The 131,707-nt window shown below is 31.6% G+C and overlaps 2 protein-coding genes across 2 annotated transcripts; one reads left to right on the top strand and one right to left on the bottom strand.

Annotated features, from left to right (window-relative positions):
* The first annotated feature begins 13,051 nt into the window (after positions 1-13,051).
* On the top strand, positions 13,052-107,492 carry LOC108911157 (prolactin-releasing peptide receptor-like). The gene is made up of 3 exons (XM_018716007.2): positions 13,052-13,132; positions 70,437-71,795; positions 106,160-107,492. The coding sequence occupies exon 2, from the start codon at positions 70,507-70,509 to the stop codon at positions 71,788-71,790; it is 1,284 nt and encodes a 427-aa protein (XP_018571523.1). The 5' UTR covers positions 13,052-13,132; positions 70,437-70,506; the 3' UTR covers positions 71,791-71,795; positions 106,160-107,492.
* Positions 107,493-109,987: 2,495 nt separating this feature from the next.
* Positions 109,988-125,988, bottom strand: LOC108911146. Its single transcript, XM_018715992.1, has 6 exons — positions 125,718-125,988; positions 125,555-125,662; positions 119,133-119,296; positions 118,251-118,412; positions 116,720-116,829; positions 109,988-110,583 (listed from the first exon to the last, which is right to left on the bottom strand). Exons 1-6 carry the CDS (start codon positions 125,964-125,966, stop codon positions 110,177-110,179), a joined length of 1,200 nt encoding a protein of 399 aa, XP_018571508.1. The 5' UTR covers positions 125,967-125,988; the 3' UTR covers positions 109,988-110,176.
* Between the last annotated feature and the right edge of the window lie 5,719 nt (positions 125,989-131,707).

The raw sequence follows: 131,707 nt of genomic DNA, 5'->3' as shown, positions 1-131,707 counted from the left end.
TAATAATAATAATAATATTTATTTAATCCCCACAGACATAATTTTACAATGTATAGGACAACTCAAAAATACATGTGCACAAACATACACTAAACTTACAAGAACATAATTAAAAATTATACAATAATAGCAACAATAGCATGGAGTGCAACAGTTACACCGTCAAAAGATCCTTATCTAAATAATATTCATCTAAGGTATAATAACATTTACTTAATAACAGATCCTTGACTTTGCGTTTAAAATGCAATACATGTAAATTTTTAAAACAATTAGGAAGATGATTATACATCTTAATACCCGCATATGAAATAGATTGTTCGAATTTATGTGTTCTATGCCTCGGTAATACCAATAAATTGGGATTCCTTGTTGTGTAATGATGCAGAGACGAACTATGAAGATATTTGTTCAAATTTTCTTTGATGTATAATAAAGAACGAAATATATAAATGCAGGGCAAATTCATAATTTTATTATTAATAAAAACCGGCCTGCAACAATCCCTAGGAGAGAGACTAAAAATAATTATCATATTTTTTTTCTGCGATTTAAATAATCTAACAGTGTCGGTGGCACAACCCCACAACACTACATTATAAGTAAGCAGATTATAAACCAGGCTGTAATAAATAATTAACAATGAAGTCACTGGCAGTGATTGTCTTAATTTTAATAACGCACAGTATGACTAATTAAGCTTTTTAATTAATAAGGATATATGATCCGACCATCTTAAATTGTCGTCAATATATATTCCCAAAAATCTGATGCATTTTTTTGAAGTTATCGAATTGTTACAAACAGTAAAATTTAATGGGGCTACCGGCGTTGTGTATGAGGAGTGGAAATAAATACATTCAGTTTTATCTATATTAGCTATCAAGCCATTTTTTTCGCACCAATTGGCGAAGCATTGCACCAAACTTTTAGTTGACAATTGGAGTCCCTCCCGGGTTCCCACCAGCGATGTATCGTCAGCAAAAACAGTTAAAACGCTTGCATTTATACAGGGTGTTAAAAAAAGAGTGTAAAATATTTAAGGAGGTAATAGTATGAACCAAAATAGGCAGAAAAGTCTCAATAAACATGGGTCCGCAAAGTAACGGTTGCGGAGATATGGAATGTTTTATGTTTTTTAGCCCCTTTTTTTATTTTGCAAAAACGTTGTGTATTTTCTTATAATAGTTGGTTGATGTTTAGTGAAATAAACAGTACGTATTTGACAGTTGTTCTCAGTGCACAAGTTTTCTTTCGCTATGGCTGGTTACTCTAACGCAGAATTAACAGACATGCATTTCATGTATGGTCGTGCTAATGGGAACGCCACCGAAGCGCGACGTCTTTATGTTGACGCTTATCCAAATCGCCAGATTCCTTCACAACGCATGTTTGGAAGAATTCACCAAAGATTGCGTGATACCGGTTCCTTGAGCAAACAGTGCCATTTATCCGGAAGACCAAGGTCGGTATCCACTCCTAGAGCAGAAGAAGAAATTCTAGCACTGGTAGAGCAGAATCCAGGTACGAGTGTGCGGAGAATATCAGCCGAGGTAGGAATTAGTGGTCCTCTTGTTTGGAGAATCCTTCACGAGCAACTGCTTTATCCATACCATGTGCAACGAGTACAGGCCTTAAATCCAATAAATGATCATCAAGCACGTTTGGTTTTTTGCCGCTGGTTTCTACGTCATGATGCTGAAGACCCTCGTTTTCTTGCAAACATTCTTTTTACTGATGAGGCCGGGTTCACAAGAAATGGAGTGTTTAATTTTCACAATACGCATATTTGGGCCGACGAAAATCCTCATGCTCTAATAGAATCTGGACATCAGGCACGTTTTTCATTAAACATTTGGATGGGTATTGTAGGTGACAGGTTTCTAGGTCCTGTTGTTTTACCAAACCGATTAACAGGCGCTGCTTACCTCAACTTTCTGCAGAACACACTGTATGAGTTTTTGGAAGACATTCCTTTGAATCAGAGGCAACAAATGTGGTTCCAGCATGATGGTGCTCCAGCTCATTTTTCCATGGCCGTTAGAGAGCATTTACACCAAACTTTTCCACATAGATGGGTAGGAAGGGCCGGACCTGTTTTATGGCCTCCAAGATCGCCTGATCTGAACCCTCTAGATTTCTTTGTTTGGGGATATTTGAAGACATTAGTGTATGGTACTCCTGTAAATAGCCTGGAAGAGCTGCAGCTACGGATTAATCAAAAGTGTCAAGAAATCCAAACCAAGGAGGGTGTTTTCGAAAGAGTTCGAATATCGTTGAGACGAAGATGTCGTGCCTGCTTGGAAATGGACGGGAGGGCACTTTGAACATCTTCTGTAACTTTGTTTTTTGTTTGTTAAAGCTTCCTTTGTCGGTTTATTCCTAATAAAATAAAATGTTTGAAAAACGAATAGTGGTCCATATCTCCGCAACCGTTACTTTGCAGACCCATGTTTATTAAGACTTTTCTGCTTATTTTGGTTCATACTATTACCTCCTGAAATATTTTGCACTCTTTTTTTAACACCCTGTATAAATGGGGTGTAATAGTTGTGATGGACTATCTACGACGTACAATCCAAATCAAATTAAATTTTGACTTAGCTGATCAGAATTGATTTTAACCAAGTGATTAGTTTCAACCGATCTGTCCGAGATGTGCTAATCAATACTGTACTTACTATAATAACTTTGCATAATATTCCATGATATTACTGTAGTGGTTGTAAAACGTACCGCGATATCTCATTGTACTCACAATCAGTCCTCGAAGGGGTGCAGATCAATCAACGCCAAGAGTAAGAGTTTGTTATGGAACTGTTTCTCGTGCAGAGCTCTAGCGCTCTACGATAAGCCATAAATTAGGTATATCACGCCTGTTGTGCCATATTAAACTAATAGCCGGGCTCCGCATATTTATGTGCAATAATTCACAAAACAACCCACTCGATCCAATTTCTAAGAAATCATGACTAATTTGCTAATCGGTAGGATAAGAAAGACAACCGCAACCTTATTTGTAGAGATAGGTTTCAGAGTACAAATCATAAATAAACTAGAAGATAATACAATAATTATAAAAACTCTGGTACAAAAACGGGAATACACGCCACGCCGCCAATATGTTTCTGCCTCGGGTGTCGAATGCGGTTAATTCCAACACCGTGACGCAGGGGTCACTTCTTGGAATTCTATCTTAAAAAATATCGTACGGAATGTACTTCCAAAATAAAAATGTCTCCCGATTTTTTACAAATATGCACAATTTATTCAATTTTGCTGTTCCACACTGTATACATGTGTGTATTTATGAGATTTTCCATCACAGTTTGTATATTAGACCAGAAGAGATGCAAACTCTACAGGGTGTTAATGAACTTATGTCAAAAATTTAAAGGGGTGAAAAAGAAGCAAAAACTGAGTTAACTCATGTCACAAAGTTGAAGATCATAGAGAAAAAAGCTAATTAAAAATGTGTTTAAAACTGTTTTGGAACTGCTGATATACATGTATTTTATCGCGGGGAGTATTTACAAAAAATTGTGTAATACTTTTTACGAGTTTGTAGGTTTCTATGAAGCCGGACTATATTCAAAAGTCAGTTTGTAATACATTGTTGTAGTGATTGCTGTGCTGTTTTTCGAGAGTACATTTAATAGCTCAGCTTACTCCTGAGGATTTTCCACTACGTCGAGGTTTTTGTGAATGGTTGTGTGCATGCAAATGGTGGGTACATCGGACATCTCTGAAAATCAGCAGTTCTTAAAAAGTGGCTCCTTGCAATGTTGAGGTAAGGTAGATTTTAAAATTACATTTTACTCAACACAAATCCGTGTGAGGTAATTTTGACGTAACGGACATGCGACAAAAATATTTGGCATAAGTTCATTGACAGCCTGTGTAGAAGTGAAAACTTAACTAGTTTACATAATAAAGCTATAACCTCTAACTACAGCATACTAAAACTAAGTCCATTAGACAAATAATGAATATTACATTTGTAAAAATTGTCTACATTTTGTACAAATATGTTTCATATAAAATAAAATGATACCCCAAAACGATTTTCAAAGAACTAACTTGTTTGCCGCAAATTCCAAAGTTCGCCTTGAAAATGGCGTAAACAACTGAACGTCGATTTTAGAAATTAGATGTGAATAACAGAAACGTATAGTATTACTGAAAGCCACTGCCGAATAGGAATGGGAAGGGGGGGAGGAGAATGAGGAGGAGAAGGAGAGGAACCAATGTTCTAGAATTTACTTTTACTTTCAGTTTTAATTATTATACTAATTATCGCAACATTATTGTGGGTAGTATTTCCAAGTTTTATCACGAAATTATGTTATTTTTTTTGTACAGAAAAAGGTACTCCTGAATTTCAGGAGGATGCATCATTTTCGAATAAAATCAATCTAGGAAAATGCAAATAAGAATTACTAAATCGGTGTCCCACTGGCCTGTCAATCTTCATTATTAGATTCCACGCTCAAAAATGGGAAAAAAATGAACAAAGGTCTGAAAATATATGCCCTAGGAGAGCTTACAACCTCAGGTTTATAAGAACTACTTTTCTTTTGCTTAAACGTAGTTTATAGTGGCAGTCTAATTATGACAGATGGATTATATAAATCTCAGGAGATGTTGGTAGGTGTAAAATATTTAAAGGATTTATAGAGAATTACAGAATTTATTTCAAAAAAAGGATGTAAGTATGTACTTTTTCGCCAATGTGTTCTTCACTGGCAATGTCTTTGTGTCAAGGGTTATTTTGGGCGCAAAGATTTGTCTCACTAATATTAAAATTTTTCACAGATGGGAAAATAATCAAAATATCTCTCAAGACAATGTGTATTTATTTCTTTATTAAAGGACAGTTCAATTTCGTGTACTGTAAAATTTACTGTTTTGTATAACAGTAAATAAAAACATTAAAAAATGTTTTAAAGTTATAAAAGTCCACCGTTAAATCAGTAAGAGTGTTTTGACGTAGGAGTTTGCTCTTGCGTCTTCTTTTCCTCTTGTCCTACTTGATTTATATAACTTCGCCATTTGTCCGCTGTCACACGTTTTAATGAATTAGTCACAAGGACTTCAATATCCTGTAATTTAAATTTAAATTTCCAGCTACTTCACCTTTCATTTGAGCCTACTCCTATTCGATGAGGTTAAATTCACGATGGAAGTCTTATTTAACGTTTTTCTACCATTTCATCAATAATGTATTTTATCAAATACTCTTTGTGATTGACAGTCATTAATCTCTCTCTACAGAATTTTTATAAAATATCCATTAAAGAAAGTTTGTGTATAATTATAAATTACTCTATATACAGGGTGTTTTCAAATGAAGTAGCAAATATAGTGCCAGTGAAAAATAAGAGGGTTGAAGTAAAAATTCCTTATATGAAAGTTGCACCCCTAAGGCGATATACCCTCTTAAAAGAGGGGATTGAAATTCTCATTTTAATTTTTTTCATTAACATGAGGAATGCCAGAGACACGAAACTTGGTATGAGCATCCTAATAATACAGAAAAAACTTTTGTTCGATCATTGACGTATTTTATAAAGGAGTGAAACTGTCAACCCCATAGCAATTTTATTAGAAATTTTCTATATGAAGCAAATTATTTATTTAAAAATATTTATTGGGAAGACTGATTTATTCCACAACTTTTTTATCTATTGTAATTTTTCGATAAAACCGATAGTTTTCTAGAAAAAAAAATTGCGTCATCGTTCACTAAAGGGGCAATTGCGAAAATTTGTAATAATAAAGTAGGCGAATGTCATAACAAATAAATTGTTATATATCATATTAATAAATTGACACTTTCTGCCAATAAGCTGGTAATTTAATAATAACACTAAGAATAATTTGCTATTAATTAAAGAAAAATGTTTGATAACCTATGACTATGGGATATGTATTAGGTAAAGTTATTTATCTGAAATAAAATTTAAAATAAACTAAAAACAAGAAATGCAAAATTAAATTTAAAGAATATTCTCGAAATAATTTCCATTTTGCTGCAAGCATAACCTAATACGTCTGTTGAAGTCATAACGCACTCGCACAAACAGTTCTTGGTTATTGCGAAAGTCATCTGCTGCCTGAAATATTCTTAAGCGTAGTTCTTCTAAGGAGGCAACAGGAGTGGCATAAATAATGCTTTTTATGTGTCCCCACAAAAAGAAATCCATAGGCGTTAGGTCAGGTGAAAGTGCAGGCCAACAAACAGGGGCATCACGACTACGACCAATCCAGCGATTCGGGTAATTTAAATTTAACACATCACCTGGCGTAGCGAGGGGTACATCGTCAAGTCATGTTGGAAGATTTTCGTTCAAAAATCTAAGATACTCGGCCGCTCCAAGCCTGTGTGGAAGAATAAAAGGACCTACTAGAGTATTTCCTACAATTCCCATCCAAACGTTTAAACTGAAATTATGTTGATATCTTGAAACAAATATTTCATGAGTATTTTCTTCTGACCATCAATGAACGAAGGTTTACTGCACCTACTCTAGGAAAATTTGCTTCATCGGTGAAAAGTATATTCATTAGGAAATTTAAGTCATGTCTAGAAATATTAATGTACGCATTGACAAAAATCCACGCGGTTAGGTAAATCAGGGTCATTCAATTCTTGCATGGGTTGATGGTGAAAAGGGTGTAAAAGATTTTCATGAGCTACATTCCACACAAGATAACGTTAATTGGAACACCTTGTGTATTGTATATGTATTTATTTATTCATATTTGAGATTAAATCCATTTTTATGTTACCATATATGTACCACAAGGGAAAATAGCTGAAATTACCACATATATTCTCTCTAACGAACGTTCACTATAATGAACAATGAATTACGTTCTCTTGGGAATTCGTCATATCAGAACTTGGGTTTTATTTTACTGTTTGAAACCCATGCATTGTTTTATTCCGTGCATACGTGTCTAAAAATATATAGGGTTGATTTCTAGTGAAAATTCTTTTTACCTAATATTAAATTTATACTATGTATTCTTTGAACCTTTTTTTATTTTATAAAGTGTATTTTTCTGATAATTTACATATATTTTTTTATATTTTTCAGCGTGGTCAGTCAATTGTTATAAACAAAAAAGTTGTAAAAAAAATTACTCGCCGAATGGCTTTGAAAACAGTTTTTTATTGTAAAAATGGGTCAAAGTAAACACTTTTTGTTCCTTGACAAAAATTCTAAAAATGCTTTGTTTCCGAGATATTTACAATTTAATGTGAAAGAAGTGACGAAATCGACAAATTTTTAAACGGAATTTTTTTCTCAAAAACTACTGAACAGTTTTTAGTTATGACAACACTTCAAATTTAAATTTTCTTTTTACAATATCTTGGATTAGATTATATTTACAATAAACATTATTATGATTTTTTTTTAATCGATTGGTTTTTGCAAGTAATTAGTAAAACTTAAATATTCGATGTTTGGTTTTATAAATGGCTAAAATTGACTTGAAAGTTATACCAAAACTAAACTAATTAAGCTCTTTAAATCGTAAAATTAACCTAATAATAATAATTGACCTAGGGGTCTCGAAAAATAAAAAAGTTATTGGATAATTTTTTGTATAGGATAATTATTTTATTTTTATTTTATAGAAATATTAAGAGCAATAAAAGTATATTAATTTCTTTTTTATTTAATTTTTAAATGATAAGTTTTTCGTTATTTTCGACAAGTTCTTGAGTTGAAATAAGCGTTTCATCATCAATTTCGGATGGAACATTCTGACATTCATCTGAGCACGCACAGACTGCACAGCATTCCAGGCACGATGACAAACAGTTAAATTTTTCGTAGAACATTTTCCACTACATGAACAAAAATATTTTTGAAGCATATCTAACGCAGTTTCTCCTTCGAAATAATTAAAATCCAAACAACCATTTTCGATTTTCCATCCATGTATCAATGGATCCAGAGTTACAATTTCACTATTTGTAGCCTGTTTCCATTAACTTATTTGCCATTTTGATCTCAAATAATGTTGCAATAATGCTGGGTACGAAGATGGCAATCTATCGCTTGCAGCATTTTTTTTTTAAAGCAGTTGTTTGTCTCAATTTATTTATAGATTTCGAGCAATCTTTCCATTTATTTTGAGAATAAAAATACTATAATCTAGTCCAAGATATTGTAAAAAGAAAATTTGAATTTGAAGTGTTTCGCGCCCGGCATAGCGCCACTGACGCCGCCAGTTTGATGCGTATGTTTATCATGATTTTCTTTAAAATACTCTTTTTTTACTCGCTTTAGACCTTCAATAAAATAATTGACCTATACAAGAAAAAAAATATATCTTAAAGTAGAAGATCTGCCGAATGTTATGCTTTTTTTAGAATTAAACTCTGTTCAGTAGTTTTTGAGAAAAAAATTCCGAAAGTTTGTCGATTTCGCCACATTAAATTGTAAATATCTCGGAAACAAAGCATTTGTCAAATTTTTCTCAAAGAACAAAAAGTGTTTGTTTTGGTCCATTTTACAATAAAAAAATCCATTCGGTGAGTAATATTCTTTACAACTTTTTTGTTTATAACAATTGACTGACCACGCCGAAAATTATAAAAAAAAATATGTAAATTATCAGAAAAATACACTTTATAAAATAAAAAACGTTTCATGCTGTAGGTTTTTGTTTCAAAAATTGAGTCGGTTACCTTCATTTAGAAGCATCATTTTAGGGGTGAACTGCTCGCCTATTTTGGTGGTAATTGCGACACTTATCTATTATCTTTACGTTTTTTCCTTGATAAAAATGTAATTAAAAGTAAAATTCGTGAACTAATTTGTACATGTTAATTAAGGATTTCAAAACTTCGACGTCACTGAATATTATTTGTCACAGCTCATCACGTAGTTGTTTAAAAAGACATATTTAAAATAGGTACCTTTTTACAAACCAAGGACATTTTCCCTGACAGACACGTGAGTAGGGCACAGTAAGTCGCAAGCTTGTTTTTGATGACTGTATGACTGAATTGCTGTATTGGGGGATCCTGTTGTTCATTTGGAATTTTCGTTCACATCCACCCAAATCAATCACATTTCAATTTCGACATGATCAAAACAACCGAATCGATAAAAGAGGGGGACTGGCGCTGGTAATGAGAGGAATATTAATCATAATAAATATCTGTTAGCGGCAGTCTGGGCATTGCGCATCAGTCCAGTCGACAGATCTAAAATTAACCCGGACTGATCATACACTGAAAGAAATCGGTTTATTTAACTGTTCTCTAGAATAATGACATATGAGATTTTGACATATACAGGGTGGCCAAATGAAAACGAAATAGAGCCATTTTCAGGAACTGCGTCAAGATTGTAGAAAAACGCTCAGACCCGTCGATTTTAGATTAAAGGGGGACATTCTTTGCAGGTATTTTTTACTCCGCCACTGGAACAAATTTAAAGGGATTAAAAAGGAGCAAAAACTGAGTTAACCGATGTCACAAATTTGTATCGGTAGTTTAAGGTCATAGAGAAAAAAGCTAATTGAAAATGTGTTTAAAACTGTTTTGGAACTGCCGAAGTATATGTATTTTATCGCGACTAGTAGTTACAAAAAATTCTCTAACACTTTTTACGAGTTTATTTCTTATGAAGACGGACTGTATTCGAAAGTCAGTTTGTAATACATTGTTGTAGTGATTGCTGTGCTGTTTTTCGAAAGTACATTTAATAGCCGTATTTCCAAGTTTTCGTTTGAAATGGCGCATTTTGTAGTAATCGCGAATATTATAATATGGTCATAATTTATGGCGAAGCAAACTAAAATGCAAGAAAATGGTGGATACATCGAACGTCTACGAAAATCAGCAGTTTTCAAAAGGTGGCTCCTTGCAATGTTGAAGTAAGTCAGATTTTAAAATTACATTTTACTCAACACAAATTAGTGTATTTACCTCATTTTGACATAACGCACATGTGGCAATTGACATAAGTTCATTAACACCCTGTATTTTTGGTGTTAATTTTCTAAATCATTAGAAATATCTACCATGTGCCATGTGCTAAATGTAAAATTTATTCTCCTGTTGTTTTTAATATTACATAATTCCTAATTAATGTATGTTGGCACGGTGTCCTAAATCCGTCCCTGGTATTGTACGAGTAATGTACGGACCTTAGTGATTACACTCATCCTAGTTTCTAGTGTAAGTTCAACTTGCGTATTGGGCATTGTAAAGTGATTGTCACAAACTGATAAATATGGACATTGGTCAAAAAGATTGACAATCTGTTATCAATATTTTTTTTATTGATATTGTTCACTCGTAGAGTAACGTGGTTTAATTTCGGTTTCATCTTCAGAACGATTGTCAGGATATAGGTATTAAAAAACACATACAAATCCTTTCAAGTAATACTGAAAATCGTTGGTGCACAGCGGGGAATGTTTCATCATTAGCTTGTACTGTTCCATTTAAATTAGGAACAACTTAACATAAATCAAATGCTAATTGTAATAGGTATTAAGGTTCCTCATTACGTACATTATAACTTTCATGTTGAAAATCCTGTCATAATAGTCAAATCCGCTCAAACTTTTCAAGTAGCAACTTCAATATCAAGAGATTTGTATTAAGTATTAAGCCTTGGGAAAGTTTAGCAAAAGATCTGATAAATTAATTGGAAGAATTCTACTTGTAATAAGAAAATTTCCCCAGCCCGACTAAGTTGACCGAACATCTCAATTACATTATTACACCAAATTCATGGGAAATGTTGCGGAACTGGAGACATTATCGAAAACTAAGTTTAGTTTAAACAGAATTTACTTGTGGCTGATTGCAGCCATATAAATGGATAACCCTAATAAATATATGGGACTACATTATAAAAATTTGTAAGTAGATAATTCCAACCAACGGTTCCTGCCTTGCATCGGGACCGTCCGTGATTAGATCACACTGACTTTAAGTTTCTAAATCCTCTAACGAAATTGATTCAAGTGAACTAATTTGCGGGTAATAAAGGTATATTGCGTTATATAATTTTCTCTTTAGTTGTACCATTTGGAGAAGTTCTCAGTTACTTTATACTACGATTAATTGCATCGATCAGCACATGTTCACTGAAAACTGTTGCTAAAAGACACTCGCCGCGAAAAAATACATGTATTTCAGCAGTTCCAAAATAGTTTTAAACACATTTTTAATTCCCTTTTTTCTCTATGACCTTAAACTTCCGATACAAGTTTGTGACATCAGTAAACTCAGTTTTTGCTTCCGTTTCACCCCTTTAAATTTTTGACATAAGTTCATTAACACCCTGTATTTTCACTTGTCTGTTTCCTCAATTGAATCAATTACTTGTAATGTGCTCCTGAGTTAGAGTTATGGATAGAAAGACTACGACAACTTTTATTTGGCAGGTTGTTGACTAAACGTATCTCATAGTTAATTTATTTTATTAATTTAATAGTTTTGGTTTTTAAGTAGTCTATACAGGGTGGTCTCGAGGTAATGGGTCAAAATTCATGAGTAGATTCCCCAAGTAAAAATATTGCGATTTAGCCGAAATAAGAAATGTTCACCGAATTAATTTTATTTGGAAAATATGTCGCTGCTGAATTTCATTCTATTTCATATATTTCCTTGGCAGGATTATTTTCAAGGTAGATCACATTTTCTGCTGCCAATATAATAGTACGAGATTTATTACAATCTAGGGTTTATGTAGATACGTATTTTATCGGTTTCTATGAGGTACACTACTTTTATCAATATAAAAATAAGATATACCTTTCTAAACTATATTAAATTTATTTCCATACTTAAATTTTACAGTCCGAAGATTATTTTCATCCTTTGACTTAATATATCTGCAATATATACACAAAAACAACATAAATGCCAAAAATGTGTAATCTTAGACACAAAACGACCATGTAGCGTGTAAACTATGATTACTACGTGCTAAAATAATGTCTAACTACTATCGGGTACACCCAAATTGCCGCATTTGGGGTTCATAAGTCCACGAGTGATTGGTGAGAAACAAATGCATCCACAACGTATCAGGATTTTAGGCGGAAGCATCATCAGACTATACTTCTTCTTTTATAGTTACGTTAGATTTTAAACATGACTTACCAATGTATGTTTGTGAACACAACTACTGTAATCAACTATCGAAAAACTTGATAAATTCAAACAATTGTTTTGCCTCTGGCTCGCTCTTTAGAGGTCTAGGACAGATATGTGTTTGTGTGATAGTTTCAAACCTGTATCGAGCAAGAACTATTTAAGACAAAACAAATAGTAGTAAAAAAACAGACAGGAGTGCGGGTTATTTTAAATGCAAATAATACTTACCAAATTATATGACAGGGTGATATTAAAACAACAAAAAATACTAGATACTTCTTTAAATCATTTCATTATTTAACAATTTCGATACACCAGGTAGGTATGTGCTTTTGTATTATATTAGAATTTACAGGGTATCCCGGTACTTGATACAAAAAAGTCGAGTACATATACTTGAGGTCAAAATATATCAGTCCTTTATACAATTTTTTTTCATACGGGCCTTCGTTAACAAGTTACGGGCCCTTTCAAAGGTGAAAATTAAAAAGTAATTTTTATTTAATTTCTAAACTATTAACTTCAGCATGATGCAAATTTGGTGCTCGATAACACATGCGTACAGATTGTTTTTGATGTTGTAAGTGAAACTTACAAATTTTTAAATAATTTTCGAACTGCCCTTTTTGATTTTAACAAAATTGTACTGTACATCAAACATTTTTTTTTTTTTGATAAGTTCTGAATCACCCTATATTTTTCACCATATTTCGTACTTTACTTATGACAATAAAAAGTTAAGTGATAACAAAATACTTTATTATCACAACTATTAATAGATAAGTTAATACGGAGCATTTGTTGTATTGAAATATTCCGTATGTTATGGAATTAAGTGCATACTTATTTTTAAATTCCCGCCTTGAACTAATAACTGTCAGTGACTCTATTTCGGTATTTATGTAGATGCTAGTGTGGATATTCCAAAGTATAATTATGTGGGTGAAGTGTGTCAAAGGATGAAAATAATCTTCGGACTGCGAAATTTAGGTATGGAAATAAATTTAATATAGTTTAGGAAAATACATTTTATTTTTATATTGATAAAAGTAGTGTGTATCACAGAAATATAAAATCCGTATCTACATAAACCCTAGAATGTAATGTAATAAATATCATACCATTATATTGGCAGCAGAAAATGTGATCCACTTTGGGAGCAATCCTACCAAGGAAATATATGAAATGGAAGGAAATTCAGCAGCGACATATTTTGCAAATAAAATTAAATTGCTGATCATTTCTTATTTAATTCAAAGGGAGCTTCGAACATTTATTGTATTTGACATAGATTAAGGTGGCCCTAAAAAAAGGAATATTTTTTTCGTGTCTCTTGTGAAAATATTTTAGTTTATCTTGTTTTAAAAGCCCCCTCCAAAAATCAGCTCAAAAAAATTTTTTTAGAGGTCGCTCATGATTTTTAAAAATTTCCAAAGTCGTCAAAAATTTATTTTTTTTTAATTTTTTTCTCATTATTTTATCATTTTCTAGTTTGAGAAAATCTCGATTCTGAAAATTTCAAATCGATATTTTAATTTCTAAAGGTCACTCATAATTATTTTAACTTTCAAAGTAGTGTACTTAAAATGTTTTTGAGCGACCTCTAAAAATAAATATCAACGAACTGATCATTCTTTTTATTGAATTTGATGAAAAGAGTAGAAATAAATTACGAGACGCTTAAAAAATTTCTCGAGCGATTTACTACCGCACTGTGAGTATCAAATATTTATAATTTTTTAATTTTTTAAAATTTAAGTATCTCGTGATTTATTTTTATTCTTTTGTTCATCAAATTCAATAAAAAAAATTATTAGTTCGTTGATATTTATTATTAGGTCGCTCAAAAACATTTTAGGGACACTACTTTGAAAGTTAAAATAATTATGAGTGACCTTTAGAAATCGATAGAAATTTTTAGAATCGAGATTTTTTTCAACCTAGAGAATGATAAATTAAAGAAAAATTTTTTTTTTAAATCAATTTTTGTCGATTTTGGAAATTTAAAAAAATTTTGAGCTACCTCTAAAAAAAAATTTGTTTGAGCTGATTTTTTTAAGGGGCTCTTAAAACATGATAAACTAACATATTTTCACAAAAGACACGAAAAAAAATCTTCTTTTTTTTTGGACCACCCTACTATATGTGTATAAAAAATTAGTTCTTGTTAAAAAGTATTTTAAGTGGACTAGCATTTACGGAGCATCCCTTTCAAACAACTGATTAGAAATATACTTTATTTTATATTTAGAACTTAATAACATACTGCGTCGGTTAATAAACACATAAATAACCAATACTTTTCCAATATCTAATATATACAGGGCACCATCGGATCGTCTTAACCATACATGACGACGATAATTTTTTTTTAAGTTGGTACCACATTGGGAAAAAATCCTGAACGAAAAAAAGTAATGTATAACATATTTTCATTTCTGAAAGTGTCTTTTTCATATAAGAGATCTAAGGGTTTTATCGAAAAAAGTTAATAAACAATTAAGATGTAACTTCATGAACCAAATTTGAAGATAATCAGCCCATAGTTTAATATTTTTTTATTTCACGATGAAAGGAACAAATTCGTTTAAAATTCAGGTAAAAAACACTCCGATACGTCGATTAGTATTTTCAGTTGGGGATTTTTTGACATAAGAAAATTGTATACAGGGTGTCTCAAGAAAAGCATAAGCTGTCATCATTAATTCTTTTTAATGGAACACCCTTTTTTGAATTGTACGGTAAATTCTGAACACTTTTTGTATAATATACCTACCATATCTCTAAAATCAGCGGTTTTCGTAATATTGACGTTTGAAATGTGATAAATGGATAACAAATTAATGTTTAATCATAAACTATTATTCAAATAACAATTGCTTTATAATAAATGATTAACGTTTTGTGCGCTTACTTCAATACATTTTTGTAGTCGAAGGGTTGTTTCCTATTGAACGTTTTCAATTACCTCTGCTTGTAAGTCTTATTTCCTGGCGTATTATCTGTTTCAGGTCATCAATATTATTTGGTCTATTCACATAAACTTTAGATTTGAAATAATTTTATTATTTTCTTTCGTATTTATTATTCATTTATTTTTTCTGAATTAAAGTCGAAAGAGGCAGAGGTCTTTTAATATCTCTGGAGCCGCGAAATGCGCGAAAGGCATGGCGTATCCCATAGACCATGTGCATCATTACAAGTAGACATGAACTAAGGCGCTCGGGCATCAATAAAGTCAACTGGCGAACGTTCGTTATATATATTTTTATAGTTTAAATTAAAATAATAAAGAATAGGACATTTTATTATGATATTTGTAATCGGATCAAAGGCTTGTTTACGCTAGTGCTCGAGAGACACTGTGAATAATAGGCGTAATGTTTTTAGGACATAGAATAATTTAGGCGACGGTTGGAATTATGTTTCTGCGCATATGAAGGTCAAAGCTCATAAGATTTTAAAACATCTCTACGTACTTCTTCAAGAACTTAGATCTCGAAAAAAAACTGCTGCCACAATTTTTCAATCATTGTTCTTATAAACAGCAGCAAGCTTAGGTTTTGTTAATATTCGTTATTTATTATTAAACGGTAAACGATTTCGAAATAGTTTACGTGATCTTAATTGAAAAGTCTTTTTTTGCTTGGCTTCTATTGCTGTAGCACATTCTAGTACACATCTTAAAATAACGATTACATATTGCACTCAAATTGTTGAGCCGTAAATAAAAGAGTAGTGTTGACATTTTATATCAATCAAAAAAATTAGTTTAAAAATTGCTTTGCATTTGATTAACAAACGCAAAAACATAGTTTTTCCATCTGAAATACCCATTTAATATGACTGGGATAATTAAATTCTAAAAATTAATCATCAGTTCAAAAATTAAATAAGATGTTATCAATAAAAATTAAATATCACACTAATCGTAAAACACTTCAAGTCTCAAATGCTTCAGTGGCGGCTCGTCGTATGAAACAACTGAGGTCGGGCCTCGTTGTAAAATTTGCCTCTCACACCGTATATTTTAATACCTACTATTCTACTATTAACCTAAATAAACAGTCAGGTAAACTAATTTCCAATTACGTATTACATTTATCAGAAATCAAAATAACGGTATAAAATAATTGAATATTGAATATCTCGCCGATCGCCTTTTCCATTGGCGCGGCATTGGATTCTGTTACTCTCCACTAGTCCCTACCACAGTGAGGCCAGAATTTCTTTGCTTGTAGGCGCGTCACACTTGCCTACAATATGCTACAGTTCCCCCTCCATGCGAGGCGATTAAAATAACGTGATTTACGAGGGAACTAAGGCCCGCTCAAAGCTGTTTGTTTGTGGTTAATGTACGCATCGCATAGTACGCTGGTAGTGTCTGATGTCAGTGTGAGAGATAGTACAAAGGCTTTAAGGATAAGGACAATACAGGTATTAATTTAAAGTAAATAAAAAACAACTTCCTTACAACAAAACAAAGTAAAACTAAATTTAACGTAATTTAATAGATACTTATTATATTACCAAATATCTATATAGATAGCTAATAATGAATCTATCTCACAATGTTGTTTTATCTATTAAAACACCCTTTTCAAGACGTAGTGATGTAAACAATTGCTCTAAACGAATTAAAATTACTAGTCAAAGAATTTCTGAATTAAGAAACGAAGAAAAATATGTTTCATTGTGCGAAAAATATTACTGGACTACCAAGTAAACGGGGCAAAAGTTGCGACGAATTGAAATATTTTCGAAATATATTCCCATTTAATTAAGTACCTACCTACTCCTTTTGGGAATTTACATGATTTAATTTTTTTTGTTTTAATAGATGCCTCAAAATTTCCCGAATATGCAAACAAATTTCCCGAAAATCGTTTGAACGTTTATTATAAATGTTTATAAAATAGATAGGATGGAAAACGAACTTAATATTTTGTACAGAGACGAACAATTTCGTAATTTAGAAGTAAAATTGCAAATTTAAAAGAAGGACGAATAAACCTGTTTTATAAAAACATTCACTGTTTTTAAAATATTTTGTTAAAAGTGGAGACAAACGAAAAGCTGGCGCGTTGTTTTATGCGTAAATAGATAAGTTGGCTGTCTATCTTATGATAATTTATTTTTATATTATTTCATATTTTGTAATATTCATAAACCAAGTAGGAACAATTTTGTTAATTATTAGGTAAATATATCACTTTGTTTTTTTTTCTGTTACTTAATTTTATCGTAAATACAATTTTTAGGGTTCTGGTATTATTATTAATAATACAATTTTTTAATTTACGGTTATAGTAGGGCTGTTGATGAAGATCTCCATAATAAAAAATGACTTGGACATTTATTCCTATTTATTATTTGAGAGCGGATTAATAAAATATCCAAATAGATCCGTATTATTTTTTATAAAATCGGAATGGAAATACTGCTCGTGAACATCAGTTTTTCTAATATTGTAAATGCAACTAAAAATTTCCAGAAGTCGTTTGACATTTAAAAATTTTTGCCTGCGGCGCTTTCTTTTGTTCTTTCTTGCCCACCCAGTAAAAAGCCACGGACCTCACTTATTTAAAACGTCACGAGCCAACACTGACCGTGCTTATATAAACTTATGTTGTTAATTTGTAACTTCTTCGTTTGAATGGTGGCAGAAACATCGATTGTGAACAAACAAATTTCTAAGCAAATAACTTTATCCTCTGAGTTTCTCATGTCTTAAAATACAGCATGTATTTTATTTAAATTATCACCATTACATATTTGTTCTGTTGCTTTTGAGGAATCCTTGGAGCGATTTAAAAAAGAACACAATTAGGATTTTTTTCATGTAACGGAGCCTCCATTAAATAATTTTGTTTAAAACTCCACAAGCATGCTTTGCAGGAAATTTTATAAGCCTCTATTCTTCTTAGTCGGGGACAGACTAGTACCTGTACAACGCATCTTGTTTGCGTCGATTTATAAAAATTAACGTGCCTTCTACTTTCATTCCAGAACATTCCTGGATCCACGTTTTTTGGTAATAAAAATCTTACTTTCTCCTTTTTTGATTTTAATTAGCAGAGAAAGTAAAAAAAACACTAATACACTGTCAATATTTCATCGTTTTTATTACATTATCATTTGAATATACAGGGTGTTACACATTAGTAGGTTAACTCATTGATGACATATGGTTTAGACTAAAATAATAGGACTTTTCATTTCGGAGCCCCATTTTCAAAATACATGGTGTCAAAATTTCATTAATATCTCCTGTGATTGTAGATATATTTACTTGAAATTTAACATATTTTGATTTAAAGTCGGCACACTTTTTATGTAATTTTGATTTAAAATATCAAAGCGCGAACGAAGAGGAGGGGGGTTGCAGCAATTTTTTAAGACACTGTAAACAGCACAAATAGTGCCTATTAATCTTAGGACCCTGTAATATAAAACTTTTTTGTTCATTTATAATTACTCCATGTCATGCTGAAGTAATGGCAGCCAAATTTCTTACACCCTGTATTTGTGATCATTTTCTCAGCTGTTACTAACAAAATATAATTTTTATGTTAAACTAAGCTTCGAATTAAAAAAATGGCAACAACAAAATTTTATTTAAAAAAAAAACACTGTCATGATACATTTGCGTGATGAAACGTGATGCATCCTTAAATTTTTCTCGCGTATTTGAAAACATATATTTACCAAATGAAAGCTATCACTAGCACATTTTAAATTTTATTTAAGATCATAATTCAAGGCAGTATATTTTTCTTAAGAGATTTATTTTTTAATAAAACACTGGTGTGCAGTTAAATGTGTAAACAAATTATTTTTTCTCCAAATATAATTTTGCACTTAAAATACCTTTTGGAAAGTTGCAAGCAGCATTTCTCAACATCTATATGTAGGCAGACTGATAGATAAATGGAGAGAAATATAGGAATTAATATTACGGACTCGCCAATATAAACTGTAGATTATGTAAGACTTCACACATTACTTCTATCTTATCAGCAAATAAATACCTATCGTCAAAGAAATAAAAAATGTGAAATCCATATAATTTCGCCGTAATGGCTCTATAACTCGCTCACTTGTCGATTTTGGTACCCAGTTGATTCTTTATCTGTAGAGATTATGCGGGTAGATATCTATCCCACGCTAAATAATTGCCTGCTAATATAATGCACGCGCTGATACGATGGGGTGTCACCTTTTTTGAAAGAGATGAAATAACGTGTAAAATTTGAGCAGCATTTAAAAAAAAACTAACCCAAGTTTTCTCTGCCGCCGGTATATTCCAGATCTTCCTACGGGTCTAACTAAGGCTAAGTGTAGACACCGTTTTTTCTTGAACAAACCAATTCTGGAGGCTCCCTCATAGCACTGCATTATTGAAGCCATACAAATTTACTGTTGGTGATTTTTTATAACGTAAAATACTTTCAGGGATATTTAAAAAAACGTATATTTTAAATAAATAACCTGTATCTTGGCAATCAGTGACTTGACAAATTATCAAAAATACGCGCCTCAAGTTTTGTTTTTCTATTTTGTGTTATGTGTAAAGTGCGTTTGTCAAATTTTGTTAGTGAAGATTACATTAGCGGACAGTAAGATTTTCTAAGCTCTTATTTTAAAAATATGTACGGTTTTAACATAGTAATTATGTCCAATTAAAAAACAAAAAATGGTGGAGGCGCCGCTCGAATAAGTCCTAAACTGTTAATTTTACCGAGTTGAACCGAGAGGGTATTATCGTTGGCAAATTCTTCAGGGAACTTATTTTTGATATAGGCAGATCACGGTAGTCATCTATGCAAAAATTCTGTATTGTTAAGCATTGGGCATAGTCTATCCCTGGCGTTCTGGGCATAATGAAGTTTCACTATCAACATCCAAAACAAGCTGTACGCATGTGTTATCGATCACCAAATTTGCATTATGCTGAAGTTAATAGGTTAGAGACTGTAAATAAAAATAACATTTTAATTTTCACCTTTGAGGGCCCGTAACTTGTTAACGAAGGCCCGCATGAAAAAAAATTATATGAACAACTGATATTGTTTTGACCTCATCTATTTGTAATCAACTTTTTTGTATCAAATACCGGGACACCCTGTATATAAGCGATAACACAGCTTAACACAACTAATATAGAATAATTTGATATGTGAAATTTTGAAATGTTTATTATTGTCTCTGATAGCTCATGTTTGTGGGAAAAGTATCATATTGTACAGAATTGTTTAATACAGGTTCAGTCCTAGAATAGAATTTCCAATAATGGGCCAATTCATTAAGGGACAACCACAGCTTGATTGTATTCAATTACACAACGCATTAATAAAATAGACATTATTGATACAACAGTTAGCTATTCTGGCTATCCCCATAATATCGTTCATTTCTAAATGGCTTTTTCATTATACGAGACGTAACTGAGAAGCTAGGATACAGTTTAAGGAATGAAGATTCCTCTAATTGAAAAAAAAAAACTTCTCTTGATATGAGACCGTATATATACAGGGTGTACCAAAATTAATGGGACACAGAACAAGGGTAGATTCTTTAGTATCGGTACTGAATTCCTTGTGTGTTAGCTATTTGAGGATATTGTTAGAAAACAAAATTAATATACTACGCTGAAAATATAAATTCTTCAAATTGAACTAGTAAAAAACTTATCGGCGTGAATTTCACAGAACTTTACTTCAAACATTTGCTGAACTGAATTCGGTGCCATCGAGCAGACAACGATAGTACTGCAGTTCAATATTAAGAGATTGCCCAGGGTCTCATATTACGCTATTTTACCTTAACACAAATCTAGGAATTCAATAGATATCTAATGTCACTGATACTAACTGCTGATATTGCGGGAAAAATAAATAGAAAAACGTTAAGCGCATGCAAGCAGGCGTGAACAGCTTGTATATTATATTATTGTCTATTATACAAACACTATAATTAGAACAGCCGGTTATTTTGTTAAATAAACTGATATCTTTTATATAGTTTCCAACATAATATATAAAATTTGCACGTCGTTGTAGTTGATTTAAAACTGTTTATTAATCCTAGTTTCTTCTACGACCACATCCACAACAACAACAGACAACAAGGAGAGTTAATCCAACAGTAGCTGAAAAGTAACTACACTCATGAATGTTTTTAATTTATTAAACAAGTTACTCACATGCTAATAAAGTGGTGATAGAAATTTCTGTGTCGACTCTTATTGGTGGCTGATGTTCTAGTTGTTCTCTTATTGATTCCGTCATGTTAGATGTTTTTGCTTTTCTCACAGAAATTTGACGTTTTGCGTGACAAATATTTTGAAGTTTTATATAAATCTAATGGCCTTAATGCAGTATGATCAATATGTAGTGTGGAACAGCCCGATTATTGTGCATATTTATAAAAAAAAATCCCTTCGAGACGCAATTGTAACCCTTAAATTTTGACTTGTGATACCTCATTTGAAAAGTATTTTCATTCTTTATTCAAAAATGCTATGGTTCATATTTATTGCAAAAATGAACTGTCTGCCATGCCATTTTTATAAATATGCACAATAATTCAGATATTGAATTTATTCCATTTGGCGGTTCCACACTATATAAGAATTAGTATTTTGTTCAGCTGCTATTCAAGTTTTAGTATAAATAAACAGTAAATTAACATTTCTGCCTTTATTTTTTATAACTTCCTTTGTCAATCTTTTTTTTTCGGAATTTTAGCATCCGCCCACATTTTAGAGAAATAATGTATTCAAGTTACTATTATCAATTTCCTTCTTTCATTAGTGAGATAAACAAGGCTTGAAATTCGTATCAAATTTCCTTTGTTATCCTCGTTTACTGCGTCTTGAATATTCTACGGTATATATTTATTTCTCAGAGAATTTTGAAGGTATTCTCCTGCTACAATCAGTAACTTCCAACCCTGTGTCTGTTAAAGTACGTAAAAGAAATATTTTCTGTACAACGCTATACACAGTGTATACCAACATGAAGAAATATTTCAAATGACAAGTAGAATTCAATAACAGTAAGATAATAAATAAATAAAGATTAAAAGATCTAGGATTCATTAAGGACCTGTGAATCGTATAACATAAGCCACCTTAACTAATAATTATTATATTATCAATAATAACCATATTTCTGTTTTACATATAAGTTTACATATAAGTTACATAAAACTTAGTTGTTATTGTTTTATTCTTGATTTTGTCAAACCTCAAACATAACACAGCAACATAAAAAGTGTGGTTTTGATCAAACTAGTATATCCTATATTATTTTGACGCGTGGAAGTATGAGAAAAAAATAACAAAAATATATATTTTTTACATTTCTTAGCATAGCTATATGTAATTGGGCTCGCTGAATCCAAATCCACCTTTAGAAATCATACAGCACACCTCATTTCTTTCTAACCTCAAAAAAATCGGCCAGAAATCGAGGTTTGCAAAAAATGAATAGAATCATGAAAAATTTGGTATGTAGGCGTTTCAGATTAATGCTATATTAGATCCGTGGGGGTTTTAGGCTCGCTAATCACGAATTTGAATTCGAAATTGCAAAATTCAAATGGAGGATCCAATATGGCGGATGAGATTTTCGAAAAATCAACGGATTAATCTCGAATTAGATCCTGGGGGTTGCTGATCGCGAATACGAACTCAGAATTGCAAATTCAACATGGTCAATCCAATATGGCGGATCAAGATCCAATATGGTTGATTTTGTAGGTGAATGTATGCATCTTCAGATGGATGGCTTTTTCAAAACTGGACCTCTGAATGTATGGATCTTTGGATGTTAACATAACCTGTCCAACTAAATCATACACTTCTTTCAGTGAAGTATTACTTAGATTTACGATAGGGCATTCTATTTTAAAAATATTGACTTTTTAATCTATTTTTATTTTCAAATATTACTTAACAAAAGTAACACGCGTAAGAGCAGTACCTCATGGCGTGTGTTTAATAATAATATTTCCTTTCAATTATGAGAGTCGACAACAATGCATAGTCCAATTCCCAATCGCGCATGCGCTGAAACAAACGCGTTTAACATCCCACTAGCTTGTAAAGCGACGAGATATGTAAATTACAAATGGAAGGTTAAAAACAGTACAGTTTCACGTCGAAATTTGAAAAAATTAAGTGTTGATACCTGTTTCTAAAGCTGAAAGGTCAAAGGAATTCTATACAAGACGATAAAATATATTGTCATAGAATTCACTTATCGATAAATTGTTAATTTAGGTTTTATATATTTAGGTCTAGTACAATACCTAAATATATTCGTATCGTTTGGCTTAAAATGTCAAATGAAGCGCAAAAAAGCAATCACCTTATTTAATTATCTGTCAAATTTGGCATTTTTTCATGAAAATAGTATTGTTTCTGAAAAACACTCAAGGGAAAAGTTATCAATATTTTTCTACTCATACGAGTACTACTTTTCTACACTATTGTAAAATTTTTAATTTCCACGTTTTTTTTTTAAATTAAAAGTATAAGCAAATCTCTATAAAGCTATTATTTTTAATATTTCAAGACAATTGTTTTCCAGTTTTTAAATAAATAAAATAAAATGTATCGATTTTGTAGTACGAAGAAAGTGTTGTGCTTAAATTTTAGCTCGAATTTTAGTAATTATGAATCTCTTAAAACATGAACTTTACAAAACAAACTACACGGTCAAATCCAGATACTAATTGAATTGCGTATTGGTAGTTGCTGGATACCTTAGTACCTCTTGTTAATAAACCGCCGCACCGTTGCGCATTGCATTGCTCGATATGACGATATGAATTTTAAATTTATTACAACGCTAATTATTATTTTAGTATTAAGCATAAAGAAGTTTAAAAAAGTGATAAACATTGTATTTTATGATATTCTATGCACGCAGTTATGTCAATATTCCTTAATTAATCGAACTTTCGTACATCAATTTGGAGACTTCGATAATTTTTTTCTCGGAAATTGTTGAATTTAGAACCCATGTCATATAAGGTTTTTTTGTTTATTTTAATGTATTCTATCGTCTGTTAAAATTACGGTAATCCAACTTTTAACACCCTGTATATGCACATTGCACACACCGACTACCTTAACAAGACAAAACCTACCTTAGTAGATTTTATCTGATAGAATTAGTCTTTATTTATTAATGTTAAAACAAAGAATGAATTATGTAACCTGCTCCTAAAATTATATTTGCCTCTATAAATCATGTTGGTCTAACACGAGTCACTTTTGCGTAAAATGACAACTAACTCAACTCGTAGGTATAGCGTAAATTTAAAACAATACATATAAATTTTCACCGCGTTGAAGTTAATGTTTATTTTACTGTACTGCATTTTGTATCTGTACTAATTTCACGGATAGGTAACTCTCGCCGAGTTGAACTCATTTTGTTTGTACTATGCTGTATTTTTGTTTTGCAATTTCGTTATTATGGAAACTCTGTAAAATAAACTTTATTATTATTAATATAAGAAACATGTACGAGGTCTGTTAAAAAAATAACCGAACTTTATTATTTTTAAACTTTTTTGTCTCCTTCGAGAAGCCTTTGTTTGTGACAAATTTGCATTGATGTCATCAATAGTCTGAAAACGGCATCTTTTCAGCACTGATTTAATTTCGGAAATAAGAAAATACCTCAAGGAGCCAGTTCTGGTGAGTCGTTGTTCCGGAAAATCGCACATTTCAAAAATCGTCACTTACACTCTCAAATAAAAATATCATGAAAACTAAATGAGATATCAACCGTCCAAGAACGTGCTGCCAACCGCATATCACTAAATGTCTCCATTAGCGAAAAAGTTCGGTTATTTTGTGAACAGATCTCGTATCTTTAGCAAGTGGAGAACAGGATTGTTCTTCCTTTTTCGTTTTGGACCATATTATATTATAGCCACTTGTGTAACAGCACCTCACATTTTCGCGTACAAAAGGGTGTACATGTTTATGTAAATTGGACATAATAAAAGTACTTAGAGCTATGTTAAGCTGACCTAATAATTTTTAACCGGCTTCTCAAAATGTAATACTGAGCACTAACACACTTACGTTTCATTTGTTAGTTAGGAATCTGAAGGTTCTATACCATGGAATTTAATATTGTATATCAACATTCTCAATCAATAGAGAGAGTACGATGGAAATAAGAAATTAAGTACATACCAATGAAAAATCGATCATCAATATCTTGCTATAGAATTCCTTAATTAAAGAGATTTCTTTGTAGCAGCCATTTTTCTACGGATTAGGCTTTGTCAAGGGTAATTATGGGATAGCAGCATTTATTTCAATTAGAAAATATACGTTTTTATATACGTAAGATTTTTATTTGCAATATCTCGCTCTATTGGATAGACACTGTTAAGTGGCAATAAACAAATTGTCGTACAATTCACGCTTTATCCAGACTCCCTAGAAATTGTGAGCAAACTACAACAAAATGCAAAAGAACGAAATTTCAACAATGGTTTATTTTATGCAAATATCTGGTTTTGTTCCTTGGCTTTTATTTTTCACTGTAAGGGGTTGTTAAATGATGTTTGGATATTTTTCTTTTGATTTTAAATGTTAAAAAATAAACTAGAAACAGTCTGGAACGAAAGTAAGTATATTAATTCATAAAAATACACAGTCAATATTTCTTTATTCTTGAACGCAAGAATGTGGAATGAAGCTGAATTCGCTGAAATCATATTTCGAATGAATACCTAATTAGGTCTCCTTTTCAAGGAAATCTAATAGTCAAGAGTAACCTTGAATTTTATTTGTTTCAAAGATCCAATAATAGATTTATTTTTTACATCTACAATAAAGTCATTTTGGTAAATAAACTTCTGGTAGAACCAGAATATGCAAGAAAATGTTGTTAATAATATTTATTAATGTTTAATTCTACAAAATGTTTCAATTATAAACAAAAATACCTTACAAACGGTCGAAAATGGTGGTGGACATTTTGAGCATTTGTTGTAGTTTGTTTTGTACTGTGCCTTTAAAAATGACTGAATTTTGCCTTTTGGTAAGTACCTAAATTATTTTTAATACGTATGATTATTTGGATGACGTGAGTTCTTGGGTACTTTAATTACGTATTTTTCAAATTCATAATTTGATTAAAAGTTAAGTTTCTGTTTTAAGAGATTCATAATCACTAAAATTCGGGCTAAAATTTAAGCACAACGTAAAATGTTCCACTCTTATCATTTCCGGGGCCAAAAGTATACGGTTCCATTAAAAATTTTCAACTTGACCTCTAAATGACCTTCAAGGTCATGGTCAAGGTCACCGTTGGATTACTCACTCAAAACCCTGCAACTTCTGACCTCATAATTTTTTTGTTTGAGCAGTATTTTCTGGGATAGAGGGGGGTTCCAAACTTTTTTAAAACCCTGTATATTTTATTCTCAAAAACACCGTTTTTAATTAAATGTTTCCATAATCTTTCTTGGAAATGTACGAGCATTCTCGTTTTATAGTACAGTTTGTTACCACAATTTTGCACTCGAATAGAATATTTTATTTAGTAACTATTTTCTTTCTGTATCAATATTGTAGTTAATTGCCTTGAATTTTAAATTTATGGGGCAGTAATAAAATACGGGCTTATATTGCAAGCGTTATTGTAGAATTCACAAAAATGTTTTACGAGGAAGACCAAAAGTAATATTGTTAATGTCGCGAAAAGGACGTACATAAAAATAAGTAACTTAACAATACGGATATGTTTCTGAAATCTACAATATTTAATGTCGTAAAAGTACCAATATTTCAACGAATTTCAGCAAAGTAGTAATATTTTCTAAACAGCAGTAACTTTTTGAATTACACGCTAATGGAGATATTTAGTGATCTTTTAGTTTGAATGATCGTGGTCGTAATATAATGAGGCTTCCCTTAATAGAACTGTTATTCTCCTGGCCTGCATTTTATATTAGTAATTGAGAAATTCCACTAGCTTTAAAAACATAGAGAAGACTTGTGACAAAGGGAATTTATATTCAGCGTCAACTACAGGACCATTGTGTATATTTAACTTTGATAGTGTCCGTTCATCCGCAAAATTCCACGCTAATTTGAACTTATTGCTAACATTTTCTCACTATTCTGGCGTCGACAGAGCGCAGGAAGCTGCATAGCCTGAACGGTTATTAAAATCGTAATAATTACCGGTTCATAACTCACTCGTAATATATAGGGTGCAAAAAGTTTGACTGCTATTACTTCAGCATGAGATAATCATAAATGAACAAAAAAGTTGTATATTACAGGGGCGTAAGATTAACAATTTTCAATATACAGCGAGTAGTAATACTGGGGAGTTTCATCACAACCTGACAACAGCGCTTAACCTAATGCTGCACAGCTGATGCATACCACGTGTGCACGCGGCAGACTTGTCCTACGGAAAAAATGTAAACAACTATTATTGTGAAACATTTAGTAAATTTCAAGACAATTGTTTTCCAGTTTTTAAATAAATAATATAAAATGTATCAATTTTGTAGTACGAAGATAGTGTTGTGCTTAAATATTAGCTCGAATTTTAGTAATTATGAATTTCTTAAAACAGAAACTTAACTTTTAATCAAATTATGAATTCGAAAAATATGTAATTAAAGTACCCAAAGATCACGTCATCATACGTATTAAAAATAATTTAGGTACTTACCAAAATGCAAAATTCAGTAATTTTTAAGCTCACAAGTACAAAACAAACTACAACATATTGTAACAGGTAGAAATTGAATTAAGAGTTTTTAATTATAAAATCTAATAGAAGTTAAAATACAACAAGTAAGGACATATTGGATATATGGTGACAAAATAGTAAGGATAATTTGGGTGACAGCGGGATGAAAAATGACAGTGTATAATGATATGAAAATTTTAATGAAATCTCAGTATAAAGGACTAAAAAGTGTCCACAAAATAATGTAATAAAATGATATTAACAATGGTAAATTAAAAATGTATAAATTATAAAATAATCTGGTTGGTTGAGATTGAAAACGATATATTAATAAACATTGTAATTAGATATAAGAGTGTGGTGAGAAAGAAAATGATAAAAAAAAAGTTGCGATCAAGGAGACAGAAATAAATAGTGGGGAATCAAGAAGTAAAAAGAGGAAGATATATAAATCATAACAATTAAAAGAAGTTTAAAACAAGAAGTGAAATAAAATACAGAAAATTAAAAGAAAATCGTATGAACTACCAAGAAAAAAAAAAGTGTTGAGAAGAAGAGTATTAAAGAAAAGTAATCAAACACAAAGTTATTGTGGGATATTTAAAAAACAATAAAGAAAGAAGAAAACAGTGAAAGTCAGGAAATAGGAAATAAGAAGTTATTTGGCAGAAAGGAAATTAGGGTGAAGTCTAAATTGACAGATAACTCAATATAATCATAATACTGTCAGGTTAGTAAAACATCATTTTGAATTGTCGTAGCCATTTAGAAAAGGAAAGGAGCAGTACGAGCCAGGGAGGTGATTCAGACAGTGGCAGTCAACGGAGTGGAGTAGGACACAGAAGAAGAACAAGACAAAATAGAGGAGAGTTCGAGTGAAAGAAAGGAAAGAGAAGAGACAGGAGAGAGATTACAGAAAGGACATTACTAGTGAGAAAAACATAGACAAAAGGATAACAAAAGTGTAGTATAGGTAACAAGAAACTATAAGTTTATAGAATAAGAAATTGGCAATAATTTAGCTCAGGTTAGATAGGGAATTAGGAAGAATTTTATAAACTTATAACCTGTTATTATAATATACGAATTTCAAACTCAATTAAAACAATACAATTTTATTTATTTATTTTTTAACAAAAGCGAAGAAACAAAATTAATTACATATTAAACATTTTCTTCATAATTAATTTCAAAAAGCTTTAGAACCGACTACTGAGATATCAACATGCTCTATAAAAATTTTATTATACAATTTGTAGAAAGTACACTAGTAGTCTAGTTATCATTAAAATTATTAATTTTTTTTAAATATAATTAAATTATAATTTGAGAATAATTAAAATATATATATAATGAATAAATTTACATTGAAAGATTCAAAATCAACGTAAGTGACATAAAAAGAGCTAGCTTGGTAAGTATAGAACATAATTTTTTGTGATATTTTTAAAGAATACTATAGGAAAATTCAAAATTTAAATATTTTAAATACATTTCACTTGTTAAATAAATCTTTATAATACTATAAACTGGCGCCTAACATTATTTATTAAATAAACTACACAGAGCAAACAAAACTAAATTATAATAAATAAAACAAAAAATATAATAATTTATAGTATTATAATATATTCAAAATGTCCACCACCATTTTCGATGCACGCACGACACCTTCGAATCCAATTTTTGCGCACTGGCTGGAAGACACCTCAAGAATAGGAATAGTACGCAAAAAACACGCAGACACGGTCCAATTCCAGATACCAACTGAATTGCGTATTGCCGGACAGCTTAGTCCCTCGTTTGTCCGCCGCGCCGTTGTCACATTGCTCGATATGAACTTTATCGAATTTTAAATTTATTACAACGCTAATTATTTTTTAGAATTAAGCATAAAGAGGTTCAAAAAAGTGATAAACATTGTATTTTATGGTATTCTATGCACGCAGTTATGTCAATATTTCGAAATTTTGTACATCGAGTTGGAGATTTTGATAATTTTTTTCTCGGAAATGGTTGAGTTTTAAGACCCATGTCATATAAGGTTTTTTTGTTTATTTTCATGTATTATATCGTCTGTTAAAATTAAGGCAGTAAAACTTCTAACACCCTGTATAAATAGGGATATAAAACTGTCAAGTAGAAAACTGAAAGGCCTTGATAACTTGAAAATATACATGGTGATTCAGGATTAAGACGACAAACTCTAAGGAGATACAATTGTGAGGGTGCACGACCACCTTTACATGCTAAGGGATAATGAAAATGAGACAACCAATCAAATCCACGAGAATTCCCCCAGGAAAGTTATTTCCGTGTGACGTGCGTTGCATGACTAACGTGAAACCATAATAGAAGTAGGCGGTGCACTTTGTTGACATTCTGAAATTCTTTGTCGCTGATTCTGATATTTTTATCGTGGGAAGCGGCAAAAGATTAAATTAGAATGCCGCTTATACAACGTATCTGGATTAGGTTTATAGCGTGGTTATTATTTTACATGACCCACAAAAGAAACATAGCAACAAAAAAATGTCGCGGAAAACTAGGGATGCTCCTTTGGTCGTCATCGGGATATACGAAATTGTGAAGTAATTTGAGGTGATTTTCAGATTTCTGCTCCACAAAGGTCACGCGTATTTTGTCACCTTTCAAAATATAAAAACTTATTTTTGCAATATTTACTTCTGTTTTCAACATTTTTGTGGAGTCCACTTAAAAATATAGTTTACTTTTTGTGAACAAAGTGTCTCAAACTCGATAGTATGGACCTACTGTGAGGATACAAAAAATTTAAGTAAAATTTGGAACACGTGGTGTGAAATGGGATAAGGTAAGCTCCTTTTTCAATAGAAAGTATTATCTCTGGGATTTGACGGAAAAGATTAATGACGCCATCAATTAAATTTTTTCCAGAAACATACCCAAATTATTTTAAAAAAATTCTCTTTTTTCTAATAAACTTGTGTGGATAAAACGTTGTATTGCATTCGTGTTTTAATATCTCGGGAAGGTGTTTTGTAAACCTTATTTTTTTTAAAACCGCCCATAAAAAATTAGGTTCCTAATTATAAAAATAATCCTTCAATTTCTATGAATTTTCTAACTACTTACATTTTATTTACGTACGTACGTAATAATTACTTCTTTTTAAACTTTAACTTGTACAACTCAAAAATATTTAAATATTTAATCATTCTATTTCTTAAAAATATTACTTTTTTCACAAAACTTGAAAAAAAATTACAAAATTTAATTTACATTTTTCGAAATTTTGGTGAATGCGCCAATGCACAACGTCTAAAAAATTTAACGGAAAACTATTCAAATTTAACAAATATAAGCATTGGTCGCTCTGAAAGTGGCATTCGTACAAATTTATGCCCTTTTGGACTTAAATTATATTAAGTGATACAAAACTATCATCACTATTGCTAAGACATACAAAACATACCGTATACACTGGAAATAGTCAAACCACATTTTATCCAGAAAACAAGTAAATTGATTCTGTATAGCAGAAGTGAATTTACATATCATAAACTTAAAAAAAATGTTATTTTATACAAAAAACAAGTTGGAACAAAACAAAGTGGACGATTTATTTTTCTAATGTGATGTGATGTGGTCTATTTCTTATTATGACAAGTTTTTATATGTCAGTGTCATTAGTAATTTGCTTGGTAATTCAAGATGACGCGTTTAACGGAACCAGAGAAAGTGAGAGCTATAACTTTACTTCAGAATGATTGGTCATTGCGGATGATCTGCATGTATGCAGGAACAGCATATTTAAACTGAAAGAAAAATGGATTGCGGAGGGTCAAGTATGTTCACGGAGGTGGACGTCGAAAAGTAAGCACCACCTAAGGATAAATCCTTTTGACATGGCAGTAGTGGCTTCCTTTGAGACGAATTTTCCTGGATCAGTGCGAACTGCAAGGAAGCCGGTGAAAGATTCGGAGCTGCAGAATTATGTGGCCGCAAATACAGTTGCTTTGACTCCCCAGTATAAGGAACAGAGGTTATAGTTTGCAAGACAATTTGTAGGAAGCCCAGACGACTTCTGGGAGAATATTATATTTTCGGATGAAAAAAGTTTTCAGTCTTGCTCCGATGCTTCTGTCCGTGTCTACCCACCAGAGATTATATTATAAAGTATTCGGAGCCTTATGTGAAACCTACACATCGCAACGATGGATTTCACTTTCAAGCAGGATAATTGCCGTCAAAATGGTTCATTGATAACAACATCGATGTTTTACCTTGGCCCTCAAAGTCCTGGGGATATATGGTGAAAAAAATTTACGACAGAAACTTCCGTCCAGTTAACGTCGAAGAACTCTGGGAGGCAATTGAAAACGTATGGGATAACATTACTGAGGATTATAACAAGAACATTAATTTTATCAATGCCACGTAGATTGCAGTGTTATAGACAAAAATGGTGCTTGGACAACATACTAACTTTACGAATCGGTTTTTTTTTGACGACGAAAAGTGTTTCATTTTTAGATCTCGTTGACGGCGAATGAATGGCCGTTAGAATGTATAATATATTTCAGTATTGGAAAAATAAATAATTTGCTACCTAATTTGGATTTGTTTTGCTCACTAGAACTAGTATGACAGGCACACATTAAATTTGACATAATGACAGCTGATTTGAACCTCACATTTTCAAGTCAGATTCACAAAGGCCAATTATAGACAATTTGCTTATAAGAGTCGTCCACTTTCAAAGGGCCGGCACTGTACCTGTAGTAGGGGAGCCCACGATGCTAAACGGGGATTTACTGGAGCGTCGTAGGGACCGATTGGATTTTGAAGATTAGATGGTAGAAAGAAAAAAAGGTTATATGATGTATACCCTTTCACCGGTGGGGGAGCGCCTACAGGCTTTCAAAAATGTAAAAAAAAAAAACAGTCAGATGGAAATACTCGAGCGCGTCAGATATTGATAGTGTATATGCCCTACGTGTCTCCGATAACGGAGATGTTAATCTGCCGATTTGGATGGTGGGGGCGGTCATATGGAAAGGTTAAAAATGGGGTAAAAAAATTTTTCTCGAGCGCGTCAGATATTCAGAGGGGATGTTAAGTGAACCCGAACGAAGTTCCCATTCAAAAGACTGACGATTCGGATGTGACGCAAACTCGTGGCAGCTTTTTGAAAATACAAAAAAAATCGCCATTTTGAAATACTCGAGCGCGTCAAATTTTCATATAGACGGTTCAGCTTGATGCCCTGGTCGTGCTGATCCATAATCTGACGATTATTTGGAGGGGTTTTCTTAATCTGACAGTTTGAAAAAAATTTTCATAATTTTTTTTTAAATCACTGAATGTGACCAATAAAAAGCACGGAAAATAGCATACAAATAAAAACAAATAATAAATTTTGTTGAAATTTGTAAAAAAAGTGTTTTATTTTATTTTCTGCACACATAAATCTATTTCATTTAATTATAATACATATAAACACATATAAACACATATAATATATAACGTAAAATATTAAACAATTTTGGGTCACAATAAAAGTTAAAATCAAACTTCTTACAAAAAGTAACAAGCATTATTTTTTTATTCTAGTATTATAGTCCAATTAAATGGGCCTTTAAATCGCAATCAGTCAACTTCCTGAATTTTTTATATAAGTTAGTTTGAGGTGAGTGACAAATTTTTTTTTAATCCCCAGCTAGGGGTAAAAAAGATAAAAAAGGGGTTTTTCAAAATAACTCAAAAGGGGTAAGACCTAGAGTACATAAAAATGATCTATTGACTTTATCTTGTACTATTAAAATTAACAGAGTTAGGGAGACTAGAAGCTAAGGGATGATTTCAGAAACTTAAAAAAAAAGATAAACAGAAAAATGAATGAATTATTTTTTTTTCAATCTACTCTAAAAAATGTAAACTTTTTTTCAGAGAAATATGTAGATGTATGTATTTTTTAATTTTTAATAAAAAAGTTATAACAATTTCACAAAGCGAGCGTGATTTTTATCTTTGTCGTAAAACAAAATTCAAAGGGAACTTCTCATTATTTTAAATGATATAAACATTAACGATTAAAACATTGAAATTGTAATAACTTTTTTATTAAAAATGAAAAAATATGTCTATTTGTCTGAAAAGAAGATTTTTTAGAGTAGATTGAAAGAAAAATTATAAAATTCATCCATTTTTCTGCTTGTTATGATTTTTTAAATTTCTGAAGTCATCCCTTAACTTCTAGCCATTAATATTAGTACAAGAAGAAGTCAATAGACCATTTTTATGCTCTACAACTTTTATAAGAAATTTTTTTCTAGCTCTTACCCCTTAGTTATCTTGAAAACCCCCTTTATTTTATCTCTTTTGACCACTGGCCGGGGGTTAAAAAATAATTACTTCACTTATTGTTATTATGTACCTCAAACTAACATATCAAAAATTCAGGCAAGTTGACCAAATTGCAATTTAAAGGCCCATGTAATTGGACTATTATACTCATTGTATATTTCACATGAAGGACTTTTTTTAACAAAGTTAATATTGATGAACTAAATAGGATTCTAATTCTGATTAATCCAAATTCAGTTTCTTTGAATACTAAATTAGAAGACTACAGTCTTCTATTATTTTTGACACAGATTTGAGTGATAAAGAATAGTATTGTCAAAACCGCCACATATTTTACAATAGAATATGTTAGAATTCATTCTACCAAGAATTATATGTCATTAACCATTTTTTTTTCAGACGAATATTTTGCTCTACGTGTAAAATGTACTTATGTAATAGTGTTCTAAGCCCTTTACCTATTAAATAACAATCGGCCAAGTAAAATAAGTAGCTACTGAAATCCCAAAAGCTTTTGCTTAGGTTAATATAAATGACCTAACTAACAAAATCGAAGGGTGTTAGTTCTGGTGACCTTCCGGGCCACTGAATAGGTCCATTAAGCCCAATCCATTTTTCTGGGAAAGTGTTATCTAAATATTGCTGCACAATCCTGGCCTTGTCGGGTGGAGCCCCGCCATGATACCCATTGGCCTTTGAAATTCGTTGAACGGCTGATTTATCCAAACCCAATTCCCGGCTAGCCTGCTGTGGATTTTGTTCGAAATACTATAACAGTCTAGCTGTATTAACATTGTTTCTTACCCTTCGGTCGATTATTTGATTTTTCCGAACAGAAAATGCATCTTCATTTCGTCATAAGGTCATCTTCAATCTTGTAGTTGTTCTATGATCAGGAATGAGGCGCTCTGGATACCATTCTCGATATAACTGTATAGCTCTTTTTGAATTTTTTTGTGACTCGCTGTAAATTAACAACATATCAACATTTCATCAGATTAATAATTTTAGGTTTCATTCATCTACGGTGACTTTCAAAAGTAAGGAAAAAAATGATATTGTTTAAGTACCTGCAAATTTTTAGTAGTTGTATCTAATTGCAAATCGTTGTCAGCTTAAAAATTGGTTTTAGTATATGTGATTTAACAAGAAAATTTAAAAAATATGAGCTGTAAAACGAGTTTTTCCTGACAGATATCAATAAAAGTTAATTAGAAAAATGTTCCGCATATTTAGGATCACATTGAAAAAATTGACATTTGCCTTTTTACAATACTTCTACATGTGCATGTTTTAAAAAATTTATTTGCTTAATTATGTTCTTTAATATAGTTTAGTATAACTAAATACCATAAAAGCAAACAATAAATATAAATTAGAGCACACGCTTAGTATCTCAAGGCACTTAAACTTATTTAATATTTTTTTACTAAGCAATACTATACTATAACGAAAAATACTATAATCTTAAAGTTCACAAATTCATAAATACTAAAAAAATAGTGTTATTTGATAATGTATTCTTAGTCGTAATTAAAAAAGAAAAGTGCATCAATATAAGGAAAATAACAGAAACATTTGAAGGCCCAGAGTTATAGCTCTCGTATAAGATATAATTTTCTCATTTAGTGCTTTCATTTAGGCCAAAATTAAATGAATTTTATGTAATTAAACTGTTCTTAAAAGCATAATTACTTATAAAAAATCGATTCTTCCCTGTATGTGTCACTTGTTAACTACAAATTATCCAACAGAGCGAGAAGTTTTCAAGTTTTGATGCTTTGAGTGCTCGCTTATAATTGATTTATGCCGCCATAGAGTTCAAAGTACATAAACTTGCTCTTAACGAAATTCAGTACTAATCCAGGACTGGACATTGCAGTGGAAATAATTTCTTAGTTAAGCAATTTAGACGACTTTAAAGCGAATTTTACTATTTGCCCCAACGTACTAATAAATTTCCTCTCTAATAATCATACAAATTGCCATTATGTCACAATAAAATAATTTGTAATAATAAATCTTTACCTGCTAATGATCAAAATGGAATAGGGACGAACCTTAACGTCAAGTTCCATAACTAATGTTTGCGGAACTTACCCTAAAACATCTCAGAATTTATGTCTGTTATTCCCAACATCATTATGAAAATATTGTCAGTTGTTTGCGACTCGAGCACTCTATTAAACGCATCACACTCTACGTCATCGTTGTTTCCCCTCTTCACCACTTAATCGATTTTCAATAATAAGTTTCATTGCTAGCCAGGAAATAAATGTTAATTGAAGAGTTTCACTTTCACCTTATTCTATAGGTCTAAAATTTTTAATAAAGTATTAATTGATTTGAATGAATATCGTCCAAAGAAGCAACCAAATACGTACATGTTGAATCTTTAGTATGTACAGTACAATCTACAGGGTGTCCTAAACTCTACACCCCAATGATATTACAGGGTAACGAAAAGTATTACTGAAAATTTGAAGTATGAAGTGCATTTTGCACCAAATATAAAAGTTTTAGATATTTCCAAATTTCCAAAACTGTTGTCATGGAATGTAAATAAAAAGATTGAAAAATTAATTTCTGCCTTTTAAATATTGTATTATTTATAAAAACAAATTTCTTAAATTATTTTAAAAAATCTTATAAATAAAGTAAGTAATAAATAATAAATAAATTATGGCTTAAATTTTAAATATTCTTTCTACTAATGATTCGGTTTTGAATGAGACTGAGACATAATTCTAAAACATCATTACCAAAACGTCGAGTCTCATTTCAAAGTTTTTATTTATTAGAAGGATTAACTATTATTTACATATTAAGTAGTCCATTCGGCAGAGGTCGAAAAGTTACTATTGCTGACATTTCCTTGATAACTCGGAAATAACTACACAGGAATACTTTAAATGATGAGTACGATAACAGGCTAATTTGCTGACAAAGTATTTTATCAGGAAAAAAAGTTATTAACAATTTAATCGTGAAAATTTTTTTTTTTAGTAGTTTGGGCCTGTCATACGGCACATTGTGGCGCCATGATCATCTACTTTTTTTAGCCTGAAATTGAAGATTTTGATCTGGACGATATGTGGTTTCAACAAAATGGGGCCACATGCCACACAACGCGGCCAATTATGGCTCTATTGCGCGAGAAATTCCCAGGACGCGTAATTTCGAGCTTCGGCAATGTAGCTTGGCCACCAAAATCCTACGATTTAACGCCTTTGGATTTCTCTTTGTGGGGCTATGCGAAAGACCGTGGTTATGCGAACAATCCCACAACTTTGGAGTAATTCAAGGACGAGATATATCAAGTTATGGCCGAATTATTGCCCGAATTGAGTGAAAAAGTCTTCGAAAATTACCTCAAAAAGTTTGAGTCCTGCAAACGGTTCCGTGGAAGACATTTGAATGATATTGTTTTTCACGCATAATGGCATAGTCCAAACTTTATTATGAAATAAAAGTTCCATCGAAATTTAAATATTCAGTGTGTTTTTTTAAACTTTACTTTCCCAAGGAGAAAATGGATAACCCGTTAGCTAAAAAATGGCGGTGGTCCGATTACGAAATTTGCAATAACAAAGCCGTGAGATTGAAAAAACGGTATAAAACGTCAATTTTTTAAAGTTGCTGTAAATATGTCAATTATGAACAAAAAGTGATAAAACTTTCGAAAACTATAGTTCAATATATATATACAATAATGACTCTAAAGCCAAAAATCAGGAGAGCAAAACTTTTTGTTCTATAAGGTTTTATGCATTCATCGGCATCTGAAACTCGAAATTTTGCCAAATTTGTTTGAAGTTTTGCTGACACTTGAAATTCGGTATACACATAGTGTAAATATGCAATTTGCAAAATTCAATTATCTTCATTTTTGCAGCTTTGGTAAGGTTTTATAGTCAGTTTCAGATGCCGATGAATCTCCTCTCTCCTGATTGTCGGCTTTAGCGTCATTATTGTATATATATTGAAGTTTTATATCACTTTTTGTTTATAATTCACATTTTTACAGCAACTTTAAAAAATCGGACCACCAAAGAAAATTACTAAAAAAAAAGTTCACGATTAAATTGTTATTAACTTGTTTCCTGATAAAATACTTTGTCAGCAAATTAGCCTGTTATTGTACTCATCATTTAAAGTAGGCCTGTGTAGTCATTTCTGGGTTATCAAGGTTTGACATAGGCCGAACCTCTACCAACTGGGCTATATCGCTTTTAATGTCTTTATTTCTACGCCATGGGTTCGTAACTAATTTTGTTAAAAGCAATTTTTCATTTCTCATTTTATTTACTTCTCTTTGTACACAACTGTCTTCTCATTTGTTGTAGGGATTTATACTTGGTCTGTACGCATAGCGTTACATTAAGTTTCTCTTTGTGCGGCCCTTAGAAATTTAATTTCAGTTTCATGTATCTCACTATTGTGCTTTGGTATTTATCCACTTTTCACTCCTCTATATAAGTAACGGTTTACTGTGGATTTATAAAATTCGATTACAATTCCCGGTTGTGTTTTGACGTTTAAATGTAAGAAAAAATGAAATTTATATTTTTTTGAGCCATTAAGGCCAAGCTACTGTTTTTTAATATCCGATACAAAATTACATTTTTTATGGAGATAACTTGTTTATGTATACAGGGTGTGGCGGGCATAATCTATAAAAATTAAACTACAGCCTCCTAACGATATTTGTAATAGAAAAGTCTTATACGAAAAAGTTCTATTTTTGCGTTGTTTTTTTCGTAAATTAAAGTTCAATTATGGATCAAAATATTTTCCCTCTAGAACGGTCCTGTCCGTGTGCTGTATGATGAGTTATGTGCTGTAGACCAGACACGTAAACAAATCATTGAAAGACAGACAGGAACAAAAACAAACAAAATGAAATAAAACTTACCATTTATAAAGAAAATGTTGAAATTGATCCCCATTAGCGCGGATATTGGCATGGCATCGACGCATCCAATTTTGGCGAATATTTTCCCAAATTCCGGGTATTCCTCTAATTATGTCAGCAGGTTCAAGTGTACGGTTTCGCAATTCTTCCACCGTAGTAATTGGAGTATTGCTAAACCAATGACTTCAAGTGACTCCAAAGATAAAAGTCCATTGGGCGACCGAGGTGGACACGGCACAGGACCAAAGCGTTCAATCCATCACTGAGGAAACATTTCATTCAAAAGTGTCGTTACTTCTCGAGTACTGTGTGGAGGAGCCCCATCTTGAAGATAAAACATGCGTGCTCGAACTTGTAATGCCACATCGTCCAATAATTCAGGCAACCGGTTATCCAAAAAGTCAGCATATGTTGTTTCATTTAGTCGTCCTTCAATGAAATAGGGACCCACAAGTACATCGCCTATTACGCCAACCCAAACATTTACCGAGAACCGATGTTGAAAATTAGTTTCCCTAATCGGGTGAGAATTTTCATCGGCCCATATGTGCATATTATGGAAATTCACTTCATTGCGGGTAAATGTCGCCTCTTCTGTTACACAAACATAAGCAGGAAAGTCTACTTGATTTGGCACATTGCCGTAAAAACCTTCTGCACAAACTCATTCGTTGATCACAATCTGGGGGTAAAATCTGTTGAACTGATTGCAGATGATACGAGCACAATAGCTGGCGCCTTAAGATGCGATGTACGGTACGAGATGAGGTTCCTACTTACTGTGCGAGTCGTCGAGTACTAATTGTGGGGTCTTCGTCAAGATTTTCCAACACTGCATCTTCAACATTAAATTTCACTTGCTGACCACGTCCTTCTCCTCGAGGAACAACACTTCCCGTATCTCGTAGCCGCTGACCGTACTGTAGGATTGTATTTGCAGATGGGGGGTGACGTTGTGGCCATCGTTCTTGGTACAATCTAGTCGCCGCGAGCGCACTTTCTCCGGCTGCACCATACACTAACACCATATCGACACGTTCGGAAATAGTAAATGCATTGATTTCTCGGTTCATTGTAAAACTAGTTTGTGCACAAACTAAAAAATTAAGCAAAGTAAGAAAAAAATAATCTCGCTTTTACTGTAATCGGCACGCTATTCTTATTTTTTACTTCTTTATAAAAATTACACTGTCACTATCGTGGAATTACAAAATAAAAACTTTTGTATGAAATCTTTCACTTTTTAACACTGATGGGTCGATGGACGATGCTTAATATTTAATAATAAGTGAATAGTGAATTCAATACAAACACAAAATCAGTTGACTGCACAAATTTTTTGACAATGTAACCTAACCTTCTTTTAGTATTACTTACTAGTATTAGATTATATCGACTTAAATTATAAGGTTGCATCTCGGGTCGCATAAAAACATTTCCAAAGTTTTTATAAATAACACAGGGACGGCCTTCGTTGAATAAATGAACTTTAATTTACAAAAGAAAACGCGAAGATAGAACTTTTTCGTATAAGACTTTTCTATTACAAATATCATCAGGAAGCTGTAGTGTAATTTTGATAGATTATACACGCCACACCCTGTATAGGTACATTCAAATAATTTCAGCAGAATATCCAGAACATATAAGACACACCCGTTAGTACTGACAAAGCAATATCAAATATGTGCAGATAATTACTTAATTAATCTCCTTAGTAACCTTCGTCACTGCTACCATTAATGCATAAGCCGTGAGCTGATTTGTCTGTAACGAGTTAAGAGTTAATACGGTTAAGACACAGGATCTAATTATTACGAGGAATTCAGAATATTATAAGGATGTGTTACGATCCTTTATACCCTTCTTGCAAAAGGTATATATTTTTTATGATACTGCTTGCAGTCTCACATTAAGTGAAATAACAATGTAACTGTAATCTATGACAATAGATATACAGGGTGATCCATTAACGGTACGGAGAGGCTGTATATAGGAAACTAGACGTGCTACAATTATCGGGTAAAAAAATCCATCAACAGATACGGCCAAAAAAATTGATTTAAAATATTTTCTAGGTTTGTATAAAAAAAGAATGTAAACCTTATAAAGTTATTTATTTCAGTGTTTAATGACGGTACAGTGTATTTACGTGTATTCATTTTCAAGTTTCTCTATGATATGAAAAAGCATGTAGAATACGAATCAAGAAAGAGTTGATATGATTAGATCCTACGTTTGTCAGGATAGAACAATGTTGTTGCAAGATACCATATCATGAATGCATTATCTCAACCAAAATAACTAAAAGAATGTTTTTAGACGGAATTTGAGAAAACAAATTTATGATATGAGTGAAAGGTAATCTCTATAAATACGACCTCCATTAAAATTTTCAAGCAGAATGTTCGTAGAATACCAAGGAATAATTAATTATTTTATGAATAATTATTGTCTTCATTTTTGTAAAAAGAAATCAGCGATTATTGATGTATAATTCGCGAACTTTTTCAATCCTTTCATTTCATAGACAGAATACTAGAAAAACTTCAGTGGAGGATGATAGAATCGTACGATACATCACGTCTGTAGGTTTTTTCAGCAAAAAATATTTCAGACTATTCACGCTTGTAGCTGATGTAAAGATTTTGCTACAAAATCACACATCTGTATTTGAACTTCTTATCGGTTAGTTATATCCCATTGAGAATATTATAAAAAGCCTATACGAAACTATAATAAAAGTCAGACAGGATTATTCTTTTCATACCTAACTTATTTTTGCACATTAGAAATTTAGATAAATTGTACGAGGGGTAAGCGAGTGATCTAGCGCAAAGAAGTTACAGTCGCGAAGTATGGATTGAACTCTGACTTGTGCAATGTCGAGAAGAATGAGAACATTTTTGTAACACGAATCAGGTCGCTTTTGTTCAATGACGAAAGTAATTTTGTTAACGAATTACCTTAGCCAAATAATGTTATTGTAGAGCCGTTCGGCATATATTTAACAAGAAAAATTCCTGTTTGGTTTCAAGATGGTAGTAAAGAGCTTCCTAATCTATGAAAAAAATTGATCTGTACCAAAATTTCAAACGATTTTGAGAAATTTCTGTCACGGCAGTATTTGTTGAGTAATCAATCGTTTTGGTTCTAACTTGCCTAAATTCAGTACATATAAAATCTAAAATATGACTTCATTGCTCGATTTTGGTAATTTTCATAACTATAGAATACAAAACCTCAGTTTTTTACAAAGAGATTTAATATGCCGCCCCCACGTCGATGCAAATAAAAAGTAATATCACTTTTTTAATATTTCGGCAGTCTTATCTCTAGGCTATACATTTTTATAAAATTGCACACATGCTTCTTTAATATAGTCCCTATGTTCCCTTTTCATTAAAATTGAATCTATATCAGGTCCAAATACACAGTGCTCTAAATACAAATTCGATAAGTGTCATTATTTTGTTACTTGAATAATACGGGGTGAATTTTTGTTATTAATTTTAAACATTATTGGACCTTGTCCCCTTCACCTTCAAAAAATTTAAGTTTAAATCTGTCAAATTAAATCAAGTAAACTAGTAAACAAACGTTTGTTTCCATGGCCTACCTACCTATTCATGTAATCCTTTTCCATTCTTGAGATTATGTAAGAAAACTTTAAAATCGATTTTTCTCGAAAACGAAGAATTTTATCGAAGTAAATCAAGAGTACATTTTTTTGTGAAAAACTCATATTTATCACAGTTTGATGTTGAAATTCGAAAATATTGACATACAAAAAATTGGAGGCGCATTTTATTCGTGTGCCCCATTGCCTCAGACACCCTGACTAAAATTTTTAAACAGTTTTCATGTAGTTCATTAGTATTCATTGAGTATCCAACATACCAAAGTTCATAGTGATACGGCGTGCCGATCCCTACTCGGCACTATGAATTCGACGTACGGCTCTATCTCCTCCAAAAGCCTTAAACGCTTGCCCTCTCATTTTTATATTCATAATAATCAATTTAATTAGTAATATAATAATGGTGATAAGTACGTGAAGGTACACCTATTTTTTTATTTTTAAAACATTAAAAATCAGGCAGAACATTTTTTTCAGACGAATCCATAAAAATGGTTCAAGGTTTACTCATAATTTCATGCAATTGTATGTACATAGATACATAGATATTGCTAATCCCATTAAGTTCAACGAAAATAATATAAATAAAAAATAGAATCTACTCCACTGTTTCTTAATACATTTTTCATACAAATTTTCTCGCGTAGAATAAATCATCCGCCTGATATTTGGACAATTTGCATAAGTAGCGAAGGACAATTTAAAAGGGGATACATTTTGCATATCTGTAGGTGTCAGAGATTTCTTCGTACATGGTGATAAATTTAAGAATAAATTTAAAATGTGACAATCTTCGTAAAGCTGTTATTGACCTCTTTCCGTTTCGGGCCCTCGACAAAGCTTTATTTACATCATTTGTCGGCCTACATCTTGCACTTATGTAAATAATGAAGATTTTAATATTCCATTCCATTTTTAGCTGATCTCTCTCTGAAAATACACCAGTGATATACCGGGTGATTCAGTTTGATATTCGCGGCCTCGTATCTCTTTTGATTTATCAAATAGCTCAAACAAACCCTATATATTTTTAAATCGCCGCTCAAACTCTATCAAATGACATTGTTAGATCGTATCCATGGTAACATATGTTAAAATTGCTATAGTCAACTGTTTTTGTTCAAATGGCACACTATATATTTTTTTATCAATTCTGGAAGATATTTTTTTTCTGCATTCAGCTATATAAAGAAGTCTATAGTTTCATAGTAGAAATATTGCTAGAAAAACAGCATAAAAGATTAACCCTACTTTCAGTAGCTTTATTCTGAAAAATGATAGCCAGCTACGAAAACAACTGAATTGTGACGTTTCTAAATGTGACGGGTTTTCAAAATAATTGACATTTTGTACATACCTATTCTATCTATAACTAATTATTATTACTATAACATGAATACTTATAATAACCAAGAAAAACTAGATATGATTTTAACTTATGAAGAGTGCTAAAAGAACGCTAAAGCTACCAGGCATTTATACCAACATCGTTTTCCACAGAGACAACTTCCATTAAATAAAATTTTCGGAAAGTTAGCCAGGAATTTGGCAGCAGATTGTTTTCAAAAGAAAAGAAGAGTTTTTAAACCCAGAATGGTAAGAGATGAAGAACATTCGATAAAGATGTTAAATGGCCTGGTATAGATCTCCAGATCTCATTCCTATAGATTTCTTTCTTTGGCCTTACCTAAAAGAAAACAGAATAAGAGTAGAATGTCGGAGATTAAATGAAGTAACACTAGAATGTGTTTGTAAAGAGGGAGTGATAAACAGAGCTATTCTGTGTTTGGAAGCAAATGGAGGTAATTTTGAAATAAGTATTGTTTTAAATTGTTATCTTATTATCGTATTAAAAATAAAATATGTTAGGTACTTTAAAAAACATAGTAACTTGTTTTCGCAACTGGTTATCATTTTTCAGAATAAAGCTACGAAAAGTAGGGTGCATCTCTTCAGCTAAACCATTGACTGGACCAGATATCTTGTTTATTCAGCTTCAATTTATTTATTTTTTTAATTTTCGATACGACCATTTTTCATCGAAATATCGGACTTTTAATGGAAAAGGATCCTTTTGTCTTCAATCATCGATATCTCGGCGACAAATGGTCGTACAAGGAATTGAAGGGCAGTTTCGAAAACTGAAATAAATTTCCTATAACATCCTACCGCAACTTTTTGTAATTTTTTTTTTTCATATTTTACACGAATTTTAAAAGACAGGAAATAAAAGGTAATTTATTTTAACGTTTAAACGTTTAAATTGATGAAAAAAAAAATTTCAAAAAATTTTCAAAATTTTTGAAGTTTTTTTTTTGTTTTTTTGGAAAACCTTCCGGACATTGAAGAAAACAAAATCCAATTGTTTCCAGCACGATTCGGCTTTTCCGTTCTATGCTTCTGTTTATCAACTTTTAATTAAATTAAAATTAAAGTTGATGACCTAAACCAGATTTCGACCCCAAATCATACCGTTTTTTGAGACAAATTTCTAATTAATTTTTGTGCAGTCAGTAATCACTTAAAAAGCAGTTTTTTTCAAAACTACCCTTTTCTTCTCCGAAAAAAAATTAAAAAAATTTTTTTTCAGAAGTTTCACTGTTTGAAACAAAGAAACGGATGGAGATCGTTGAAACTTCACAGGGTTCTTCTGGGTATATCGAACTGTAAAAGTCATGCTTAACATTAGTCATTTCGTGAATATTTCTAATTTAGCCATCAATTTTCTAAACAACCATAACTTACCCTTTTTTCCTGTTTTTTTAAATTCGTCTAAAAGAAAAAAAATCCGAAAAGTTGCGACAGAATGTTATAGGAAATTTAAAACTGCGGCGAAACTGACCTTCAATTGTACGACCATTTGTCGCCGAGATATCGATAATTGAGGACAAAAGGATCCTTTTCCATTAAAAGTCCGATATTTCGATGAAAAATGGTCGTATCAAAATTTAAAAAAAGGAAATTGAGGCTGAATAAACAAGCTATCTAGTCCGTGCAATGGCTTAGCTGAAAAAAATTTTTCCAAATCTGTGGAATTTTTTTGTCGTACTATTTCTTAGAATTGCATGATAATCGTATCTTCTAAAAAATTTCGACCGAAATATCTAAAAACTAGAATCTTAGAGCTTCAAATTGCTTCTTTTAATTCCCGATACGACCATTTTGCACCTAAATACAGTCTGTCAAAAATCACGGAAAAATTTCGGAAATTCTTTTGACCTTTTTAATTTTTTATATTAGTTTATTTCAGTCAGAAATATGAAATATATAATTTTTACAGCAGTAGAAGGTGGTTGAATTATTTTTGAATTATGTGGGAAGTGATAGATGGACAAAAACATTTTAAAGAACACCCGTTGAAATGAAAATAGATAGACTCTGCTGAGATGATTAGAAATAAAAATGTTCCTAATCGCGATGGAAATTTGTAAACCTTTGCCACGAGTAAAAAGCTACAGGATTTGAATGCCATTTTCCTTTTACATTATCCGTTTTATGTGTCTCCGCGAAGCGGAGAAACGAAATGATACTGTACCATTTTGTCTTCGTCTGCTTAGAAACCCTCTCTAATAATGCTCCTGATGTACGTTCCGACACTTTTAGTCTAAATAAATAGTAAAACCACAAGAACAGAGATAAAGAAAATAAATTCACGGTCTGATATCTTTTAGAATACTACTTTTTTTGCGTGACGTTGGTTTTAAAAGATACTATTATTATACAAGGCGTAACTAATAAGCTTGGTCATATTCTAATGGCAAATTCTAAATCGCAAGATTCGCAAGTCAACTAACCAAAAATCGGACAAAAACGTGTCCGTAAATGAATTACTTTCAAAATACAAGATGTTGAAAATAGTATATTGTTATATTAGGATTAAAAGTGTTACTTTTGTGGTGAGCAAAAAAACACTTTTAATCCGAACAAAACATGCTAGACCAGGGGTCGGCAAACCGCGGCTCGCCAGCCGCATGCGGCTCTTTCAAGAGACAATTGCGGCTCTTCAAGTTCCTCTAAAAATTAATTTTCACCCTCAAGAACGGCGGTGACAAAATTTTTTAAATTATGGCGATGTTTCGCATGGTACTCGCTATGTCCTGTACACATTTAGTTTCGCGTAACTCACTCGGTTTCAAAAATACAATACCTATGTACGTTTTCAGTCACGAAATTTGAATCATTCTAAATATTTCGAATTTTCACCCCCAAGAACGGCGGTGACAACATTTTTAAAATTATGGCGATGTTTCGCATGGTACTAGCTATGTCCTGTACGGATTTAGTTTCGCGCAACTCACTCGGTTTCAAGAATACAATACTTATGTACGTTTTCAGTCACGAAATTTGAATAATTCTACATATTTCGAATTTTCACCCCCAAGAACGGCGGTGACAACATTTTTAAAATTATGGCGATGTTTCACATGCTAGACCACCGATCAAAATAACTCATTTAGAGGGAAAAATAAAGAAAATTGTTACTAGGACTTTTATAAGTGGAAATGCTAAAGGGGCTTATGATAAACGAAAAAAAAAATAAATGCGTGAACAGGGGTGGCGGAGGGTTGATTTGGGGGATTGAAAAGTTTCCGCGATATACTAAAAACAAACCTTCACGACCTTTGACTAGATCGCCATAACTTTTAGTTGAAAATTCCGACTCATGAGAATAATAAGCATTATGCTCAGATAGTCCAAAGAAATTACATTTGGAGAAAAAAAAATTGTTACCTGGACTTTTGTAAGTGGAAGTGGTAAAAGCGCTTATAATAAACCTAAAAAAAAAAAACAAATGCGTGAGCAGAGGCGGCGGAGGGTTGATTTGAGGGGTTGATAAGTTGTGAAAAATTGTATCATTGGGATTTCTGGCGAAAGATGACGTCAAAGAAAAAGTATTAAATACAAACGTTGTAGATCAAAAATGCAAATGCAAAAATCTACAACTTTTGTAGAGGTCACTTTTTTCCTAACCTCAAAATTTCCGAGAAAAATGCAAAAAAAATAAAAAAACTGTCTCATTGTTTGACCCAAAACTTTATTTTTGTATAGTATTGCTATAAACATCTATGTCGAATTACAAATGCACAAATGATAAATTATCTCAGGATGATTTGAGATTTCAGCAATATAAAGTATTAACTGCAAAGTCTACTGTTGACGCGAAATCCGAAAACCTGAAATTTCTTGATTTTTTTTATCTAAAAAAATTTGTGGTTATTTAGACCACAGAAAGGTATACTTTTACCGAGTTTCGTCAAAATTAAGTTATTTTTGCGCAAATGAGAAATAAAAAACGAAAAATAAGAAAAAACCTGTTTTTCGCATTTTTCTCGGAAATTTTGAGATTATCGTAAAAAGTGACTTCTACAAAAGTCGTAGATTTTTGCATGATCTACAACTTTAGTGTTGAATACTTTTTTGTTTCACGTCAACTTTCGCCAAAAATCCCAATGATACAATTTTTCACAACTTATCAACCCCCCAAATCAACCCTGCGCCACCCCTGCTCACGCATTTATTTTTTTTTAGGTTTATTATAAGCCCTTTTACCATTTCCACTTACAAAAGTCCAGGTAACATTTTTTTTTTCTCCAAGTGTAATTTCTTTGGACTATCTGAGCATAATGCTTATTATTCTCATGAGTCGGAATTTGTTTTCAACTAAAAGTTATGGCGATCTAGTCAAAGGTCGTGAAGGTTTGTTTTTAGTATATCGCGGAAACTATGTATTGTTTGATTTTATGCAGGCGTAGATAATGTTTTGTTAGAATTTTTACGTATATGTAAGCTATTTATTTGCTAACAAGCTCTCATCATCCAGTAGTTTGACAAATAATTAATCAATATACTTATTAAGAAAATGTCAACAGAAAGGGAGAGCGGTAGATTAGTCGCCTGCTTCCCTTGATATACTCATAGACTACTGGTGTAAGAACTAGCATAATAAAGACCCAACTAGGTAAATTGCACAATTGCGTGTCTCTTCATCAACGAGTCTTAATAAAGATTCGGGTCCAAGGACATTCCCTAATAAGTATACCACTTTTCCATTTTACTCCGCAACGATTTTACATTGTCTTACAGGTCCGCAGATTTCGAGTCTGAAGTCTGAATTACAAAATTCAAAATCCAAAGCAATATAGTGGAGGGAATTAAAAATGTTGGATTTTAGAAATGAAGCAAATTCCATCGAATACTATACCAAGTTTCTAAAAGGTAATAGGAATACCTACAGATTTTATCGCCACATTTTGATTTAAAAAATCAAGTACAATCACTATAACACTTTTCAGTTCTCAAGCAGAAGAGAACAAGTTATTGCACGTTTCTGTTATAAACAATTGAGATTGTAGAGGTCGTTGAATCCAAATGTAACACTACACTTTCGAAATGACACCAAAGCTCTGAGGATCAAATCTCCAAGCACAAGAAACTCTAAAATGAAAAAAAAGAAATACTCGTTTCGATTTTAGATGCCACAAGTCTTGTAGCAGCCACAAATATATAGAATATCCATATTTTTAACACATTTGTGCTAGGATATCTCTAAAACCTAACATGATGAAACAGTTTTGGAGTCCGATTCAGATTCAGCGCATCGAAACCCTTCAGGAGAGTCTGGTCTCTGGTCAGTCACATTTTTCCATCCTGTGTGATTAGGTCTTATAGTTTTAAGTTACTCAATTAAAAACTTTCCCACTCGTCTCGTCAAATATAAAATATCTAGGTTATAATACAGAAGCAACTCCATTGAGAAGTTCTTTAAAAATGAAAAATAAATTTCTTTGCTAATGAAAAAACACATACCTGTCATCTGGAAATCATTTTCCAGGGCATTTTGTATATTATATCTTTGTCAATATACAGGGTGTTAATGAAACTATGTCAAAAATTCAAAGGGGTGAAAAAGGATCAAAAACTAATTTAACTGATGTCATAAACTTGTATCGTTTAAGTTTAAGGTCATAAAGAAAAAAGCTAATTAAAAACGTGTTTAAAACTGTTTTGGAACTGCTGAAATACATATATTCTATTGCGGCGAGTACTTACAAAAACTTCTGTAACACTTTTTCCGAGTTTGTAGGTTTCTTATGAAACCGGACTGTATTCGAAAGTCAGTTTGTAATACATTGTTGTAGTTATCGCTGTGCTGTTTTTCGAGAGTACATTTAATAGCCGTATTTCCAAGTTTTCTTCTGAAAATGGCGCATTTATTTAGTAATCGCAATAATTTATGGCGAAGCAAACGAAAATGCCCACAGCTTGTCAAGTGTACTGTGCAAGATATACTAAACGACGTGCCACCAGAAATATCGCACAGCAAGTAAATGTTTCGCATCCTGTTGTGTGGCGGACATTACAAGAAGCTCAGATGTACCCATTTCATATTCAACGTGTTCAAGCGCTTACTCCTGAGAATTTTCCACTACGCCGAGGATTTTGCGAATGGTTGCTTCAGGAACATACAAGGAATTGGATACGTCGCGCTGAAGCTTGTGTGCAAGCAAATGGTGGGTATATTGAATATCTTCTATGAAAATCAGCAGTTCTCAAAAGGTCGTTCCTTGTAATGTTTAGGTAAGTCAGATTTTAAAATTACATTTTACTTAACATAAATCCGTGTATTTACCTCATTTTGACATAACGGATATGTGGCAAAAATATTTGACATAAGTTCATTAACACCCTGTATAATTCCATGTTTTAAAATTAGATTACTTCAAACCTAAAACAAAGATATGGACTACCTGTACCTCCACAAATTAAATAGTTGGCAGAATTGAATTCAATAAAGCGAAAACAAGTAAGTATTGATTTTGTGCGGCCTCTCAGAATTTTAATTATAAAAACAGACTTTTCTCAATATATTTAAGGAACGAGGCCATTCCAAATGGGACAATCTAAAAGGAAACATAATATTCTCGTTTTCTCTGACCTTTAAGATAAAAACTCCATTATTAAAATATACCTATCATATCCAACAGCGGGGCAACCTTCACGTACTATTTAAGACAAATCGATAAACTGTTGGCATCCTACATTGGTCACGAGTAATTGTTTCCCAACAATTTATTGGACCTGAAAATCAATAAAAAGAAATTCCTAACAAGAGCTGAATGTTTAGGAAACTTATACCGAATTCAATAATAAAACCGAAACCGGATAGTTTTAAAAGGTATTAGATTCGCTAAGAGAAAGATATAGATCACATCAAGTTAAAAATGTCTGAAAAACACCAACATATAAAACAACAAATGCTAATTGTAGTTTAATTTGCTAAGTTTCAAGTTCTTGGTAAATTAAGTTAATAAAAACTAGCATTAACCAAATAACAAACTATGTATGGAAGATTTTCGATTATTACATTTGTGTAATGGACAGTACAATTACAACAATACTTATAAATAAATAGATAAATGAATTATTGTCATTGTCATTGCCATTGCTATTGCCATTGCCACTGCCACAACCACTGCCACTGCCACTACCACTACCACTGCCACTGCTACTACCACTGCCACTATCACTGCCACTGTCACTACCACTGCCACTGCCACTACCACTGCCACTACCACTGCCACTGCCAGGGCCTCTACCTCTGTCATTGTCAGTGTTACTGTTACTCTCGGTGTCATTATTATTATCATTGTTTGGGACAATAGGGTTGTTGACCAAATTTCAAAAAGTAGATAATATAATTCTACACGTACTAACTAGTGTGTATACACAATTAGATATTGAGAAATGCGTCAGAACAGTTTTAAAATAATTATTTAAAACTGATTTTTTTATAACGTTTCAAAACGTCTGTGACGTCATAAGGGTCACCTTGTAGTGAAATTATGTGTAAATGATTGCGTAAAGGAAAAAAATTGGAAAAAGACGCTCTGTCAACACTGTCAGTAGTGTCAGTCTGTCAGTGACGGTGTCGTATAAAATATTTTCAAGTCAACGAGTTATTTTCCTTAATATTCAAATTCCTTTATTACGTAAAAATATTATTTAGTAATAATCATTTAATAGATTCCTTATAATTAAATCAGAAAGTGTGAATCGGAATTTGTGAAAGCTTCTTCGCAAATTTTACCGAAAATTGATATTTTTATGATCATGATTTGAATTTTTAAAAAGAGACGAGCGTTTTAATATTGGCGAAATCAGAGGTATAAAAGCAGTCAGATAAGGATCAACATATGTAACGAATGATTTTATTGTTTTATTTATATAAAATACTTATTTATTTATGGAAATTTATAGTGCAGTTCGGGTGTCTTATGGTGGTAATGCAATTGGCTATGTGGAATTTGGAACAAAACACCAATTAAATTTTGTTGAATCCATTACAATCAAGAAATTATTAATAACTATCACAAATACTCTTAATTGATAGACTGCTGTCACTAGTGTCACTTTTGTTTAAAAAACAGGAAACAGGGCAGCAGGGTTTGATGGATAATTTTGACATATTTTCTTCTTCAAAATTATGCAATAGGATCGCTACTAGCTTATTGTTAAATTGCCCCTTATGACGTCAGACTAGTTTTTAAGTAACGCAAAAATTCATAAATGACTTCTACCACTAATTTGTCATATATTTAAAATTTGACTATAGAGGTAGGTTCTTTTATATAAAATCTTTGACTCGACAACAATTTGTATATGGTTTGTTTTTATAGTGGACAATCCTATGCAGTTATTAATATTCCAAAGCTTACTGGTTTCTATTTCCATTAAAAAAATCAAACATTTTTTTCTGTATTCATCTACAGACTGACCAGTGACCTCTTACATATAAAATAAAGGACTTTTCAAAATTGTGTGGAGTTAGAGAGACATCTCAAAATTAATTGTTATTTGGCCCATTTTCTCTTTAACAGTTTTTATACCAAATGAGGTGAATCTGGCAAATCGATGTCGAAATATATTTCACTGAAATAAAAAATTGTACATACAGTATAAATGTAAGTAACACAAAAATATATTTTTATATTTAAAAACTTTTATTTTATTATCTTGAACTCTTCCAACTTACCTATTAAGTTACATTTCCACTTACATTTTGCTGTAGAGATTAAAAACATATACATCAAAGGAAAAACAGGCTTCATTGCATCTACTTATTAAATGGAAAGTAGATAACAGGATTAATTAAGATAAAAAAAAACTGGAGCAGCTATAAAAAAATTAAGTTATGCTGGAAGCTAAAAGGCTAAAAGAGCTCGAGAAACAGGAACAGTAGCTGACAAAAGCTAAAAGTAGAAGCCATGCTCCTTTGTAGAAAGAATATAGTTTATCGTAAATTGGTGTTAGATATGTTGGGATAATTGTAGGTTAAGCTCTCAATGGTAAAGAAGGTAGGTACTCATGCTCTACGTTGTTTTGATCAAAATTCGTCTTAACCGTAAAAATTGTTCTTAAAACTCAATAAAACTAGCTATACTGCAAAAAATTAAGTAACATTTAAGTAAAATGTCTATATTCTATCATTTTTTTATTTAATTTATTGAGAAAAATACCGTTTCCTGAAAATGTTTCTATTTACTGGATATACAGGCTATTACAAATTCGCTTCTCACTACAGGGATCTCGAAAACGGTAAGAGATACGAACTAGTTTAAATGGGGGCAAATTTGCGTAATCAGTGGACCAACATTATGCCTCTAAAAAATCAAGGCTGACATGATTAATTTTCGAAATATTTGAAAAAACTTAAATTTTGTTTTTGTTTCATTTCAGGCTTGTTTGAGGTGATTTTGAAAAAAGAAGAACACTTTCTCATTGCCCCTTTTTGCCCTCTCTCGAATGGCATAATCAATTTTTATATGTAATCAATCAACTTCCCTTTTATAATACGACCCTGCAAATTTTATTACATTTTTTGCAAGCCTTCATGACCCTCAATACTGCACTGCCCCAGCCCAAACCAGATTCAGACGTTTTGTCTCGAAAAATTCATCTTCAGTGTATTCGTTCCAAATTCATCTAAATTTTTTATTTAGATTTCTTTGTTTATTGAATTATCGGTACACTTTAAGTGTCGTTAAACTGTTACCACCACGCGTTAAAATAAAACATTTATTATTATTATTAACTATTACAATCACTTGATCATACATTAACTCGATAAGTTTTTGCTTCAAAATTAAAACATTATTACAATTATTATTTTTTTATTAAATTCCAATGATTCTGACTCCACAAATATGATTGCGATGTGATTATGGATAAAACGTTGTATTGCATTCGTGTTTTAATATCTCGCGAGAGTGTTTTCGGGAAGAAAACGGTAAGTTTCATCAAAAAAGTAGTTCAGATAAAAATTATAGATCTTAAAATTATCTACAAAAATTGTCTTTAAATTTTTTTTTCTAAGAACCACCATTCCTGAGATATCGCGATTCTAAAAGTTAAAGGAGTCACGTTCTACATGATATGCTCATATATGCCACGTATATACATAGTCAGGCACTTAATGCAAGTAAAAATGCATATTTGTGTCTCTTGTATGTATAAACTATACTACTCTGAGAATATACACTCAAAAGAAACTCATTCCCTTAGTCAAAATGACGCAGATGTCCTTATAATTGAAACAGCAATAGAACAATTTAATGCAACAAATACAACTATTGTAGTTGGTGAAGATGTTGACTTATTAATACTACTCACTGCAAGGACTCCAATCGATAAAATTATATACTTTTTAAAACCTGGAAAAGCTCAACAGCGAACAGAAATATATTCTTCAAAAAGTTTATCTGCTATCCAAAATGCCAAAACCATATCTTATTTTTACATGCGATAACCGGCTGCGATACTACATCAGCAATTTTCAGAAGTGGTAAAACATCAGTATTAAAATTATTTGGAAAAAAAGATTTGATTGGTTGCAGAAATTGATTTTTCACCTCAAACAATAATCACAAAAGGAATTCGCTTTCTCCTTGCTGTTAAGGAGCTCCAAAAAAATTGATTGTATAGATAAATATAGATATTTAACTTCTGTAAAAAATACACGAAATAAGAAACAAGTACAACTATCTTGTCTTCCTCCAACATCGGCTTCTGCTAATAAACACTTGTATCGAGTATACTAACAAGTTGTCAGATATGGCTAGGCAATCAACTGAACCCAGAAGACTGGGGTTGGAAATTAACAGATAATACTTTGGAACCGATTCAAACTTTACTTCTACCTGCTCTGGAAAAACTCCTAAACACTATTTTTTGCAATTGCAAAAAAGGTTGCAGTGCTAATGTGGCTGTAGAAGAGTAGGGTTACTGTGTTCTCCAGCGTGTACTAATTGCCAAAGCCGGTCTTGCTCAAATGTCCAATTGAATACAACAGACCAAGATTCATGTGATTTCGATGAAGAGACAGCTGATTAATCTTCATTTGAACAATTTATGAACATCCAGCAAGGAGAAGAAGAAGAAGAAGAAGAAGAGGAAGAAGAAGAAATCGAAGAAGACATGACTGTTGAAGTCGACTTTGAAGATAATCAGATTAAATATCAAAAAAAATCAGAACTACAGTTAAAGTCAATAACCAATATCAATATCAATAATCATCATATAGTTAAAAGAGTATTGTCCCTGAAAATTCCGTCATAACAGTTCGTGGAGTAGGCCTACCGGGGAAACCACGTTAAGAAAAAACGCGTCAAAGTACACTACCTCACAGGTGGTGTGGAAATGTGTGCATATCGTGACTCCTTCAACTATTAGAATCGCGATATCTCAGGAATGGTGGTTCTTAGGAAAAAAGTATAAGTACCATTATTGTAGATAATTTTAAGATCTATAATTTTTGTCAGGACTACTTTTTTGGTAAAACTTACCGTTTTCGAGAAAAATCCAAAAAACCTCAAATTTTGACCTTTGACCCCGAATAACAACTTTTCTAGCACACATGGGATCGATGAGGACTTTTGACACTTTATTTCTAATGGTGTACCCAAGGTCTCAAAATTTAGGTCTGTCGGAATTTTCGTTATTTGAAAGTTCTCGTCAAATTGCTCTACATCGCGATAGTTACATCCTTCGGGCCTCATCTAGATCTTAATCGAGCCAATTTGTTACTAGCGCGCATAATAATCATCCACGGAATAACAGGACAATCAGCGAAATTGGAAACCCTTATGGACTGAATAAACATGATCCCCTTTATGTGGTTTGAAAACGGATACGAGATTCTCCAATATTCCGGGATATCGATCGAATAATAGCCCTCGGCCATAGACGTTCGGAACGATTATCTCGAATAATATCCGCCCCTTAAAGTATTAATTATGCAAAAGAAAACACTCGCGCCTACTAAATTTCATACGCATTTAGAAACAAAGTTTCGCTATTAATATTTTTATGTTGTTCCTTGCGTTCCTGAGTTATGTATACCTGTATTATGTAAATGGCAATTACATAAATTTGCATTAAGTACGAATTTTGAATCACCCATGAAAATATAAACTCTTCTTTGCATTTGATATTCAAATAACTTCAACAACAAAATTTCTATGCATAAGTCGGCCTCTATTCGAACTTTGAGGAGATTATTTAGCTTAAATAATTGCGGAGGTACAACTATCACAAAATAACGCGCATGAATCTAAATTAGAGAGTAAGAGAGCGTAAGCCTCGCGTGGTAATAAAAAAGATCATCAATTTATGTCTCGGAAAAACTGTCAACGCTTCTTTGGCAATGCATAATTCAGTAGCGACAACGCAATAAAGCGTTTTTAAAAAAAGAGTATGTCACAGATATGCAGTTATGAAAACAGTTCTACAGATAAGCTGTTTGTTTACTCGCAGAAAAATACGGTAAAATTTCAGAATAGCGAATCATCAATTCAGGATCTGATAGAACATAAAAAAATTAATATTATTTCTTTCTTATAGGCCATGGTTTTTATGTTTTTCATACATAGGGCCTCAAGATGACTTTTAAAATAAAATTTTAGCAGCAATTTTTCCAATAAAAAAGGTTATTGAAGATGCTAAATACGTTAGAGTGGTTGATTCAGACGTTACTAGTTCTACACTGAAAGATATGCACTTTATTTTGTATTAGAATTTTATACAGGTTTGGAAAGTTCCCATGGTTCATGGGCCGTTACGTGAGAGCTATAAAGTAAGTCATAGAAATCGGTGTGATAGAAAAGGATGGCTATAATGAAGGCGTCTCATAGTCACCGCCCGTTTCGCCCTTCCACAAATAAGATCCCCTTCCACTTGTAATTCAGCGACCGGTGGTCATCTTTGTTTTCGTCGTTTGGCTTTTATTTAATAGATGTCACTACACTACTTATACAATTTCGACTCCGGTATTCCGATATGTTAATACAAATTCGTTAACAGAGGGCAGCACAATTTGTCTAAGGTGAGGCGCAGCCCTAGAAAGAGTGATGCCAGATCTACAGATTTTTTTGGAATTGGGGAAATAGGAAATTTTGCTTTATTTCTTGAGATTTTTAAGTAATTTTATAAAGTATACTTAAATAACAACTAAATGAACTTTTAATGCAGCTGAGCACTATACTCCTTTGAATAACTTCTCAGTAGGGGAAACAAGGTCACTAGATTTACAAACAGAGGTATCTACTACCTACTGAAAAAAGTTTTCTTTGTTACGCGTTGTACTGCCCTCTGTTAACGGATTGTATTAACATATCGGAACACCGGAGTCGAAATTGTATAAGTAGTTACATTTATTAGATAAAAGACAAACGACGAAAACAAAGATGACCACCGGTCGCAGAATTACAAGTGGAAGTGGATCTTATTTGTGGAAGGACGAAACGGGCGGTGACTATGAGACGCCTTCATTATAGCCATCTTTCTCTATCGCATGGATTTCTATGACTTACTTTATCGCTCTCACGTTACGGCCGATGAACCATGGGGACTTTCCTACCCTGTATGTCATTAAAAAACATTGTATACTGTACGTGATAGACTTACAAGGGAATATTGAATATAAATCGCGTATAGTTGTAGTTGTTGTTGTATAATAACTATAAACCATATTTTCTTTTTTTAATGTTAATTTTTGCAATAAATCTGAAAACCCTTAATATTTCCGAAACAGTTGCAGATAGATATAGGACATTGTACATGAAATATGTCTAGAATTTTCTGAAGAATCCAAAAATTGAATAATATACAGGGTGTTGTACTTAAAATTAAAAAGTTGGTATTGACCACTGTTATATGACACACCCTGTATAAAAAGTTTTTGTTGAAAAAAATGCGCAACTAAAAATACCAGTCGCCGTATCCGAGCGTTTTTTCGAACACGCCCCCATTTATTTATTATTGAATTTATCCCATTTGGCTGGATACACACTGTATAACAAGCATTTAAGTATTAAAATTAATAACAAATCGCTCACAAAACTGTCCAGTTTACATTCTTAATAGCAATGCACCCGTGTCTTCTTGTATTACATTACATTACATTACGTGGAAATTTGCACTATAATTCTTTCCCTGCTCTTGTTTGTCACCGTTTGCTTTCTGTTCCTCCATCTTATGTAAAGCTTAGCATCAGCGATAGGACCGACAAGATAATAATTTTTAAGATTTAGACAAGATTTAAATATGAAAAAACAAAACAATTAGGTACAAACTATGAAAAAGTTAGATATAATCATGTCTCACAAAATCAATTTTGAGTTATTATTTTTTAAGTCTAAACTAAACTTAGCACAGTTTAAGAATAATTCTAAAACTGTTTTGCAGGGTATTTGGTATCCCTATTACACAACAATACTTAGTATTAAAAGTGCTTAACTAGATTTATGACAGTTTGTCGGTCAAACTGCAATAATATAGTAATTTTATACACACTTTTTTTATTATATGATGATTGTGTGTGACCTAGTTGTTGTTAATATCCTTAATTGCCCCAAGTTTCAAAAAGGAAAACCAATAGAACGCGAAATTATTAACGTAAGTAATTACTTCTCTGCTTCCAAAGGATCAGTTTTATTTTTTCATAACGAATTTCCCGTTATGCTTTTGACGTAGAAGAGGATTGTCATGAGATTTTAATTTATTTTTCAAACAAGCGTCTAGTTTAAATAGGATACTCTGTGAAATAAAGTGTCGACACAATGGACTCAAATTATATTTCACAAAAATAACTAGAAATAGTCTGCTACTTTAATAGCGATTAATAACCAATTTGCTCTTATATTTTATGATATCGTCAGTGTGACACTGAAAGAGTTTCAATAATAAATTATTGGTGGCTGACTGTTTCCACGTATATCCTTTCTTCGAGTAATTATTTCCATTTATTATTGAGACATAAATCAAACAAATAAACGCTCCCAAAACCATTCAAAATATCATTAAATAAATAAGTATATAAAATTTTACCACTTCGTAGCACACCTGAAATGGAACCTATAATATGAATTTGTAAGAAACAACGTGGTAATTATTTAGATACTAGGCTAGTGTATCATACAGGGTGTGGCGTGTATAATCTATAAAAATTAAACTACAGCTTCTTGACGATATTTGTAATAGCCTTATACGAAAAAGTTCTATCTTCGCAATTTTTTTGTAAATTAAAGTTCATTTATTCAACGAAAATACATTGTCAAAAAAATTGTGCAGTCAACTGATTTTGTATTTGTATTGAATTCATTATTCACTTAATTATTAAATATTAAGCATCGTCCATCGACCCATCAGTGTTAAAAAGTGAAACATTCCAGACAAAAGTTTTTATTTTGTAATTCCACGATAGTGAAAGTAAAAAATTAGAATGGCGTGCCAATTACATTAAAAACGAGATTCATATTTCTTACTTTGCTTAATTTTATAGTTTGTGCACAAACTAGTTTTACAACGAACCGAGAAAACAATGCATTTACTATTTCCGAACGTGTCAATATGGCGTTAGTGTATGGTGCAGCCGGAGAAAAATCGCTCGCGGCGACTAGGTTGTACTCGGAACGATGACCACAACGTCACCCCCCCATGTTCAAATACAATCTTACAGTGTGTTCAGCGGCTGTGAGATACAGGAAGTGTTACTCCTCGAGGGAAAGCACATGGTCAGCAAGTGAACCTTAATATTGAAGATGCAGTGTTGGAAAATCTTTACGAAAACCCCACAATTAGTACTCGACGACTCGCACAGCAAGTAGGAACCTCATCTCGTACAGATTTTACCCCCGAATTGTGATCAACGAATACGTTTTTGCAGATGGTTTTTACGGCAATGTGCCAATCAAGTAGACTTTCCTGCTTATGTTTGTGAATGAAATGTTTCCTCAGAAGTGGATTGGACGCTTTGGTTCTGTGCCGTGGTCACCTCGGTCACCCGATCTAACTCCAATGGACTTTTGTCTTTGGAGTCACTTGAAGTCATTGGTTTAGCAATACTCCAATTACGGTACGGTGGAAGGATTGCGAATTCGTACACTTGAAGCTGCTGACATTATTAGGGGAATACCTGAAATTTGGGAAAATATTTGCCAAAATTGGACGCGCTCGGTGCCATGCCTGTATCCGCGCTAATGGAAGCACTGCTAATTTAAGAATCTCAGAATTTAGCCGCTCCTGAGTAATTTGAAAATTAACAGATAGCTCAGGCATCTACCCCTTCTCACCAATCTCAACGGACGCTTGGATGCTGTCGCTCCATTGATGTCGAGATTTGGCTTGGTTTCGGAATAATGCTCCATGCTCTAATTTCAACCTAAAACTCACTTGGGCACTTGCACTTGGCTTTATCTTAAAAGTTTATAAAAGTGAGTATGATTTAAAATGTTTTTGTCTGAGAAATTATCGACTGAACCTCGTACATATGTTTTTGATTGGCACTGCCGAGTCTGTTACTCTAGTGTCTAAATTTCACTGTATTTTTACACACTGGGCTAAACCACTTAAATCTGTATGTGTACGGCCTCCTTAGACTGCCGGTACGGTAAGCTTTAGGAGCTTTTGTTATATTTATGGCAGCTTTAGAGCTGTGTATCCTTTTAGGTCTTGACCACAGGCAGGACGAGACAGTAAACTCAGTTTTGCTCCTTTTTCACCCATTTAAATTTTTGTCATAAGTTCATTAACACTCTGTATATGTATATTTAGTACAAATCAAACAATAATTGGTGTAACTATAATAACAAGGTGTTTTCACAATAGATAAATTTTTTTTGATACTATACATATTTACCCACTTATCTCTCAAGTGTACCTAATCTACGCCAACCTTCAGAATGTTTTGTAGCAAGATATTTTTGGATCTGTTATTACTGTATGGAAAGTTCTGCAACTGACGTTTAATAGTTCTAGACCCAATGTTTTCATTTTGCGTCATTTTACCGTCATAATTTTCCCTTTTTAAATTACGTAAATTTAAAAGATTCAAAGGAACTCTAGATCTGAATCTCTCGTAAATATATTCCATGGATTTAATTAAATTACGCATAATGGATTATTAAATTTATCCATGAATGCATCAAATAAATATAAATCATCAAATATTGGATATTTAAACATTAAACAAAACAATGTTACATTTAATTTTAAAATAAATTAGAGTTATTCAGGTTTAATGAAAATACAAACAAGTTGGAAGTCATTTGAATTATTTAGCACCATGGGTAAGTATTTAAAATATATTTTGTTGAATTTTAAAATTGTAAAGCATCTATAAAATTATAAAACTGATGAACGTTGACACGGCAACACATCACATGATTATTAAATTGTACATTTCGTCAGCCTCCAAGCAAAGTTTTTCCTTTTCAATCCTATTGGCGCCAACAAATTTGTCCACTTTTTGACCCTCATTTGTATGTAGGCGAATATAAAACAATAAAAGCGCATATGTAATCAAATAATGAGAATTTATTAATATTAATTCTCAAACAAAAAATTAAATTTTGATTATAAGCAAGTTAAAATGTACCTGCTATTAAACTGAAAAAAAGGAATCGCTGTGAATCCATGTCTGTTGTCTGCTTTTTTAAGATAATGTCGTAGCCCCTCTTGATTAAACTTGTTCGTCATAACAGACACCCTCCTCGCCTCCGGATATTACAAAACCCTTATTTCCACTTCTACGTTATGTACCTGGAAAATACATTTCAGATCATTTAATACTCAACTAAATTATGACGCAGGGGGTAGCAGGTTTTCCTTCCTACATTGATGAAAAATATATAGTCCAGTCGATATCTGTTTTAAAAGTAGGTTGTATAAATGTTTCAAATAGTAACGCTAGTTTTTTTTTTGGAAATAGTTCTAAATATTATGTAAAATGATAATTGCGATATGCGCCCGCTGAAAAAGTTGTGCATAATTGTTAGCGCAAGAAAATGTAAAAAAAAATTTAAAACGGTGCATTTTTCTCATTTCTTTCATGTATAACTCGGAGAATATTGATATTAGAGAAAATAGTCAATGGAAAAAAGTTTCGTTTTGAGATTCTCTTCAAAATAAAATTGGTCCGAAATTTGTATGTGCATTATTGTTGCTTCAATACAGTATAGACCGAAAAAAAATTCGTGAGAATAGATTTTCATGAATTTATTTCGGACTTTGACTTTAGAGCGGCCATATCAATAGTATGGTGCTGAGTACTTCATGATATGGTAGTATTGCAGGAATTTTTTCATCGAAATCGGCCAGGTAGATTTCACACAATTCAATTGTTAATTAAAAAAATACAGAATTATACTTATATTTCAATTTTCTCTCACGGTACATCCAATGATTATTTTGAGCTCTCAATTTTTATACCCTTTGGTGCATATCGCAATTATCATTTTACATAATATTTAGAACTATTTCCAACACAAATTAGCGTTACTATATAAAACATCCATCTCGAAACAGATATCGGCTGGACTAATATCTATGATCAGGATTCGAGATAGATCGTCTTTACGATAGATGCGAACGACGAATGGATGGGTATGAACGATGAACGAAATTAATGCAATTTTGGGAAATTTGCTTGTAACTTGTGTTTTTATTTTGAAAAATTGCATAAAAAACCTCTTTAGCTATCAAAACTTTTTAGTTTTCAAAGTTAATGAAATTCAAAACACTGATCCACAAATAAAAAAAAGTTATGCTCGACGGACTAAACCATGGTATTTCTATCTATTTTGGTCCGCAAAACTAAATCTGACATCAGTTTGGCTCCGCTCATAATGAATTTTTAAAATATTTCAAAAAAAACTCTAAAATTTTTGCCCTCTTATAAATACATATGTGCATTGCTAACGGTTTGCCGGTAATAATAGTATATTACACCAGCTAGCGGCTGAGCGAAGCAACTTTGGATAGCAATAATGGCAATTCTATGTACACGGTATTTTTATACGTACATTTTTTGGCAGAAATGAAATAACATAATTTCAATTCGATATGAATGATTAATTTATTTATTCGATTTATAAAACTGCTTCCTCATTCCGTCCCTACAGAATAACCTGGCTGGCTGATTCGTTCTGAACTTCCGTTTCTTATGTCTACCATTACTTTTCTAGATCGTTGTTTGTTTGAAACTTCCATAATTTAATCAATCTGTATCCTACCCTTCAATGCCATTCCGATCGTTTATTACATATATCTATCTTTTAAGATTCAGAAGTCTTAAGAACAACAGAAAGAATTTTGAAACAAAAATTACTTATTACATTTTTATACCTAAACCATGGTTATGATATTTTTCATTTTATTATTAGATTTTATGTTTAAAAACATGAAACAAAAATCCAGTGGAAGAATGGGAACGTTAGCACTAACTATTCTATTGCTAAAATAATATTGGAAGTGATTAAAAATGTATATCACTAAAACTTCTTTGTTAAAAGTTAAGAATAATGTGCTAAAAAATGTTTTTGTCACTGACTCATCTACTTTCAAGATATGCTATTGCCTAAGAGACCTATTTATAGGCCAAAATATAGTGATTTCCTCCTCTATGATTTATCTGTAGACCTTAAATACTTTATATTATACAGGGTGGGCCATTAGTGTGAGAAAGTAAAATAACTCCCTTATTATTCATAATACAGAAAAAAGTTTATATAAAAGTTATACAGAATCAAGAAACCCAAACTGCAAAATTAATTTGATACATACAGGATAATGAGTAAAAACGGGACACGCCAAATATTACATATTTTAAATGGAACACCCCATATAGTTATAAACATATGGATTTCTGAGAAAGTTCTATATATGGCAATATAAACAGTTTAACATTTTACTGCGGGGTTGCCAAGTTATGTAGAAAACTCTTCGAATTTTGGAAAAAACATGACCTCAAAGAAGTTGTATTAACTTTTAACTACTAACACTTGGAGCAAAAATATTTGAGAGTTATAGGCAAATCTTAGGCAAAGACTCCTATATTAGCTAATATCGATATTATATACAGGGCATATTTTATAATACGATAATTTTTAGAAAGTTTAAACTTGATTTTCTAAAATTTTTCAAATGGGGCACCCTGTATTTTATTATCCTATTTTATTCACATATCGGTTCACTTCAACTTTTATTAAGCATGTTCTATATCTAAAATTGTTAGTTTTTAAGATATAGAAACATTTCTGAAAAAACTTAATTTTTATTATTCTATAGAATACCACAAATAAATATTAACTGATAAAATTAACTCAAAATGGAATGATAAACTGACAAGTTGACACAATGTGAAGTTTTTTCAAAAGCCAACATAAAATAAAGTGAACAATGATTATAAGATTTTTGTCATTGTATCATTGTGAAACACGTAAATTATTATACGCATTGTTGACATCGGTTCCATAATCTGGATGGAATCCATTATAGATCGCATCATCAGGTATGTTTCTACCCTTGTTTCAGCGAAACTTATTCGCGACGGTGATAAACATCTTAATCTGAAGAGAACGACCGTTCGACATCTACTGATGTAATATTTGCATAATTTAATTATCTACTTCCAAGATGGTCCGACATGGTAATTTCCATTCGGGGTTGTATTTATTCCAGTAGCAATAAAATACTATATCAAATGGTAGGTTACATGCGATCAGTATGAAGATTAAATCAAACATAAATTTAGTCTTCTGGGTTTCGCCAGTTATTTTATGCGTGTGTTTAATACTTATGCACCTATTGGTGATATTTCTCGTTTTATCTATTCGATTTTATCTTCGTATTTTAATGCTGCTTGTAAAAAATACTAATTGTTAATTGCGAAGTGTCAGTATCAACAATCTGCATGTAGTATTCTCATAAAACTCATCCAAAAGCCGCCACTGGACTCTTCTATTTCTGAATATTGTTTTATTAATGTTAGTATTAAATCTTATAAGAGTACCTTCAACTCTACGTTTATAAGATATTTCTGTTGAAGGAAATACATTTTCATTTGTTTATAGTACATCAAACAAGACATTTCCACACCTGTAAATGCTACATTATTATCTAGATTTTAATAATAAATATGTCAAGTCCAGACCATCTCAGTTAATCCATTCATTAAAGATTTTATTTTCTCGCGCATATCACGTTGACACTTATTAATTGATTGGAATTTTTTTATCGGCACATCAGGTACATCCACAGCACACTTACTAATTGTGTCAGGAATAAGTTGAATTAAAGAATAATAATTTCTGGGGTCTATAATTTAAAATACTTAGTTCTTTTGTGTAAATAAGCCCAATCAGTATAACAATAAATTTTGTGACAAAAATACTAATAGCGAACAGACTGCGCCATCATATAAAAGACACTCTGTAGATATACAGGTATGCTTATATGTTTCCTACCCCAATTTACCATTAATTAATTTTTTATAAACATTTTTATGCAAAAAACGCATTTTTTACTTTTTTTGCTTATAAAACCTAAACTGAAGAAGAAATCTGAATGCTATAAACAGACAATTTGTAGAGAATCGAAATTCGAATAAAACGAGAGGTCGATCGATCCAATCGAATAATTAGAAACGAAGAAAATCCAGAAAAATTGGAAAATTTATCGTTTTTTTAAAATTTCATTACTCCACCATTTTTTAAGTCGTAGAGCAGACCCTGTGCACAAAAGTAGTGAATTATATGTACTTTAAATGTGCACAAATCAGGCGCTGTCGGACCACAATTCCAATTTGAATTTTTTGGTGCACTATTTTGCAAAATTTCTGGATGCGTTGAGGGTGGTCCGATTTTCAATTTTCAGCCGGATTTTATAAGTAGAAGTATAATACTTATAATACAAAACGTATATTCTAATTTTCCGATAAAATGATGCCAAATAGGTCCAGAAGTTTTGCAAAATGATGCACCAAAAAATTCAAATTGCAATTGTGTCAAAACTAATGGTCCGACAACGCCTGCTTTGTATACACTTAAAGCACATAGGTATAATTCACTACTTTTGTGCATAGTCAGCTCTACAACTTAAAAAATGGCAGAGTAATGAATTTAAAAAAAACGCTAAATTTTCCAATTTTTCCGAGCTATTTGTCCCGGCTGGCACAGAATTACATTCCCAATAAACCTAAAATAACAAGATGTCACTTGAAAAATGTCAAAAACGAGTACAACAATTAGAAATGTTTTTTTTTTAATCAGTATATACCTAATTTATGTGAATGTAATAATAAAAAAAGTGGTTCTTCGAAAATGTAGGCGACTAAACTAATAATTATTTATAATTTGCATCGTCACAGTTGATGTAAATTGAACTTAAAGTTTATATACCTATGACGAGAAGAAATGATTGAAAAAAGGATTTTCATTTATGCCGTAATTTTAATTCAGGTATATTTCATAAAATTTAAAAAATATTTGTTTAACACGATACTCGACATTTAAAAATCATTAAATACTGTTTACATGCTAACAATTAGAATTAAATTAGAGCCTATTAAATTGAATGGAAGAAAACTGGCGAAATAAAATATGACGTAGTACAGCTAACTAATCATATTTTCAAATAAAAAATATGTTTAGAAATATTCGCTCAACATTCTACCTCGCTTATATCCTTTATTTTTTGTAATTAGAAATAAAATAATATAGATCACAATGTCCAATACTTTGTCTTACAATTTCATAGCAATACACAAAAACAATGATTGAAAATGTATAGAATGTTGGGTCAATATACATGTATATAAAAAAATGCCAGCAAATTGTACAGTTACATTAGTAGTAGGTATCAAATTTATAAATTTAAATAAGTGTATTAATTTTAATTAAGTATACCTACGCATTACGTAAATTTTCCCAATTAACGGGATTTATATAAACGTAGAATATAACTTGAAATTAACTTACCCGAAATATTATTTTCTCGTGGAAAGGAGAAAAAATAAAATGAATTTATTACATTAATCACTTTTTACACGTAGATATTAAAAACACTTTTTTCTACGCTCTACAGTGTAGAAAATCTGTTAATTTTTTATCGTTAAGTCCACAATTTTCCCTAAAATCGATAAAAGTACCTACTAATTAAGCATTTTTTGAAAATTGTACCAAATTTGTATGTTTTTATATTTATGTCCCTAATTTATTATTTATTTTAAATTATCGAATTCAATATTAACATGCATTTATCAGATTCATCATTAGATTATGAAAAGATTCCACCTAATTAGTATTACAAAAAAAGTCAATATGAAATCGAAACACAATCAATTCAAAAACTGGTGTAAGAATAATAAAGTTACCTACAATTCAGAAAATTTCTTGTACCATAATTTAATTGCCGACTACAAACAAAACCTAACTAAATTGAAGCCAAATTTTGAAAATTTGCTGTTAAAGTGTCACCTCATCCCTCCCAAAGCATTTACTTTTTTGTGCAGTTATTTTATGTTATAATTTTGGTGTATTTGCATTTTCTGTCGTTTTAAAAAATAAATGTGTAAAACTTAATGCGCTTTTTTTTAACATTTTCATCATACAATCAAACCTATCAAAGTGAATATCACTGTGTCAAATGTCAAAAACACATTTGAAATTTATGAATTTGTAACAATTCAATATTAGATTGGTCTTAAATCTTACGTAATCATTATTAAAATAAAAGAAGAATTTTTCTCGACTTTTCCCACAATTTTACATTAGATGTTGTTTACATTTAAAAGAAAATTAAAAATAAAAATTAATTTAAATTTTTTATTTTTTTTTTTGGAAAAGTTTCTGACACGTACAACAAACATATTTACACAAAATGAATAACTTTTTATAATTGTTCGGCTTATAAAGTAATATTTTTTTAATAAAAAACTTTCTTGAATATTGTCATGATTGACGCTTTACCAATTCAATATAGACCTCGATAAAGACACGTTGATATTCGATAAAAAACGAAACTGCACAAATATCTCCAATACCCTTAGAGATAGGTATGGAGGTATCTATACACAGTTTGATAGAGTTTTCCTAACTTCCAAAGTAAAAATATACTGGTGTCCCATTTAAAATAACCAAGTTACTGCTGTTTAAAGTTGAAAGAAGTATTCAGCAATTTTTTGAACACCCTGTACAATACTAAGTGACGAAAAATATATTTCATAACTTCAAGGATCTAAAGCACACTCTCTCTCTCTTTTTTATTGCTAATATTAAATTTCTACGTTAAGCCTGCATTTTCACTAAAATTGAAATATCTCACAAAGAATCCTAGGTATGCAGTGAAGAACTTTTAATAAAGTTCACCTATTTTTTACGATGCTTTCAAAAATACAGTAAAATACAGGATGTTCCATTTAAAAGTACATAACTTTGATATGGTACGCTTTTCCTGGACATCCTATATATTTCAAAATATTTTTAAAATGTAGCCGTAATCAACCTACACCTATCCACCTAAACATTACTAATTTTCGTCCTATATCCATTATACGTAATTTTTGTAAAGTTTTTGAAATATTACTTCATAACTATATTTATTATAACATCTCTAATATGATAACACCCTGTCAGCATGGTTTTATGAAAGGACGTTCTACTGTCACTAACTTGATCAGTGTTATGCAATTTATAGCCGATTCTATAGGCAACAATTTACAAACTGATATCATATATACGGACTTCAGCAAGGCGTTTGATAGGCTTGATCACTCAATTTTATGAAGCTTGATATGTTTGGCGTATCAGGAGCCTCAATAAATTTCTTCAAATCTTATTTAGACAACAGAAAACAGTTTATAGTTTATAATGGGTATAAATCGATTGATTATGTCGCTACATCAGGAGTTCCTCAAGGTTCCATTCTTGGCCCTTTACTATTCATTATATTCATTAACGATTTAGTTAACAACTTAAATGTAAATTTTCTTCTTTATGACGATGATGTGAAAATATACAGCTCAGTTCGCAACATTAATGACTGTATTCAGCTTCAACGAAACCTTAATATAAAATATTGGTGTAATAATAGCAGGATAATGTTAAATACGGAAAAATGTAATGTCATGTCTTTCTCCAACAAGTTCAATCGCATTATGTTTCAAGACCGAAAACATTTCGAGACCTGGGAGTTGTATTTAATGAAAAACTGTCTTCGAAGCTAATAGAACACATGGATTTATAGTTCGCAACTGCCTGATTTTTCAAGCTTAGATGTCATAAAGCTTCTTTACTTTAGTTACGTTAGACCGAAATTTGAATATGCCTTTCCTGTATAGTCTCCGCACAGTGGTGTCCACATTAATAAACTGGAATCGATTCAGCGTCGATTTTTAAAATTTTTAAATTTTAAATCTGATGGCTACTATCCTCAAATGGGATATCCACATAAGGACCTTTTAAGTAGATATTCCTTTATTAGCCTTGAAACTAGATGGAAATACTTTTCGTAGATCTTTCTTTTTAAAATTGTACGTAATTTGGCCGACTGCCAGCAATTTATAACCAAATTATCAATTTCTCCTCGTACTAATGTACTCAAACATTCACCACTTTATGAAATCTGCAACAACTGTCATAAAAATTCTGCAAATATTTTTAACTGCAGCCTTAATGACTTAAAAATACTTTATTTTTAATGTCTGGTAGTTTCAAATATGTAATTTTAATCTTCATTTAGTGTAAAAATTTTATTTATTTCCTTCTTTCTGTTATGATGGTCTGTATTATTTTTGTTCCTTTTTATTTTATTTGTAATTAATGTGCTTCTTTTATTATTAACTGTAAAATCCCTGTTCTATAATTGGGTAGTACCTGTTGAACAGTGTATTAAATAAAATAAAATAAATCACTTGCCGTTTGGTCCCTAACCACCGAGGTGTTACTGGTGGCACACCCTGTATACTTTTTGTCAACGAAAATTGTTAGAATTAAAATAAAATTACTTTACTGTAATGAGCGTACAGTAGATGGATGTATTTTAATTTATACCATATATTTTTCGTTGGTAGAAAAAAACTTGTACGTAAAGTACATTTGTTTACAAAAAATTCCCACACTTTACATACTTGCTGGTGCTGCATAAACATCAAGCCTTATTTTGTCTATTCTTTTGTATTTATCATAGCATATTTTCCATAAAATGTTGAATATCAAACACAAATGCTCATGGTTTTTATACTTGTACACTCATATAAAGTTTACTCTGTAATTTGTGAAATTAGCATTAATATACTTATTTTGTTCGCAGGTGCTAATTCTGGGACGATTGCCGAGTGAGCGCTAAAAATGAACCATACCGAAGTGAGAAACCTCCAGTAATGAATAATACAACACCAGTGAAAATGGCAAGTGCTGTTTCGAATAATGACACAAACGAAAATATCATTAACGATAACACAGTTCAAGTAGTATTTTTCATGGTGTATACAACAATATTTGTGTTAGGAATATTTGGAAACGTTTTAGTGTGTTACGTTGTGTTCAGGAACAAGGCCATGCAGACTGTAACAAATTTATTTATAACAAATTTGGCGTTGTCCGACATACTGTTGTGTGTGCTAGCTGTGCCCTTCACACCCTTGTACACGTTTCTAGGAGAATGGGTGTTCGGTAGGATAATATGTCACCTGGTATCTTACGCTCAAGGGATCAGCGTCTATATTTCAACGCTTACATTGACGTCTATAGCTATCGACAGATATTTTGTTATAATCTACCCCTTTCATCCAAGGATGAAGTTGTCTACGTGTATCATCATTATAGTGATTATTTGGATATTTTCCATGCTGGTAACATTGCCCTACGGGGTTTATATGAAGCACACCACCGAGAATACTTCGGAAATCGCTATCGAGAAATATTTCTGCGATGAAAATTGGCCTAGCGAAGAATGGAGGAGGACATTTGGGGGGATCACAACTGCAATGCAATTCATAATTCCTTTTTTGATCATGGCATTTTGCTACATCTGCGTATCGATTAAGTTGAACGACAGGGCAAGGAGCAAGCCAGGGTCTAAGAATTCACGCAAAGAAGAAGCCGACAGGGAAAGAAAAAGGAGAACCAACAGAATGTTAATAGCAATGGTTGCGGTGTTCCTCATCTCATGGTTACCCTTAAACGCTATAAACATAATTAACGACTTCTATCAGCAAATGGAGCACTGGGACTACAATTACTTGACGTTTTTCTTCACGCACGCTATAGCCATGTCATCGACGTGTTATAACCCGTTCCTTTACGCTTGGCTAAATGAAAATTTCCGGAAAGAATTTAAACAAGTCCTCCCGTGCTTCGATGGGCCTACTGGCAGGGTTCCTTCTGCGGGTCGGTTCGAGAACTGGAGGTCCGAGAGGACCTGCAACGGCAACGAAACTCAGCAAGAATCGCTGTTGCCTTCTTCGGGGATCCATCGAGCTGCCTCCATCAGGGAAAGGAAACTTACCCCGCCGCCCTTAAAAACCGACAGCGTGGAAATGGAAAATGTTATAGTACCTTCTATTGGAGTTGTGTACGATTCGGCTTCAGAGATCGTTAGACTGAAACTTATTACCGAGGAGGAGCCTCCCCCGTATGAAGCACCAAGGAAACCAGATGAATAAATACTGTAAGTCCAATACTTGTGGCATCATTTATATATTTTTCTATTTTTGGGGTTACTTTGCTCCCTATGAACAATTTAATTACACCGAATTAATTAGTACCGCCTAATCAAATATATTATTGGAAAAAATAGATTAATAATAAACACACTAACAAACAAGTTACATATAGTACAGTCATTGAATCTGAAAATCAGCTGTAACCTCCGAATTCTTTGGAACTGCATGGATTTGCATGAAAATTTAGAATAAGGCTCATCTTAGGCTCAAGTTCAAACGCGACATAAGCCCGATTGGCGCTTTTTGTTTTTTAGGGGTAAAAACTACCCTTAGGTGAAAAGAATTGAAAAAATTAAGTTTTAAGCATTTTATTGATAAAAATCTTGTTCAAGCACAAAGATTAAATAATGTTCCATGTTCTCGAACATGTTTTATGATATATTTGATCTTTTCGACCCTTTATTTAACCCTTAAAAACTACCCCTGTGCAAAAAATAATGATAAAAAATTATTTTTTCAATATTTAGAATGATTAAATCGTGCAATTATTTAAAATAAAAGTTACCTTATAGCTAATAAAAGAACCCTTTCAACCCCTAAAAACCACCCCTGTATTGACAAAAATGATAAAAAAATACTTTTTAAAAGCTTGGACTGCTGTAACGGTGCAATTATTTAAAATAAAAATTCCCTCGTTGATTACGAAACAATTTGTATCTCATAACATTTTTCAACCCTTATAAATCACCCCTGTGCTAAAAAAAATGATAAAAAAATTACGTTTTATATCTTGGAATGCTATAATTGTGCAATAATTTAAAATAAAAATTCCCTTATATTGTTTATGAAAGAATATTTTACTTCTGCTATTTTCAACTCTTATAAACTACCCTTTTACCATTAATGTAAAATATTTTTATTATAATCGATTTTTAAATATAATCAATCATAAAAAATTGCTACGCTGCATATAAATAATCACACTAATTTGTTTTACTAATTTTATTTGTATAATATAATATATATAAAAATGAGAAAGCCTATTTTTGCTCCGAAAAATTGTCATTGGTTTTTTCACCATAACTCGGTTAATTTTGAAGCTATAGTATCTTACAAAAAAGCATTTTAAAGATAATTTCAAGAGCTGTAAGATCGTTTGCATGTAAAACCTTTTAACTCCTTCGTTTTCTAAATGGAAAGGATCAAAGGGTTCGAGACAGGTCGTTTTTTTCACTAAAGTGGATACTTCAAGCGGCGATAGCTCCTTTATTTTTTTATGCTATAGGAATAAAAAAAGCAACATTTTTGTTGTCTATCATTTTTTACGTATCTTACATAAAAATACGTTTTCAACTTTTACCGTACATTATAATAATAATAATGTCATTTATTTCCAACAAGTAAACCCAATTACAGGAAGTACATAGCAAATGAAAAATAATAATAAAGAACAGTTACACTGATAATCATAACAAAACCTCTGAGTTTATTTTGACAAAATCTGTTCTGTATAAGAGAAAAGTTGAAAAAAAATTAATTTGATTGACTAGGTATATCTAGAATTGCTCGTTGTTGTAAACAACGTGTTTTATTGTATTTAGTGATGAAAAATTAATATCACAGTAATTACAGATTTTATTAAAATAATAACATGCATAATAAATAGGTGCTTTAAGTAAAATATTAGTTCTAGGCCTATCACAGTAGAAAGTTTGGTTATATCTTGAACCAGTACGCGGTACTAAAAATTGTATCTTACTAAGGAGACTACTTATTTGATTATCAATACCCCTGGCGGGATAGATGCCATCTTCCTTAAAAGAAATGTATTTTAAAAACCGTCTCTGAACAGATTCTATACTATCAATTTGACACTGATAAATTGGGAACCAAATAATTGATCCATACTCAAGCTGACTCCTAACCAAGGTATAATACAAAATTTTTAAGGTGCTAATATTTCTAAAATCTTTGCAGTTCCTTAATATAAAACTTAAAGTCCTATTGGCATTACTAACTAAATGATTAATTTGAGTAACAAAGGTAAGATTAGAGTCAAAGAAGATGCCTAAATCTTTTATGCAATCACTTCTTGAGATTGTAATATCATTAAGTGTATAATCATAATTATAAATTTGTTTTTTCCTGGAAAATGATACTACATAACATTTGTTTATATTTAACATTAAACGATTTGAATTACACCATTTGTCAATTAAGTTGGGTTGTTTCTGTAAATATCTACAATTTTCCTCATTCTCAATACTTGTAAAAATCTTTAAATCATCTGCAAAAAGAAGATTATTACAAGATATACTATTCGATAAATAATTAACAAACAAGAACATTATTAAAAAAATCAGAATCGTATGAAAAACACTAAAATAAAACTAATTGTAAAGGGTCTACTATTAATTTTAATTCTGATGGAAATGGTACAGCGTTTACTGCCCATTTTTCCTTAAAAAATATGAGCAACCCATCTGTTTTTGACCATAACTTCTTCAATTTTGCTCTATTTTATCAGTGCTCATTTTGAAGGTCTTTTTGAGTATTACAAAAAACTCCTGGAGCGTTATACACGTAATACTAATCCTTTTTCCGTTATTTGACGTTGAATACATCGATTCGAGTATTCCCCCCAAAACAAGTCCGCTCCCACTAACCATATTTCGCTTTGTATAGCACGTACAACACTTTTTAAAACCCGATTTTCTTTGTTTATTTTAATTTTAAATTTAAGCAACATTTTTGTTCATTACACTTTTTTTAATAAAATACTTTGAAAAAGTGTTTTTTTTTCACTCAGAAGTTTTCAATCGTGAATAACTAAAAAACTATTGATTTCTCGAAAAAATTCTTCGAGAAATCAACATCGATTCAGCGATATTTTTGAAAAAAAATGTCCACCCCCGAGAAGGGGTGTCAACCCCCAACAGAGTGGAAGCGTCAATCGGCGCTATGTCACTAATGTTCATTGACCTTTTCTCTAACTATCTGCCAAATTTCAAGTCGATCGGTTCAGTTTCAAAGAATTCGGAGGTGAAAAGCTTCAATGTAATAACACTAGAATCCCAAAATTGTCGGCAGTAGACCATTTTCAACATGTAGATCTGTGCGTTTTAAGACGTGCGAGAAATGCGATTCCAAAGTCATATCATTTTGCATATTTTGCAACAAAAAATATAAATGTCGTTTTTTCTTGAGTGCATAAATTTCAAAATTTACTAAATTATAATATAGGTAGTATTTGGTCTTGTGTTGAATTTAATTCAAACTTAATGCAGCAAATTATTAATTAGTTTCTATTTTTCTTACATAACACAAGCATTATACAGGGTGTCTGCAAATTTTATCGACAACGTTTGACTGCATATTCACGACGACAAATAAATACGATCAAGGGAAAAAGTTAAAAAAAACTTTTTGAGTCACGCAGGCCATTAAAGTTGACAAAAATGAAACTAATTTAATTAATAACTTCACAACCCTTTTACCGAACGCGTTAAAATTTGTTACGTTATTTGGACGATTTTGGCGTATTATTTCTTAGAGCTTTAGTCAAATCGATATATTGGGTGATAGTTTTCTCCGGTTACCTCTCCTTTTTAGTTTTCAAAACTTTTACAGTGGTCGTATTTTTTTTAAAACGGGCAGCTACATTGAAAAGATTGTTTTATTTAAAAAAATATATCTCTTGATAAAATCTCGAAACGCACAGACCTACAAATACTCCCATTTTTCTCAAGATTGGGTTTCTGTAGGCGACTTTCACAACATTTTTTTTAAATAAAATTACCATTTCAATGTTTCTGCCCGTTTTAAAAAAATACGACCACTGTAAAAGTTTCTACCGCTAAAAGGGAGAGGTAACTGGAGAAAACTATCACTCAGTATATCGAATTGACTAAAGCTTTAAGAAATAATACGTCATAATAGTCCAAATAAATGTGCCAAATTTTAACATGATTGGCAAAAGGGTTATGAAGTTATTAATTAAATTAGTTTTATATGTGACAACATTAAAGGCTTGTAACTTCCGTAACGGCAGTTACGGAAATTTTCTTCTGGACATTTATCTAATTTAAATCGTAAAAATTTAAGCTCTTTCAGGGTATTGAACCGACAACTCTTCTAAAATTTCAAAAGAGGCTATTTGTTTATACAAACATCTGTCAATTACAATTTGTAGATACATTCAGTTTGGGAGAAATGTAATATTAACGCTCCAAGATTTTCCGTTAGTTGACATCTAACGTTTACTTACCTTACCAGTCCTGAAGTTAGGGTGCAATACTATCAACATGGGTTTATGCCCTCGAGGCATCCGCTGCAACTTCAGAAATGTATTGTCTTGTATCTTCATTAAACTAGCGCTTCGAAATTACTTCGCGGAGGTCGATATTTCTATAAAGGAACGTACTCCTCCAGTAACTACGCCACTGGAGTGTATTTTGGAATAAGTTATCCATGAAAAAATAGTCGCTACTAAAAAAAATGTCATCCCCCAATTTTTATCACTCAATGTTTTATGCCAGTGAAGTTACAGGAAAAATAATATAAATAATTGAAACTTTTAACACCCTGTAACTCCGTCGGGAAGCGTTCTATCAAACATTTTTATAGGGCAAAACTTATCATTAAGACCCTGTTTTCTCTAAAAATCAATTAAAGAACAGCAATATTATATACAACCTAAATGTAAATTGCATTGACTGTTGAAAAAACTGAAAACTTACCCAAAGTTTAATATAAACAAATGTTAGCAAAAACTTATGAGAGACCTGTTGTAGTCAAGTCTTTGCAGCAGTTTTCCTTTGAAAAGCCGACGTTAAGAAAATTGCAGCAATGCCGATAGAAGATATTAACCTTTCAGGATTTTCTGAATATTCAGAGGTTCAATGTTCTCGTTTTCTAGGGACTTAGGTGCTTGAAATTTAAATTTTTAATTTCGAACAAAATCGTTCTTCTCCATTGCTAATAAAGGTCACTCAACAGTTTGCTAATAGTTAGGTATATATTTGTACCAGCTCCTAATACTCCGTTTAGGAAAAATAGGTTTATAATTGTTAACTTAATAAATAAAGTTTGTTTTTGGCAATCTTCTTATTAGGATTTAGGTTAAGTAATTAGATGTCCTATAGTGTGATTTCTCATTACTTACGAAATCAACCAAATCTATAATATTTGTTGCCTTATCGATGAATAAATAATATATTTTGAATTTCGTCCAGACAGAAACACATTTTATGTTTTACAACTGTTTTTGTACAAATGAAGGCATAAGGAAGAATTTCCCGATGAGTAAATAAATTGTTCCTGACAGGACCTGTGTTAATACTTAATGAAGTATGAAAATATTGGCTCTTCTGCCTGTTTTCGTCAGTAAAATAATATTGAAAAGCCGATTAAATAAATGTTCCTGGAATTTAACTTAATGTTAAGGGAAATATGATAACAAAAAATAACCTACGGTTTTTCTCACTAGTACCTTTACGTTTACTATATTGAAATAATAGAAGATAGGCTGTTGTAAACATCTACAAAATATAGGAATTTTCCTAGTTTCGTATTGGCCTTCAGTGTTATAGCTAAAATAAGATTAACTGTTAACTTGGTACCTAGAGCAGGTTTAAATTAAAGAAAGTCTAAAAATAGAGTAATCATAAATGAACAAAAAAAAGTTGTATATTACAGGAGCGTAAGATTAGCAGTTTTCAAAATACAGCGAGTATTAATATTGGGGAGTTTCACCACAACGTGACAACGCTTAACCCAATGATCCATAGCCGATCCATACCACGTATGGACGTGACAGACTTGTCCTACGGAAAAAATGTAAACAACTATTCCTGTGAAACATTTAGTAGATTCCAATACGATTGTTTTCCAGTTTTAAAATAAATAAAATAAAATCTATCGATTTTGTAGTACGAAGATAGTGTTGTGCTTAAATTTTAGGAACAGGAACTCAACTTTTAATCAAATTATGAATTTGAAAAATATGTAATTAGGTTTTTTTGTTTATTTTAATGTATTCTATCGTCTGTTAAAATTAAAGCAGTCATACTTCTAACACCCTGTAGGTACATTGAATGTCTTTATTAAAAATGCGAGTACTGAAGGAAACTAAATACAATGAACATAATTTTGAATCTTTGTTCCTGGACCGAGCTTGCGTTGTCAGAACCAGTAGATTATTGTTTGTTTAAGAATACAAACTCAACAGACCTTAGTTCCAATAAGTTATAAAGTGATTATCCAACTTTGGGACAATTAAGAAGTTTGGTGTTCATTATGGTGAATAACGGCATTCATATCGGTTCCATTAAGATATTATGTAACGCTGTAACCAAATTATTATAATAATGAAAAATAGTTCCACCAATATTGTTTCACTGTTCCTAGTTACGTCGTTTAAGCCTGGTTTTTCAGAATTTCTGTAGGATTTCCTGATTTGCGAACATAGTGACTACCAAAAGAGTTTTTGCATCTACTGCTTTGATTGTATTGCCTGAATTTTCTCATCAAATTACCCATGTAAATCTGATATGCCATGGATTATTAAGACACAGATAATAAAAGTTGCACAAAATCACTTTCCTCGCGTTTTAATATTATTTTAGATTATACGGGGTGTCCCACCAGGAATCGCCACTATGTCGATAGTGAAATCTGAAAATTTGGCGACCTAGCAAAGACAGTAGGGCCAACACAGTTAAAATATTTAGAACTTTATGGCACTTCCGGTTAAACCGATAGTCGACATTAACTTTCTTATTTTAAATGAGACACCCTATATATTATTGCATTTTCGGATGCTACGTGAAATTTGAGGGTCACTTTATTAAATATTAACTAGGTATACCTATAGGCCAAGCAAATACAATTTTTTCTCGAAAAAAGTCCTATCCGCAAGATTATTATAAAATTGTCTAAAGGAACATAACACAAGACATCTCTCATCTCGTAAGTCAAAAACTTTTATTAGCTAACTTTTCTATTTAAACAAATAAGTTAGGAAAACAGTTTTTTCACTTTGCAGGGAAAACCATCAATTTTAGCGAAAAGTGATTTATTGTTAAAAGATTTAAAAAAGAATAAAAAACGTTTGAATTTATTGCAAAATTCTCAAACTTAAAAAATATTAATAAAAATAATGCGGTCGATAAATTTTAATATATAAAGTTTTTTATTATATTTATTACTAATTTTATACAAAAAAATGTTTGCAACATAATCAAAATTAATTAAAAATATTAATCACAACCATTTTCAATAACAGATATAATGCAATATAATACAATTTAAAAATTATTATTTTTTTCTATTTTTACTTTAATTTTAGATTAATCGTAATTAAATAGCTAAAAAAATTGAAAAAATAAGTTTACTTTGGCTTAATATGTAAAAAAAATAACTTTTTAAATGAACGATAGCTATTAATAATAGTAAAATAATTCCGAAATTGAAATTTTAATTAATATTTCGTTTAACAATAATTTTTGTGACATTTTTGTAAATTAAAAAAAAAATAAGTATAAAAGATGCATTTTTTCTGGGGTTCAGGGCTATTCTACGAATTCGTAAATATGCCCATTGTTATTTTTTCGTCGAGCTACCCCAGTTAAAAAAAAAGAAGTTTCTACGATGAATAGAAGCCGAGATATTGCAAAATTTACAGAGCGCATCAATTTGAAAAATTCTTATCTTGGCTCCTGTTGGTCGTAGAGGGTGCTTTTTCAAAAAAAAATTGTATTTTTTTGCCAGCTATCCACCGTATCTATTTTCGGTAAGGTAGCATAAATAGCAACAATTTTATTCAAATTGTTTATAAGGTTTTTTAATGCGCAATTTGAGAATGTTAATGTCAAAAAAACGGTGATATTTGTTAATAGGTCGCTTAATTACGTCTTTAAGATTACAATGACGCTTTCAGAATCATGTTTGGTTGAAAATTAACGCTTGTACATAGGCTTAATGTTCATAACTTTTGGAGCCTCCGTTATAAACAAATTGAATTGTACGAAAACTATTGCACCTACAGCGTCCACTTTTGGCACACTGTTAAAATATGATAAAACTCTCAACTTGTCATAGGTTTTATAAAATTTTAACAATAAATGTTAAAGTTATAAACAAATTAAAAAATTGTCACTTTTCTTATTTTTTTGCAATAACTTTTTTGTTTATTAACCGATTTTAATTTAACAAGTCTCATTTTGTAGATAATTTTACTCCCTACAAGTTGTCTGTAGTCACTTTTCGCTAAAATTGATGGTTTTCCCTGCAAAGTGAAAAAACTGTTTTCCTCGCTTATTTGTTTAAATAGAAAAGTTATCTAATAAAAATTTTTGACTCACGAGATGAGAGATGTCTTGTATTATGTTCCTTTAGACAATTTCACAATAATATCTCGGATAGGACTTTTTTCGAGGTTCTCTTTTATTTTCGCTAATTTTCCTAGTGTACTAGGAGTTATAGATTTTGAGATTTTAATTTTTAAAGAAAAAATATGACATATGCAAGGGTCCGCGGAGATGCTAGTAACTCTTTTCAGGACCGTAATACCAAGTGAATTTTTGGTACCTGTAAAGGGCATAGGTAACACTAAATTATGGTATACCAACAAATTCATACTAGGTGTTCCATTTTTGCTGTTACATTTTGATAACTTCAAACAGCTATAACTTTGTTAACTTAAATGGAACACTCAGTATTTTTTACTCAGTCGCATGTAGATTGAATTTTCTTTCCAGCCATATAAGTATTGTTAGGGTTGCCGTTACTATTTTTAGAGATATTTGCAATTTTCTATTTTTTGGACACTTTCTCCCGTATCAGACCTGTTGTCAAATTAGCCATGACCCACTCCAAAAACAATTGAAATAACTTGACATTTATCAATTTAGTTGTCAAATTATTGTTATGACTGTAATAGTTTTTGCTGAAAATTTAAATAAAAATGCCTGGGAATCGTTTAAATTATACTAATGTATACAATGTGACAAAGTAATTTCAAGAACGTGTAGAGAATTTGCTGCTTTGCACATTGTCCATAAATAACATGCTTGCAATGCTTTAAAATAATCAATTTCTTATAACCACTGGTAGTACTCAAAAGAGTTTTGAAATATTTCTTGATAAATCATTCTCGTCTGGGGGTAAGAAGAGTGATATAAAAATTACAAACGCGTCATATAATTATGTAATTGGGCATTTAATAACACCAGTCAAATTCAATGCAAACTTACTTGTGCGTAACAGAGATATTAACATTTTTTTGGATTCTGCCTGTATTTAAATATGTTAGCAAAACCCTCATAGTTTTTAACTAATAATATTTTTAGTAATAAGCAACGCAAACGAACTAAAAAATTAGGCTAAATCTGAACATCTTACAAGGTACAATACTAACAAAAATTAATCACAACAGAAATACTTTGATAATCTACAAGTTATTCTGGTACTAATCAAATAAATTTCGTGATTCTACTGTTAATCAAATAACCGTCAATTTCAAAGCAGCCAATAGAAAGTTTTTCAATATCTGTCTAGCACTACTTTAACAGAGAAAGGAGAATTTAGATTACTTTTCGTTAGAATAAATTACCAACTTAACGAAACTTTATCAAGAATACAGATTACCACAAGAACTGCTATGTAATAATAGTGTTAAGAAAAGTAATAGGTTTTTTCTTTAATGTAATAATTCGTAATTACCTTTTTATTGTTTTATTATATTGATACTTAATGGTCCAATTAAATAAGCCTTTAAATCGAAATTTTGGTCAACTTGCCTAAATTTTTGATGTGAGTTATATTATAGCAATAAGTGGACAGTAATTTTTTGTTCAACCCCCGGCCAAGGGTGAAAAAAGGTAAAACAAAGGAGTTTTTCAAGCAAGATAACTCGAAAGGAGCAATGGCTAGAAAAGAAAGAATTTTGTATTTTTTTTCAATCTACTCTAAAAAATGTAGAGACACGTATTTTTTTATCGGCGGAAAAACATATTTACGGGGTGAAATACACCCTCAAAATTCGCCCCCCCAAAACAGGTTTTTCAAAATTTCTGGGGTTCTAATCAATATTTTGAAATGAAACAAAATGGAAATTACTTATGATAAAAAACAAATATTTCGCAATTGATTCCGTGTTTGGGGGATGCTACCCTTATTTTTTATTTTAGAAAAACTATATTTTTTATTTATAAAAAAATCATATTTACACAAAGACTTAAAAATATGATTTATGTAAACAAATTGACAAAATTAAATTGACCTGTTTCGGGATTTTCGTTAAAATCTCTGTTTAGGGGGGGTGAACAACTTTGAAATTGTTATAACTTTCTTATTAAAAATTAAAAAATACAGGGTGTCCGGTAAGTACCTCCTAATCTCTCGGGAGTGTATAGGGAGGTCAAAATAAAACTAGTCCTTCCTATAATTTTTTTCCTAATGTGCCCCCTATCGGAGTTATGGTGGGTCAAAGAGGTACCTAGAAATTAACGTTTAGGGTTATAACTTTGAAACCACCCTGTATATTTTAATAAAATTTTCGTAAGTTGTATTACACATGGAGCTCTACGAAGTGTCCAGAAACGGACTGGCCCTATCACAATTTTTCTGAAAATTTTGACAGAAGTAATTTTATCAAACTCAAAATATTATTATTAGATACTCTGAAGGTTTTTCTTTAAAAATGGTACTCTTTATTTATTTCGAAAAAATGAACGGTTTGCGAGATAAATCGGTTTTGAAAAAAATTGGTAACAAATACAACAACAATTAAAATTTATTTTTTTTACATATTATTTCATGCATTTAATTTCTTTAACTTTATCAAGTCCAGAAATCTTTGAACGGGTTGGCTATACTTTATGAGCAAGTAGTGACCAATTAAAAATAACATTTGAAAAATAACTTACTTACAAGACATGCAACAAAGAACATTCAACAATGAACAAAGGTACCTAAATGTTACTTCGGTAGATGTTCAAAATGAGCACCCCGTACTTCAATGCACTTTCTAATCCTACGAATGTTTTCCCGGTGCACTTGAAATAATATTCCGTGATTATTGCGGAGATGGTCACAGTTCTGTGTTAGCCTCAGCAGAAGTTCCTCTCTACTATTTACGGGTGTTGAATAAACGTTATTTTTTAAATGACCCCACAGAAAAAAGTCTAATGGGTTTAGGTCGGGCGACCTAGGTGGCCATAATACAGGTCCGCCTCGACCTATCCATCGATCACCAAAAACATTCGTCAGATGTTGACGTACTAAACGATCAAAGTGGGGTGGTGCACCGTCATGCATGTACCACATTTCAGTTCTTATTTGAAGGGGCACTTCTTCTAACAAAATATTTAGATTTTCCTCTAAAAATTGCAAATAAAGAGCACCATTAAGTCTTTGCTCCAGAATAAATGGACCAATCAAATGATTCCCGATAATGCCAGCCCACACATTCACCATAAACCTTTGTTGGTAGCGAGTTTGAACTAAAGCGTGAGGGTTTTCTTCATCCCAGACATGTAGATTATGCGAATTAATTATGCCGTCTCTTGTAAAACCTGCTTCATCGGTGAACAAAATAGATGTACCAAAATTATGATTCCGAATATGATGCTGTAAAAACCAATTGGCGTATTGAAGTCTTTTTGGATAATCATCTGGAGACATAGCATGTACTTTTTGGATGTGGTACGGGTAAAGCAATTGTTCTTTCAGAGTTTCATGTACAGCCCATTTTGTAACATTGTTTTGCGCCGCAAGCTTCCTTATGCTATTTGAAGGATTATTAGCAACGTCTTCCAATATTTGTTCCTCTACATGAGGGTCTCGTACTCTCCTCGGGGCTCCTGCTCCACCACGGCGTGGCAAAAAGCTTCCTAAATAAAGGATTCGGAAGAAATTAGTTTCACTAACGTTTTTCACTATTTTTTTTTACCTGTTTCTCTTAAACTACGATCAACTCTTTCAAAAGTTTTTGGACTCGGCAAATGTCGACCCGGAAACCTTTCCTCATAAAGTCTTCTTGCCTCCACGGAGTTGCATAATGCTTCCCCATAAATTAGGTGCATATCAGCATATTCTGCACAGGAATATTCTTCCATTTTTAAATGTTATTTCTAACGGCTTAAAACGAATACCACAATAAAATTGAATTTTTATTCTGTCACGCGCCTTTGACAAGTACTTTAAAATCAACAGGGTCTAACAACGAAAACAATAGAAAAGAACTCCATGGAGACAAGAGCAATAATAATTTGTAGATGTATTTTGGTCATAGATGTTGATTTTACAAGAAACGGCATTATTCATTCCCTTAATTCACCACCAGTAAATGTTTATGGTGAATCTGTAGGCTGGCACTAGCGGGAATGATTTTATTGTAAAAAAATAAATTTTAATTGTTGTTGTATTTGTTACCAATTTTTTTCAAAACCGATTTATCTCGCAAACCGTTCATTTTTTCGAAATAAATAAAGAGTACCATTTTTAAAGAAAAACCTTCAGAGTATCTAATAATAATATTTTCAGTTTGATAAAATTACTTCTGTCAAAATTTTGAGAAAAATTGTGATAGGGCCAGTCCGTTTCTGGACACCTGATAATAGCAAAAAGTTGATTTTAGCATCAAATCGTAGAGCTCCATGTGTAATACAACGTACGAAAATTTTATTAAAATATACAGGGTGGTTTCAAAGTTATAACCCTAAACGTTAATTTCTAGGTACCCCTTTGACCCCCCATAACTCCGTTAGGGGGCACATTAGGAGCAAAAATTATAGGAAGGACTAGTTTTATTTTGACCTCCCCTATACACTCCCGAGAGATTAGGAGGTACTTACCGGACACCCTGTATATCTGAAAAGAAAGGTTACATTTTTTAGAGTAGATCGACAAAAAATACAAAATTCATTCATTTTTCTACTTATGATTTTTTTAAATTTCTGAAATCTTCCCTTAACTTCTAGTCTCCCTAACTCTGCTAAATTTAATAACACAACAAAAAGTCAAGAGGCCATTTTTATGTAGAATTGTACCTATGCTTTACAATTTTTATACGAAAAGAAACTTTTTTCTAGCCCTTACCCGTTTTGAGTTATCTTGAAAAACCCCTTTGTTTTATCTTTTTTCACCCTTGGCCGGGGGTTGAACAAAAAATCACTTATTATTATAACATATCTCAAACTAACTCATATCAAAAATTCAGGCAAGTTGACCAAAATTTCAATTTAAAGGCTTATTTAATTGGACTATAAAATATGGTGATTCTAATTATTATATTCAGAATGAAAAGTACATCAAAAATAATGTATACGACTTTTTGATATTCTTTGCAAAAAATACACCATGCTTTATCGAATTCGAATTTTTGAACATATCTTTCTAAATTAATGTTCAATTGTTTTTCTGATAACACAATCTGTTTCCGCATGAATATTATAGATATGTATTTATATTTTGTCCCCTTTAAATATTTCAATAGCAAAGAATAAAACGCAATGAAAGAGAAATATAGTTCACCTTTTCGTAACAGTTGAATTAAAATGTTATTCTTTTCCACGTATCTACTTCTACTGGGATGGAATTTTATTTTTAATATAAAATATTTTGAGGCGGATGGAATGTAACCGATACAGCTGCTCGCGTAAAAAAGAAGTACAACCAGAATATATTAATTCAATATCTAGTTTTTACGTAAAATATGTTTTCAATATAAATAAATGCTTTGAAACTGGTTTTCGTTTTGTACAAATATACTTGCTTTAAATAAAATAAAACACTTGCCACCAAAGCCTGTATCAGACAATGCAATTTTGTTGCAGGGATTTGGTTGCCGCAATAGAATCCATGAAATTTTTCTTATCAGACTATGCTCTATTCCGTGCAACAAAATTGCATGGTTTCTAGTTACTTTTATGAAGATTTGTATATTACCAACATAGCTGTTGTTGGCTGTTGATCATGGTTGTTATTAGTAACACCGTTGAAGCCACTATTAAAGCTATACAGCAATTTACTTTTAAATTTCCATCCATTGCAATGTTTTGCTTGAATTAAAAATGATTGTTTACAAGATACATACAAGAAAGTTTACATGTTAAACAATGCACAGTTGGTAAAACTACTGCAAACTTAACAAATTGCAGCAATTTTGTCCAATTATGTGATAATAAGCATGCAATTTTATCCCCGCAATTTTATCGCTGCAACTAAATTGCATTGTCTGATCAGGCTTAATAATTCCCAGAGCACTGACGCAAACCGCAACGATCGTCTCGAAAATCATGTGAACAATTGAACATTGAATTTATCAGTTAGAACATATTTAAACTGGCAAAAAAAATTAGAAATGAAAAATCACTATCAGTTCAGAAGACGAAAACAGACAGATTTTCGAAACATTAAAAATTTTTTAAAGTGCGCGATATATAATGATGTGTTTTGTGTTTTGTCTGAAATTAATAAGAAAAAAAACAATATTTTAGAAGTATTGAAATATTATGTATGTGAAAATTCAACACTATTATCAGTCAAAACCTAGTTCATCATACAAAACATCACTGTAAGCATAGCACAGCATGTGTTTTACGAATAGATATATGAATTCATTCTTGGGATCGTGTATTTCTAGAAGGAACATTAAACTGAAATACAACCAACAAATTGGAGTCATGCACTAGATCAATTAAAAATTTATAACCGAATGTTAATGGTGCGATAGCATGTCTGTTACGCAACATTAAGTTCCAAGCATAGGTCTCTAGGTACCGCGAACAAAATGATTATCCAGCGGTCTTCTGAAGTAGAAATATCCCAAAAAATGTTTACTACACTGTTAGCAACAAATGGCTGCGCGTGCCACAGTCGTGAATCATACTCAAGCTTAGGCCTTAACAAAGCATAATGAAGTTTGATAATTGAATTCAGGTTACGGTATCAAATTTATTTTCCTTATTCCAGTAACATGTAGCATTAACATATAACAAATTACATTTTACTTTCTCAGTAAAAAGGCATATAAAATGATACGTACTATTTGACAAAACATTAGTAAAGGGAACAAATAGTAGCGGCCCCAAGTTGGAACCCTGGGGAACACCTGAACCAGCTTTATATTAATTTGGAATACCATTATGTTTTACTAAGAAGGTTCTATTTCATAAGTAAGAAACAAGTAGTGTTAATATAATATTGATATCAAATGATTCTTAAGTACATTCTTATAATAAAAATTAAAATCTATCAGTACCACAGGAAAATTCTTAACAAATACATTGATACATACTATAAACCGCTGAAGTTGATATAACAGGTTATAGGATGGACCTAGGTAAACAATTTAATAAGTAATGTGCTGAAGTAGATCTTGTTAGGTAACAGATAAGTCCGTGTACTTACACGTTTCATTATTTATAGACCTAAAAGGATAAACCCAAGGTGGATCAGCATTAGCAACTTCAACTTCTTACAACTTACAACAAGGCACGAACTTTAGGTTGAAATGCTGTTTAACTTATGAATTTTAATTAGTTTTGTAGCCACCACATATCAAGTTATAGGTCGTCTTGGATTAAGATTTGAATTACAAATTTCCGTTAAGAATATACATATACAGGGTACAGATAATGTAGACGTTTAAAAAATATTTTTTTGTACCCAAACCGCTCATTTAATCAAAATTCTATAAGAGGTATATATAATAGAATATATAATAGTATAAGAGGTACCTATTTTGAGTCCACGAATCTGTAGTCTTCCGTTGTACACGTTATTCTGGGACACCCTGTATACACGACAAAATAAAAATTTAATCGATACGTGAATATCTCGTTAGTGAAGTTTCCGATTAAAAAATGACCTCAACAAACGCATAACCCTCCTTGAGAATTAAAAAATACATATTTGAGTAGGTACGTCACTAATATATCTAACTGCCTGTAAGCGTGTCATTATTTCATCTCTATTGTAGAATAAACATTTTATTTGTGTATCTCTTATGCGAAGTAAAAAATATTAAAGCAAATGCTCAAAATATTTTCAATTATTGTAAGTAATGCCTCCTCCAAAGAGTCCTAAATTCCAGAGCGAATTTCATCGCTCTCTATCTTTTGTTACCGTGGAAAATGATATCTTAAAAAAAGTAATTCTACCACGTAAGAATTTTTTCACATTAAATTAAATCACCGTTAAGGCTGATGCGCAAATTAAAATATAAATTCCATTTTACTCAAATTGGTCTACAAATTAAAATATACATGAACCTAAACCCTAAAGTTAAATCTTATACTTTGTGCAGCATGCGTAAAATTGGTATTTTGCACATTGTAGTAGTCGTATATTTCAGCAATAAAAGATGAAAATGTTTTCCCCGCAAATGATACGTTATTTTATCTGCTCGCACTATACTAAGTAGACTATTAATACATTGTTTTTAAGGAGGTAAGTGGATTTTACCGTAGAAGTGGCAGTTGCTATGGACAACAGGAGGTAAGTAAGGTAACTTACCTCACTAGGGAAAAAAGCGATTTTGAGTTATACGAACAAATAAACAGAAATATTTGACGAACATTACATTTTATTAATTGTTATCAATGAATATTTAACGTAATTGTACAGTTATTACATTTAGTAACATTTATAAAATCTGGATAATTATTTCCCTCGCGTTTACTAATTGTCACATTTTTCTCAAAATGATTTGTCCGCTCCATTTCAGTGATCGGAGACCCAATATTATCTGACTGATCCATTAAAACAGCACGATGCAACGTACTACTACAACCTGGAGTTGAAGTTGTCCAAAGTAAGCTTGAGTAACTCATCAGAACGGTCTACTCTGCTTCTGCAATGCCTAAAACGTCACTACCTTCATTAGCAAACATGTGTTATCGGGTGCCTGAACGAGAAAATCGTTGACTTGTTCTCTCTTCTTTACATTCATTTTTATATAAACCCTGAGCAAATTATACTCTTTTCATGGAGTGTGTCTCAGGCTGACTTAACCAACAAATAAGCCTGCTTGATTAAAAGGTAATATATACCATGAAAAATTAATTAGAGTCTAACAGGAGCAAAACGAAATATTTTACTTTTACTTACAGGTGAAGCGTCATTTCCATATAAAATATCGAATAATTTTATTAAGAAATGTTCTGAACTGAAATGTATGTCCACGCACCAAAGCTGAAGGCGATCGACCATTTCTCCTCGACCTATTTTTTTAAATTTTTTACATCTTGTGCAGAAAAAACGCCCTTTTCCTTGAAAGACAGAGAAATATTTTATTGGAACAGATTGCTCAGGACTAAAACGTACGCCTACATGTAAAATTCGAAGACAATCGAATTATTTCTATATCTTTGCAGTAAATACTGAGTTGAAAAATCCTTCTGTTTTTACTAGCTCTGTTCGATATTGGCGAATGTTACATTGTAGGCTACATTCCATTAATATATTTTATACCTAAGGTATAAACATTTAAAAATAAATTAAATTAATATAACCTTCACCATTTTGAATAACAGTTTCATTAAGTATAATTTATTTATTGTTTTTTATTTTATATATTTTATAAATCGAGTATCTCTTGGGAAGACTTCAAGGACTATAAGTCCGTCTTTTTATGCAATTTTCAAAAACAAATAATTAGCGTCCTCGGCTCCAAATATACTATAAACTGGCAACAATTTTTCAAACAGTTGCTGGAACGGCAGGCGACTGATAACACATCCCCACGGGAAAAAATATTCAATGTTTGATAAACCAGACTATTATAGTCATATGTTTTTGGTCAAGGTCAATTGCAAGGTGGCCTCCGGTATCCCAAACCACTTTCCTCCGAAATCTCTCTATACTCACGGAATCTTTAGTTCAGGCCAATGTGAGGCTTGCATTCAAGTCGGGGGTGGACATTTTGAACAATTTTTATAGTCTTAAAATTTGTTAATTTGGTTAATGAAGATTAACTAACGTTTACACTTTAAAAACAAAGAATAATTTATTAAAGCAACCACCACTTTTATTTATCAGGCTACTTTGATTGAATATGAAATTATATTTATTAAAATGCTTGTAACTTCTAAATAAAAACGAATCGGTCCAATATTCATATAAGAAAAAATGTTTGAAATTAACCCTGCGGTCAAGGTTTGTCATAGAGCTTGTAAAACACTCTGTATAATTAAGTATTAAACAAAATCAATAATATATTATCAATTTAATGATACAATTCGTTGGCTAATTCTGGTAAGCGGGAGACACGTCTTTCCCGATTTGTGGTGTAAAGTGGCGTTAATAAAACGGAGTCTGTATTATCGGCTTTGGAGTAATAAATTTTAGGGATATTATGTACTATTAGGGGATGTCACAACCTTCTTAAGGAAAATGGAAGATGTATGCCCCTAGATTTTTAACAAGTATCTACATATTACATATCGTGCTCCGGGATAATAATAGGTTTTACCTCTCGTTCCGCGACAAGAGCCTTCTATAGGGACTTCTATTTGTTAAAACGAATTATATTCTCCGCACAATAGATTCCATCAAAGTAATTAATGATTTTCCGAAATGAGAGTTGATAAACCGAAATCGGTATATTGACATTGGCTTGTCCATTATTGTAGAAGAAATAGGAAGTTGCTTAAATTAGAAAAGTTATGCAGAATATTACAATTTCAAAAAAATTTTGATGACATTATTGTAGTTAAAATTCCATATTCTAAAAATGGTATTCACGTACGTTTACAATTACTTTTCGTCTGGGTTCTGTTTCTCACCTAAAAATTCCCAAGAAGCATATAAACAATTTGTTGATTTTCCCCTACGGTTATAAGGGGTAGCAAAAGTCACCCTTAAGACTTGCTTCATACGTAACTTTTTTTATTACTACCTTATCGTTTCAGATAGCCTGATTCACTCAAACAAAAAAGGTCTCTTGTATTTTTTTCCCAAAGTTAACGATTTCTGAACAAAAAATGTTCCTTAGTTATTTTATTCAGGTGATTCTTATTTGATTGACAATTATTAGCTTCTGTAGCCACCGATTTTGTCACTTTTCATCGCTTAATAAAAATCATAAAGTATTACTAATAGCAAATAATCCAGAAAATGTTGGACAATTTGATAATACCATATGTTTATAAAATTATTTTCAAACAGTTCACTTTGTGAGATATTTTTCCATTCGATCGCAATTTAAATTAGTATTGCTGCAATAATCATATCTAGTTTCAATGCCAATAACACGCCTAAGGATTTGTTTTCGATGTATGCTGGTGAGTGAACAGACGTAAATATAAATCATCAGAATTTCAAACATAAAGCCACACTAACTCAATTTTTATTCATGAAAATATCCATATCACTGTATTCATGAGAGCATTCTATCCAAATGCGTGAAAATATACAAAGCGCCCCCTTTTTCTCAATAACATGTATTTTCATGTCTCTAAATATATTCGTACTCAGAAACATATTTCTATAAATCAAAGACAAAATTTCGTCGCGATTGAAATGAAGATTTCAATATATTCACAGCTATATAAAATATTTTACAATTAATTTTTTAAAAAATGTGCAAACTTCTGACTGTCTCCCTGATTAAGTTAAAAATTTTTTTGTAATGAGACCAAATTTGCTAAGTTTATATAACGCTGACATTTTATAGACAAAAAATCGTAGGACAATGATAGAATAAGAAAATCCATCTCAACTATAAAAATGTTGAAATACAAGGATTTCTTGCGAAAGATCATGAAAAACTTGGGTACCCATTTAAACATTGGAATGTACCTTTCCTGTTTTTCTATTTTCTATACAATAGCATATAGGTTTCGTCTATTACAAATGATCTTGGTTTATGACTACCCTAATCATGAACAGTTTGACCAGTAGCGCTTACACAAAAGCGTGAAAATATTAACACTTTTTTCCCACTTGCACGCATATGACACGAAAGAAAACGCCTAAGTTGGAGAGCGATAAATCGAGAAATGAAACTATACTCTCTCTTTTTAATAAGCAAATACTGATTTCCTTGCAGAGAATGCACAAACTCTGATTAACGATTTGTAAAATGTGGTTTGATTTATCCATGAGACTTACTGTTTATTATTTTGCAATGCTGGAATAGTTCCTGAGTGATGTGATTCATTTGAGAACACACAACAAAATTCACCTTTGACCATGAGTTAGCGTTGTCTTGGTTGTTGAGCTTTTACCTTTTAAAACAGCTCAAAACCCATAAATCTCGATTTGAAAAAGTCTGTTCACATCTCACATCTGAAAATGAACATTGCGACTTGACTTTTTGTTGATATTTTACAAATAGCCACTACTAAAGCAGTGTGCTATGAATACCAAATATATACTAAATCTACACCTTCAAAGCTTACTTCCAATCTTTGGGATCATTGTCACATTAAGAATCTTTCTTCCGCTTACTTTGTTTTCTTTTATTTCGTATTTCGCAAATATGCTCACAATGTAGAATAATTTTCCACTACATCAATTAAAAAAGGCTTCTTAAATGTATTTACTTAGCTTGGTAATTTATAATACCTCATTATATGGTGGTTATAGAAACTTAGTATCTGCATCAAGTTAATCCAAACGAACCCCTTTACCCCATCAATGTTGAAGATCAATCAATCACACGATAAAACAAATATACATTGCCGTCGCAATGTTTTCCTATACGAATAGAGTTTTGTGTATGATTTGTGCTGAATCAATAACGTTAAATATTAGCGTCATATTACGTTTATGGAATACAGACAATTTTACCAACGTTTAGATTAACATACATTTGATTTCGATTAAATTTTAATTGATTGGGTATTTCGTCGCACTGAAATAAAAAGGTTAACTAATCCCCTCACCCTTTTTTACATGAAACGCATATACATATTTGTACATAAATATTTTTGAACATTAAAACACATTGTGTTACATTTATTTTAATAGATATATTAGTGTTATATAGAATGTTTAACCAGCAAAATTGCAACTTTTATTTGGAAACGATAAAGTCCAAACAACCAAGGCGACTTTGCAAGATTTCGAGTAATGTCAAAATGAATTGATTAAGAAATGTCAAAAAATAAAACCTAATCTTTATTTCATGAACCATAAAGAACCATAAAGTATGATTTACCAGTCTCGGACAATATTGCCATCTCTCGCTCCGCTCGGGCGCAAAATCGACTGGTAAATAACTATTTTTTAATTTTAAAAATGGCGAAAGTACCTAATTCAATATAATCATTAAATAACAACTATACTAAAAAGTTGTCCTTTTAAAACTCATGGTACACATCATCCTTGACATATTCGGCACTAATAGTTTTGACGGCAGCTAAAATTACTACACATCGCTGAAGGATATAATCTAGATAATCCGATTGTGATGTAACCTTTCCCGTACTAAGGTTACCTAAGGATTACGTACTGATATAATTTATTTTTTAAGATCATATTGTTTTCCAATTTCGGGTCCAGATAAGCTTAATTGCCCTTAAGACAGTTATATGCACTACAGTTAATCAAAATTATTGTAAGCCATTTAATTTTTAACATATTTCAAATTTGGGACAGCCGATATTTTTATTTGTAAAAGTACTACTTGATAACGCCTACACATTTTAATATTTTTAACCAGTAAATATGTTTTAATAACTAAATTTTTAAATGAGAAGTAGTCGCTTGTGATACATCATTTGAAAGCTCTTTTCGTTCTCTATTAAAAAATGCTACGGTTTTAATATTTATTGCAAAAATTAATGCTTTGCTTGATAGAGGAACATATTTTTGTGAACAAATGACGCAAAGAATGGCCAGTACGTTCTCCTGATCTTACACCCTTAGATTTCTTTCTACGGGGATATGTGAAAAGTATGGTATACAGAGCTAAGCCATGCGATATATCTGACTTGAGAAGAAAAACAGTTGTGGTTAGGTCTGTCACGCCTCAGATGTTGGAAAACGTTATAAGACATTTTTATTTACGATTAGGATGCTATCAAGACGTTCAAGTAACTCAATTTGAATACCTCCTACTTTAAAATTTTTTCAGTTTGCTGTAGCGAATTTCGTCAAGCAGATGAATTAATTTTTTTTCTGATAACACAGCCACACAAAAAAAAGTTGTCTGTACTTTTCATGCGACATATGTTAAGTATTTTTGCCTCCTGATCACGAATCCAGTGTCAGAATTGAGCTATCTCATCACAGGAATTTCCTAACTTTGAAAAACAGGTAAAAAATAGCAAAAATTCACGAAAAAGTGCTAGGAAACATCCAATTCTCTATATTCAAATGTTCATTTATATGGTTAAGACCCCGTAGAACGTCAATCCGCGGTCAGAATTGATGGTTCTTTTTCTAACCTCAAAAAAACGGTCAGATATCACGAATTTTCAAAAAATAACAGATTCGCGCCAAATTTGATATACGAGGATTTTCGGGGACGCTGATCACGGATCCGAGGCCAATTTTGCAAAATTCAAGATGGCGGATCCAAGATGGCGGATCCAAGATGGCCGACGAAATTTTCAATAACAGATTCGCGCCAAATTTGGTATACGGGGGTTTTCGGGGTCACTTTTTGCAATTACAAAGATTTTACATTGAAATACGTCACTGAACTTTTATTATCAGATTTATCATAATTTCTTAACAGAACATATAATAACCAGAATTTACGAATTATGTCATGTTAACCCTTAATAGATACTGGACATAATCCACGGGTGATTTAAATATTGTAAGTATTTTATATATATGACATTATTTCACATAATGTGAAAACGGAATAAAAATTATATATTGGTTTTAATTGAATGATACTAGTTTAAAATTCTGATGGATTCCAGGTAAAATCGATTTAGTAATTAGACAAAACAATTATGTAGATTATATTCGGCGGACTGTAACATACTCGTGAAATTGACGGTCACACTGGTCACCAGCGAATACAGTGTAGCCATGTTGCGTTTAATTAGTTTGAGATGACATTTAATTCTCGTTGGTAATAGAAGATATCTGCCATGTGCCTAATTATCTACATCATATCGAAATTGCTTGTTTAATTTGTCCCATTAGTTAAGGGGCCGCCTTAAATTGGGTAATTTTTTACATGCCAGTGAATAGAAGAAAATTTAAAAAGTGTGAGATTTGTACAGACTGTGGCGTTGGTAACATTCGTTTAATTGATAGGTACCTAATATAATTATTTGTTTTTTTTACATATCTAAATATTTTGTCAAAATATTATTTTTTTTTAAATGTATAGAAATTCATAAAATTGTACTAATAAATAACACAAGCTGATAAAAAAAAATTGTTTTAGAGACGTGACGCTATGACGTATGGATTCCCCCACACACCCTCAACTCCCCCAAAAATTCAAAAAATCCAAACTGGCCGTCCAACCTGTTTATCTTTAGTAAAATTCGCTGAATCAAAATGGCAAAAATATTGTTTGGGCGTCAGAGATCCCCCCTACTCATCCGTATCACTTGCTTATTTCAAAAACAAAAATAAATACAAAACAGACGTGGCAACCGTTATAACTTTTATAAAATCTGTCGATAAAACCAAAACAAAAAAATATTTTTGAACTAATAGTTCCCCCAGATAGCATTTACAAACTACGGTTAACATTAATATATTATTAACTTTTTTATGTTTTCTGCATAACACTTGTAACTTTTTTGTTCTAGAGATGTTTCAATAAAGAGACGAAACGTCGATATTCCCAAATGTTTCCTTAAATTTTCATTTGACAGTCTTACCAAACTACTAACTACAAAAGGTAAATATTTTAAATTTATTGTCTGTTGCCTGGAAGGTTATCTAAAAATAGTAAAAACAGCCGTAGATGTTTTTTTTTTATATAAAAAAACAATTGAGCATCACTATAAAAACAAGACCTAAACTTAAAAGTTTATACAGTGGTACAAGGTTTGTTAGGTTTGTCTTTAACAGTAAGTGAAATATAGTAGACAGTATATCTTAAACATCTCTTAGAAAGAGATTTGGTTATGCAATCAAAAGTTAATCAAATTTGGACATATTTCCCTTACTGTTAGACCCGCCAATTTTATATCACTGCACGGAAAAAAATTTACTTAACTACAATTTTATTAAATGCTAAACTAAACTAATAAAATTTCAACATTTGTTAGATTTTTTACGAAAATTTCTATATATTGTAGCTTTTGCTTGATGTACCCAAAAAATTATATACCACAAATTATCACAGATATACTTTTTTAAACAACGATTACATCAATTAAGTACAATCTTAAAATATAACACAAACATTATTCAAGTATACAACAGTTAACAAACGGATCAGAATTGTAAATAAAATGGCGATTTCACAAATACATAATTTTTGAAATACAATTGGAGAAACAGATTTCTTTTGAACAGAAAACGATCTTAATTTGTTAAGAATATAAATATTAAGAATAACCATCTCGTGGATTGGATTGTATATTTACTGTAATAGAATCATTTGGCTTTATTTTTCTATTTTGTGTTATGTGTAAAGTGTGTTTGTCAAATTTTGTTAGTGAAAATTACATTAGCAGAGAGTAAGACTTTCTAGGCTATTATTTTTAAAATATGTACAGTTCTAACATAGTAATTATGTCAATTAAAAATTAAAATCAAAAAATGGTGGAGGCGCCGCTCGAAATCCACTGTAACATAAAATCACAAATATTTCCTAAACTGTTAATTTTATCGAGTTGAACCAAGAGGGTATTATCGTTCGCAAATTCTTCAGGGAACTTATTTTTGATACAGGCAGATTGCAATTATCATCTATGCAAAAATTCTGGGTTGTTAACCATTGGGCATAGTCCGTCCCTGGCATTCGGGGCATAATGCAGTTTCACTTACATCAAAAACAAGCTGTACGCATGTGTTATCGATCACCAAATTTGTATCATGCTGAAGTTAATAGTTAGGGACTGTAAATAAAAACAACTTCTTAATTTTCATCTTTGAGGGCCCGTAACTTGTTAACAAAGGCCCGTATGAAAAAATTTGTATGAAGAACTGATATTATTTTCACCTCATCTCTTTGTACTCGACTTTTTTGTAAGTATCTGGACAACCTGTATATATTTATTAATCAAGTAATAGTCTTAGTATACAGTTTTTTTAAATTTATACTTGTCTTTCATATGGCTTTAATAAATTATGATTTTGCTTTGTAATTTTATAAAGTAAGCGATGTATTTGTGTTACCAAGCGCGTTAAATTCCTTAGAACCTCGGGGAAAGCAAAATCGAATAATCTGATTAATTTGAACTAACTTAATCAGTTTATAATTATTACTAATTAAAATTTCCGCTACTTATACCAAAATCGTCGCAAGGACAAGGTGAGAATTAAATTTTAATTTCCTTTGTCCAATTTTGAAAAGAAACATGTAATACTGTGATAATTATTATTAGGTAGTTTAACATATTTTTAAGAATTTCTGAGATTTACAGGAATGTTCGGTAATTGCAATAAATGCATATTAATTCGTAAAGAGCCTTTTATAATGCAAAAATAAAAGTTAGGCGTGTATCTGTCCCTGATTAATAAGCTGCAGGGCACCAAGGTAGACGTTCGTCCGCACTTCTCGATGACTCCGCCTCAGATTGGGAAACTTACCCTCCGCGAAAATTGCTCATCTTGGGATAGTGGTCGTCTCAAACGGGTTATTGGTAACTCATTGTGATGATCTATAGACACATTGACCTACCTCAGTTTGAATTTCTTTAAATTTGCAAATAGTTTAGTTGAAAAATTTGAAACTATGGTGAAAATCTCGTTTCCCATTCTGCGCCTTAAATGCGTATAGTGGGTTTAGATCCCTTGTCTACGGGCACATAATTTTGGCGGGATTTTTATAGCTTGGATAGATTCTGGAAGGTTTCTTGAATTAAATTGGAAACAGGAGTAAATATTCGAAATCCTCTCGGGACTAGTATATTTCTGTCCAAAGCTGATATTTTTTAAATTTCATGGAAAGACCGATTATAATTTATGTGAGTAAAGGTGTGCCAAATCCAAATAAATCCGTACCTACAAGGTGTCCGGAGACTACGGACAAAAGTTTAGGAAGTGATTCTAGTAATAAAAATTATAGTGGTTTTTATGGCACTTTTTCGAAAACCCAATTTTAACGAAGTTACATAACCTCAAAATCAATTTTTGAATAAATATACCAAACTTGCCTCTCGGGGATATTTATACTGGGACCAAAGATCTTCAGGATAAATTAACGACGACCTCGGGACAATAAAACCCATACAACGCAAATTTCGAAGTAACAGATAAACTTTAAATAAGAGCCTCTCTAGTAAGGTCATTTAAAGGGGCGATTTAGTATGTATATTTTTACCATGTAACAGAGCTTCAGATGAGGACACAAATCATCGAAGAAACTAACATAATTGAATATTATTATATATCAATGTATTCGCAATGGTTCCCGCTAGTGAGTGAAATAAATTTCAATGCTCATGAGAACAGACGAATAATTTAAATAAATGCCAAAGTACCTCAATTTTAACCATACTGTTAGTCTGCCAATATATTGGATTTACGACGGAACTAGGTCAGGCACAATAACCAAACTACTTCACTCACTAGAACGGACACTTAGGATCATTTGTATTTAATTTTCAGATTAATATTTATTAACAATTCTATAATTTGTGTCCTCAAGTAAGATGACAACATTTTACACACGACTCCATGTTATATTATATTATATTATATATTTAAACCAGAATTTTAGCGGTTTCTATCTTCTACAAGAATTTCTAAATAAAATTAGTTTGTGTACTCTGTCACAGGTGTCGCTACCCTTGAAAATGAAAGCGAAAACACAGAGTTGGTTTATTGTAAATTGTATTGGCCGAGAAATAGTGAAATTTCTGGCGTTTTTAGGTACTGAAATCTTTAAAAGTAAAACGTGTAGAACAAAAGTAGGGGTAAGCACAAAAATAAAATCCTTGATGTTTTGTTTATTCATGGTTACCGTTTAAATTTACCCAAATAAAATAATAACTAAAAAAAAGCGTTTGCAAAACATGCGTTTGCTATTATCCTAACCCCACATTTTAACAATTATTTTCACGTACTTATAAAAAGTAAACAATTTTATATGTAGGACTAAGCAAGTAAATGTTATAAGAATATTTACATGTGGAATTATATATAAAAAAGATAGTATTTTCGTAGATTTCAGTACCTAAAACCTTAATGGTTTGATCGTTTTTTGCACCTGTTTATTCGTTTTACTGCGGCCGGCGTCTTTGAAAATACTCAGGTGGCATGACATAACATTCCTATTATTTGATAAGCTTTAGATTATTCAGTTATTAAATGTTTGAAATTATTTGTCTTTGCGGAAAACACTATTTACAGAATATGGGACCCATAATGGTCTGATATTATCTTTGATATATAAATATGGGTAATATTTTAAAAGTAGGTAGGTACCTAAGTAATAAGATTTTGTAAAGCTTAAGTAGTACGAAAATATAACGCATAAAAAACCAATAATATGTACTAATTTTTCTTTATTAAGAATAAAGATTAAATTTTACGTACAGGGTGTCCCACATAAAATCGTTATTTATATTGTAGCCTTGGTAGTTTCAAAATAAATTTACAGCTTAAAAATTGGTCTGGCTCAGGTAGATTTCTGTTTCAATCTACAAATCAGTAGCTACTTACCGATAAGAAGGAAACCACTAGTCTAGTCGAGAAGTGAGTTTTTTTTGCGAAAAATAGTTATTGTAATCCTAAAAATATGGTTGTTAGTACATTGGATTCGGAATTAAATTCAGAGAAAGAAGTATTTTTTAATTTATCCGCAATTAAAAATAGCAATTGTTATAAACAAAAAACGAAGAGAAAAAAGGGAGTCTCCGTTTTTTAACTATAACTAAAAAAATATTGAAGATAGCTGAAATTTCAAAAAAGATCCTGAAAGAGGAGAAAATTTCAGCAAAATAAGTCAGGAATTGTAGCTCCATTATTTATAATTTTAATTTGACGTTGAAAATATAGCTCCGCGCGGCGGCGGCGGTTTCCGCGTCGTCGCGTCGCCGCCAAGCAAAGTGTGCAACACAAAATAATTTTTTTATAGTATTCAATATTAATTTAAAAATCTAAATAAATTATAGTGTCATCTAGACACTTGAAGGAACACAGCCCAGTTGGAAAATAATTTTTAACTTGACTTATGTTAAAGTTATTCAATTGTTAATGAACTAATTTTTCGTGGTCCTAATCTTTCATAAAACTTGTTGTAAAACTTTAAATAATGTATCTAAAATTTTTTTTCTTTCTGGGAGGTCTTTTTATATACATAATAAACAAGATTCCGTTGTAAAAGTTTATAAAAGTTTTTTCATTTGTTTATAATGATTTTTTAAAGTTAACAAAAAATGAAAAATCCGGGAAATGTTATAAAAATTTTTTTTTACCAAATGTTTGATTTTACTTGTTTTTCTATTAATATATTGCGTTTATTAACTTAGCTAAAAAAATTTTAACGTTATTTGTTTATAAATTTGTTATAAACAAATGGACAAGTTTAATATTTTTGAAACATTTTTTTGCCATTTTATTGTCTTGGTAAATTAATGATTTTTAAAAACAAAAATTTTTCTTAAATAAATTTTTTAATTGTTTATAATCGATTTTTATATTTATTTGTCATTTAAATTATTTATTAAGAAATCATTTTTTTTTAAATCATCATTTGCTATTATCAATATAATTTAAAAAAAAAAATTTATTCAAATTTTCATTGTTTATTTTATAAACAATTTGTTATAAACAAATTCTGATTTTCATTTTATTTTTTTTTCGTAACTTTAACGAATTATAAATACAGCTATGTGCATCAAAGTGGTAAATAACATTTTTTTCTAATTTTTATTGCATTTTTAAATACTTTATCACATCAAAGCTGAAACGGTCACCTATTTGATAAACTTATAAATTGTTATAATTTCTAAATTATTGATGATACGGTCTTTGACATTCAGGTAGATCTTTTAGATAATTTATTGATCTATAACATGAATTTTTTTACCTGCTTCATATCTACAATGGTTATATTTTTATAAACATTTGTATATAAAAAAATGCATTATCTAATTCTTTAAATGACTAAAACTTTTAAACTATTGAAGTTACGGATTCCACTATTTAAGACAATTTTATAGAGTAACTACTGGACTACTCAATAAAAATTTTTTTATATTTTTTATTCCATTTGTTTACGATGTTTTTTTATTTGTTTAAATTATCACACGATTAAGGGTACATTTTCTGGATTTTCTGTACTTTTTTTCTAACTAATGTCAATATTTTATATTCTTCTTGTTGTTTTCTTCAATTTTGTCTATTTTTAATTAAACACTTAACTTTTGTAAGAGCAGAAACTCAAAATTTTAACCAATTGTGCAGCCTGGAAGATATTTACGGAATACAATGAACTTTTGAGTTATAAAATAAACAATGAAAATTTGAATAATTTTTTTTTTGTAATTATATTGATAATAGCAAATGATGATTTAAAAAAAAATTCTTAATAAATAATTTAAATGACAAATAAATCAAAAAAACGATTATAAACAATTAAAAAATTTATTCAAGAAAAATTTTTGTTTTTAAAAATCATTATTTTACCAAGACAATAAAATAGCAAAAAAATGTTTCAAAAATATTAAACTTGTCCATTTGTTTATAAATTTGTTATAGCTAAGTTAATAAACGCAATATATTAATAGAAAAACAAGTAAAATCAAACATTTGGTAAAAAAAAAATTTATAACATTTCCCGGATTTTTCATTTTTTGTTAACTTTAAAAATCATTATAAACAAATGATAAAACTGTTATAAACTTTTACAACGGAATCTTGTTTATTATGTATATAAAAAGACCTTCGAGAAAGAAAAAAATTTTTAGATACATTATTTAAACTTTTACAACAAATTTTATGAAAGATTAAGTCCACGAAAAATTAGTTCATTAACAATTGAATAACTTTAACAAAAGTCAAGTTAAAAATTATTTTCCAAATTTTCCTGTGTTCCTTCAAGTGTCTAGATGACACTAAAATTTATTTAGATTAGATTTAGGCCCGATTTTTGAAAAAAAACCTAATTCGCCCGGACTACTAGGCTTATTTTATTCATTATTCAATTCTTCAAAAGTCTTCAAAATTTAGAAATAAAAAGTTGTCATTCTGGGAACAATTGTTTATACAAATTTTGACTTTTTTAGTATTTGTAGAATAAGCTTTACAAGTCGATTTTTCAGAGCACTATATTTCATTTTTGCAATAAGTATTTCGTTCTAAAAAAGTTTTTTTTCTGTTCTTCATTAGTATTATTTTTGGTTTTCCATTTAAAAATTAAAGTAAGTAGCAAAAAAAATAGTGTATCTGGCAATTGAATTCAGATCCACTATAACTGCAGGCTAATTATATTTGAAATCGCATTATATTGCTTGGTAATTGTCCAAAACATGACATAAATTTATTTAATTTTAATAAGCAATAGCATAAAATCGATGTAAAATTTCCCTGGGAACACGATGGTGCAATTATTTTTTTGCTACTTGCCGTAGTTTACGAGATATTTGCGAAAAACCTTATTTTTTACGGGTTTTTTGACCTTTTGACCCCTTGCCTGATCACCTAGGTCAAAAATTTTTGCGGATTCGGATTCCTGAGGGTCGAAAACATATTTGCGCCCAGGTTTGATCGACAGAGGAAAAAATGGAGGTTCAGCCTTCATTTCAATGGACTAAATACATACAGTAATATTATATATATATTTTATGCCTATACATATTATTCTCCAAACGCAATTAGTAGCAAGATTCTATATATTTTAGTAATTAAGCAGTGTTTTTAAGTTAAAACGACTCGTCAAAGTAAAAAAATATTTCAGGTTAGGTATATTTTTTTTTACTGAAAATAGCAGTTAATTTACATTATCGGATTGTTAATGTGAAAATATAAACATTAGACTGTTGACTATTCCATGTTATACGTGTTTTAAGGTCACTTTTGAAGAAGAAACTACATGTAATTTTAAAAACCGTATTTCTGTTTTTATAATGAAGGAATAGTAATTATAAGATTGTTTAAGCTTATTAACTAAAAATTATTGCCTACTCAATAAAAAAATATTATTGTCCTCGATAATCTATTACTGATTAATAAAATATTTACTCTCTTTCCTTATAAGATTGTATGTACACAAATTGGAGCCGTTCCTGAAAAATCGGACGAATATCCGGTGCAGCGGAATTATTAGACTTGAAGCGTTGGCCGCTAGAACAGCACCTGCCGGGGTCCCGTTTCGTGACTCACGCTGGGCGATATTTTTTGTACAAAATCCCGTCCTTAATAGAATTCGAAAAATACTTCGCAGCAATAGCAGCTCAGATGAAAATTTCCACGTACTTCAAAAACGATCCAATACTCGTCGCACCCGCTTCCATAACAACGCACGCGTCACCGCGTTTCAATAGCTGCTACTGTGTGGGACTGAACCATCATCTTGATCCGAGCTTTATATGTAAAATATCTGCCCTTTTCCATTTCCCAATAATATGTTCAAATATTATATTATTCTTACATTAAATCAGGCCGAGTCCTATTCATCGCGAGGCCTAGTGTAATAAAAGAAGGGAGCGATAGCGGAGCTAGGAAAAAAGGAATTTAAATCATAAATTTGGTCACTCATGTTGAAGTCACACAGGCCGAAGCACCTTTCATTTCCAATAAGTTATACAGGGTGTCCCGAAACTCATGCAACAAATTCTGGTCTCAGATTCTTAAGACAAATTTAGGGGACCCGTATTTTTTATTTTTGCCATCTTTTTTTTATATCTCAGAACCCTGTTGTACGAGAATCACTAAATTTGGTACACAGGGATTTTATGACATGTGGAATCTGATGGTGCTACATTTTTTGACGGGGAACCCCCTTAAGACAATTTTTCATGGGCCCCCTTGTCTTTGGAACCAAAAAATTTGGTCGCATATTTAAATTTCTTAAAAATTATCTATCCACTAGGAAGCCATTAAATTTAGAAACTTTTTGTCTCTTTATACTTTTTTCGTACAACGCAATGTTTTCGAGAAAAATGTCAAAATGTGATCGAATGCATATCGTGATTCGCCATTTTCCTCAAAAGCATTTAGTTTTACGAAACAAATATCAAGAGACAAAAACATTTCTAAATTCATTGGCTTTCTAGCTAACTAAAAATTAAAAAAAAAATCAAATTTGCGACCAAATTTTTCTGGTTCCAAAGACAAGGAGGCCCACGAAAAAGTGTCTTAAGGGGGTTTCTCGCCAAAAAGCGTAGCACTGTGAGATTCCACATGTCGTAAAACCCCTGTGCACCATATTTAGTGATTCTCGTACAACATGGTTTTGAGATATAAAAAAGACTTCTTAGGGGCAGATTTCAGGGGTCTGTAACTCCGAAAGAGGGGGCCAGTTGGCAAAAAGAAAAAATACGGGTCCCCTAAATTTGTCTAAAGAATCTATGACCAAATTTTGTCACATGAATTTCGATATATGACATTAAAAGATTCTATCACCAATTTGCTAACTTTTGTCTTAATTTAATTACGTATTATACATTAAAATATTTAGTGTGTGAAATATTATCAACAACAAGAGTATCTATTTGTTTGTCTTTTATAGTAAATATATTGTGGCGGCATGTTACAATTACATATTTATATTTAATTAGCAATAAATTTGTTTTTGTAATTAATATCACATTAAGTATAAAATAATTAATATCACATTATATTAAGCTATATTTAGAGATTAGGGATAAGTACATCATTAATTAGCTTTAGGTACCTAATTTGTTTTACCTGGATTAGAAATAGGTACACGACCGAGAGGGCAAAAATTTATCTTAGAACAGGCAAAGAAGCGGCACTATCAGTATGGGTTAAGTCTTGCTCCCGATCGGTCGTGCTGTCCTGTAAAGAAGCGGTCAATAAAAGTTATATTGTTACACGTTGCGTTTTCCTTTGGATGAACACGAAGCACCCCATAATATTTTGCTGAAAATGTCACAAACAAAATATTTCCCGTCATTATATTATTTCTAGAGCTTGTCCAACGATTCGTACCAACTTTCATTTGAAATCTGAAAAAATATGTTTACCTGTTTTATTTTGGCACCATATTTTACCAACATTCTGTATATAATATAGTATTTGAAAACATCAACATACATTTTCTTTTCAAATTCCGTGCTTTTCGTTCTTTTTTTATATCTTGCATTTCTATAACAACTGGCTTTGTTTTCGTGAGAGACTCATTTTTTAATATACACTGTTATATATATTTTTTTCGTCGAAGAATCACATCTTTTCGGCGCATTTGTTTTCTCCCAAAATAAACGATTCCAGGAAGGTGCCCTCGTTGCTAAACAACCAGTAATAACAGCCCGGGAATTACACTCTACCATAATACAGGAGTGTATTTTCCATATTGGTTTTTATTCCCTCAGTAATAAACAAGATATACCCCAATTTAACATTTCATTTGTATGTTATTGATAAACATAAAGTATATTAAACCGCTATGTAGCATGTTTATTATTATTTGAAATATTAATGGTTGTGACCCAAAGGCTACAATAATAATTGAAAATTAATAGACCATTATCAGGTACTAATATAATTTGCAATGATTGAACATTGTGCATTTCAAACAACTAATATTTCCAACGAATTGTATTCACAGGTTATACTACATTTATTTTGCTTCTGCAGTCAAAAAAAACACGAAAGACACAAAACATTTTTATAAAAATTTAACAAAAGAAATGGTATCTTCAAAACCAGTCATTTTTCAGTATATAATTGAAAATTTGAGACATAAAATTTGTTGTAAAACTTGATTTTGATTATTTACAGTGAAAACGTGGTATTTTTTATTGCAAACGTATTGCAGAATCGTATGCATAGGTTCAGTAGGAGAAGTTGAAAAAATTGAATTTCGTCATGTATCATGAATTTAAAAAAATGTTTTTGGCAAATGCTACCTACTATTAGCAGTTGAATCCGAATCTGCTATAAAAATAGGCATTCCTATTTAAGATATTCGAGTGTTTTTTGTTAAAAAAGAATTAAATACTTTGCTATAAATAACCGGTTTTAGAAAAAGTTTAAACAATTAATCATTTTATAAATATTTCCAAAATTATGCTTTTTCATACTTTTTAGTAGGTAATCAAAAGGGTGTTATATTTATATTGTTTTTTTTTTGTTCCAGGTGTCAATTGAAGAGTTAGTGACAACATTGAAGATATTTCTAAAGGAATATACCGTATTATTTGTATATATGATGTGAATAAATGTTTTACGGTGCCAATTTACAGTAAATGAGATATTAATTATGGTTGTAAAAATAAATATACTTTATTAAACACCTTTTGTTGTATCGATAATTTCCTGTCTATAATACATTTTATGGATATTACATGTACTTGCCAGGTGTGAGATTTTTTTTTTCAGATGGTAATATGGCAATATTTCCTTGTAACGTCAAATGCGAACATTATTTACATTATATACATTATCAAATAAATAAACAGTAGTAATCTATATTATGCTAGTAGCAGAAATAGGCTAAATCTATGGTAATGCCGTGTGCCTCACTATGCTCACAATACACAATACTACTGACTGGCAGAAAAACACGTACCATACACTCGACCAAGCAAAGCGTCGCAGATGTAGGTAAAAATATGAATAAGAAGTTTATAAGAATTTACGAGGAATTACCCCAAGGGGATTTATTAAGGGCTACTAGGATATATGGAGATTTAGAGGAGTGTAATAAGATTTAATAAAGGTCTCCAATAGTAGGAATTACAGGATTTCTTTCAAGAAAAGGATCTAGATGTACACTTTTAAGCCAACGCGTCCCCATTCGGGTTTATCAACGTAAGTAGTCTCGGGGCAATACGGCCTATCGAATAATAATTTGGCTCTGTCCCTTACAATTCTTTACTTTGGGATGAATTCTTTATACTACCAATAACATTGTATAACATTATTAGAAATAACTAGCACAAAATCAGGGTAATTTTACAAAACATTCGATATGTGAAATTTCAAAAAGACATCTTGTTAGTAAATACAAAATTTTTCATCAATGGACTTTGATAAATAAAGTAGGAAAAAGTAAAAAGGATAAAGAAATATCTGGTCTGCCCGCGAATCTAGCTTGGGTTAATTTTACTTAAAATTCAGTATGTAAAATTTCAAAAAGGCATACGTTAGTAAATATAAAAATTTTCTATGAACGACTTCAATAAATAGAGCAGAAATAAATGAAAGGAATAAAGAAAAGTCTGATCTGCTCACGATTCTGACTTGTCAGTTTTGTGAGACATCCTGTGTGTACATTTTCAAAAGGTCAGTATAAGTGCTATCCAAAAAGTTGGCACCATATGGGAAAAAACTATGTATAAATTTAATAAATTCTTTCGATTGTCAATTGTCTGCATGTCGTCAAATCAAAATAAAGCTCATCGAACTTCAAAAAACGTTTGTTATATACGAGGGGCAGACGAAAGCTGCAAATCGGCCTAAGAGTAAAGTACCTTTATTTTCAACCATAGGGAAAATGTTTTAAAGAAAAGTTATTTCCCACTAAAAGAATAGTAGTCCAGACGGTATCTGTTTCAAAGAGTCCATATTTGGGTGAATCGTATATCCATGAAGATTTTTGGCTTTTTGCGCATAAAAAAAAACGTGGGCTTAACTTTTGGCGGCACAATATGTTAAAAAAATTCGAAAAATTTCATATTTTTCTTCCTATTTAATTGTGTATCTTTTCAAGTTGATTTTAGGCGAAAATGGAAGAAGAAAAAAATGATTGTAATTAAATTTTACAAAATATGACTAATTACAAATCGAATGAATCATGATTATTATTGCAAAAATCGAAAAAATCGCCAAAAATGGGGTTAATAAACAATACATTTTAGGGAATTTTTTTTTGCAAGTTTCCCTCGTACCATAATTCGAGCGAAAACATCCACCATTAAAGTCACGTTTTTTTAGTACGCTTCTACAAGAAAGAAAAACCTGAAAATTCCTGAAAACAAGTCGAATCAGGAACTAATAAGGCCGTTATAAATATGGTGTAGAATATAAGAACAAATTTGGTGCAAACCTTATTTTATATTCAAGAATAATTTAAATGTTAAGGTTAATTTAATATTACTCAAGAAGTATCTAATACGATGGTTCGCCTAAAAGTAGGGTTTTCCGCAGACTAAAACTCGATTTTTAATGATATGAGTTTTCTTTTTGTTAGGGTTAATTAGGATTAGGGTTAATTTTGTTAGGGTTAAGTTAGGGTTAACCAGGGTTAATATTTTTTGAACGAATGAACTGTAACTGTTAATTTAAGAACAGGTGTATACCAGGTTTACCATTTTTCTTAGTTTTTATATTATTCTTGACCATAAAATGAAGTTTGCACCAAAGTTGTTCTTATTTTATACAACATTTTTTATAACGGCCTTATTAGTTCCTGATTCAACTTGTTTTCAGGAATTATAATGTCTTTCTTTCTTGTAGAAGCGTACTAAAAAAACGTGACTTTAGTAATGGGTCTTTTCGCTCGAATTATGGTACGAGGGGAAACTTGCAAAAATGTTAGGAATCGCTTTTTCAACATAATGAACTGAAACTTTATATTCGGGCTAATCTTAGAGGGAAATAACTTTTCATTATAACATTTTCCTCTAGGGTTGAAAATAAAGGTACTTTACTCTTGGGACGATTTGCAGTTTTCGTCTGCCCCTCGTATGTAACTCACGTTTTAAGGTTCGATGAGCGCTATTTTGATTTGACGACATGCAGACAACTGACAAACGAAGGAATTTATTAAATTTATACATAAAATTTTTTATGACCACCGTGTAAACCTTTTTGGATAGTATATGTACAGTGTGTCCACGGATGGGGCGCCGCACTTTTGTAAACTTTTTTTTGTTGATTTTTCGAGAAGAGAAAAAGTTATTCTTATCTTGAGAAGCCATGGGCAGTAATCAAATATGTAATAGAACAGGGCGTCCAAAAAATTTCAAAATGTGAAATTTTACCTAAACAAAGTGCCTTTAATTTTTGTTTTCGTTAAAAACTGTATTTAATCAAATTGTTCGAGAACTCAAGAAATGCTTAAATACGGGGTCAAAAGAGAAGAGTAATCATAATTTGCAAATAAGAACGCGATTTTTAACTATTTTACTTAAACCAGACGGAAATTATTGTAAAAAATAAGTAAACTTTTATTTTAAATTTAATACCAAGGAGGAATAGAAGGGATTTTAATTTAGCTTTTCAGTGATGCCGTAAATCAATCATAATAAACTAAACTAAAAATATACTTGCGACAAAAAAAAGGAAAAAATAATACCTCAAAGGATTGATAGACACATCATAATTTAATCAGTTTTCGATTTAGAAGGAATTCTGTCTTGATAAGCAGAATTAAAGTATTATTTAGCAGATTTATTGTACCATATTGATGTAAGGAACAAATTCGTTTAAAATTCAGGTACCTAATTATTTTGTGGAAAAATGCTGAGACACGTAGATTAGTACTTTTAGTTGCGGATTTTTCGACATAAGAAAATTGTATACAGGGTGTATTAAGAAGACCACATGCAGTCATCATTGATTTTTTTAATGGAACACCCTGTAAATCTTAAAGCACAGGACCGTATACGCTTCTCCTGAAATTTCTTCCTATGCTTTGACCATGATGTGTCTCGTAATTTATACTCGAATAGCAATTCGGCGAGTCCGGTATTGGTAAAGCAAACCTCTATTGGTCCACTAGGTCGTAAATATTTTTTTTATATGGCACTTTGCCAGTGCAGTGCAGAGCAATGCTTGGCGGGGTATGTTGTTGGTATAATCAACGTGTCCGAGCGTTTCTCCACAAAATATTTAAACGAATTTGTTACTTCCCTGCATTAAAAATATCTTAAATTTTCTCAGCCTGAAATACAATTTTATTAAGGTACGAATTTAGAATAATTCCAGTAAAAATCCTAATCGACGCAAATGAATGATTAGATATTTTATAATGCCTTTTAATTGAGAAAAGGAAAACAAAAAGGGACACAATTTTTTAATTTATCGGAACATTTGGAAACAGGTTGTCCTTCCCTTCTGCAAAAATAACTTAAGGCTCAAAGCTCCATTAGGGACAATTAGATCACAAGAAATGAGGCTCGAGACCTACATCAATTTAATGCATAACTCATTAATTTTGTTTAACGTTGTTATAATGCCACTCTGACAGACCTCGTCCAGGTATTCCATTTACCTCGCAAACAAGGAACCTTTCGTTCATCTTGGCCTCAATATCGTTTCCTACATAATGCACGACATCGTGCTCGTAATTAACCTTTACTTCGTAAGTAGTGCCATTAGCGACGAATGTAAAACATAGTTCTTTATTTAGAATACCGTTCTCTCCATGTTGATACAGTAATAAGTCGCAACTATCGATTGCCTCCATCTTGCCATTAGGGTGAACTATGAAACCCACTTCTAAATAGGTACACGTGGAAGGCTGACAAATAACTCCGACTGATATCTTCGTTTTATCTACGAGGTAAAACATGTGGAAAATATACCGGTGCATCAAGGACCAGTCCCTTTTGTAACCTGCAATAAGAGAAACATTTTGAAACTCCATCTAATTAAGTGATATATCAGTATTGAATATTGCTCGATAAAGGATAATAACAAACTTCTTATATTAATTTAAAAGTTAGTTGATTTCTAAATGCTTCGGCTAAAATTTTCAAGAAAAACAATATCAAGTTAATTTAAAAGTTATACTATTTTTAAAACAAACTAAGAATTTTTAACTCTATTTTAAAGATATTAAGTTAATTCAAACAATACAATTTTTGTTTTCAATATTATCAAATGAAGTTATACAAGCCCAACTAGCATCGAATTGTACTAGCGATACCAAGTATTTACTGCAAGTACGAAATAATAAATAGTTATCCAAAATAAATGGTAAAAATACCAGTCCAGTCCCCATCGAAGTAATAAACGAGTGACGTGATACTATTACAAGTTCGAAAGTATGGGAACAGTTATACGAGTTAGAAAACAGGAACTAACTTTCGGCCACTGTCAGCTCTAGCAACCTGTTCATTATTTTTCCATGAAAACAATTATTACAATAATAAAAGCCACTCGGCTATGGTTCTCTCATCAATTGCATGATCCCTTTGCTTTCCGGGCTTTTAGTTCTGTTCCGTTCACAGAGGCGTTCTCTTGTGCGGTCCTCTATCCTAGTAGTTTACTTTTTACCAAACATAACCATAAAGAGAAGTGTTTACAAAAGTTAAATAATGATGGTCTCCAGGCTACAACCAAACACCTGAAGAGATAACAATTTGGTACTCTAAATATTTTTGAAACATACAACAATATAGCCCTCCAACATCTAATCGACGGTGACAGTTCTTCGAGTAGCTACGAAGTGGTGTCGGTGTTCCTAAGTGGTTACAAGACTGACGCCTTCAGATTATTTCCAATGGTAATTCATATATTCCATCGGTTCTCAGAAAATTATTAAATGTTCAGAATTTGAAACAATTCGCTTAAAAAATATACAGAGTGATTCAGGTTTAATCTGCATAACTTCAGGAATCGATAGAACAAGTCAAAATAATGTTCAATCATGATATAAACCTATTTCCTAAATCGCATACGTAAATCAGCAAATTCAGATAAGCGGAAATCGTATGATCGCGTGTCGATTCCAGTCTGCAGAGGTCCTCCACAATTCACTAGCTCTGTGTTAATTAATAATTTTAATATTTTTTAAAACATTATATGTTTATCACGATTATTAATTTTAATATACTACTTGCACAAATAAAACACTGTTAATACGGCCCTGATCACCGCTTCTCCATCCAAGGACAGAGAAAACGGCTGAATGAAATCAAAGTACCGACAACGGAATGGAACTGCAGCTTTGATTTGTTACTAGCACACCTCCTCTAGTCAGGAGCGTGCATTTATGAATGCAACATTTACTCCCCACTTTAGTCGTAGCAGATTTTTGTTTCCTTTGACTTTTTGCACTCCCTATATAACGTAATCTGCTGCTATTGCTTTTCTGAACAGACAAGAGTGACGTAAATTTATCGTAAAAACGATATAATTTCATTATCGTGGTAACACTAATGCAATAACGTTCCTCTGGAGACGTGAGAAAATATAATTAATAAGTATACGGCAAGCAGGGTACCTGCAACCTTTAGCGTACTAGCAAAAATATCATGGATTATTTAATAAAACAGACAACCTTTAAGTTTTTTCTTACGAAGACGACTTAATCGTTATGAAAAGGGTACAGAGGTATTAGTATTTTTGTTGAAAGCAGAGTGACGTGAAATGTCAGAGAAACAGAGATTTACGATTTAGCAAAAAGGTTGGGTATATGGATCTGTTTGAAAACAGAATAGGGTGACAAGAGGATGGCTTAAGTTTTTACCGCAATTTTAACATTACTCAGAAAAAAAAACAGAGCAGATTTATAGTAAAAAAAGCGGTCACAAATATCAATCGATGAGATGGCGTACATTATCGTGCAACAAATGCCAACACAACAGATGTTAATAAGGATTTTTGGATTTAACTCGGATTAAAATCCACTTGATATATCACTTAAGATTTTCTTTTCATTTTTCTATATTCTCAAAATCACCGAGAAAACGTTTGTTGAAATCGGATAATTCATTCATAACCACCTTAAGCACCGATGAAAGGAACAAATTCGTTTAAAATTCAGGTAATTATTCTGTAGAGAAACGCTCGGGCACGTCGATTAGTATTTTTATTTGCGGATTTTTTGACATAAGAAGGGTGTCTCAAGAAGAACATATGCAGTCATCATTGATTTTTTAATGGAACACCCTGTATATTTTTGAATTGTACGGTAAATTCTGAACACTTTTTGTATAACATACCATATCTCTAAAATCAGCGGTTTTCGTAATAATGACGTCTGAAATGTGGTAAATGGAAAAAAAATCATAAAACATTATTTAAATAACAACTGATTTATAATAAATGTTCAATGTTTTGTCCGTTTACCTCAATATATTTTTGTAGTCGAAGGATTATTTCCCGTTGAACATTTTCAGTTACCTCTGCTGGAATAAGTCTTATTTCCTGGCATATTCTCTGTTTCAGGCCATCAAGATTATTTGGTCTATTGACATAAACTTTAAATTTCAAATAACCCCATAGGAAAAAATCTAAAGGGGTTAAATCCGGTGACCTTGGTGGCCACTCAATAGGACCTATGCGTTCAATCCATTTATAAGGTAAAGTTAAGTCAAGAAATTGTCGAACAGCATTTGCAAAATGAGGAGGCGCCCCAACGTGTTGGTACCATATGTCACTATGAGGATCTTGTGGATTAGGAAACACAACAGCTAAAGCGAGGATGAGTTCAACCTGAAGAAAGTCTAAGTAGCGTTCTCCATTTAAATTTTCTCCACAAAAATAAAGTCCAAGAAACGTCGGTGACAGTTTGGTTTTTATTGTTACAAAATACTACATCAAAATGGTCTAGGAGTCAAGGAATGAAAAACGATTAATACGAAGAAAATTGTTTTGTTTAAGATAAAATTTGGCATACCAGGTTGTTTTTGTTGGCTTTTAAAAAAAATTTTCAAGGTGGTTCAATTTTATTTAATTACTTGTGTGTATTACAAAATATGAATTTTCAAACGTCATTATTACGAAAACCGCTGATTTTAGAGATATGGTATGTTACACAAAAAGTGTCCAGAATTTACCGCACAATTCAAAAATGGCATAATATATAGGGTGTTCCATTGGAAATAAAAATCAATGATATTATGTTCTTCTTGAGATACCCTCTAACAATTTTCTTATGTCAAAAAATCCGCAACTAAAAATACTAATCGAGCGTTTTTCCACAAAATAATTACTTGAATTTTAAACGAATTTGTTCCTTTCATCATGAACGCACCGTACTGGATAGTAACAATAAGAAAATTCACATAATAGACTGTAAAGGAGATACCATTGCATTTTGTGGATTATTAAATGAGTATAATTGATACCTTCCTCATATACGCCATGCACATTCAACCATTATAAGGAAAATAGAATTTGTATTTACATTTAAACGACGCTCATATTCATAATGCATAATGGAATGTCCCAATTGTGAGAAAATTGCTAGAATAGTATTTTCGTAACAATTGGATAGACCGCAAAAGCCTAGTACGACATTTATGTTAAATATGTACCTAGATAAATGCACCGTACTTTGTTACAAAAACATTATATTAGTTTTCATTGTCTATTTCCCCCTCTTTAATATGATATAGTTATGAAACACAGGAAACATAAAAATGTAGTTTTAGTATGTTTTACATGAACAATAATAAAACTTCCTTAGTGTTATGCAATACCAGTCAATAAACAATGGACTTAGAAGTTCAGTGGGACAAAGAATAAGACTTGAAACTCAAAGAACGCCTGTTGCAAAAGTTAACTAATAGTTGTTAATTTAAATTATGTTACTATTTATAAATAGTTATTTAAATACACGTCGAATACAATTTACAGCAGACGTAAAAACGAAAAGTATCGACGCGACACCAACTGCTGCAAAGTTACGTAAATAACTTAACAGTTCAAAACGCGAGTCAGCTGTGAAGGCCACCGACCCTCGCGCCAGCTCTGTTTGACTCTACAAGTGCACTAAGCTTACTGATGACTCATTAGAATAATAACAAATATAAACTTTTTTACAAGCAGAAATAATTTTACACCGAGCATTAAATTGAATGAGTTACTACGTAAAAAATATATTACTTTATATACGCGACATAATCGTGCTTTAAGGTTCCATATCAAATTCAAATTGAAAAATATAAATCAAAATACTGCCTGAAGTTAAAATTGTTCCTTTAACGTTTTTGAAGTATACAATTACTAATTTTCTTCAGAACTTAAGCTTTACATTGTCACAATGAAATGAGAACTTAATATTTATAACGTTGAACATAATTTAAATCGCAGGTGTTTAAGGACGCCTGCTCTGGAAGCTGTTCCTCTATAAAATCGATATTTCAACGACTTAAAATTTCGATAAACTTTTTTAGAATATTGTAACTTAAATCAACATCAATGCAGATCTTCCGCAGATGTTATAACTCTCTCCGATCTCAACTGAAGAACCAAGAGGTTGGCAGTATGTACCAGGTTCGGTCGCTGAAGCAGCAACTCGACATTGAAATATTTGAAAAACTTGTTCCCATATTTATTTAGCCATACCCATATACAGGTCTAATCGCCCAGTTGAAGAATGAGTGCGCGGGCAAACGCGGCACAAACACAGCCGCACTGGGCAACCTGGCCATAAATTCAGTTGTCCACAAATGGCCTAGCAGTGCAGTGCAGCAATGAGGAATTTGGTGTGATTCAAGTAATCTTAATTTATTATAGGCATCTTCTATTAATCAATGATATTACAATGCGAAAAGGAGAAATAAGAGGGATATTTTGTTTACTAATATTATTATACTATATACATGGCATTTTGGAGACCTTTTGAAACCGAACAAAACGAAATTTACCATCAATATAATAAAATTGTTTGAGGACATAAATAATTAAAATATGTTGTTGGCAAAATGAACATATAATAGAAATTTTCTGCACATTATATACAAATTATTATAATTTTTTACTTTTCGCAGAAAACTTTTTTAGGGACGCCTATGAAACTCATTATATTTTATTACTAGGCGTTTTTATGCATGTTCAACTGACTTCGGAAAGACTTTACAATTAGATCAATTTATCCATGCGTTTATCTAAAATGCCTTTAAGGTTCTTGAAGTTTCATAAAAGTATAATGAAACGTACTGCAGACAGCATCATTCTTGTTTACCACTGAGACCTTTCTACTCTTAATTAATCTATCGGAGAATTCGAAAATACAAGTCAATGAATCAAACCACAAGTTTGCAAGCTCTTAATCTAAGCTAAGTCCTATTGAAGTAATCCAGGTGGATATAAAAACTTATATGGCAAAAAATAACACTACCTTTATATTAGAAGATGGAAAATTATCTACAGGAAGCCATAACTGCGGAGACATGGACTAAATATATTATACACGGCCAGAAACAAGAACAACCGAATGTAGGACCTCGATACAAGAGTTGAAGTTTGTATCGCCTTACCGTTCTGGTATGGTTATAATCCATAATAAAAAAAAAGAAGAGAAAAAAGAGTAGTAGTAGTAGGTCATCTCTGACACGAAGGCAGATTGGATGTTCACAAAAAAGTTAAATTTTGATTAAACGTCACAAAATGATTAAACATAGCCTTACCATATAATCAAAATTGCGAAGTTTTACAAAAATCCAAAAATTAGTTATATGGAAAAACCCAAATGTGTCAATATTCGTCTGAACACGCAAACCTCTCTCTGACGTCATAATGCGGAATCGGCTAGCGCGAGTACAAATATGCTAAAAGCCGCACCACACGTCAAGCTATGCTTCACGTGGTTATTAGTTGCAAATCTTACCCTACCTAAGTAACTTGAGTTTATCGTCATGTAAAGGGTTACTCATTCACTCCACTCTAAACAGATGTGTTTTCATATTATAGGTAGTAATTATGTTGGTGAGTATATGTAAAACCCAATATAAATGAAAATATATTAATTTCGACTACCTACATCACACGTAATTTAAAAAAAAAACGACTTGCTCACCGTAGCTATGGTCCCGAAATGCATCCATTTCCGTTAGTGTTATCACTTTGTCATCAATTTGCAATTTTCCAGTTAAATAGCCCATTTGTTCATAATGAGTTTGATGTGCTCTGGAACAAGAAACAGTTTTAAATTTTAATTATCTTGACAAAACTTTAGTATAAATTAATTTGTTTCAATTATTCTGCGTCTAAAAAAACTGCTTCAGTGCGAAACTAATTATTATTAAACGTTAATAGAGAAGAAGGCCTATTTAGTATTTACTTGGTAGTTCTCTGGTGGAAGAGGTTTTCAAAGACACATATGTAAAAAATCATAGAAACCGAGAAAACAATGCATTTACGACTTCCGAACGTATAGATATGGTGTTAGTGCAACCGGAGAAAATGCGCTCGCGGCGACTAGGTAATACCGGGAACGATGGCCACAACGTCACCCGCCATGTGCAAATACAATCATACAGTGCGTTCAGCGGCTGCGAGATACGAGACGGACGTGGTCAGCAAGTGAACCTTAATGTTGAAGATGCAGTGTTGGAAAATCCTAACGAAGACCCCACAATTAGTACTCGACGACTCGCATATCAAGTAGGAATCTCATCTCGTACCGTACATCGCATCTTAAGGCGCCAACTGTTGCACCCCTATCATCTGCAACCAGTTCAACAGATTTTAACCCCGGATTGTGATCAACGAATGCGTTTGGTTTTTACGGCAATGTGACAATCAAGTAGACTTTCCTGCTTATGTTTGTGTAACAGATGAGGCGACACTTACCCGTGATGAAGTGAATTTCCATAATATACACATATGGGCCAATGAAAATCCTCATGCGGTTAGGGGAACTCAATAAATGTAAATGGGTAAATGTTTGGGTTGGCATAGTAGGCGATGTACTTGTGGGTCCCAATTTCTTTGAAGGACGACTAAATGGACCAACATATGCTGACTTTTTGGAGAACCGGTTGGCTGAATTATTGGACATTGCATTGAAAAATTTCCCAAAAATTGAGAAGTTTTCTGTCTTTCAACGACGATTTGTTTACGCGGCTGGTCTACAGCACGTAACTCATCGTACAGCACACGGACAGGACCGTTCCAGAGAAAATATTTTGATCCATAATTGAACTTTAATTTACGAAAGAAAAAACGCAAAAATTAAAAACTGTTCGTATAAGACAAATATCGTTAGGAAGCTGTAGTTTTTATAGATTATACATGCCACACCCTGTATATAGCTGTATTAGTAATAATGTTATTACAAACTTTTCTTTATAGTCGTTTCATCACCTGTACGTACTTTTGACTAATCTCATATTGTTTACTTGCGTCGAATAATATGTTTAATTTATTATGTTAGCAATATTTATTTTTGACAGTTGAAATCTCTCCTAACCTCTGAAGGATCATAAAACCCTTATAAAGAATCCCTTCTTAAATTTTGTCACTGTTTTACTCTGTATTAGACCTCTTTTATGTCCTTAGAAAATACATCAGTATCAATTATTCTCGTGAATCAATATTGAACTTACTCTTTCAAAGACTGGAATAATTCTTCTGTCCACGGTTCCCTCGCTATAGTTCTAGCTAATATTTTAATGGGAACGTCGACCTCGGCAAGGAACCAGGGCAAATTGCTACGCCATTCTGCTTGAAAGTCCACATTTACAAGTTTATCTGGAGCATCTAGACGCCTGTTAACAAAAATACAATAAAATTCTAGACTTTAAATTACATCAGTTAATTAATTTGTAAAATTAATGAGTAAATATCAGTTGAGAAATGGAAAAGAAAATTTTATAATAAAATGACCAGAATAATTTATAACTTTTCATACCAAATGCTTCACTTCGAAAATATTTTAGTGATATATTACATTTAGAAGCAATTTGTAAGGAGTGGTAGCTGTTTTCAAAGTAACAAATCCTATCTATCATTTGAAAAATCCCTAAAGCTTCAGTTTTAATGATTCGTTTACAATTAACAATGACAAACCGTTACGAAACTCAATTATTTGCCGTGTGAAAATAGGATAATTAATATCCAAAAACAGCTATTTGAATCCATCTAGTCTAGGTATTTGTACGAAGAATATTTTTTTAAATAAAAGAGAAAATATATTTTTTATAAGATGTGTACTTCATATAGCTTATTTATATTCATACGATGGTTGTTTCAGATACTTGAAAGGAGTACTTATGAGTACGAAATGATAATGATTAATTTTTTTCGGCTGACTCGACAAATATGATTGCTACGTCACATAAAATTATATTTTTTTAATCTGTGGAATACCTACATTGTGATCCACGAATTACTTCTGATATTATAGAAGATGAGACCAACTACGTTAACTAAAATTACATTAAAGATACGAAAAATGCTTTATTGCATGTAAATGAAAATGCACTGACCTCATCTTTCCTTTAAACGATATCCTCCACAGTTTCATTGGAACCACTGGTGTGATACAAATTCCTTCAGCTGCATATTCCTTATTTGAAAGAAGGGGGGCTGGATCTGCATTTAATGTTGTTTTAGGAAGCTTTTCACTCAATAACAGACCGTATTCTGGTATCTAAAAACAATTTGTAACCTTAAAACAAGTATAATGAGTATGAATTTGAACTGAAAAATAAAAAGTTGTGGAAAAATATAACATACGTCATTTGGCATGGCAAAAAAATTATTCGACATCACAGAAAACGATGAAATAAAAAGAACGCTTTCTATCTCTTAAATGAATCAAGATATCGAGATGTAGTTTTCATGATTCAATTCTTCTCAAAAATAGAGCCCGTGAAACCCCCAAAGGTGTTGAATTTCCACCCTATACAGGATGTCCCGGTACTTGATTTGCAGAAACTCCAAATATCTATGTCCATTCAGACGTTCATCAAAAACTTAAGGACCTATTAAATTATTACCCACTATTCTTGCCCATACATTAATTATTATGAATCAGTGCTGGTCTTTTGTTATCACAGCACCGTCCGGATTCTCTTCATCCCATAAATGTAAGTTATGGGAGTTAAGAATGCCATTTCTTGTGAAGATTCATCGGTAAATAGTACCTATACTTCATTTTTTGTTTTCAATTAAAAATGAAAAACAGAAAATGGTGGAGACGCCGCTCGATGTGTACTGTGATAAAAATCACAAATATTTCCTGAACTGTTAATTTTACCAAGTTAAAATTAAGGCAGTCAAACTTCTAACACCCTGTATAGATTGAAAAAAATTATTTTGCTAGAACATAAACAAATTTTCTGCATGTTATGTCAAAAACAGCATTTTTATTAGACCAACTTAACAACAGACTTTATAGGGCTATATTATAATTACCGCCTCCAACTCATTAAAAGATATTTTATTAACAAATTCTCGAGAACATATTTTATTAGTCCCTCAATATTCGACTGAACTGATTGAACGACTGTTCAAGTTGTTAATGTAAACTAATAGTGTTTCAAGGTCTGACTAAAATGTTTAACCAAGCTTTAGCGACAGGTTCTGTTACGAATTAATAAAAAAAGTTTGCCTGGACTCGGGCAACTGCATCCTAGATTTACATTATCGAGCACTGACCGTTTCAGGCACAATTGGAGCTTTATTGAATTGGAGCTGTAGCTACAATTATTTCAGTCGTCGTCTTCTATCTTTCCTTTATTGCCTAACATTTAATTTGACACATCGGGGAGGAAAAGTATTAAAAAACTGTTTAGTGTTGAAATGTAAATACCACTATTATTACTACTATTATTTTTAAGGGACATCTTAATAATCTGGCATCTTGTAAGGTCGCCAATAATGAAAACTTTTTATTAACCAAATTTCCACCACACTATCCTCACCGTAGCAATATTTTCGGTTGAATTGAGGCCGTCCTGGTTTTCTATTGTTTGCAACCGATCCTGTTTGTTCAAATCTGTCAACTTATCTTCTCATCATGGTTGTTTCATTCGGGGCCTTCCTTCTACCACGTAAATTGCGCACAGTCTCAGCTACATACTCTCCGTACTTGTCCATTTTGTCTAACCGCAACTTGTTTACTACAATATGCGATCCTGTACAATGCTGTCTAATCTTCGGAAGGAAAATGCCGCGTTACTTTTGGGACACCCGAATATAAAGAAAATTCTACATTATTTATTTTTGCTATTATCATCGCCCACATAAATCGTTCTGGATAAATACGTTTTGTTGGTTTGAAAAACTAAAATACCTTATTAAAAATGTCATTAATAGTGATACGTATGAGCTTTTTGAAGTGAAAGTTTAAACTATATAAAAATAGTGCTTTCTGAAAATAATAAATATGTCGCTTTGGAAGCTACAAAAAAATGACACAGGCACACAAAACAAAAATCGTGGTACCTCTGTTCTTTTGATCAGACTCTGTTACTGTTATTTTTTCTAATACGCTGCACGCGAATCTGAAGTCAATTTGGCGACAGCATGTACTACTTTCGAGAAAATGACCCCAAATCCTCAAAAAATGGGTTATTTGCAAATATAATTAAGGATTATAACGTCATGGAAGGGGCTGGTCCGTAAACTGGATTCCATAAACCTACCCCCCATAATTTAGAATCCTCTGACACAAATATGTTTGGCAACAATATCCATCATTTTTGAAAAGTACATATTCACATTCAATTTCTTTTGTAGCGAACTTTTTGTCTTCAAAGAATCTATGTAGTGGGTCTTGTCAACATCCAACACTAATTCTCCATCATATTTACATCCCACTTACCCTGGTACCTTTTCCATTTTCTTTAAATCTTGATAAAACCATTAACCTTGCTCTTCGTTTAGTCACTAAAGTTATTGGGGAAGAAATCCACATAATCCAAGTTCTCTGAAATTCTCCACCATTAGGTTCTCCGCGATTAGGTTTTTATGATTGTGACTTTTGTGATTACTCTAAAAGTTTTATGTTCTATTTTTGAAGCTTTGCTATGCTTCTCAGTTTCATTCATTTTCAATACTAAATCTTCAGTCTAGCACTGCTGATTTCTGGAAATGTATCTCCCAAATGCCAGTAACATTCACCTTGTTCAAAACCCCATGGACCCCAAGGTCCCAAAATCCATCAAAATGTATCTTGTAATGATTCTTTTCAACGTTAACAGATCCTAGATTTAAATGTCCTCCATTAAGCTCTAGGTTTTTTAATGTTTTATCTCCACTGTCCCATGGAAAATATCTACACAGAAAATAGGGCTACTTAATCTAATAAATCTCGATCGTAGTCCCAAGGTAACAGTAATGATTTTGAAATATCCGCAAATTTGCTTACTTCATTCTTCATACCAACATTGTTGTGACCAGTCAAATATGCACAAGTTTCCCGCCCCAGCAGGGACATGTCATTTTTTTACTTGAAGAAACCCAAAATCATCATTTTGCACTTTTTCTACATTTAAAATCCAATGGGTGTTCACTGTGAGATACCCTGTAGGTATATATTCACGAGTCTTACAGAAAATGCGAGTTTCTGAAGTTTCATTTTCCAGTACGTAAACGAGTACAGTAGTTATTCGTGCAATAAAGCCGAATAGGCTTTCGCTTGAATTAGAAAATCCCGGTTTACAACTTTTCGTTGAATTATATAAAGTACAAGACTGGAATAGATGGAGAAAACGCTGGAAACGTAACACAATGTACAATTCAAATCTTCCAGATGTCTTACATCCATAAAATGAGCCTTAAGGAATTACACCCAATAACAGAAAATGTTATATTAGACTAATAAATTAGTGATAATGGCCAAAAAATATAATTTATGATTTTTTTATCAAAAACATGATAAAATTTATAATTTATATTTTCTTCTAGAAACTTTGTATGGTATTCAACAATTTTTATTTTCTCATTTCTAAATTCCAGCATTTTTTCGTTTCAGGGACCCCAAAAACCTTAACAATGGGAATTGATGTGTTCGTATTATCAATTTTTTTGAGTTTGATCTCTGATGTATCATGAGTTTGTCTCTTGAGTTGTCTGATCTCTCGAGTCTGAGTCTCTCCATTTCCGAATATCGACGAATATTAATCAAATCGGATAGACTATTTCTCAAAGAGGAAAGATATTCGAACGATACAAAAAGGATTTTGAATGGAAAGAGTAGTAGTTTCAGATGCAATAACAAATTTTGCAGGAAACATTACCTTATGATGTAACATAACCTCAAATGTAACGAAAAATTGTGTTCTTCGCACTTTTAAGTTCGAATATCTCGAAAGCCTGATGATGAAGCAGTCGTGATCCAGGATTCAGCTCGTCAGAAGGCCCCGGAAAAGTACAGACCGATTTCTGGTTTAAAATTTTGTCTGTCTGTGCAATCATTAAAATTGTAAGCAAGCAGTAAATAGATACATTTGTTCTTTCCAAATCTGAAGAAATAATTTAGAATGTCTTGAACCCAATCTTGGAAATAGGACACAATTATCTCATGCAAATATAAACATTTTATAAAATTATTTACTAAATTGTAAAGAAATGATCCTATCCTTGTAAGCTTAATACATTTAAGAAAGTTTCTCTGTGTACATAAATATATAATTCTAAATAACTTAAAACAATGTAACTCCAGAATTTTGAGGATACAAAACTAATAAAAAGTACCACAAATGAATTAATATTTGTAAGATTTCTGCTATTTCTCAAAATAAATTCCCCGACATTCTGTTGACAGAAGCTACAGTTTCTTTCTACGTGGGTTACAAAGAGAGCATGGAATCAATACTACGCTCAAGTCTTCTATTTCACATCTGCTTAATTTGAAGGTATCAATTTCATAAGGAAAGTTAATTACATCGTGCTTTCTAGAAAATGATATAAAATCGTCGATGTCAGCTTAGCAAGAGGGGGAAACACTGAACATTAACCCTTCTTATCTCTTGTCTGTTCTCCCAGTCTTTAGTTTTATGTAAGTTTAAGTTGACTTTGGTTTTTCCTACAATATTTTTCAGACAAATAAATCCTTGCCCACTTATAAAAATGTGTATTGAATTTTTACTTGTTCTCTTGTAAACACTTCTTAGGTATATAGCCGTCATTCTTACGTTTCAAAAATTCTTTCAGCTTAGGGTATTTTGATATACTCACGTTCTCCTCTATGAAAATAGTTGACTTAATTATTCACTCCACAAACTCGCCGGTGACTTTAGAGTTCTTGACTTCTCCATCAAATAATATTTGATGAATAAGATCCACTTCTTATTTGTGGAAAGGCGAAATGGGCGGTGACTATTAGACGCTTTCATTATAGCCATCATTCTCTATCGCACGGATTTCTATGACTTACTTTATCGCTCTCACGTAACGGCCGATGAACCATGGGGACTTTCCGACCCTGTATATATTATATTTAATGTGGAAGAACTTAGTAATGTCGGCTAACGGTTTGAAGATGGCCCTATTAGTGAATATAAAAGTATGGAAATACCTAGCAGAACACTTTGCTATGTTTTTCTTTGGTAATATCTTATAATATTTAAATTAAAAATAATGATGAGCAGAGGAAAAAAGTGACATTTTGACTTGTTATATTTTTCCGTAGTATAAAAATAAATTACTTATTAAGTTGAGTATAATTTACCAGTCTCTAACTCAATTGCCAGCCCTCGCTCCGCTCGGGCGCAAAACTTACCTCCTGGTGTTAATAACTATTGATTATTGACATTTTTTCCGTAGAGTGCTTATTTCCCTTAGCCTTAGCCCTTAGCTTAGTGTTTGAAAGATTCATGTTAATAAAAAAAACACCCGTTACTTTTCGACCGTCCTCATAAGCAGCTTAGAAATAATTACCTATGTTAAATAATTAATACAAAGTAGTAGCGATCCTAAATTAGAACCTTGAGGTTCTCCAGGGATGAAATGCGATTGCCATATCTTTTATGTTCTCTTTCATGTCCAACAAATTGCTAAGGTATAAAAAAATATGATTTAAAAAGAAATAACAATATTGAGGAAAAGCCGTAATTATCTGAGAACATAAAAAATGCCTTTGTAAATCCGTACAAATAACATCGACTTCATTTCGCCTGCCTGCAGATGCTGCTTGTGTAAAACAAGCAAGGTTGGTTATACAAGCTTTCTTGCTGATAAAACCGTCTTGGTATTCAGATATTACAATTTTTAAAAGAGTTATAAATTAAATTATGCAAAATAAAATAAAATAGAAAATTATAAAAAATTGCACCGGACACAGTGGACAAAATAGAGCTAATTCGACCAAGCTTCTAGTTCAGGAATAGAGCTAGTTTTAAGAAACAACAAATTAAATAAGTACAGCGCTACCAGAAGTACATTTCGATTTAAAATATTATTTTTGTAAGTAATAATTATGTATCTAATAATTTTATGACCAAAAACTAAATAGGTTTTCAGTAATATTAGTTTCCATCTTACTGAGGAATAAACGATTCATAATTCTTATTCTGTTTGAAATTGATATGGATTTTGTTTGCGTTTTAAGTACATATTCAAGTAGTATTATCTTAGTAGATTATTTAATTGTAGACTAAAAGATTTGGGGATTACGAATTTTAAAAAAAAAATACCACTCATTTAAATATCTGGGAGAATGTTTGCCATAAAGGTTAGTGCAAATATATCAACCTCTTTGTCACGGAACACTCTTGGTGTTGCATGAAGTAAAATTTTACACTACCTCTTATTTTTTGCATATCTAAATAGCACTAAAATGAAACTAACTAAAACGGAAAAGGTTGATCGTTAAACTTCCTGTAAGAAAATTATTAATCTTTAATGAAATACCCTTTCATATTTTTTTCAAAATCGAAAATAAATTTAATGTAAATCTTACCAGAAAGTACACTAATCCATTCACCTTTGCTTCTTGTCGTCTTTCTGTTCCTACACAAAAATATATCCCACTTTGAGTGACAGCTTGAAAAAACACTGCATCGAATGCCTAAAAATGAACACGTGAACCCAAATCAACTAAATTATTGAAATAAGTCACTCACCAATTTATGACCAGACAAAGGCTGAAGTTTTTCTATCGCACTTTCTTTATGAAAAAAACTTTTTCCAAAAATATAATATTTCAGCCTTCTAACAAACAAAAGAAGTAAAAATGCATAATATTTTAGTAGAAACCATTTGCCAGGCTGGCTATAAATTCCAAATATTTTTCGCGGTTCCTCTTGTTTACTTTGCTTTAAAAGATATACTGCAATAAACAGGAAACCAACAAATACACTTAAAATAAACATTGTTGTATGCAGCGTGGTAACATACAATGCTTGTAAAAAATATTATTCAAAAAAAATCTAACGGATTGCTTATCTTATCTTAAGCAAATATAAGTTGATAACTTGAATGAACTCTGTCAATATGTTTGTACAGGTTGATAATTAAAAATACTTAATGTAGATAAAATATATGTTTGAGTGCAAATAAGAGTAGTATAAGGTATAGTAACAAATTAAACAAATTGTTCAATTATTTAAATGGTAATTTTTTAATAAGAAATAAATTGAACCTATATCTATAACTTCCCGTCAAAATAACTCCGAAAATGTTGATAATTTAGATTTTTTTTTTTTTATAAAAGTTTAAACAAAATAATTAATCTCAATATTAATTTATTAAAAAATAATATCATTCCTATAATGTTCCATTACAAAATATTACAAAAGATGTCGATATTTTGCAAAAAAAAATGTTGTTAATGTTTAAACAAATTACTGGATTAATTTAAATTTTTATTTATTAACAAAATGCATATTTGTGATGTACGCAAGAAGGTACCCCAAATTAAAAAAAAAAAAACATCAAAATCGGTCAACAAGTTCCAGAGATATAACTTGCTCTATCAATTTGCTCGTGGATTTGTAGGTTCCCCCTCCACTGACTCACAGTCATCTTGTATCGAAGTCATTATTTGGAGCATTTCACATAGAAACTTAGCTCTTTATCTTCGAAATGGCACTTATTAGAAGTCTCAATTGTTATAAACAAAGTAACTGTGATTTTAAAAAAAAAGTGTCTAAGTGTGTCTACTTTTGCCCCAAATTAAGTTAGAGCAACTTTTTTTTTTAAATTTGTGTAAAAATACCAGCTTTACGAATATGGAAAAATAATCACTCTAAATATAATAGCAACAAATTTATTCTAATTGTTTATAAGATAAAAATGACAGTGTTTTTGTGATACGTTTTTGCAGTGGTAAAAAACAATTTTTTTGCAATAAAATAATTTCTTTCAATAAAAGAAGACTTTCTCTTTCATATGACACCCGCAGAATTATATCTTTGTAATTATTGCAAAAATAATGCCTCTGGGATAAACATTTACAATTTTGCAAAAACTATTGGATGAATCGGTCTGAAATTTTAATCACGTATTAAGGACTATAAAAGCCAACTGTTTATGCAATATCAAGTCGTAGGTTGACTTTTGCAAAACTTATTGCTTATTTAGTAATAATCGAATTTTGACAGTTTTTTGCTATTTCCCGAGCAACAAATTATCGTATCGGATTTTAAAAACCGCCATTTTAAATGTTTTTTTATTCCCTACAAGTTGGTTACTTTCACGTTATAATAAATATTATCGTTTTTTTCTGGTAGGCAAAAAAGTGATATGATGGTGTGTGGGTTTTGCACATATTATACTAAAATTCACCCAAATTTTAAGAAAAACTTTACAGATCCTTGGCTACTCAACAGTTGTTACAAATTCTGTCATCGCCGTTCTTGGTGGTGGAAATTCGAAATAATTGGAATTATTCAATTTTCGTGGCTGAAAACATACATGGGTCATGTATTTTCGAAACCGAGAGAGTTGCACTAACCAAATTTGGATAGGACATAGCTAACACAATGCGAATTATCGTCTTAATGTTAAAAATGTTGTTACCGTCGTTCTTGGTGATGAAAATTCGAAATATTTAGAATTATTCAATTATTCTTTCGTGGCTGAAAACATACATGGGTACTGTATTTTCGAAACTGAGAGAGTTGCAATAACAAAATTTGGAAAGGTTATAAGCTAATGCAATGTGAAACATCGCCTTAATGTTAAAAATGTTGTCACCGCCGTTCTTGGTGGTGAAAATTCGAAATATTTGGAATTATTCAATTTTTGTGGCTGAAAACATATGTACATGGGTTTGTATGGTATTTATGTAACCGAGAGACATAGCTAATACAATCAAATAAACATAAATAAAAAGAAACATATAAATATAGTTTAATATTAACATACACGAATAATAATAATAATATATGGGTATTTATAGTTAGTTCTTTTATTTATTTGTATTTTTATATGAATTCCATGTTCGTTTTATTTATGCGTGACTACGCTTGTAAAAAAGGAACTGATTTTTTTTTTGTAATCTGCCCTAAGATGTAAAACACAATTATCATTTGTAATATTTCTCCTTTTATCTATTCCATTTTATCTTAAGTAAGAATCGTATACGAATGCTAATTGTAAAAAAAAATTAATTATGCTAAATTTCAGTATTATTCGCCAGAAGAAAGGGCCCTAGCCGGCGGGGCCCAGCCAGGACAAAAGGAGGTCCCACAAAGCGCCTACACCGGCCGCATTTGCGGTCGGGGTAGACGACGAATGGGGCCCACCTACGAAGGCTGTCCAGGCCTACACGAGATGAGGCAGGATAAAGAGGGATAATCCCCCTCGATCCCAAATCATTGAGGCCAATTTCTAGCCATAGAATAATGGCGCGGCGCGAGTATTATCAATATACATTTAACCTCTTCATACAAACCGAGCACGAACCACCACTGCGGAGAATAGAAACAGAAATAATACAAAAGGTAGAACTTTATTTCAGTATTTCATTTAATCGGGGCTAATAGCATTGATAAATCAAAAGGCTACCTTTGAACGGACATGAGATTACATAGAAAGGTCCATAATGAATGAACGAGAGATCTAATAAATTAAAAATATATCGTCAGTTCCACATATTGACCCAGTGTATGAAGCCAGAAAGGGAAATAAATCAACTAACAGCTAACGAAGGGTAGAACAAAAATATGGAATATCACCTCAAAGGTGTACTGAAAAACAGTTAAAAATAAATATCTATATCCTAATGAAAACAAGCGGCTCCATACGGAGGACGCGATAACTGAAAGTAGGGCATGGACGCAGCTAGGGGGGCAGAGGGAGGCCACGCCCCCCAATATCAACAAAAATAAGTATATTATTTACTTGTTTAGATAACTGAGGCGTTTAATGTAAAATAGTCAGATTGAATTACTTTAGGCTGTTTGCTTTTGGCCGTTGGCCAAATAAACATAGAAAACGAGTTATAAGTACTTTAGAGAGAGAAAGCGATATATTTAGATATATTTTTAATCACTACGAGTTAATTTTCGTAAACCCCTTGTAGGTAACGCAAATAAACTGAAGGACGAGCTCGGTACAGCACTTGAAAGGAAAAGTAATATTAGGTTCACTTCGTCACTTCGCTGATCGTTTTGGTTTTATCCATATACTTCTAACCGGGAGTAAATCCCTTAAATAAATCCAGTAAATTGCTTAGTAAATCCCCTTACATCCCACTAATTCTCCTAGTAACTCTCCGTAAATCTACTCCCCTTATATATTTTTACTTACACTTAGCAGCATCTTCCGAGAGGTCTGCCTCATCATAATTAACTGTCTTACTATATTCCACTTTCCAAAATATGAAATCAAATTTTAGAATGATTGCTTCGAAGATATTAAATAAAATTCGTGCCCACAGGCGTTCAAGGGGCAATGACTTCTTCAGGAAACATTTTCGGACTATGTATATTAGAACCTCGTGTTGTTGACAGACTGATTATAGGATGTGATAAACATTTATCATACAAATTCTTGCAAAAATAATATCAAAGTAAAAACTAAACAAACTAAGGAAAACGAAAATGTAAAATAAAAATATATTTTACAGAAATAAACATTTTTATGAGTATTTATATTTGAGTAAAAGTAGGCTATGTCGAAAAATTAGAAACATTCCTTACTAAGTAGTCAGAGATTATTTACTGTTGTAGTCAAAGCATTCCTTCCCAACTCGGCAGAACGCTTCGTATCCTGCTTACGCATAATGTCGACTAAGGAAACCAGTTCAAGGACAAGATTTAAGAGCGTAATCAACGTCGTTGCTTTAGATTAGATGTCGTTGTTATTGCTGTTACTGATCTTGCTGTTGCTGCCACTTCTGTTGCCGTTGTAGTAGTTGTTGTTGTTGCCGTAGTAGTAGTGGTAGTATCAGCAGTACTAGTTGTTGTAGTTGCCGCTGCTATTGTTGTCGTTGTTATTGATGCTATTGATCTACAACAGCAACATCAACAGCAACAACTACAAAAACAACAACAACAACAACATCAGCAGCAGCTGCAGCAGGACAACGACATCAATAAAATGTACAACAACAGCAGCAGCAGCAACAGTAACAACTGAAGCAGACTTCTTTAATCTATGATCAGAGTATTCCTTACTAAGTAGTCAGAGATTCCTTACTGTTGTTGTCAAAGCATTCCTTTCCAACTCGGCAGAACGCTTCTTATCCTCCTTACACATACTGTCGACTAGGTATATGCAATTACCCCCTCGTAAGGATGGGTGTGAATTTAATTTGCATATATTTCTTTCTATTATCAAAATATTATTTTAAAATTTTTCCTCAAAGTATTCACAAATTTTTGCTTTTCATTATACGAGTAAAGCTTTACCTTATCCTCACTTTATCATCCTATTTTGGGATATTTTATTAAAAAATGCCATGCTAAATCGGTTCTTGGGTTGTGGATCCAAATTCAACACAATGTATATGGTACAGAACTTTTTTGTGGATCTATGTTATTTAGTATTACATAGTATGCATTTTTATCATAAATAATAATGAATTAAAAAATGTTGGAGTATTTTCAACATGTCAACAAGATGAATGGGATGCCATCTAATATTTCTGTAGACCCTATAATCTTTATCTTAAAGAATTTGTTTTAAGGCAAAATATGCATTTTATTTTTTGTGTATCCATTTACATTTTTACTAAAAATTAAATAAAACCATTAATTGTATTTACGCAAAATTATTCTTCTATTTTCTCTATAAAATTGATGGAAGAAAAGGAATAAACTCATTATCATTATTGGTTATTATTTTAATTGAGATAGGATACTCAGCTAGTTGAAGCATTGTGAATATTTAAATGAACACAAATGAAGTTATTACAATAAACAATTTGATGAATATTTTAATGAGAAAAATACTCTTCCATATTTTATAACATAATTTTAAAAACATGTTAAATCCAAATATTTCAGGTGAACGAGAAATTCGATACACCTCATTATAAAATTAACCTAAGGCATTATTTCAAGAAACATCTTGCAGTTTAAAAGTTTATCATTTTATAAAATACCAAACTTTCTTTATTACTTGTTTGAGAGTAAGAACATAAACTTTATAATTATATTTTGCTGTTTTTGTATGCCTCATTTCCAATAACAAAATAAAAAAATATGACAATACAAATTGCATGTTATCAGCAAAATTACCGTTAATTATATAAAATACTGTTTTATATTAACAGTTTGTATGGTATAGAATTTGTATAGAAACATATCTTTATGTTCCTATTAAAAGTTACAAGCATTTATCTATCCTAAGAAAAACAATATTCAAGTACCTACTCAAAAAAATTATTAAAATCTGTTTGAATTAGAAAATAATCGACTATACTATTTATTTCAGAAAATGTTTTAGCATCATCGGCGTGTACTTGCACCTATTAAAAATTTACTGATAGATTAGAAAAAGCAGTGGCCTCAAGTAGGAACCCTGAGGCACACCAGACGTAGTTTATAAGGAGCAGAATATAAACCATCTAATGATACAATTTGTGACCCATTCAATAAGTAGGAAGAAAATCAAATCAAATCATTTATTGATGTCTATACATTAAAATGTTTACACAAGTCAA

The sequence above is a fragment of the Anoplophora glabripennis genome, unplaced genomic scaffold (genome assembly GCF_000390285.2).
Source record: "Anoplophora glabripennis isolate ALB-LARVAE unplaced genomic scaffold, Agla_2.0 scaffold239, whole genome shotgun sequence".
Taxonomy (NCBI): Eukaryota; Metazoa; Arthropoda; class Insecta; order Coleoptera; family Cerambycidae; genus Anoplophora; species Anoplophora glabripennis.
The sequence above is the reverse complement of the archived record's forward strand: the minus strand, read 5'-3'. Positions and strand labels throughout refer to the sequence as shown.

What these genes read in the sequence shown, in the direction of transcription:
- LOC108911157 (XM_018716007.2), top strand. Translation starts at nt 70,507, where the DNA reads ATGAATAATACAACACCAGTGAAAATGGCAAGTGCTGTTTCGAATAAT.
- LOC108911146 (XM_018715992.1), bottom strand. Translation starts at nt 125,966, where the DNA reads ATGTTTATTTTAAGTGTATTTGTTGGTTTCCTGTTTATTGCAGTATAT. An exon ending in TCGTTTAAAGGAAAGATGAG is followed by an intron (nt 118,413 to 119,132) that starts GTCAGTGCATTT and finishes TTTTGTTAACAG; the next exon opens with GCGTCTAGATGCTCCAGATA. An exon ending in TTATTCCAGTCTTTGAAAGA is followed by an intron (nt 116,830 to 118,250) that starts GTAAGTTCAATA and finishes TTCTTGTTCCAG; the next exon opens with AGCACATCAAACTCATTATG.